Below are 117,599 nucleotides of genomic sequence, written 5' to 3' on the forward strand. Positions count from 1 at the left end.
GAGCTCAGGGCCTGGCCCCCTTCCCAGGCTAACAGCCGGGAGGAGGGGAGTGATGCCTGAGGGCCTGGGGCTGGGGAGGGGCACAGCCGGGCCCCAGGGCAGGGTCTGGCAGGGACTGGGGAAGGGCCCTGAGTTGGGTCAAGGCTGGAGAGAAGCCAGGCCTGCCCACTGGTCTGGAAGGGAGGCCCTTGAGGGCTGCAGTGGCCTGGTGCCCAGGCCATATCACCGGGTACCTGGCCAGGGGAGACCCCCGATTCAGTCTCTGACTCACAGAACTCAGCAGGGGGTGAGTATGACCAGGGTACCTCCAGAGCGGGTCACAGCCAAGACAGGGTGATACCCTCTCTCCAGGGGGAACAGGGGTTGCAGTCTGAAGGAAAAGGGGTTCAGGTACATGACTTGAGGTACACCTGTGTAAGTAACTCATGGCTTTAACTTTGAGGGTGGGCTTATTTGGGGTGACCGAGGGAGACTTTTTAGTGGACCCCTGCCCAAATTGCTCAGTGGGCTCAGGCCCTGTTCAGATAGACAGGTATTGGAGGAGTAAGATGCGGGGGGCAGTCCCGTGTCCCCAGGGGAGATAGGAGGGTATGTAGTATGGACAGCCCCCACACTCCCTCAGGGGGGTCTCTGGTCACACACTGAGGCCGGGAGTGGTACTGATGCTCACCACCTGCCAGGCATAGGGCTAAGCATTTTCCGGTCATTTTTCCCTCATACTCATCTGAACCTAACCCTCCTCTGCCTACAGTAAGATGTGACTCACCTTGGAACACAGCATAAACAAACTAGGGTTAGAGTCCTCATCTCTGAGCCTGTTTTTTGACCTGTAAATGGGGATCTAGTCATTCGACAAACAAGGAACCTCTTGCATGCTCTTTTTAAAAAATTAATTAGGCTTCGCCGGGTCCTAGTTGCGGCAGGGAACTTTGAGTTGCGGCATGTGGGGTCTAGTTCCCTGACCAGGCATCAAACTCAGGCCCTGAGCATTGGGAGCGTGGAATCTTAACAACTGAACCACGGAAGTCCTCAACATGCACTTGTTAAAAGGTAGAACCAATCGCTGCTTTCCTGGAGCTTCTGTCCTGGAGGAGACAGATACTCGACAGATCAACCCACACCTGACTGAGGCTGTGCCAGAGGTCAGTGCTAAGACAGAGAAGAAGAGGGAGCTGGGAGCGAGAGCAGTGATGAGACCCGAAGTCCAGGAAGCCCCTCTGACAAAGGGACTTTTAAGCCAGGAGCTGAAGGAGGAGCAGGAGTTAACGGGTGTACAGTCCACCCAGCGTGGGGGGAAGGCTGGAGGAGGCCTGAGGGATTGAGGGGAATTTCGGAGGGGACAGTTGACACTGTCATGCCGGGATGGGGGTTAGGAAGAAGATTCATTTCTTCCAGGAGCTGAGACAGGGCCAGCGGAGCAACAGGGTGGGGAGGTAGAGAGAGAGAGAGCATCCGGAGGCGGAGGCGGGAGGCCTCGGTGAGGAGTCTTGAGTTTTATTTTCATCGCAGTGGAACTGTATCAGAGCAAGAAGGGTGTTCTTGCTATCTTCCCAGGAGAGACGTGGTGGAGATGTGTTTGGGGGTGGAATCCAGAGACTAGGTGAAGTGGAGGGTACCGGAGAGGCAAGTGGTATGAATGCTTCCCAGGTGTCTGCCTGAGCCCCCAGGTGGGTGAGGAATGTGACAGGGGAGAGGGAGACCCACAAAGGAGTGTGGGTTCTGTTTGCAACTTGCTGAGTTTGAGATAGAGCCTCCCTGGTGGCTCAGATGGTAAAGCGTCTGCCTGCAATGCAGGAGACCGGGGTTCGATCCCTGAGTCGGGAAGATCCCCTGGAGAAGGAAATGGCAATCCGCTCCAGTATTCTTGCCTGGAAAATCCCATGGATGGAGGAGCCTGGTAGGCTATAGTCCATGGGCTCACAAAGAGTTGGACATGACTGAGCGTTTTAGATTGGACATGACTGAGAGTTTGAGATGCTTGTGTCATCCAAGTGGAGACGTCTCAATCCAGATATGTGGAGCTCAGCCAGGATGCCCGCCCTGGAGACATGGGCTTGGTGTCCTCAGCACACACGGGCATTTATAGCCACGGGAAAGGAGGGGCTCTGCTGGGGAGAAGAGGGTCGGGGAGAAGAGGGTCAGGGAGAACCAGGGAGGTCTCCTCCCCCAGGTCACAGAGAGGAGGCAGAGTCTGATGTGACTCAGAGGAAGGAGCAGCTGGAGGAAGCTGAGGAAAGAAAACCAGGAGTGTGATGTCAGAGAGCCCAGAGAAGCAAGTGTTTTGGGAGGAGAGCATGGCCAAGGGTGTTTAATGCTGCTGACAGGAGGATGGAGGTAAGGCAGCCTCTGTTCCGGGACCGCTGAGGGGGCTGAGTGACCGGGAGCCATGAGGGCCAGCACCCAGCCCCATGCTTGGCATGCAGTGAGTACTCCATACATTTACTTACTGTCATTACCAGACTCCTTAAGCTCATCAGGGCTTCCCTGATAGCTCAGTCGGTAAAGAATCTGCCTGCAATGCAGGAGACCCCGGTTTGATTCCTGAGTCAGGAAGATCCGCTGGAGAAGGGATAGGCTACCCACTCCAGTATTCTTGGCTTCCCTGATAGCTCAGTTGGTAAAGAATCCACCTGCAATGCAGGAGACCTGGGTTTGATCCCTGGGTTGGGAAGATCCCCTGGAGAAGGGAAAGGCTACCCACTCCATTATTCTGGCCTGGAGAATTCCATGGACTGTTACAGTCCATGGGGTCACAAAGAGTTGGACACGACTGAGCAACTTTCAGTTTCACTTAAGCTTATCAGAGGCCCAGCTGGAAGCAGTCGGCACTGTTACGTGGGTTATGAACATTAACCGAAGCCTGGAGCCGCAGAAGCTGGAGCTGGAGCTGAAACGCGGGGTGGGGGGGCCTGCTCTCGGGAGCCTTGGCTTTCTATAGACACTGACAGTACTTGTCCTCCTGCAGCCAGCAGGGAGGGAGCTCTGGAAATCATATTCCTCCTGTCCAGCCCAGCCTCCCAGGGGCCAAACCCCAAAGGAAGTCTGTGGGCAGCGGGGCTGGGGAGGGCACAGGGCAGGCAGGGTTGGCCTCGGGGCGTGAGGCCTGGAGGACACAGATGCAGAGTGGATCCGCAGGGCTCACTGCAACGGCCCAACCAGGGAGTGTCCGTAGCTTGTCCTCCTTTTCTGTCTGCATCTCCTGTGTCACCACACCCAGGCAGCCCAGGTTCTTGGAATCTACCAGCATGTCTCCCAGATGGAAGTTCTTCTATAAGTCCAAGGAGGCCATGACCTCTGTGCTCAGTGCAGATCACTTCGGCCACCTAATGGGTCTCCACACTGCCATTGCTTCCCAGTCCCATCCCTCCTCCACCTGATACAGGACTCACCTTTTAAAACCTCATTCCAGGACTTCCCTGCTGGTCCAGTGGTTAAGACTCCACCTGCCTGTACTCCAGTATTCTTGCCTGAAAAATCCGATGCGCAGAGGAGTCTGGTGGGCTTCCTATCTTATCCAGACTGGGAAAAAAAAAAGGATCCACCTGCCAATGCGGGGGACACAGTTTCGATCTGTGGTCTGGGAAGATTCCTCATGCCACTGAGCAACTAAGCCCGTGGGCCACAATTACTGAGCCCGTGCTCTTGAGCCTGAGAGCCACAACTACTGAAGCCCACGCAGTTAGAGCCCGTGTGGGAAGCCCACATGCGGCAGTGAAAACACAGCACAGCCAAAAAAAAAACTGATTTCAGAGGGCTTCCCTGGCAGCCCACTGGTAAAGACTCCGTACTTCCACCCCAGGAGATCGGGTTTAATCCCTGGTCAGGGAACTAAGATCCTACACAATGCAAGGCGTGGCCAAAAGCAAAAACAAAAACCTAATTGCAACCGAGCTCCTTCTCAGTTTACAAAACCTCCAGCAGCTTCCCTCTGCTCACCTGGCCTGCAAGGTCCTCTGTGCCTCCCCGTGGACCTAGTCCTGCGCGTCTCTAGTTCCTGCCTCCAGGAGGCATTTCTCTAAAACAGCTACCCCCAGCCCTTTGAGTCACATCCCGTGTTTATCTCCTGCTGGTCCTCCTCACAGCCTGAAGCATTCTTCTCTATGGGTTTGATTACATATTGTCCCTCTCACCGCCCTCCCAGGAAGCACAACCTCGCCTCCAGCTCTTAGCACATCGTGACCTGGCGGGCAGAGGGCACTGACATTTGTTGACTGATTGGATGGACTGAGACTACAAGGCTGTGAAAGATGAAACAGTTAGACTCGCTCATCTGGCGAGTAAGATGTGGGGATTGAATGTAGGCTGGCCTGATCCAAAACCCACAGGGCGTTCCTGGGAGGAGGAAGGAGACGAGTCCCACAGATAGTCTACAAACAGGAGGGCGGGGCCCTGAGGGCAATAAGGGGCTTTTAGCCCGAGGAATGGTCTGTCTGCCACAACCTCAGGGAAGGGCGCCTTTGTGTAGAGAGGTTCTTGAGGCCCAGAGATGGCAGGGACTTGGCCAAGGTTACGTTATTGGGTCTTCCCAGGCACTGGTGGTAAAGAACCTGCCTGCCAATGCAGGAGACACAAGAGATGCGGGTTTGATCCCTGGGTCGGAAAGATCCCCTGGAGCAAGGTATGGCAACCCACTCCAGTATTCTTCCCTGGAGAATCCCATGGACAGAGCGGCCTGGTGGGCTGCAGTCCATAGAGTCATGAAGAGCCGGATATCCCAGGACTCAAACCTAGGGTTCCTGATGCTTCCTTAGGGACATTGGCTGGACGGGGTGGCCCCAGCCTGTGTAACGGAAGTTAGGTTTCAGGAGGCAGCATACCACAGTGGTAGTTTTCTGGAATACCTGCTGTGAGCATTGGGAAAATTCTTCATCTTCTGTATGCCTCCTTCCTCATTTTCAGACAAGGAAGTAAAGCAGCCGACATTCATGAAACCCTCGGTGGATGCTGGCCGCACTGTAAGCCCTCAGTATATATTACCCCTATTTTCTTTTCTTTCTGTCTTTTTAAAAAGATACTCATTTTTTTATTTGGCTGCACTAGGTCTTAGTTGCGGCACATGGGATCTTTTTTAGTTTTGGCATGAAAACTCTTAGTTGCAGCACGTGGGATCTAGTTCCCTGACTAGGAATCCAACCCGGACCCCCTGCATTGGGAACGTGGAGTTTCAACCACTGGACCACCAGGGAAGTCCCTATATTAGCTCTTTTCATTATTATCTGGGCCTGGGGTCCAAAATGGGCTTGCTGGGAAAATCCCATGGACAGAGGAGCCTGGTGGGCTGCAGTCCATGGGGTCGCAAAGAGTTGGACACGACTGAAGCAACTGAGCGCACACACTGGGCTCCAAAATGGGCTGCAGGTGGGAGCTGGCTTCCTGGAGGACGGGGAGAATACCTCTGAAAGAGGGCTGACTGTGTGTCAGGCTCTGTGACACCTCCCTGAGTTCTGAATGTCTTTGGGAAGCTTCTAGGCTCTGAAGAAAAGAAACGGCTCTAGGGGTGGTAGGTTCTAAAGGTGATGGTTGGAAGTTTCAGAGGCCTGGAGGGGACAGTTCTGCCCTGAAGCATCTCTCTCCAAGAGATGTGAAGTGGCCGTCCCTGAGTCCCTCTGATGTGTCCCCATGGTGATGAAGAGCATGAGAGATGGGACTGGAAAACGAAATGAATCTGTCTTCATGCTTCATGGAGCAGCTGGTATATCCAAATTGTTGGAGTAAAATGTTTGAGTTTGGGATTTCTTCTTACCTTGAACAGAACTTTTAGATTCTCTCTCACGTTTTCTTGGAGATGGGGTTTGAGTAGGAACCAGATGATGTTTGCTGCTGAAATTCCATAATACTTTCCTTTAAGGGGAAGTCAAGGATCAGGCGAGAAGGCAATGGTACCCCACTCCAGTACTCTTGCCTGGAAAATCCCATGGATGGAGGAGCCTGATAGGCTGCAGTCCATGGGGTCGCTAAGAGTCGGGCACGACTGAGCAACTTCACTTTCACTTTCATGCTTGATCAGCCAGAGGATCTTCAGCCCCGACCCTTGTCTCCACCTTCCGAACCCAGGAAAAGTCCACCGGGGAGAATCTGACCGGAGACAAGCGCGGCCTGGGTGGAGGCCCAGCCCTGCCACCTCCCAGCAGGGTGATTGTGAAGAAATCTCTTAACCTGTCCAGGCTTCAGCTTCTCCATCTGCACTTTGGGGATGATAAGACACAATTCACGGCACTGTCCTGAGGCTTAAAGGAGGGTAATTCAAGCTGTTCGCGCAGTGCCTGGCCCCAAGATAAAATACACCAAAATTCCTCTGAGGGGCTGCTGACACCGACTGCCCTTTGAGCATCCCCCTGTGATGATGGTACTAAAACAGGGACTAGGAGTTACTTGTCAACAGTGTGTATGTTGGACTTGCATTTGTGTTTATTTACATGTCAGTTACAGGCCTGAGAGAAAAGGTCTTGTCTTGCCTCTTTGGCACAGGTTCAGAAATCTCACATGGATTGTGGAAATAAAGTTTCTGTTGTGTTTGAAAAAAAATACACCAAAAGTTGAGTATTATTATTTTTTATTAGGCTATTTCATTCATCTTAACTCAATTAAATTATATATATATTTACATTTTTATTTATGTATTATTTATTTCTTTTTCGCTGCACTGGGTCTTCATTGCTGCACTCGGGGTTTTGCTAGTTGCAGTGAGCTGGAGCTACTCCTTCTTGTGGTGTGTGGACTTCTCACTGCGGTGGCTTCTCCTGTTGCGGATCACGGGCTCTAGAGCTTGGGCTCAGTAGTTGTGATACACAAGCTTAGTTGCCCCATAGCACGTGGGATCTTCCTGGTGTGCGTGTGTGCGAAGTCACTTCAGTCATGTCCAACTGTGCGACTCCATGAACTGTAGCCTGCCAGGCTCCTCTGTCCATGGGATTCTCCAGGCAAGAATGGAGTGGGTTGCCATGCCCTCCTTCAGAGGATCTTCCCGACCCAGGGATCGATCCCACGTCTCTTACTTCTCCTGCACTGGCAGGCAGGTTCTTTACCACTGGCGCCACTGGGAGGCCCAGGATCTTCCTGGACCAGGGATCAAATCCATGTCCCCTGCACTGGCAGGTGGATTCTTAATCCCTGGACCACCAGGAAAGTCCGAGTATTATTAGTTTTATTACTGTATCATCTAGCCGTTTCTTCTTGCTCCGGAAATGTCAGGCCAATTCACACCGCAGTGAAAAACAAGAAGAAAAGCCAACGCCTTTTGGATGCCTGTTAGCCTGATGATACAATAACGCCAGTTACAGTGCTCAGAGCCGTGGCTACAAAACATAGGCCACCTGTTGCCACGAGAACCTGATCCATCAAATGCGGCGGTTGAGGAGCTTATAACTGAGCTGTGTGTGAATGTGCCCTGGTGGGGTGTGCTGTCACTCAGGGTCAGGCCTAGCTACTGCCATGCCCACTGTGCCACAGAAAGGACAAATGCTGGGCTCGGCCACGAGAGGGTAGGAAAGGGTCCCACTGCTTCCCAAACAGCTGGGCTGCCCACCGTGCCTGCTCTAAATTGGCTTTACCACCAGCACTCCTGAGACCTGAGTGCTTTCCTCGTGTCAAGGACTGCGATGGGTCTGCGGTTCTACCGTACCAGCAAATACAAGTGAGCCTGCCACAGGTTCATGGATGCTGGCAGAAGACAGGAGATTCCTGGGTCAGAGACAAAGGACCTCGTTATTCATGGCATAGTAAATAGCACAATCATCAGCATATTGACATCAGTCCTCTGGTCCCCAAGTCCTGTGGGGTGGCGCCAGTGGCCTGGGTAGATGACTGCATGCAGTGGATTGTGGTATGGGAGCAGGCCCTAAATTTAAGGACTTATGTCTTTTTTGTTTTTTTCAAGTTTTTTTTTTTTTTTTTTTAACAATTCTTGTTTGTTTGTTTCTGTATTTTTATGTATTTGGTTACTTTTTGGGTCTCAGTTGCGGTATGCAGGATCTTCATTGCATCATGTGGTACCTTCCGCTGGGGCACATACTCTCTAGTTGCGGCACGTGGGCTCCAGAGTGCGCAGGCTCCGTAGCTGTGTGGCATGAGCTTAGCTGCTCTATGGCATGTGGGGTCTTAGTTCCCTGACGGGGATTGCATCTGAGTCCTCAGCCCTGCAAGGTGGGATCTTAACCACTCAACCACCAGGGAAGTCCTCCCAGGTCTTTGCTGATGGGTGCTCTTTGCTCTAGAGGGAACGTCTATCTCAGTCTTTCATGGCTGTTCACAACATCCTTAAGAAGAGAGTCCAGGACAAAGGCAGTCAGTGCCTCTCTTGCAAAACGTGCATAAACTCAAAAGGATCCCTGGAGAATTGTGTTACAATAATATCCACCCCCCATTTCTACACTGTCTTGGCTTTTGGTGAATTTTCCCATGAGTTCACCACTCTGTTGGCAAATCTGATCGACAGAAGCTAGGACCAAGCCTGTTCAATTTGTCACATACAGCATTTAATTAAAGCTACTATCAATAAGACTGCAAGCAGCAGGATAAAGCCAACTTGCTCTTCTGACCTCAGCCATGCTTCCCAGCTGAACAAATCCAGAAAACAATAGGTCTACCTCAGAAAGCAGGTGGCTCGCTCCTTAGTTCTTTGCATTACCCTTTCCACCTTGGCCCAGAAGGCATTCAGGACAGTCCCACTCAGTTCACCGAGCAAGATTGCTATGGATGATAGATTTCTTCCGGACTTCTCCCCTGAAGGCCAGAATCTGTGCAATTAATATATCTTCTGGAGGACTTTGCTGGTGGTCCAGTGGCTAAGACTCCACACTCCCAAGGCAGGGGGCCCAGGTTCAATCCCTGGTCAGGGAACTAGATCCCACATGCTGCAACTAAGATTCCCGCATGCCACCATGAAGACTGAAGATCAGAATGCTGCAGCTAAGACCTGGCACCGCCAAATAAGTAAGTATTGAGTGTTAGTCGCTCAGTCGTGTCTGACTCTTCGTGATCCCATGGACTGTGGCCCACTAGGCTCCTCTGTCCATAGGGTTCTCCAGGCAAGAATTCTGGAGTGGGCTGCCATTTCCTTCTCCAGGGGATCTTAGTGACCCAGGGATTGAGCCCAGGTCTCCTGCATTGCAGGCAAACTCTTTACCATTTGAGCCACCAGGGAAGCCCGAATAAGTATTAGAGGAAAAAAAAAAAAAAAATATATATATATATATATATATATCCTCTGTACCTGGATTAATGCTTTCAGTCATGAGTGAGACAGTTCTTTGTCTTTGACCCCCAGGAGTCTTCTGTCTTCTGCTAGCAAGCAAGAACCTGTGGCAGGCTCACATGTTAATTTGCAAGTAGGCTAAAGTCAAGGAGAAATTTCAAATCACTGTTTTCTAGAGAGAGGCACATTAATATATGACTTCCACATCAGTCATGTAGTCTCAAGGGTACACATGGTACTTCTGGGAAGAAACATGGTGCCCCCCAGTTGGACCTACATCAGTTAGGGGGTCCCAGGTTGACAGTGCCTCCTCTCGGGTTGGTAGGCCTTAGGACTCCCAGCCCAATTCAAATAACTGAGTCTAGTCTTTTCTTTTGGAAGGCTTGGCTCAGGGCAGTTAGTCCTGTTTGTCTAGGCCACCGGCCAGATGGCATTTATCCACTTGATGGCATGACTGAGTGGTGATGGCTACAGGATTGGGCCTGGGGACTTTATGGAGGTGATGGTGTTGACAGGTATTTTATGTGGGAAGTACTTGAGGGCAGGAGGAGAAGGGGGAGACAGGATGAGATGGTTGGATGTCATCACCGACTCAATGAACATGCGTTTGAGCAAACTCCAGGAGATGGTGAAGGACAGGGAAACCTGGTGCGCTGCAGTCCATGGGGTCACAAAGAGTTGGACACGACTTAGCAACTGAACAACAAGAAGAGCTGAGGCTACCTCCTGCTCTTTCCTATCTCTTGGTAAAGTTAAGCAGAATGGCAGTCAAGTCAAGGTCAGAACTGTCTAGTGGAGTATGGCAGAGCTACCAGTCAGTCAAATTTAAACCACTTGAAAGAGTTTGACCAAGATGTTATCCTCAGTGCAGAAGGTTCCAGGTGGTTTAGAAAGACAGGAATGTTAGTGTCTTTCTTCCCCCCTCTCTCCCAGGGTCTGAGGTGTCCCCTCCCCAGGTGCCAAGCTTGCTATTCTCCCTCCACTATCACAAAGTCAGCGTGCTCTACTCCCCTAGTAGATCAGCCATGACTTGTTTCCACAATTAGCTGAGAAGACTGCAGTCCAAAGCCCTCTACAGGCAGCAGCATTGTGACATTATCTGTTTCACATCTGGGGACTCCTTGACTGCGCCACCTTTTCCACAGTCTCTCCTGCCTGTACTTTTCATCTGGAATATTGTGTGCAAGAAGGACCGGGACATTTTTATAAAATATACAGAGACCCACAATGTCTACCACTCCACATGTGGGCCACTGTCAGGGGGACTCACGGAGAGAGGGAAGTGCACACCAAGCCCTCTAGGGATTCTCATGATCTAGACCCATGTCAGTCAAACAAGAGAATCCAGGTGGTTGAACCATAATATAGTGAGAATCCCCGCAGTCCCCTCCTTTATTTATTTTTAGTTTTTAGAATGTATTTTTTTGGCCGCACTGGGTCTTAGTTATGGCACACGAGATCTTCATTACAGCATGCGGGCTCTTCATTGCAGTGCGCAGGCTTCTCTCTAGTTGTAGTGTGCAGATTCTGTAGCTGCAACGTGTGAAGTTAGTTTGCATGTACGATCTTAGTTCCCAGAGCAGGTATCGAACCACACTGGAAGGCGGATTCTTAATCACTGGACCACCAGGGAAGTCTCGAGTCCCCTTTCTGACCGGGCTGTAACCCAGCGTTCACCAACCCCGCTGACCTGGAGTTTCTGTTAAGGGAAAGAAAGAAGCATTATGTCCAGGAATGGTGAACGGTGAGCCCTAAAATTCCAAAGCTGGTCTATATAAACCCCACCCCTCTCATCTTGATCATTATGAAGGACATGGCCTAGAGGAGGTGGTCCCATAGTGACTAAACCGCTGTACTGAGGTATGTGGACCAGGAGGAGGAGCCAGAAACCTCTTTGAGCTAATTTTTGAGGAGCTGTTTCAACATTCAACAGTACTTCATGCTTGTGGATGATTAGGGAGAACGTAAGGACCGCAGATACCTAGACTATCAGCCCATTGTTGGGTGGCTTTTGAGATGAAGGGTACACCATTGTTAGACTTCAGTTGGTCCAGAAAGCCAAGAACATTACACGGATTAGTCTCAAGAACCACAATGGTGTGACCAAACTTGACTGATTGATCTGAAAGAGTACCACTGTAAACTGAAAAAGTATGAAGCACCATCCACAGCCCCAAGAAGGAATCAAGGTCCTGTGCCTTCAATCTCTCAGGAGTGGGCAGCGACAATGCCATATACACTGTAGCCTCCCTCTTTGCAGGACGAAGAATTTTGGCTGGAATCACAAATCTGGCATGAAGTGGTGGCCTCTGCATCAGAGGCACAGAGTCCTACACTTTGTGTCCACTCTGTGATGGTGGACGTGCTGCTGTATCTGGTATGATGATGGGTCCGGGCAGAAGTGGAGACAATCCGGGCATTGTGGGCTCGATCCACAGCTTGATTCCTGTCATCTCATCAGAGAATGGATCCTCAGCAGGGGTATCTGCGTAAGTGATCTAGATGGTTTGATCAGCCATGACTTGTTTCCACAATTAGCTGAGAACTCTGTGGTCCAAAGCCCTCTACAGGCAGCAGGATCGTGACATTATCTGTTTCATGTCTGGGGACTCCTTGACTCAGCAACCACAGCCACACTGCATTCCAGCTGGAGCTGCAAGGTTCACACCATTTGGCTGACCTGGTCTTGAGTTGGTCAGTCTCGCTAAAGGTTTGGCAATTTTGTTGATCTTCTAAAGCAGTGGTCCCCAACCTTTCTGGCACTGGGAACCAGTTTTGTGGAAGACAATTTTTCCACAGCCAGGGGTGGTTGAGGTGGTTTGGGGATGATTTAAGAGCATTACATTTATTGTGCTAATGATCATCTATATTTGCAGCTGATCCCCAATGCTAGCATCACAACCTCAGCTCCACTTCAGATCGTCAGGCACTAGATTCTCATAAGGAGTGAGCAGCTTAGATCCTTTCTATGTGCAGTCCATAGAAGGCTTCGTGCTCCTATGAGAATGTCACACTGCCAGTGATCTGACAGGAGCTGGAGCTCAGGCAGTAATGGGAATGATGGGGAGCCATTTGTAAGTACAGATGAAGCTTCACTGGCTCGCCTGCCGCTCACCTTTGGCCATGCAGCCCGATTTCTAACAGGCCGTGGACAGGGAGTCGGGACCCCTGTTCTAAAGAACTAAATTGTAGGTGAGTTGATTTTCTCTAATCTTTGGCTTAAAGCTCAACCTTCAGAAAATGAAGATCATGGCATCTGGTCCCATCACTTCATGGGAAATAGATGGGGAAACAGTGTCAGACTTTATTTTTTGGGGCTCCAAAATCACTGCAGATGGTGACTGCAGCCATGAAATTAAAAGACGCTTACTCCTTGGAAGGAAAGTTATGACCAACCTAGATAGCATATTCAAAAGCAGAGACATTACTTTGCCAACAAAGGTCCGTCTGGTCAAGGCTATGGTTTTTCCTGTGGTCATGTATGGATTTGAGAGTTGGACTGTGAAGAAGGCTGAGTGCCGAAGAATTGATGTTTTTGAACTGTGGTGTTGGAGAAGACTCTTGAGAGTCCCTTGGACTGCAAGGAGATCCAACCAGTCCATTCTGAAGGAGATCAGCCCTGGGATTTCTTTGGAAGGAATGATGCTAAAGCTGAAACTCCAGTACTTTGGCCACCTCATGTGAAGAGTTGACTCATTGGAAAAGACTCTGATTCTGGGAGGGATTGGGGGCAAGAGGAGAAGGGGACGACAGAGGATGAGATGGCTGGATGGCATCACTGACTCGATGGACATGAGTCTGGGTGAACTCCGGGAGTTGGTGATGGACAGGGAGGCCTGGCGTGCTGCGATTCATGGGGTCGCAAAGAGTCGGACACGACTGAGGGACTGAACTGAACTGAATCTTTTTTCTAGCTTTCCTTCTGTTTTCTTTGGATTTAGTTTGCTCTACTTTTTCTAGTTTCTTAAGGTAGTAGATTACATTACTGACTTTAGACTTTTTTTTCTTTTAAATATAAGAATGTACAGGGAATTCCCTGGCGGTCCAGTGGTTAGGACTTGCTGCTCTCATTGCTGAAGCCTCGGGTTTGAGGTTCAATCCTGGGTTGGAGAATTAAGATCATATGAGCCCTACAGTGCATCCAAAAGAAAAAAAGAAGAAAAAAAAGTAACACACAACTATAAATTTACCTCTAAGCACTGCTGTGGCTCTAGCTCACAAGTTTGGGTACGCTGTGTTTTCATTAATCTCAAAGTAGTTTCTAACTTCCTGTGTGATTTCTTCTATGACCCATTAGTTATTCAAGAGGGTGTTAATGTCCACATATTTGTGAATTTCCCAAATTTCCTTGTTATTGATTGCTAATTTCATTCCAGTGTGATCTGAGAACATATTTTGTATGATTTTCACCCTTTTTAAAAAGTGTTTTCAGGGACATCCCTGGTGGTCGAGTGGATAAGAGTCTGCCTTGCAGTGCAGGGGCTCAGGTTTGATCCCTGGTCAGGGGACTAAGGTCCCACATGCTGCAGAGCAACTAAGCCACACACAACTGGAGAGTCTGAGGCCACAGTGAAAGATCCCATGTGCCACAGCTAAGACCTAATACAGCTGAATAAACAAATAAAATTTTAAAATAAGTGTATTAAGACTTGTTTTATGGTCTAACCTACAGTCTATCCTGGAGAATGTTCCAAGTATATTTAAGAATATGACTTCTGCTGTTGTTGGCAAGAGTGTTTTATAGATGTCTGTCAGGACTTGGGCTTGACAGCTGTGATTTTTCTTTTAAAGGAGACTGCCTTAATAGGGGGTATTTCTGTCCCACTCTCATAATAACATGTTATTTCTGCCTTGTTTTAATAGAAGGACTAGGAGAGTTTTCCAGCGGGAGCTGATCACAAGAATTTATCTAGATTTCTTTGTGTCACCTGTAGCAGTCAGTACTATAAACTCAAACAATACGAGCCCAAGCAGTAATCACTGCCTCATCTCTAGTTTGCTATGGGAGTTTGTCTGTCTCAAGGAAATTCCCCTAAGAGGGACAAAGCTCCCTTATAGCAGCCAGGACCCACTGTGGGGTGCGGGGTGGGGATGGAGGAGCTGAGACCTTGTGTTGTCATCTCAGAATGGATTTAAGATTGGCAGATAGCCTATAGAAAGGGCTGAGCTGTAAGATGGCCCAGCTGTTGCCATTCTATCTTACCAAGTATCACTTGCCCTACCCCTCATCTCCCAAGTGAGCCAGCCAAGTTCTAGTGGTTCATCTATTTGTTTTTGTCCATAGCAGTAGTGAATTTCTGTGAGCTGTTTCTACTCCTCAACCCCACCCAGGAGAGAGGAGTTGTCATGAGGAATAAATTAAAGGGAGTAAATGGGAAGATGAATGTAAGGGTCTTAGTTGAGGCCTGGTAGGATAAGCTGTCAAGTGGATATCGGTCATTATGATGACACAGAAGGATGCATCGAAGAATCTGGAGGTAAGGAGGAGCTGAGAGCTGAAGATAGTAAGGACCTGGAGGGACTGTGCCTATAGGCTAGAGTCCAGGAGTCCCTCTAGTCAGTTTGGCAGAACCAACCTGGTGTCAGGCCCTGAGTCAGGTACACTGCTGCCCAAGAGCCTGCTGGTAGTTGGACAGAGTGACTCAAGGCCCAGGGCCCTCCAAGGAAGCAGGAGGCAGCAAGTGTCCAAAAATGGAAGGTCCAGGGAGTCTCTGTAGGAGGAAGATGGGGCCACGAGGAGGCCATACTAGCTGCAGGTAAAACATGAAAGCACGTTCTGCCAGTCAGAGACAGACTGCTGAAGTGGGAATCTAAGTCCTTGTGCCTCCACTTCCCTGGAATACAGCCTTGAGGCACTGCAGGCTGCACATCAGGGGGACTACTGCCTGCTCCACCTGGCTTCTCCAAACCTACTAAGGCAGAGAATGTGTGTGGGGCAAAAAAGAGAGGAGAAACCAAACAAAAACCCCACTGGGGCCAATGTTTAGGAAGCCCGAGTTCTTTTAACAGCAACCCACTCAAGAAGAGCATGACGGTCATGTGCGTGCTGTCATGTCTGACTCTTTGCAACCCCACAGGCTGTAGTTTACCAGGCTCTTCTGTCCGTGGGATTTTTCAGGCAAGAATCCTGGAGTGGATTGTCATTTCCTCCTTTAGGGGATTTACCCCACCTAGAGACCGAATCCTGGAGAAGGCAATGGCACCCCACTCTAGTACTCTTGCCTGGAAACTCCCATGGACGGAGGAGCCTGGTAGGCTATACAGTCCATGCAGTCGGACACGACTGAGCGACTTGACTTTCATTTTTCACTTTCATGCATTGGAGAAGGAAATGGTAACCCACTCCAGTGTTCTTGCCTGGAGAATCCCAGGGACGGGGGAGCCTGGTGGGCTGCTGTCTATGGGGTCTCACTGAGTCAGACACAACTGAAACGACTTAGCAGCAGCGGCAAGCAGAGATCGAATCCACTCTCCCCTGTGTTGCCTAAAGATTCTTTACCACTTTACCACCTGGGAACCCCCATAAGGGTCACAGGCATGCATAACAAACCCCTCACCCCTACTCTCCAGCATGCGGCTGGGACCGAAACAGCACATGCCCAGCACAGCGATTGCCACCACCATCCCACCCGACCCCCGCCTCCATCAGCTGGCTTTTTGAGTGTGCCAACTTCAACAAAATAAAAAAACCTGCTTAGGTGCTGACTTTGCATCAGTCCCAGGCCTTTGGATGGGGATGGAGGGGGTAGTGGGGTGGGCACACTGGAACACCGAACATGCAGAAGGGGAGGGGTCTTGAAATAAGCTGAAAGGTATAGACTTTGCAGACAAAGGTCCGTAGGTGTAGTCAAAGCTATGGTTTTCCCATAGTCACGTAGGGATATGAGAGTTGGACCATAAAAAAGGCTAAGCGCGGAATTGATGCTTTTGAACTGTGGTCCTTTGGACAGCAAGGAGATCAAACCATTTAATCCTAAAGGAAATCAACCCTGAATATTCATTGGAAGAATTGATGCTGAAGCTCCAGTACTTTGGCCACCTGATGCAAAAAGTCGACTCATTCGAAAAGACCCTGACGCCGGGAAAATATTGAAGGCAAAAGGAGAAGCGGGCAACAGAGCATGAGATGGTTGGACGGCATCACTGACTCAATGGACATGAGTTTCAGAAAACTCTGGGAGATAGTGAAGGACAGGGGAGCCTAGCGTGCTGCAGTCCCTGGGGTCCTAAAGAGTCGGACACGACTTGGAGACTGAACAACTGACGGGGAGAACTTTCGTTGCCTGGACTGCTTTCCCAGTTGAATGGCGAACGAGTGAGGCCCGAGGAGGCTCCACGCACGCGGAAGGGGCCGTTTGTTATTATCAAGAGTGGTGTTGTGATGATGCCAACCGCCCCGCCTGTCCCGGATCCTGCCAGTGCGGAAAGGGAAACACCAGGCAGGCGGAGGCCAGCGGAGATTTCTCAAGCCAAGCGATCCCCTCCAACTGCGGCGGGAAGAGAGACCCTGTACTGTCACTTTCGGGTCCAGAGACCTGAGTGGCATTATCACGGAGACGCCCCTCCTGACGCCCAGCCAGTCGAAAAGTTTTTGTCCACAGAATCCCACCGAGGGGCGTGCCAGTGGGACAGGGTCCAGACTGCAGGAGACACGCCCCACTCTGGGCATCGCGACGTCGGAAGAGCAGAGATAGCGTCATTTCCGCCCTCACTCTCGGCCCGACAGGGAAAGGCGGGGCAAGCAGAAGGCGCGCTGCTTGTGCGTCACTTCCGGTGAGTCTAGCGGCGACAACGGCAACATGGCCCTAAACGGCGCTGGTGAGGACATGGATTGCGGGGGCCTGTGGCTTCGCGGTTCGGGCGGCACCTTGCTTCAGCAAGACCTTCCGGCCCCTTGTGCCTCTCTTCCCCCAGAAGTCGACGACTTCTCCTGGGAGCCCCCGACCGAAGCGGAGACGAAGGTGCTGCAAGCGCGGCGGGAGCGACAGGATCGCATCTCCCGGCTCATGGGCGACTACCTGCTGCGTGGTTACCGCATGCTGGGCGAGACCTGCGCTGACTGCGGGGTGAGGAGATAACTCGGGACGTGGGATCCAGTATGGGGCCGCGGACCAGGCCACACGGCCCTTTCCCCATCTCTCCCCTCTGAACCCCATCGCCCGTCTCACCCCTGCTCCCTGTGCTTTCTGGGCCCTAGACGATCCTCCTCCAAGACAAACAGCGGAAAATCTACTGCGTGGCTTGTCAGGAGCTCGACTCAGACGTGGATAAAGATAACCCGGGTGAGGGGTCGAGGGTGCTTAGTGATAGAGGCTCAGGAACAGTAGTTGGGAGGTGAGACTGGTATTTGTGGGTGGGGCAAGGGTGAGTTGCGTTCTCCTTTCTCCTAGAAAGGACCATTCATTCAGTAAGAGCACTAAGCACCTACTGTGTGCCAGACACCAGAGCCTGAGCTTATTAGGCATAGTTCTGATGAGAGAAGGCCTTATGCTGTTTGAGCAAGGGCGTAAATACCTCTGATACAAAAAAGAAAATGGATGTGTTCCCCTGTACTGGGGCAGAGAATACATCTCAAGTACAGAACAGTGAAGGGTAGGGAAGTGTCTCAGGGCTGAGGTGGGGCTAGGTATATCCTGATCATTCCACTGGCTTTCTCCTTTTTTAGCTCTGAATGCGCAGGCTGCCCTCTCCCAAGCTCGGGAGCACCAGCTGGCCTCTGCCTCGGAGCCCCCCTTGAGCTCTCGGCCTGCACCTCAGCCCCCAGTACCCCGTCCGGAACACTGTGAGGGAGCCGCGGCAGGGCTTAAGGCAGTCCAGGGGCCACCCCCTCCTGCTGTGCTTCCAAATGCAGATGTGGTGGCCTGCACACAGGAGGCTCTCCTGCAGAAGCTGACCTGGGCCTCAGCTGAGCTGGGCTCTAGCACCTCCCTGGAGACTAGCATCCAGCTGTGTAGCCTTATCCGGGCGTGTGCTGAAGCCCTGCGTAGTCTGCAGCAGCTGCAACACTAAAAAACCCCTCCTGAGAAAAACCCTGTAGAAAAACAGCTGTTCCTCTTGTGTGGTTTGTTCTTTTTTTGGTTCTGAGTGTGCATGCAAGTCCCAGCTCCACTCGTCTTTTCCCTACTTTTGGTCTTTCATGGTATCACAGTGTGGTCTCCTTGATGCCCTGAGAAATGAGTGGGGCTTGTTTCTGCTCAGTATCCCCACTCAAAGGATGAGGTGGCAGAGGACTATGTGCTATTTTTTTTTTTTTTTTTTCTGGTGAGGAGGCCCCAACCTCAAAAGCAGAAACAGGAGGTGTGGATCTCTGAAGGAATCCTGGAACCTCCCCAGCCATCCAGCCTGTTCCCCACCCTTGAGAGAGATTTGGGGTTCCAGTCCCCTCGGTAGCTTCCCTTTCTTCCCCCAAGCATCCAGACAAGCATCCTGTCCCACCTCAGGCCCAGACCAGGTACTCAGATACTGACAGGATGTAGTCAGGTAGGGATCAAGGATGGTCTTAACCTGTCTCCTGACCACACCCCATCCCTTTTAGATCCTTTTCCTTGAGAGTTGTAATTGGCCAGAATAAACAAACAGTGTTGGGGAGGGGGAGGAACCGCACCCTCCGCTTTTAACCTCTTCCCTCCTCCTTTTTGCCTGCTTCCCTTCTATCGGTGGCCAATGCCCTGTTCTCTGGTCTCCTGGGGCAACGTGGTCGCACAGAGCCGTTGCCCTTTTAAGACAGGCCCCGCCCAGGCGGAGGGGGTGGGGCAGGGGCGGAGTCGGAGGAGTCCGGGTGGGAACAAAGCGCGGCCTGCGGGCGGCGGCTGGGCTCTGCTGGCGGGGCCACGGGGTACGGGGCCTGCGGGCGGCGGCCCGGGCGGAGCGTTGGAGAAAAAGAGGCGGCATCATCCTCTGGTACCCGCCCGGCCATGAATGGGCTGCCCTCTGCCGAGGCGCCGAACGGCGCGGGCTGCGCCCTGGCTGGTCTCCCGCCGTTACCGCGCGGCCTCAGCGGTCTTCTCAACGCGAGCGGGGGCTCGTGGAGGGAGCTAGAGCGCGTCTACAGTCAGCGCAGCCGCATCCACGATGAGCTGAGCCGAGCCGCCCGCGTCCCGGACGGGCCCCGCCAAGCCACCGGCGCCGCCAACGCGGGAACTGCCGCGGGTCCTCCTGGCTCGCGTCGCCCTGTCAACCTCGACTCGGCGCTAGCGGCGCTGCGCAAGGAAATGGTGAGTAGCTGGGCCTCGGTCAGCTAGGCGTTGGGGGGCGACGGGGCAGCCACCAAGCTAGAGTCCAGGCGCGGGCGGGGCGGGGTCCACAGGCAACGCGGTCTGGGTCTAGAGGAACGACAGAAGCCAGCTGGGTCAGAGGGGATATGGTAATAATTACAGCTATGTTTATTGGCAATAGTTCCCATATATTTTTAAATGCTTTACTAGTGTTATTTCTTTCCATTCTGCTGTCTTGTCCCTGTCTTGCAGATAGGGGTTACTGACTTGCCTAAAGATTCAAAGCTGTCCACAGAAACCTGTGCTTGGGAAGATTGGCTTGGGCGGAGGGGTGGCTGGCACTGCAACCCCAGCCCACTTTCAGTCTTTTGCAGGTGGGCCTGCGGCAGCTGGACATGTCCCTGCTGTGCCAGCTGTGGGGCCTGTATGAGTCGATCCAGGACTATAAGCACCTGTGCCAAGACTTGAGCCTGTGCCAGGACCTGTCGTCCTCCCTGCACTCAGACAGCTCCTACCCACCCGACGCTGGCCTGTCTGATGACGAGGAGCCTCCAGATGCTAGCCTGCCCCCAGACCCGCCACCCCTCACTGTGCCCCAGACACACAATGTCCGGGACCAGTGGCTGCAGGATGCCTTCCACATCAGCCTCTGAGAGCTGGGAGGGTGGGGGCATGCACCCATGAAAAAGGCTCAGAAACTCACCCCTCAGCAAGTACTCAGACTATAGTGCCTGCTTTCCCCCATACCACCTCACCTCACAGGAGGGCAAGGTCTGGGCCCCACGGAGGCAAAGATGCCTACCTTCTCGTGTCTTGGGTTAGCTGGCACTGCGGCGGGTACCTGGGCTCTAGCCTCTGCCCATGGCACTGGTCCTCCACTTGTCCCACCTGTGGGACCTCCAGCGTGGCTGACCTTCAGTCTGGCAGTGGGGTCCAAAGCACTTCCCTTGGCATCTCTGGGACTGGGATTGAGTGGCCTGGCTCCTGTCTCTTCACCTTCGCTGCTGTTGGCAGCTGCTGGCTCAGGGGCATCCCACCTCTGGCCCCTGGGTTCCACTGCCCTAGACAGGGGCTCTCCAGGACCCATTCCTGCACCATCCAAGGTCAGGAGGGCCAAGGCTCCGTGCTAGATATTTAAGTTTAGGGGTCAGCCTCTTTGGCTCATAGATAAATAAATACTGTCTTAGCATTGGTGTGTTCTGACTGCTTGGCTCTGGGGCGGGAAGATAGCGGTGATTCTGACAGATGCTGCCCCGCGCTCCGCCAGCGGGTGGCGCCCGAGACCCCGAGTTTGAAGAGGCTCGGCTGCGGCCGGGTGCGAAACGTCGGTCCCCGGGCAGAGTTGCCAGCCCATCGTTCCAAGCTGGCTCGGCGTGGTCTCGCGGTTGTGTGATTGCGGCCGAGTCACTTCCCCCCTCTGGCTGGAGGCCTGGAGCCCAACCAGCCTACCCACTCGCTTCGGGCTTTCCTGGCCGGCCGGGAAGGAAGGAGAAGCAGCCGCCCATCTCGAGGAGAGAAACTTTCCACCCCAAGTTGGGGCGGAGTTGAAGCGGCACAGGAAATGGGTGGGCCCGGGCAGGCGGGCCAGGCCGAGGGGCCCTGGGCGTGAGAGGGGAAAGCGCCTCCTGGAAGGGCCGGGAACGAGTGACCAATGGGCGGGAGGAAAGAGTTGCAGAGGCAGAAAGGGATGGAGCCCCAGTGCCCGAGGCCCCCCTAGAGTCCAGGCAAGCCCTGGAGGGGTGATGGGGCTCTGGGTTTCCATGCCTGAGACATATTCCCAGCGGCCAAACACCCCCATTCTCTGCCTGGCTCCCCCTCTACAGCACCTGAGACCTTTAGAGTTGTACATAAAAGGCTTTCTTTTACAGTGGAGAGCCACAAGGCTGGGTCTTGCAGCTAAACCGGGGTGTCAGCTTCTTTACCTCGTCCCCCAGTTAAGTCTGCACATTTGCGAGTGGTGGGTGCTAAGGCTTTCGCGCACACAATACCCCACAACTTCCTGAAACAAAGAGGAGAGGACCTCGAAGTTGCGCAGTTAGGCTTACCGGCTGGCTGCCTGTCCCCACGTCCGCTGCACAGTCACTTGCGCCCTGGAAAGAACTCAGCTGACACTCCTGGCAGTCAGACGTCCTGTTCAGACCGAGCATTTATCAAGAACCAGGCTTCTGTCCATTCACAAACCTAGCAGAGCGTTTGCACTGACAGAGAGGGAACAGGCCAGTGTGCTGCTCTACGGCTCTCTCCTAACTCGGCCTGACACCTGCAGCGGTTCACGACCCAGCAGGCGGGCTGGCGATAAGGGCTCTAATCTAGGTGTGAACGCAGCGGTTAACGCCCCGAGGCAGGCTTTCCAGGGGAGGGAGAGTAAACACACACTTTTACTCTCCACGATAACGGATTTCATTTAGTAAGACCTGGCAAAAATCAGCCAGGTTCCACACTAAATGCTTTCCAAGGTTTCATTCTCAATGATGTTGTAAAAGGTGCAACTATAATTATCCCTATTTTGCAGAGGTAAAAACTGAGGCTCAGAGCGTTGGTACTTTGCCCAAGGTCACACACTTGTGGAGGTCAGCTGCTTGTGGGGTTTTGGGACTGCCTTCCCACTTGACAGCTGGAGAGCCAGGTCTGGAGGCTGGCAAGTGGGTGCTGCTCACCGTAGGGCCACTGGGGTTGGCCCCTAACCCTGCTCCTTCCTCCTCTGGTTAACACGTGGGTCGCAACAGGAGTCTCTCCCCAGCTGGCTCTGGCTCAGCGCACTGAGACCCTTCACGTCTCTTCTCCTTTCTGGTCTCTATTTCCCCAGCCTGTGAAATGGGGCCACCAGTACGTACCTCGCAGGGCTGCGGGCAGGAAGGGAGGCGGCTGGGCAGCGCTTTCGCGGGCGGCACCAATTGCTGGTGGCCCCCTGCCCCGGCCCGCGCGCCCCCTTACCCCGCCCGCGCCTCCTCACCGCCTCGGCTCGCAACAGGCGGACGCTGCGGTCTAGACGTCCCCCTAGACCCCGCTCTCCCTCCCGCGCGAGGCCCCGGAAGCCGGGCCGCCCCGCCCCCGCGCTCCGGCCCCGGCCCCCGCCTCCCGCCGGAGCCCCGCCCGCCTTCCGACGGGGGTGCGGCTCCAGGAAACGGCGCGCTCGCCGCTCAGCGCTCCAGCGACCCGACGCGCCCCAGACGACCCCGCCGAGGCGGCCAGATCACCGGCGGGCCCCCGCAGCGGCCGCGGCGGAAAGAGCGGCCCCCGATCCTGCGCCTCGGACCCCTCCGCACGGACGGGGCGGGCGGCGCGGATAGGATCCTGGAGGCCATGGGGACCTGGGCCGGGCCAGCGGTCGCGGACTAGCGGGAGTCCCGGGTCTGAGGAGCGGGCGGCGGAGGCGGCGGGGCCATGACCTCGGTGTGGAAGCGCTTGCAGCGCGTGGGCAAGCGGGCCGCCAAATTCCAGTTTGTGGCCTGTTACCACGAGCTGGTGGTGGAGTGCACCAAGAAATGGTGAGTGGGAGGGAAGCCTGGGGGACTCCCCAGACTGGCTGGGACCCCATCCGGGGGCCTGAGAACCCTGACCTCCGTCCAGTGGCCAAAGAGACCGCCCACTCCAGCCAGGGCCCTGGGGACCCAGACACAGAGAAGGGTCCTGGCGACTCTGGGGGATCCCCAGAGTTGGGGGACTGTGGGCAGCCTTTGGGGAGTGGAGGTCAGGAGTTCCAGGCCTGAGGATCTGTGTGGGCCCACACTTTTCTTAGCTGCGCTCAGAGCTGGGGAAAGGGAGGCCTCATATTTCTGGCCAGAGGGGTGGTTCAAGGTGGAACATCAGAAAACGGGGCAAGTTTTCAGATCCGCGGGTGGAGGGCCTGGGACAACCAACTCCATGACCTCAGTACAGCTCAGAACAAGGATGGTGCCCTCTCCTCCCCTGCCTGTTTGTTGAACCAGAGGAACCACCCGCCCCTTCAGCTGGAGTGGGCCCTGGGCGGCTGGACTCATTTCCATAATATCCTTAAAAGGGGAAACTGAGCGCTGGGAGTGATGAGGAGGGAGGCAAGCAGCAGCTTAAAGGGGCCCGAGGGTTTAAGAGGTTGTGGGTCCCAGAGGAGAGAGCCTGGAGAAGGCAAGGTGGTGGGCTGGGGGGAGATGTGTCAGGGGATGCAGGACCCTGACCTGGACTACCAAAGAGCCTGGGGGCGTCTGGTTCACATGCCCCCACCCGCAGCTGCCCGGGCCCCTGCGTCACACCCTAAATATACGTGCTCCTTGGTGTCAGCTTCCCTTGGCTGGATTAGAGCACAGCTGTGGGGGCCTCACCCAGCCAGGCGGGGCTAAATTTAGGCTCCCAAGAGGAGGGACAGGAAGGGACCGGAGGGTCCAAAGGGAGGGGAGTGAGCAGGAGGCCTGGGGTCCCTTGGGCAGCTGTCAATCCCTGATCTTAACCGGGCCAGCCAGAGTGTGGTTCACACCATTCAGTGAGGCCCAGAAAGGCCCAGGAGCTGGCTGAGGTAACACAGCACCGGGCTGGGACTTGAACTCTGACCTGTGGCTTCTGTCTTCTGCCCCAGCATCCTGGGTGAAGCCAGGGGGATGCTGGGCATTATGGCAGAGAGCTGGCTGAGGGTGTGCGCAGTGTCAGTGTGTCTGAGTCACAACAGGCGGGCAGGGCCTCCTGGACTTTCTTGCCTGGAGCCCCAGCTGGGAAGCTGCCCCTGCCCGGGTCACAGCTCCCCGGGAGGGTGTGCCCCACCTGAGTCAGGCTGCCCGGCCAGGCCCCGCCCTCCCCAGGCTCCCACAGTCCGCTTCCCCTTTCTGGGAAGGCCCCATGGCTGCCCTTGGCCGAGGCCTGCAGTGTCGGGTGCAGGAGGGCCACTAGACTCAGGTGTGTGCCCTTGCCCGGCCCCTAAGCTCTCTGGTCTCAGCATCCCCTGAAGATGACTGGAGAACCAGTTATCCTGGCTCAGCCTCCAGAGGGTCTGTGAGCTGGGTGAACCTGAGCGTCCTGGCACGGGACTGGGTGCAGGCACGGAGGGCTCTTGTGTTGCCCCCTCTGCCTGATGACCCCCGAGCCCTCCCCACCCTCTTGGGCAGCACTCGGCCCCTCCCTCCCAGGCCCAGCCACGTGCCTGGTGACTCTCTCCTCTGGCTTTGTCTCTGTCCCCCCGCATCTCTTTGCCTCTGCCCCAGCTTATGCTGTTCAGATGTCACCTTCTAGAAGTCCCCCCTGATGTCCCTTGTGGGAATGGGGGTCCCTGCAAAGAGAAGGGCTGGGCGTGGAAGGTCCTGGGAGGGTATCCAATGACAAGCTGACCCTATGCCTCTCTGTTTCCCAGCCTCTGCCCCCCTACCCGACCCTACACCTACCCCCATCCTCGGACCCTGGCACTTGCCGTCCCCTCTGCCTGGAGCCTGCCTTCTCCAGGCCCTCACACGACCCATTTCCTGCTCCAGCAGGGTCTGGGCTCTCCCTGGCGTGGACTGGGGTTATAGTGTGCACTCTCCAGATATTTGTGAGTGAATGGACTCCTTTTACTCCAAGTTTGTCTCTTCCGCTGTCTCAGAGTCTGTGTCTTACAGGTCCTTGTTGGGTTGCTGTCTTTGTCCCTGTATGTGCCCGTCTCTCTGTATGACTTTCTTCATAATCCTTGTTAACCCACAGGCCTTTGCCCTCTGGCCCAGGCCTCACCCTGCCTTGGCAGCCCCACCCTGCTCCTTGTGGCCCCAGATAAGGGGGCTGTTCAGCCCCTGTCCTGGGGGAGGGGGATGCGGGCAGAAGGAAGACTGTGGAAGAGATGGAGAGGCTGGGTGGGCCTGACTGAGTGGCCCCCTCTCCCCCGCCCCTCGCCTCCCAGGCAACCGGATAAGCTGGTGGTAGTGTGGACCCGGCGGAACCGACGCATCTGCTCCAAGGTGGGGAGGATGTCAGCTGGGGGTCCAGATTGGGGGTGGGGCCAGTTGGGGGATGGGGCGAGTGGGGGAGGGCTGTTGGGGGACTGGAGTTGGATTCAGATCAGAATCTATCGAAGAGAGTAAAAGATGGGGTCAAGGTTGGAGACGAGGACAAGGAGTGAAGGGGAGCGTTAGGATGGAGGGAGGACTCAAATGGCTCCTGTAGGCCCACAGCTGGCAGCCGGGCATCCAGAACCCATACCGGGGCACCGTGGTGTGGATGGTACCTGAGAATGTGGACATCTCTGTGACCCTGTACCGGGTGAGTCTCTAGCCCTCCTGCACAGAGGGGCAGTGAGCGGGCGATTGCAACCCCAGGGGCCACGGGAGATGGGTTATCCATCCAAATAGAAAAGAACAGAGGGTGAGACCAAGAATCATGGCAGGGGGCCTACCCAGCCTGAGTGGCCCAGGAAGTCTCCTTGGAGGAGGTGGCACTTACCCACCGCGTGAGGGAGAGCTGGGATCAGGAGCTGAAGCGCATACCTGCCAGGAGGGGCCAGCCTGTCTGAAGGCCCCAAACAAACACCTCCTCCTGAACTAGCGCAAGCTCTCCTCCCTGCCCTGCCCCCAACCCAGCAGCCCCTGTACTCACTGGTGCCCCTCCTCCGCAGGACCCCCATGTGGATCAGTATGAGGCCAAAGAGTGGACGTTCATCATTGAGAATGTGAGTGGCCGGGGTGGGCGGGAGCCTGGGGTCTCGGGGACTCTGGGGCAGCACTGATGCTCCTTCCCCTGCCCCCAGGAGTCCAAGGGGCAGCGGAAGGTGCTGGCCACGGCCGAGGTGGACCTGGCCCGCCACGCAGGGCCCGTGCCTACCCAGGTCCCGCTGCGGCTGCGGCTGAAGCCCAAGTCGGTGAAGGTGGTACAGGCCGAGCTAAGCCTCACTCTGTCCGGGGTGCTGCTGCGGGAGGGCCGTGCCACGTGAGTGCCTGCCCGCCCTCCTGGGTCCTAGTCCACAACCTCTGACGCCAGCCCTTACCCCTGGTCTCCAATCCGCAGGGATGATGACATGCAGAGCCTTGCGAGCCTCATGAGCATGAAACCCAGTGACGTGGGCAACTTGGATGACTTTGCCGAGAGCGATGAGGAGGAGGCCAATGGTCCAGGAGCCCTGGAGGCACGGACACGTGTGCCCCAGCCAGGTGGGCTCCCAGCTGGAGGTTGAGATCACCAAGACCTCGAGAGGGTGGGGGATCACCCAGGCCAAAAATCCTCTTGCTGTTTTGGGGCAGGGCCAGTGGAGGGAGCTCACTGCTGCCAGGGATCCCAGCCTGCCCAGCAGCCCTGAGTGTCCTGCAAGATGGGTTCCCAGTGCCCCCCGCCGCCGTGCCCCTGCCCTCTTCTCACCCTGAGTGTGCACCTGCCCACAAACCTGCTGGGAGACAGCTGGGCCAAAAGCACAGAGAGGGGCTGCGGTCTGGGCTTTCCACCCCTCACCACACAACCTCGTCCCTCTCTTTTGGTTGTTAAGGCTTTTTTTTTTTTCTGTCTGTCCATTTCTCTCTCTTTTTCTCTGCATCTGTGGGCCTGTCTCTTCTCCTAGGCCGGGGCGGTGCCCTGAGGCTGGGGCATTTCCCAGGTAGGCCCAGCATTCTAGTTGGGGGAAGGAGGGGGGTCAGACCTGCAGGGCCCTTCCTGGCGCTGACTGTGCCCCCAACACCCCACCCCCAGAGACCCCTCGGGAGCTGAAGACACTCTGTGAGGAGGAGGAAGAGGGCCGATTGCAGCCCCGGCAGGCAGGTGAGGCCCAGGCTGGGGTTGGGGCGGGCCCGGGGCGGGGGGGACTGTGACTTCCAGTCCCAGGTCCCAAGCCTCAGCATCCTCTCCCTTCCTCCTCCCTGCAGCTGCCAGCCCTTCTAGTGCTGAGGATACCAGCCCAGCCCCTGTGAGTGCCCCTGCGCCCCCAGCCAGGGCCTCCCGGGGCCAGGGCTCAGAACCAGCTACTGTAGCAGGGGGCCAGGTGGGGCTCAAGGCCTCAAGGCCCCCCGGAACCCTGCCAGAGACAAGGTGAGCTTTAGAATCAGCTCCAGCCCCTCTCACCCGTCTGCTCTTCAGAAGTTGTACACCCCGAGTCAACGTGCCTTTCCAGGGTCCCAGGAGTCTGGCAGGTGGGGAGGGAAGCTGGGATGGGGGGACAACTGAGCTCCTGCAGTGCATCCTTCTCTGCTCTCTCCGCAGGCCCTCAAGACAGCCAGGCCAGGACATGGCCCCCACTCCAGCCCCTCGGCTCCAGAAAGGCTCTGATGCCCCCTGGCCCCCAGTCCACCAAGGAGAGGATGAGGCCCCCAAAGCCTCCGGGGCTCCCCCAGCAGGAGTGGATTCTGCTGTGGAGACCCAGGCGCGGGCAAGCCCTCAGGAAGGGACAGAGGCCCAGGGAGCTGGGCTGGGCCCAGGAATTGAGAACAGAGACTCCAGCAACTCTTTGGAAGGGCAGAAACCCAAGGTTGAGGAGGGGGGCGCTGGAGACAGGGCAGAGGCTAGTGGGGTGGACACTGGGCATGGGCCAGGAGTCAGAGAGGTGAACAGTCAGAGGTCAGTGGTCAGAGCTGGGGAGGCTGAAGAGAGTTTAGAGATCGATCACGTGGATGTGGAGCAGAGGTCAAAGGTGAAACCTGTGGACACTAAGGGACCAGAGGCCACAGAGGTGACATCTGAGGCAAGATTCAAGGGTACTCCTGAGGCTCCTCCAAGGGGCTCTCAGGGGAGGACAGGGGTCAAGACCAGGGATGAAGCTCCCACAGTCCTGAGCCCAACACCAGAAGAGCCTGTGGGGCATTCTGGGCATCTTGGTGACCTCAAGGTGGCCAGGGCTGCTGCAGGCCAGGAGAGAGAGTGTGCAGAGGTGAGGGGCGGAGCCCCTGGTGTTGGGGGGACAGGCCTGGAGCAGGGGCCCTCTGCTGGAGCACCAAGCGCTGGGCCCCAGGTGAGCTGGTATGAGGGGGCCCCACCAGCAGCTGAACAAGGGGTGATGTCCAGGGATCTGAGGGTCTGGGAGGTAGAAACTGGGGATTCGAGCGTCCTGGGAACAGAACCTGGGGTGGCAGAGTCAGAGTTATTGGGAACCCAGGAGATCTCAGGGTCCCCAGAGATAGTGTCTGAGGTAGCAGAAGCGAAGACCTTGGGGACCCAGGAGACAGAGGCAGTGAGATCGGGGGTCCTGGAGTCAGAGGCTGCTGAGATGGCAGAGTCTGAGGATCTAGGGACCCAGAAAACAGGGGTAAGCATTTCAGGGGCCTCAGGGACAGAGGGTGGGATGGCAGAGTGTAAGGAACTGGGGACCCAGGAAACAGAGGCTGGGGGTTCAGGAGTTCTGAGGACAAAGACTGGGATGTTGGAAATTAAGATGTTAGGGACCCAGGAGATATCTGGGTGCTCAGGGATACTGAGAAGGGAAGCTGAGACAGCAGAGTCTGAAATACTTGGGGCCCAGGACACAGAAGTGGGATGTTCAGGGGTCTCAGAGATAAAATCCAAGATAACAGGGAGCCAGGAGACAGAGGTAGGGAGTTCAGGGGTCCCAGGGACAGAGACTGAGGTAGCAGAAGCTGAGATACTGGGGATCCAGGAGATCGAAGCTGGGGGCTCAGGGGCCCCAGAGATGGAGGCTGAGACCCTGAGGACCCAGGAGACAGAGGTGGGAGATTCAGGGTTCGCAGGGTCAGAGGCTGGAATGGCAGAGGCTGAGGGACTAGGGAATCAACAGACAGAAACTACAGTTTTAGAGGCTGAGAAGGGAAAGGCTCAGACTTCCGGGGTCCAGGAGGCAGAGACTGGACTTGGGGAGACCCTCAAATATGAGGCTTTAGGGGTCCCAGTCGTAAAGCATGAAGTTTTAGAATCCCAGGGAACAGAGGCAGAAACTACAGTTTCAAGGGGCCAGGAGGCGGATACTGGGATTTGGGGGGTTTCAGAGGCCAAGTCTGGGGTTTGGGGGGCCAGGGAAGCAGAGATGGAAGTTTCAGGGGCTTCAGAGAACCCATCTGGTATTTTTGAGGCCCAGGAAGCAGAGGCTGGGGTCTCAGGAGCCGAGAAGGGAAAAGAAGCTGAGGGAAACCTCCCAGAGGCCAGCCTGATGGAGGTGCAGGTGGCCAGTGGGGCAGGGGCTGGGGTGTCCAGGCCCTCCGGGGCCTCTTCCCCAGAGGAGCCTGAAGAGGACAGGAGGCTGCCGGGCAGCCAGGTAGGAATGGGGGCCGCCGAGGGCCCAGTCTGCTGCTTCCCACTAACCTGGGTTGAGCGAACGGCGGCTCTGCATGGACCCACCTGGCCTACTGGGGTGGGGTGGGACAGGGGCTCAGCTTCCAGGAGCCCCTCGCCTCCTCCCCTCTCAGGATGCCCTGGCTCCCCAACCCTGTCTTCCCTGGGCTGCATGGAGTAGGACCCCCACCCCCGCCAAAGCTGATTTTCTAGGCTGACCTGGAGGTGTGGCTGCTGATGACTTCTGTTCTTGCCTGGGGGCCACTGACCTTTTAGGTGACCTTGATAGATAACCCTGGAGCTGGAAACCCTTTGCCTGATGCTAAGGCCCTGGCCAGTGGTGTGCGGTGATTCCTGCAGACCCAGAGCTGGAGCTGTTTTGTGCCCAAGGGGCAGAGGGCACAGGTCCCACCTCCGCATTCCCTGAGCCCATCCCTGTGTCCCCAGGCACCACCTGCCCAGGTCAGCTTCAGCCAGTCCCTGCTGGAGTGGTGCCAGGAAGTCACTGCCGGCTACCGCGGCGTGCGCATCACCAACTTCACCACGTCCTGGCGCAACGGTTTGGCCTTCTGTGCCATCCTGCATCGATTCTACCCAGACAAGATGTGAGTGGCTGGAGGGGGTGGCAGTGAATGGGGAAGCCTGCGGAGGAGGGGAGGGTGGTGGGAATCCAGCCTCTGATCAGTGCTCTCCCTGCAGAGACTTTGCCTCCCTTGATCCCCTGAACATCAAACAGAACAACAAGCAGGTGAGAAGGGGCAGGGCTGGTGCTTGGAGGGAAGAAGGGTCCCCGGCTAGGCCCAAGCTGAGATCTGGGATCCTATCTGTGTGTAGGAGAGTAATCTGTGGGCTTCAGGCCCCCAGCACTGGCTTTTGGAGGTTCTGCCACTTACCCTTTTGGTCTTTAAACTGTTCGTTTTTCTGAGTTTAGTTATGTTTTTTTTTAAAGCATATTTCCACCAGATGGTTTTCCCTGAAACCACCCTTTTGGTGTGCTGTTGCTGGGTAACGCGGGGGCGGATCCTGTTGCTAGATTTCTCCCAATAGGAGGGTGAGGGCGCTGCGGGCAAACCCGGGCGTGCCAGTCGCGGGGACCCCCGCGGCGGGCCGGGGCGGGGCGGCCGCGTCGCTGGGTAACCCTCCCGCATGCTCCTTAGGCCTTCGATGGCTTCGCGGCCCTGGGCGTGTCGCGGCTGCTGGAGCCGGCGGACATGGTGCTGCTGTCGGTGCCCGACAAGCTGATCGTCATGACCTACCTGTGCCAGATCCGCGCCTTCTGCACGGGGCAGGAGCTGCAGCTGGTGCAGCTGGAGGGCGGCGGCGGCACGGGCACGTACCGCGTGGCCAGCGCCCAGCCGAGCCCGCCCGACGACCTGGACACCGGGGGCCTGGCGCAGCGGCTGCGCGAGCACCGGGCCGAGGCGCCCCAGCAGCCCCAGGAGGCCGCGACCCGCGTGGACGGGGCGGCCTCCGAGGCGGCCTCCAAGGACCGCGGGGCCGTAGCCGCCCAGGAGGCGCGCTCCACCGAGGCCCCGGCCGACGGCCCCGGAGCCCGGGCGTCCGTGCCCCCGGCAGAAGGGCTGGTGAACGGGGTGGGGACCCCGGGCGCCGCGGGCGGCGTGAGGCTGCGGCGGCCGTCGGTCAACGCGGAGGCCGGGCCGGTGCCCCCGCCCCGCGCGCACGGCTCCTTCTCGCACGTGCGCGACGCAGACCTGCTGAAGAAGAGGCGCTCGCGGCTCCGGAACAGCAGCTCCTTCTCCGGGGACGAGCCCGACTCGGGAGCGGCGGGAGCAGCGGCGGTGAGTGCCCTCCAGCGCCTCGGGGTCGAGAGAGCGAAGCGGCGCGGGGGTGAGGGGCGACCGGCCTCTGCTGGACGCCGAGGCACCGGTGCCACGGAGGAGTCCCCTGCGAGCTCCTCAACAGGGGCGCCCGTGCCCAAGGCCCGCCCGGCCCGGAGCCGCTGACTTTTGCTGCCAGCCTTGGGATGTCACTCAGTGGAGTCAGGCTGTAATAGGAAGTTCCCAGAAGGCTCCGGGAGTCAGCACTCAGCGCAGGCTCTTCATCAACTGTCAAGTGGGCTGGGGTATTTCTTTGGCTGGAGGTGCCCTGTAAGCTGGGAACAGGGTTTCTGTACTCAAGGGAGCTCTCCAGGGCCTCCCTGCTCCAAGACTCTCCGACTTGGATCTTTAACTCCAGACGCTGGAGACCAGTTTCCTCTCTATTCTGATGAGGGAAAGTTGGAGATGGGAGACCCTGGTGGGTGCCCATGTTCCCCCCCATCCCTTGCAGGTCTCAGGTCAGCTTCCCAGGGTGTCTTGCAGTGGTGGTTTGGTTGCTCAGTTGTGTTTGACTGTTTGTTACCCCATGGACTGTAACCTGCCAGACTCCTCTGTCCGAGATTTACCAGGCAAGATTGCTGGAGTGGGTTGCCATTCCCTTCTCCAGGGGATCTTCTCAACTCAGGGATGGAACCCGGGTCTCCTGCCTTGCAGGAGGATTCTTTACCAACTGAGCCACCAGGGAGTCTTGTGGTCAGTACGCTAAAAGGGAGACTGTTTCAGAGCGGTCAAGGGTTTGCTCAGGGACTCACAGCTGCCAACGTCCAGGCCCTGGACTCTCCAGCAGCACCATCCTGGACAGCAGGGGCAGCTCTGTCAGGCTGCTTCAAGCCTTCAGCTGCCCGGGGATGACCCCTGAGTTCTAAGGAAAAGAGGGAACAAACTGAGAAAGACTTTTTGGAAGAAGCAGCCACTTGAGCCAGGCTAATAAAATGGGCAGCTTTTCCCAGGTGAAGAATCTGAGGGGTGGTTCTCAAGAGGTGGGACCTCACAAGTAAACATGTGGTTGCAGGAAAGCTTGGGTCTAACTTAGGGAACTGCCAGTCACCTTCCGTAAGTCACCTCCTGTAAGGTCACCTCCCGTGGGCAGTGATGAGGCTGGCCTGGAGAACAGGAGCCCTGAGTGTGGGGTCGGAGGTGCAGCATTGACCCTATGAATGAGAAACAGGGAGAGCATCAGAAACACCCAGAGGAGCTGTGCTGGACAGCTATCCTGGGCTGTGTTGGCCTGTGGCCAAAGCCCCCTCAGTGTGCGTCAATGGCTCTTTATATCTTAAAAGGGAAGGCTCTGTTACATTGTACTTGAGAGATGAAAAACTCCTGTTGTATTTGGACACAATTATTCTTATTAAAATACACATCCATGAGCAGTGGAAAAAGAAAAAAGGAAAGCTCGATTTTTCTGGGCCCAAGTCCCAGTGTCTGGTCCTTCCAAGCCAGGCCCCCCCTCCAGCCCTTGTCCCACAGGAGATATTTGGGGCTGCAGGGGCCCGCTTCCTTCTTGGCCACTCCCATCCCCCACCCTGTGTATGCTGTAGAGGAGGAAAGGCCTGCCCCCGGATAGGATGAAGTCAGGCAGCTTGAAGCTGGGGCAAGGCTGAAGCCAGGAGGCCCGAGTGCCTCTGGTGTGGCTCTGCAAGGGCTTTCTGGAGGAGGGGGCCACACAGGAGACTGCAGAAAGGGGAATTTGGGTCAGACGTGAGGAAGTGCTGGAATTCCCATCAGAGCAGCTGTGAGTAAGCTCAGTTGCTGCTGAGGTTGGGGTTTCTCCACTTGCCCGCCTCTGCCTGCCCTGTTGGTTGAGCACTTGCTTCCTGCCTGGCCTGCCCTGCTCCACATCATCAACTCCTCATCGACTCCTACAGTTCCCCTTCTGGGGGGGCAACTGATACCCCGTTTTGCAAGTAGGAATGTCGAGGCTCGGATGTGAAGTGTAAAGGGAGTTGGTTCTGGGTGTGAACCCCCAGGTCCACTGAGTCGGAACTCTCCAATGGCGCCCTCTACTGGGCCCAGCAGTCTGCACTGGCTGCGTGACCTTGGACAAGCCACATCGCTGTTCTCTTTTCCTGAAGATGAGAAGCAAAGACATGAAAGTTTTTTTGCAAAGTGGTTTAAGGGACCACTGCAGGGTGTTGTCAAAAAAGGGGGGAACTGTGTTTTTTCCTCACATGCCGGTCTGGAGCCCTGCAACCCCCATGGGGCTTGTATGTCCTTTACGTACAAGGACACAAACAGGCCAGGTGGGTATGACTGGCCCAGAGGCAGACAGCAAATTGGTGGCCAAGCCTGGGAACAGACTGTTGGATTAGACAGTGGGGCCCAAGCCAGGCCCTGTTTGAGTGTCATCTCTGACCCTTAGTTTCCTCATCTGTAAAATGGGGAAGGTAAGGGCCCCTGCCTCACAGCGCTGATGGGAAGATGAAATGAGTCAGGGCACCCACAGCATCCAACACACAGATGCTTAATGCACAGCCTGCCATTACTGTTACGCGCTGTGCCCTGAGTGTGTCCTCCTGACCCCAGCCTCTGCCTAAGGAGACAGGAGTAGCCAGCAGCCATGGTGGGGTGGGAACGGCGTCGGAGCTGTAATGGGAGAGGCCCTGGGGGCCGTGCTGGGGTTTGAGGAGGCTTCAGGAGGCATGAAAGTCAGGGAGGGAGGAAGAAGGCGGGTGAAGGAGCCTCTAGAGGAGGTGGGGCTGAGCTGGGTCATGAAGGGAGAGTTGACATCCAGCCGCCCAAGAGAGAGGCTGCTCCAGACTGAGGAAACGATTTGGGGAAGTGAAAGTCCACCCCTGGGGCTGGCGCATGGTGTCCGGATGGGGTTCGGGGCAGTAGGAGTTACTGTTGGAACTGCCAACAGGCCTTGGCAGCGAGACTGGGGACTGAGAAGGCGAGTGAGGAGACTGACACTATCGGGGTGAAGGTTTAGGGAGACCCCCCTCAGCTGTGGCCTGAGGGTAAGGTCAGCAGGCAGGGCGTGTGGCAGGGAGGGGGCAGCTGGTAAGGAGGCTGCCACCTACCCAGGCCAGAGAGGATGTCCCCTGAGCAGGGCACTTCCAGGGCTACGTCTCAGAGAGGTGCCGGGTCGGGTGGACAGCGGGTTGGCTCAGCGCTTTCTCCTCACCTTGTGACTTGGAAAGGTGGCCAGAGCAGGAGCCCTCGAGGGGGCCAGGCTATCAGCTGAGCTGAAAGTTGGGGGCCCCCAGGGCTGACAGTGCCAGCAAGTTGCTGGGGCAGGGCACCTGAGGGGCCAGCTGCCCTTCCGGGCTAAAATCGGTCGGTCCTGCCGTCTGTTCTGTACTGACAGTCATGTGACACATCCTTCAGGTGTGGGGATTGAGAAGGTGGGAGAGGAACCTGTTTTGGCCGGGAGTTGGAGGCGCTGGCTCATAATGGCCATGTTCAGCCTGTGTGGGGCCCCAGCCATGATCGGAGATGCTGGCGCTAGGTGACGGAGTCTGAGGAGGCCTGAGACAGCTCCACGGAGGAGGGGGCAGGAGGGGGAAGGAGAGGCCCCAGCTGCACCCCTCACAGCCTTTCACCTCCAACTCACAAAAGCCCTGTGGGGCCCCAGGAACGGGGACTAGGAGGCTCGGCCAGCGGAAGTGGACTGGCCCGACCACAGGGCCCAGGGTGGTGAAGGCCACGGCCTTCGCTCTAGGAGGCGCTTCTCCAGAAGGGGTGGAGGTGGGGTTCTGTGCGTGCTGGACTGAGAAGCTACTGGGGCAGGGAGGTTCCCCCTCCCCATGTGAGTGGCCCTTGGGCCTGCTGTCAGGGGAGCCCCTCCAAGCTCTTACTGGCCTCTTCCTCCACAGGAAGGCACAAGCCCTGACCCCAGCCCTGCTCCTGGCCTTCCCGCAGCCTCAGCCCCACAGCAGCCCTCTGGTGAGTAGCTTTGAAGGGGTGGTGACTCAGCTCAACTCAGCCAGCTCACAGATCCTGAGCTGGGGCCCCTCTGGAGGCAGCTGTCAGTTGTGGGGTCCCTCAGCCTGGTCTCTCTCCGCAGGTGGGACTCCTCCAGCGGAAGAACCGCCCCCAAGCCCAGGGGAGGATTCTGGGCTGGTAAGGAGGGAGGAGTGATGGGTGGGAAGTGGGAGTGGGAGGAGCTGATGGGTGGGCTTCCTAGGCAGGGCTTGGGCCAAACCCACCCTGTCCCTTGCCCCCGCTTTGCACCCCAGCAACGGTTCCAGGACACAAGTCAGTACGTGTGCGCAGAGCTTCAGGCCTTGGAACAGGAACAGAGGCAGATAGATGGGCGGGCAGCCGAGGTGGAGAAGCAGCTAAGGAGCCTCATGGAGTCAGGTGGGACAGGCGTCCGGAGTCCACTCGCCAGCACATGCCACCGCATCTGGCCTGCTCTGCAGCTCTTTCTGACCCTGGGAGGAGTTGGGAGGACGGAGGCTGGGGTCACCATCCCCATTTACAGCTGGGCACGCTGAGGCCTGCAGCCCGGAAGCAGCTTGCTGGAGGCACACAGCTCTGGTTTCTGGGATACTCAAGGGAAACCACGCCCAAACCCCCCACCCCACCCCCTGCCGCCACCTCCCTGCTCCTGACATAGGGGTCAGGGGCTGGCCTGGTGACTGTCCTGGCCTGATTTAGGTACCGACAGGCTGCAGGAGGAGGTACTGATCCAAGAGTGGTTCACTCTGGTCAACAAGAAGAACGCTCTCATCCGGAGGCAGGATCAGCTGCAGCTGCTGTGAGTGCTGGTCCTCCCCATTCAGGCCCTGCCTCTGCCCACCCAGGGCTGGCAGAGCAGTGTGTGCGTGCTAAGTTGCTTCTGTCCTGTTTGACTCTTTTTGACCCCATGGACTGTAGCCTGCCAGGCTCCTCTGTCCATGGGATTCTCAAGGCAAGAATACTGGAGTGGGTTGCCATGCCCTGCTCCAGGGGTTCTTCCTGATCCAGGGAGTGAACCCATGTTTTTTATGTCTTCTGCATTGACAGGAGGGATTTTTTACCACTAGTGTCAACCTGGGCAGAGCAAATGCAAACATAATTACCTTGATTAGAACTCTTCACTGCTTTTTTCTTTCCACAAAGTTGTGGTTTCTTTCCTTACTTTTTTTTTTTTTTGAGAAATTGCTCAGCCATCTTAATGTTTTTTCATAATTTCCTGTGTAAAGTGTATACTTCTTAAATTGATACTGTTTTTATGAATGAGAAAATCGAGGCCCAAAGAAAACTGTGGCAGGTCAGTGCTGAGCGCCCCAGTTTGACCCCGTTCCTTTACAGTAAGGAACACTGAGGCCTAGAGACAGCTGAGCTGAGTTCCTGAGTGGGGTCAGAAGCAATTCCCCGGGCATCATTGCCTTTATAGTCCTGCATGGTGAAGGTGGTTTTGCCTCCTTTTTGCATCTTGGGTCACTTTTCAGAATAAATTTTAATCTAATATTTGCCATTTATGAATAATATTCATCCAAACAATTCTGAGTTGTTTCTTATTTTTTAAAAAGGGGTGGGGTGGGGGGAGGAGACAATATGATGGGGAACAGTTGAAACAGAAGAGGTACTTCCCTGGCCGTCCAGTGGTTAAGACTCCCTGCTTCCTCTAAGGTGTGCAGGTTCCATATCCCTGGTGGGGGAACTAAAATCCTATATGCCGCTTAAAAAAAAAAAAAAAAAAACAGAAACGAAGGAGATAATTCCAAGCGGGGACTGGGGTATAGCTCTGCCTGCCTATGGCTTTGTGGGAACTGATGGTGAGGTGGGGTGGGGGCCAGGGAGTGGTCAGAACCCTGGACACTCCCGGCCATTCCCCTTTCCCTGACCTGGCACCCCACCCCCCAGCATCGAAGAGCAGGACTTGGAGCGGAGATTTGAGCTACTGAGCCGGGAGCTACGGGCGATGCTGGCCATTGAAGGTGGGAGATGGGGCCGTGGGACCGGGGACCAGGATGGGACAGGGGCTGGCGCCTCCTGACCCTCAGCCTCCTCTGCTCGCAGACTGGCTGAAAACGGCTGCGCAGCAGCGCCGAGAGCAACTCTTGCTGGAGGAGCTGGTGTCGCTGGTGAACCAGAGAGACGAGCTGGTCCGGAACCTGGACCAGAAGGAGCGGACGTGAGTGGGGCCGGGATGCTCCGGGAGCTGGGGAGGCGCTGTGGGGGAGGTCAAGGAGGAGTGCTCGGTCTCGGCCCCGGGCGGCGGCCAGCGTGTGGGCCCTGACGCTGCTGGGGCTGACCGGAACCCGTTCCCTCCCAGCGCCCTGGAGGAGGATGAGCGCCTGGAGCGCGGCCTGGAGCAGCGGCGCCGCAAGCTGAGCCGGCAGCTGGGCCGGCGCGAACGCTGCGTGCTGAGCTGAGGCCACGCGGGCCCAGACGCCTTCGTCCCTCCCGGTCCGCCCAGACCGCAGCCTTTCTCGCCGCCGCGCCGGATCGCCGCTTTGGGCCTGCGCTCGGGAGGACCGGACCCGACGCGACCAGTAGGGGCCGCCGTGACCCTTTGCCAGGAAAGGAAGCGCAGCCTTTCGGGCCCCGACGGACAAGGGCGGCTGGCTGGGCGGCCGCGCCGTCCGGGCCGTATTTATTAGTCCGTGTGAGTGAGTGTGCGTGTGTGTTCGTGGTGGACTGAGGGTCCCAGGCGTGCCCACCCCGAGCCCGTACCCGATGGCCGGATCCGGCCGGCGAGCTCCAGCGGGTGGGAGGGACGCCTGGTGATCTGCCGCGCTCAACACCCCGCCCTCCTTCCTGTTCCTCGCGGGCAATAAAGTTGGAAAAGGCCACGCCAGGGCGCCTGGGCTTTCTCAGGGTGACCGGGGCTTTCAATAGACGGAAGGGGGTGGGGCCTCGGCCGATAAGGCGGTGTGCGATCCGCACTAGGACTGTGCAGGAATGGGGAGGTTTTCAGATGCCAGCCTAGGCGGGACCAGAGGCCTGACCTCTGCCTTTAAAGGATGATGGAGTTTGGGTTGTTGATGGCTGTAGGGAAGTCCCGTTTCGACAGAAGAGAGGAGAACAGCTGGCTCTGTTGCCTGTTTTTTTATTAACACATTATTTCCCGAGGTTCTCACATCCATGCCTTCCCTTCCCTCCTCCGGATCCTTCCCCAGCCACTCCGTAGGGCTCCCTCCTCAGGCTTCTCCACCTGCAAGGAGCGCAGCTCCATGACCGACACCTGTCAGCAAGCTGGGGCCTGTGCTGGGGCCGCTGCTGAGGGTGGCATGTTGCTCAGAGCCAGTTCGTCCTGGCCTAGGATGGCACCTTCGTCCTCAGCGTTCACAGGGCCGCTGGACCCGAAGAACTTCACCATGGCACGGACCTGGGGCAGCTCCGAAAAGGTCTCCACAGTCAGCAGCATGGCCAGGAGCCCCAGGAGCAAGTAACCTGGGGAGGAGAGGTTACTAGGGCAGCTCTCATGCTCCCATCCACCTCCCACCCACACAATTCTCTTCCCACTGCCAACTAAGACTCTGCACCATGCCCTGGGGCAGGGGCCTTCCAACCTGTGAGGCTCAGCCTCCCCCAGGGGCTTATGGGAGTTGTAGTCCAGGGTCTTCTTCCCTTCTCTCCTCCCCTCTACCCCATCCTCCTTAGCAGCTGGACTCACCCAGAAGCGCAAACTGGCAGAGGTGGTAAAGCACTGGATGCAGGCCACTGCCGTGGCCCGGCAGCAGGTCCCCCAGGCCGATGGTGCTGAGGGAGCTGAAGCAGAAGTAGATGGCCTCCAGCAGGCTGCAGTTGCCCTGCACATCCCACAGCACCAGTGCTGGCAGCAGCACGAAGACGCCAACCACTAGCAGGCCCAGTGCAACTGCCTGCAGCAGTGCAGCCCTGGGCGGCGTCAGCTGCCAGCAGGTGGCTACCCAGGCCCCGGGGCGGCTGAGCAAAGGCACCAGGCAGTGGCGCAGGGCAGCCACAAGGGCTAAGGAGGCCGGCAGCCCCAGGGCCGCGTAGGCCACACAGAAGGCCTTTCCACCAGCTGATAGCGGGGCCATGTGGCCGTAACCTGGAGAGGAGAGAGCCACGGGTAATGACCCTGGTGGGGCGGCTGGTGCCCACTTCCCCGAGCCTCGCTCCTGCAGAAGGCTGCCCTCTGGTGGCCAACACAGCCAGAACTATTCAGGGCCTGTTCTCTGTGGGCTCTTCCCCTTGTTCACTGGGGGTGTTGGTAAAGTCCCTGAACCTCTCTGGGTCACTCTTTTACATTCTGGAACATGAAAGGATGAAAAGAGAAGAGTCCCCCTCAGGCCTCTTGTAGCTGGGGTACTTCTGAGAGCTGCCGTCCTACCCCGAGGCAGCCTGACCTGAGAGATTCCTCAGTCTGTCTTTGATCCACACTTCCCAGTTCACCAGGTGAAATGTTACCCAGTCTTTCATTCATTCCCCAAAGGCATATCAAGTTACCCTGGGTGCCAGGCCCTGTGCTGGAACCTGAGTCTGCTCAGGTTCAGATGGGAGGCGGGCAGGAAAATCAGTCAAGACACCAGACATGGAGGGTTGCAAAAGAGGCAGTGTGCTTTTCAAGGGTGGAAAGGCATGTGCAAAGGCAGGGCAGGTGAAAGATCAGGGCCTGCTGGGGGAACAGGATCAGCTGGTCCAGGGCTGTAAAACACAGATGCCTCCAGGAGTCAGAAGTGAGCCAAAAGGGAGTGGTGGGGACAGAGGTTGGGGGGAGAGCACACACACTGTCCCAAGGGCGGGCCCTGTTCTCCAACAGGGGCTTCTGGCTCAGCGCAAGTAGGTTTACAAGTTTCTCCAAAAGAAGGTGGAAAATGGGACTTCAAAAAATATTCAGGACTTCATTCGTGGTCTGATGACTAAGACTCTGTGATCCCAATGCAGGGGGCCGGGTTCAATCCCTGGTCAGGGACCCAGACCCCATGTGCCACAACTAAAGATACCAGGATGAAGATCCAAGATCCTCCTGGGTGTTGCAACTAAGACCCGGTGCAGCCTAGATAAATAAATGAATTTCACACACTTTACAGGGCAAACACCTCACTCCCACCCCCCACCCCCACTTCCTGGGCTCTGGGCCCTCACACTTGTTGTCTCCTCTCCCAGGAATTTCTTCGTGTCTGTCTCTGTGCCCTCTTGCCTGGGCTAACGTCTCATTAGCTGACATCCTCCCCCACACTCCTCCTGGGTTGGTGGTACCTGGGTTCACTCCATTTCCCTCCATCCAAGAATCCATCCCACCGCACAGGCTCCCCAGTCTCGCCTCAGGCCAGTGGGGTCTGGGCACCTCCCCTGGGTCTCACAGCTGCCTGGGGGTGGGGCTGAGAAGGCCACGCCCCCTGGCACCTGAAGTTGAGGCACCAGTTGGGGTGTGTTGGTGGGGGGAGCCCCAGCCCTGATGACAGGCCTAATGAGGCCTGGGTTCTGTCTAGCAGTTTGGGGCTGGGGGAGGGCTGCACCCTCAGGAACCCTGGGTAGGGACTGCCTTGAGAGCGCCTTCCTGCCGCCCCGCCGGCCGCCTTACCCGTGGTGGTGAGGAGGCTGGCGGTGAAGAGCAGGGCTGAGGGCAGATCCCAGTTCCTGGCCTCAGAGCCATTGCCCAGGCTGGAAACCCCATGGGCCTGGGCTACCAGGGCGGTGCCCAGCAGCTCTTCCAGCGCCCCAGCTGGCAGGCAGGCCCCGAACTCTGCCTGAAAGGTGGCCAGCTCGGCCCTGAGGTTGGCCTGGAGCCGAAGGGCTGGAGGCCCCTCCAGGGCCTGGAGCACTGTGGCCCCAAGGCCCAGGGCCAGCAGGTGGGCCACAGCCAGTAGCCCGTATCGGGCCCAGGGCCTTAGAGCCCCCATGGTATGCCACCAGAGTCTGTCAGAGGTGCCCGGGGAGCCAACTCTCCACCACAGGCACCTGGGAGGGGCTGGGCAGGGTGGGGCTGGGGGGAGGGGCTGCGTGGGTGGCTGGAGAGGGAAGGAAGCCTGGGATGGAGCTGGGGTGAGTGGAGCCAGGAGGGCAAGGCGAGGCGGCTCAGGCTTGGGAGGGAGCTGGGGTCACTCCTCTGTTTCTGGGGGCAACAAGTTTCCCACCCAGGTCCCCAAAGCTGGGTGGTTGAGTGATGGGCGGTGAGGATCAGGTGAAAGCAAGGCGATTGACCAGTTCCCCCTCCCACAGTGGTGGTTCATGTGAGCTCACCCAGTCACAGACCCCATTCACTAGTCAGCAGGTCCCCAGACCCTGAGGACCCTAGGGGAGAGGACAGAGGCAGGTCCCTGCCCTCCCAGTGTTCCCAGGAGAAACCTGTTAGCAAGAAGGCAGGGCGAGTTCACATTGTCATAAACTCCCTGAAGGAAACGCCCTGGATGATGGGAGAGTGTTCTGGGGGAGGGGAACTTGGCCTGAAAAGCTCCCTTTGGAGAGCGACAGTTCAGCTGGGGAAGAGAAGAGGCCAGGCCAGGTGGGAAGGAGGTTGGGTGGTGAGAAAAATGGGGACCTATGGACAGGGCTACGGCCGGTACCCCAGATGAGAAGGTGGTGGCCTGGGCAGAAGAATGGGAAGAAGGATGGTAGGACTTGGGATGGGGCAGGCAGGACAGATGTGGAGGATGCTGGGTGCTCTGGAGAGGTGAGGCTTCCGCCATTCCCAATCCTTCCTGAGAAACTTTTGTGCTCTCCCGAGTCCCCGCCCTGCTGAACACAGTAGACCTGGCTGTGGTGAGGTGCAAAGGGGAGGGGGAGAGGGAGCCTGGACCACGACTCCCACAAACCACTGGAGGTTGAGCCCAGGGGCCCCTGTCCTAGGGCGTGGCATGGGAGGGGTGGTCTGTAGAACCCCCGTGCCTTCTTAAGAGAAGTGTGAGTGAAGCCAGGTGTCAGGGTGGATGACCCTCTTCTGTGTCCAGGCCTCAGGATAAAAACAAACCCTGGACAAACGCCTAAGATACCACCCAGAGAACTGTGGGCTCCTGAGTTCAGCAAGCTGCCTGGAATGGGTGCAGCATGGCCAGGAAGGGGCCCCAGGGGAGGTGGTGTTGTTGTGGGCCCTGAGAATAAGTGGGAACCACCCCGAAACAGGAACAATCAGGGCAAACAGTTGCTTGAAATGGTGGGAAAGGCCCAGCCAGGGTGGGAACAGGCAAGTAAGGCCCAAGTGTGTGGATGTCAGGGAGGCTAACAAGGGCCTTGTAACACCTGATGATCAGTTGAACTTGATCCCGGGAGAGAGATGCGGTCCAGAGGATCCCAACCTTGGCCCAGGCCACCTGCCATTCTGCTGGGGGCCTGAGGTCACCAGGGTCATGGGATGGTCTGGATCCCCCAGTTATCTCGAAGAACGCTGACAGGCTGTGCTTGGGGAGACAGCTTGGGGAGTTTATTTGGCTTCATTGGATCCTGAGGCCATGGCCCCAGCCCTGGCCAGGGCAGCAGGAAGGCACCCAGAGAGCCCTGGCCCCAGATGACCCCCAGGGCAGGGGGGCCCAGGCACTAAGCCCAGGGGCAGGGGACACAGTAGTAGGATTTGGTCAAAAGTGCTGGTGACAGCTAAGGCTGGCCCCTCTCCCCTGCACCTCCCTGCTTCCCTGCACCGCCCCCGGGGGGCAATTCCCTGAGACAGGCCCTGGTCCTCCCAACCAGCTGGGTACAGTGTCGGGCCCCAGTGGGGCGGGTAAGTCGGGGGACCCACCCATTGCAGGTGTGTGTCGGGGGTGCAGGCCCCCCCATCCAGTGTGAAGGCTTCCTGTGCAGTGTAGTGTTCCTGACCCCCAGAGGGGGCGGCGTCCCTGGGCGAGACCAAGGCAGCTGGAGAGACTGGCCTGGCTCCTATTCCAGTGTATGCTGAGGCTCCTCCAGGGTGGTGGGCGAGCAGCCAGCCGGCTCAGGGCCCTGCCTCTGGTGCCCACGGGGCCTGGGCACCCACGTCTTTGGTCTGTGCCCTGCAGTCCTGAGGGGCCCCTCGGAAGGGGTTGGCAGGCGGAGAGTCCCAGAAGGGGTCTGAGTCTGGGAACAAGGTCCAGGGTGCCCGTCGGGGCGCAGGCTGTGGCGAGGGCAGGGGTGAAGGCCGTGGCCCAGCGGACACAAAGCTCCATGGGTCGATGCGGCTGCGGAGGGGTGAGGGCCGAGGTCGACTGATGAGGCCCAGAGGCGGCGAGCGCGGGGTCCCTGGGGTGCCAGGAGCAGAGCGTGATATCCCCGGCGGCGGTGAGACGGCGCTGGCTATTCAATGAAGGGGAGGGGGCCCAGGTCAGGCAGTCACCGGCTCCTGGGTGTCCCCAGGGGGCACTGCCCTGCTCTGGGCCTCAGTTTGCTCATGGCAGTGAGCTCTGGGATTCAAGACTTCCATAACCCTTCCTGCTCCATGGTGCTGCGATTTAGCAGTTAAGAGTGAGGAAGCCTCAGGAGCAGGTCTTGATCAACCCAGCTCAGCAGCTGGTTAGTTTGAGTCCCTTCATTTCTCTGTGCCTTACATGTCAACCAAAAAATGGGTCTAACCGGAGTGCCTAGTTCATAGCACTGTTATCAGAATTGAATGAAGCGACCTTTCTAAAGGACTAGAAATAGTACCTGACCCAGGTAAACAGCCAGTAGGAGTTTGCTAAGAAGTGAAGTTGTTCAGTCCTGTCCGACTCTTTGTGACCCCATGGGGCCCATGGACTGTAGCCTATCAGGCTCCTCCGGCCATGGGATTTTCTAGGCAAGAGTGCTGGAGTGGATTGTCAGAACCTTCTCCAAGGGATCTTCCCGACTCAGGAATCGAACCCGAGTCTCCCACATTGCGGGCAGACGCTTTACCGTCTGAGCCACCAGGGAGTTTGCTAGGGAGATCCTTAATACTTCTATTATTTCACAACCGGCCTGGCCCGCCCCGATGGCTGAACATAGAACTCAGCTCCCCACACCCCAGGGCGCAGCTGGAGGTCCAGCAGACAGCTGCAGCCCTGCTCACTGCCCTGCGGGTCCCCACCAGCCCCTCCTCCCCCGTCACCAGGCAGTAGGCCGCTTACCGCGCCTCTCCTCTTCGCGCCGGCGGCTCTTGGCTGAGGGCTGCCCCGCAGCAGGGACACCCAGCTCCAGCAGCAGGGGCGGCGCGGGGGCGGCCGGGCCAGAGGCGTCGGGGCTCAGCGGGGAGGCTGGGGTTTCGGGCGTCTCGGAGGAGAAGCGGATGAGCGGGGATGGGGGCGGCTCGGTGGGGGACGGGGTGGGCAGCGGCAGCGACGAGCGGGGCGGTGTTGGCGAGGGCTGTTCCACGCGCTCTCGGCCCGAGCCCCCCGGGGGTTGCAGGTCCCGGCCGAGGCCCAGCGAGGCGAGCAGGGCGGTGCCGCGCAACAGCGCGCGTTGGATCAGTTTGGGCGTCCCGGAGCCACTGCCGCGTTCGGTCGGGCCCGGCCGCCGGGGCTCCTCGGGCTCCGGGCTCGGCCGCGGGAGGTTACCTGGCGGCGGGTACACAGGTTAGGCCGACTTCCGGCGGCCCTGGAGCAAGGGCTGACTTCTGCTCCCCTGACTCCCCCAGTCCAAGTCCTCCCTCCGCATCCCCATTCTGGCTTTTCAGAAGTGTTGGGGGTGGAGGAGGGCAGTGCAACCTTTGAAAGCAGCAGGAGCTAAGCCAGGTGGCCTGGGGCCCACGAAAGGAGGGCTGGCTGGAGGGAAGGCCGAGGGTCCACCAAGAAGCAAGCTCAAGCCAGAGCAGGGCCGGCCTCAGTGCCCTCAATGGGCAGCAGAAGATATCCACAGGGGCCAGAGTCACAGCTGGGACCCGTGCGGTGCCCATCTCCTCCCTGGTTGGGCAGCCCTGGTCCTTCTACTTGCCTGCTCTGGCCTCCAGTGGTAACCTGTATAAGGCACACAGGCCAATTCCAATGTACACAACAGCTCTAAAGGGATACAACACTGTCCCTATTCCAGAAATGAGGAAATCAAGGCTCGGAGAGGTCAGTTGTTTGTGTCAGGCCTGAGCTGAGTGATTTAGGGGCATTGCGTTGTCTGAGCCTCATGCCCCAGGGGTTCCCAGGCTTAGCTAAGGCTACCCTGCCCTGGATTAAAGGACATATGTCCTAACCTGTGGGCCTAGGGTTAATCTGATTCCGTTCTAGACCAAATGGGTGGGTCTGGAGAACCAGTCATTGAGGTAGGGCAGCCTGTGATGGCCCCCCACAAACCCCAATTTTGTCAAGTCCTCCTCAGCTCTAGAACCTACCATGGCTCTCCACAGCTGCTAGAAAAAAGCCTAAGCTCCTTGGTTGGGCTTTCAGGGCCTCTCTGTCTTCCTTGGGCCTGCCTGGCGTGGAGCAGTGGGTGGGGGTCCAGAGGAAGGAATGCAAAGCTGGGAAAAACGTGAGCTTCTGCAGTGAACCAGGACTTTGCTTGGGGTCAATCCTCAGCCACAACCCTTACCTCATCTCTCTCTTTTTTGGCTCGGCCCCAAGGCCTGTGCGATCTTAGTTCCCCCACAAGGGATTTAACCCGCGCCCTCAACAGTGAGAACATGAAGTCCTAACCACCAGAAAGCCAGGGAATTCCACCCCCCACCTCCACCCCATCTCTCTCTTATCTCCTACCCAACCCCACCCCTGCAGTGGCCATTGCCTTCTAAAATGTAAACCTGCTAAAGACAAGTCTCTGCTTAAACCTGCCCGCCCCCCTCCCCCCCAACTTCCAGATCCTTCCTGAACTGGCCCCAGCCTGCTGTTTCAGGCCTGTGAGTCCCTGGCTCTCAACTCCTTCAGTGAATTCCAACCAGGATTCCTCTTCCTTAGGTCTGGTGAGCCCCATGGTTGCACACACACTGTTCCCTTCACTCAGCACACCTTTCCCACCTCGCGCTCAGTAGTCCCTTACTTAACATTTAAGACCCAGCTGAGAGATCACAGCTTCTATGAAGCCGTGACAGTGGTTTATAAAAAAGTACATATTTGGCTTTCATCTCATTCCTGGTACAGAACTCCCCAAACCCTTGGAATTTCCATATGAGAGTTCATATTGATGTCTTTTTATTTTGGCAGCCTTGTGCAGCATGAGGGATCTTGGTTCCCCGACCAGGGATCAAACTTATAACCCCTGCATTAGGAGCATGGAGTCTTAACCACTGGACCACAAGGGAAGTCCCTGATGCGGTCATTGTTGGAGGATGGGGTCTGCCAGGGGAACGGACTGTGTGATTAGAGGGTTGGAACTTTCAACTTCTACTTGCATCAGGGTAAGAGAGGGGCTGGAGATTGACTCCTGTCACCAATGGCCAATGATTAATCAATCACATCCACGTAATGAAGCCTCCATAAAAACCCAGCCAAAGGGTTTGGAGAACTTCTGGGTTGGTGAACCAGCAGAGGTGTGTGCCTAGAGGGGGCATGGAAGCTGTGTGCCCCTCCCACATACCCTGCCCTCCACATGTCTTCCATCTGTATGTCCTTGACCTGTATCCTTTATAATAATCTAGTAGTCTAGGAAGTAGACGGTTTTCCTGAGTTCTGTGACCTCTTCAAGGACATTATCAAATCTGAGGCGGGGGTCGTAGGAACCTCAGATGTAGAGCTGGTTGGAGAGGAGCACCGGTGACAACCTGGACTTACAACTGGTGTCTGCAGAACAGAGGAGCCTTGGAGTCCTGAGCCCTTAGCCTGTGGGGTCTGACGCTAATTCCAGGTACACGGTGTCAGAACTGGATTGGATTGTAGGACTTCCAGCTGGTGGCCCAGAACTGGCCGGTGTGGGAAAAGCTCCACACATATGGTGTCAGAAGTGAAGCAATAGAATGTAGAGGAAAACAAGAACTTTTCCTCTTTTAGAAGCTTTGCCAGGGACTTCCCTGGTGGTCCAGTGGTTAAGAATTTGCCTTCCAATGTAGGGGATGGGAGTTTGATCCTGGCAGAGGAACTAAGGTCCCACATGCTGTGGGTCAACTAAGCCTGCACACAATGAGAAGCCCGTGTGCCACGATGATGACCCAGTGCAACCAAAAGAAAAGTTTAAAAAACAAAACAGAAGCTTTTTCAGAATCCCCTGTTAACCTATGTAGTTCTTGCTCATGCTATGCCTTGTATAGTCCTTCAGCCAGCCACATGCTACTCTCTACTGTACTTGTTTATTTCTGAGCCTGCCTCCTCTACCAGACTAGGCCCGCCCAGAGGTCAAGGCACTGCTGATCTCTAGCACGATGATGCCTGGCTCATTATATGTGTCAGTACATGTTTGATGGAAGAATCCATTCTTAGAATCCCTGTGACAACCACGTAAGGTGATCGCTGTTCCCCACTTTATAGGTGAGGAAACTGATCATTTACAGTGAGTTTAAAACAGAACAGGGGAAAAACATGTTTAAAACAAGCAAAAAAAAAAAGAACAAAGTGACGCTGGAGATCAGCACACCAACTAAGAATGGAAAGAAGTTACTGAGGTTGATATCCTGAGAAACTGAGATTCCCAGAAGTCAGAAACTTGCCCCAGGTTACTTGGCAGTAATTTTAATTTACCTCTAAACTCCCTGGCAGTAAGAGGTGGCAACCCTGTTGTTACGGAGAAAGCAGAAAAACCATTCTTGACTCAGAGATGAAGGTGAAATCACTTCTACAGGGCCTCATGGAAAGGACATGGCCATGTGGTAGTTGGTGGCTCCAGGGCAAAAGCTTCATGGAGCAGTTGCTGGCAGACCGTGCCCACCAATCTGTAACAACCAGTTCCCCAGGGGCCAGCACACCCAGGCAGGGACAAGGGGTGGGAGATGGGACTCCCCAGTGGTGTGGCTAACACCTGGGACAATCTCTCAGGGACATCTTTGATTCTTAGCTAGGTTTTTGACTCTGTAGGTGGTTGGGAGGTCAAGATCACTCACTTGTGGGTGGGCCAAGACAGCTGGCTGAAGGCTTGCACAGGTGCAAACAGATGCTCAGCCAGCAGCTGGGCTGGGACAAGGGATACCCTTTCAGGTAAGGGGGCAAGCTGGAGAAAGATGAGGTCCCTGCTCCTGGGAGCCCAGGGAAGATAAGGCCAAAGGGATCTGAAGGGATCTGTAGACCATGGTCAGGGGCTGCTTCTGCCTGCACATCCAGCTTGACAGGACCTCATGTTCTCCATTGAACTTTCTGGCCTGGGGCATTCTAGAGCAGGTGACTCCAAGCAGCCCCCTTGGCCTTCCAATTCTCAGTTCGGTCCCTGTAGCACAGCCTGCTTAGGGCAATGCAACTGCTGGAGCAAGAAATGGCATGGCAGATGGGGGTCCAGGGCCCTGCCTCTGGAGTCAGTGAAAGTTTTGCAACTCCATGGACTATACAATTCTCCAGGCCAGAATACTGGAGTGGGTAGCCTTTCCCGTCTCCAGGGGACTTCCCCAACCCAGGGATCGAACCCAGGTCTCCCGCATTGCAGGTGGATTCTTTACCAGCTGAGCCACCAGGGAAGCCCTGGGCTCAAATCCCTGTTCTGCTATGCGTCCTACTTCAAATCACTTTACCTGTCTGTGCCTCAGTTTTCTCCGCTATAAAATGGCACACGAGGGACCCAATAAACGTTTGCTGTTGTTATTACTGTGAATCCTAGCTTAGGTAATGGTGGAGGTGATGCATTGGGTGGGGTGAGAGGAGTGAGTCTAACTTGTTTGCTGAATGGGACTCTGGTCTGATGACAGCTGGGTCCTATATTCTGACTTTGAGAAGCAGGTGCAGCTGGGGGCTGTAAAAGGACCCTTGGGCAAGGGAGGCTGCAACTTTCTAGTCCCTGCCAATGCTGGGCAGTGCTGAGATGAGCCATGCCCCTCTGACCCAGGATCCCTGCTTTCTGCTGATCCCCTAGCTTCCCAAGCAGCTTGCAGGTGAGAAACCCCTTCTTTAAATGAAAGCTTCTGGGGAAGCTCACTATGAGCATGAGTGTCAATATTTTCCTGGGTTCAGATCCTTAGCTGGGGGACTTAGGTAGATTACATTATGTCTCAGAGCCTCAGATAGGTATAATAATCCCTCATGGGGTTGTTGCTTGGATGGAATACCTGATACACAGCAAGTGCTGTTGCCATTATGGAAAACAGAAGACCCCAGAACTGCCCCAGATGCAGTGAGGGGGCCCTGGATGCCCACCCATTCAGCTTTCTTATCCTCTTTTCCACCTCCAAGCTCCCCAGAAAGGACTCTGAGAAGCACAGTGCAGTAGCCACTTTTCTAACCCCACCCCACATGCACAATTTCCTTTCCCTCTCTGCACCCAACTTCCTTTGGGTCCCAAACAGGGGCCACTGTTTCTTGTCTTCCTTTGCTCCCTAGAGCTTGCTGAGGGCACAGCAGCTGATGGAGGCCAGCCCTGCACAATGGGACCACTCTGGGCCCCCTGAGGCGTAGGCGGGATCTCCCTCAGTTGTGGGCTTATACGTCAGACCTGGGTTCTAGCAATGGCCTGCCTTGCCATAGTACCCATAGGAGTGCAGCAACAGTTGGCTGGGGGCAGACAAGGCCACTCACCATTGAGCATTGGGGGTGTGGAAGGAGATCCTAGGGGGGATGAGTCATCTGAATCCAGGTACCACGTGGCTTCATCCATGCGGGACCTTCTCCTAGTGAGGGAATGAGAAGGAGTCGTGCTTCGTGAATCTCAGGACTGCTGGGAGGCAGGAGCTGCTGGGTAGGTGGCAGTCAGGCACTCACCTCCCGTTCTGGGCTTCTCCAGGCTTGGGGGAGCTGGGACCCCAGGCCCAGCATGCTCGGCGCTCTCCATTGCTTGAGTCCTCTAGACGTCTTGGGGACTGTCGGCCCCATGCCTGCCCTGGCTCTGCAGGCTCCACTGTGGTGGGTAGGGTGAGGGGGGGAACCGAAGGAGTCTGAGTCAAGATCAAGGACCCTGATCCTTGTCCTCCCATCGTAAGAACTGGGCTCCAGGGGCAACTTCTTGGAGGATGGGGAGCGGATAGTCAGGCTGGGCCCCATCCCATTCCCATGGTAAGCTTTGGGCTTACAGAGAAATTGCACAAACTGGGGTGGGGTAGGTGAGTGTGGGTCCTGAGACTGGCAGTGGGGCATCTCTTCTAGTCCTTCAGCTGGCATTTGCTGCTTAGGAGTTAGCACAGACACTGCAGCAAACTGGGTCTGAATTCTGACCCTGCCACTTATCAGCTATGCAGTATTAGGAGTTACTTCTTTCACTTTTCTCATCAGTAAAACCTAGGTAATAATAAAGACATCTACCTCACAGGGTCATTGTGAGGAATTAATATTAGCAACTGTTAGTCACTCAGTCGTGTCTGACTCTTTGTGACCCCATGGTAGCCTATCAGGCTCCTCTGTCCATGGGATTCTTCAAGTGAGAATACTGGAGTGGGTTGCCATTCCCTTCTTGCTGCTGCTGCTGCTAAGTCGCTTTAGTCGTGTTCAACTCTGTGCAACCCCATAGACGGCAGCCCACCAGGCTCCCCCGTCCCTGGGATTCTCCAGGCAAGAACACTGGAGTGGGTTGCCATTTCCTTCTCCAATGCATGAAAGTGAAAAGTGAAAGTGAAGTCGCTCAGTCGTGTCCAACTCCTAGCGACCCCATGGACTGCAGCCTAACAGGTTCCTCCGTCCATGGGATTTTCCAGGCAAGAGTACTGGAGTGGGTTGCCATTGCCTTCTCCAATTCCCTTCTTGGATCTTCCCAATTCAGGGATCAAACCTGGGTCTCCTGCATTATGGGCAGATTCTTTTTATGCTCTGAGCCACCGAGGACACCCTAATAATTAGCAAAGCACTTAGGAAAGTGGATGGTACATAGCATCATACAATTGTTAGAAAAAAAAAAGTTGTAAAATGACTGATGCTTGGGGAACTCAGATACCAGTTTAGATGGATGGGGAGGGAACCTGGGAGCAGGGAGGAAGAGGAGGAGGCAGTGCAAGGGATCCACTTCCAAGGATAAGGTTTGACGAAAGGGTAAGATCTGGGGAGAAGGACGTGGGCAAGAGGAGAAGCTGCTTACACTGGATGGCCCGGAACCGGGGAAAGGTGGGAGAGTCCCCAGCCCCGACCTCGAAGACGTTCCTCCTCCTGTCCAAGCCAGGCGAGGCCTGCACGGTGATGCGGTGTTTGAAGTCTAGAGTTGGGGGAGAGAAGCAGAGTGCAAGTTTGTGGTGAAGGAGAGACAGGATCCTAACCCGCAGGGCCCCTCGGCAGCGCGGAGGCCACGCAGGCAGTGCTGGAATCCGGCCTAACACGGAGGCTAGGTGACTGGGGCCGGCCTCACTGGCTTCCTGAGATCCTGGATCAAGGAAATCCCCAACCCCGGCAAGCGCGGCGAAGTCGGAGAGGGCCCACCCCGTGCCCTCGGCCTTCCCAAACATTCATGAGCCCCGCCCCTTCCCGGCCGCAGCCACTCCCAGGCCGACATGCAAATATTCCCGCCAGAACCCGCCCACAGACAAGAACACACTCCCGATCCCACCTCTTGCAGCCTCCGCTCACAGGCCCACCCACCGACGCCCTAGACCAATCCCAGCGCGGTCAGCCACCCGCCTGGCCCCGCCCCACCGCCCGCGAAGCCAATGGCGGGCGGCGCGCTGGGGCCCCGCCCCTTACCGAGTGGCATGCTGATACGCTCCCCGCCGTCGCGCGCGCGGAGTTTGCTGCGCTTGAAGGTTCCGCGTCGGCGGCGAACGTGCGGCCGCTCGCGGTCGACTTGCTGCAGTAACAGCGTCAACTCACGCTCAAACACCTCCAGCTCCCACTGAGCCAGCAGGTGCTCGCGCCGCCGCAGCTGCTCTGCCTGTGAGCGCTGCTCACGCGCCGCGCGGGTCAGCTCCTCCTCGCGGCTCAGTAGTTCCTGTGCCCAGGACAGCGAAGGCCGTGGCGTCAGGCGGGTACGGTCCCAGGCGCTCATCCCCACTCCGTGAGACGTCCCTTCCCGGCGTCTCCTTCCACCCCTGGGACCGCGACTCCTCCCACCTTTTCTTTGGCCCGCAGCTCGTCGAAGAGGCCTTGGATCTCGCGCTTCCAGCCTTCCTGCATGGAATGGAAGGAGTCCCGCGGCATTTCCCGTAGCACCTGTGCCTCCAGCGCCTCCAACTGCTGAAGGATGGAGGCGAAGTCGGGCCTGCGGTGGGGGTCCTGCGCCCAGCAGTCTAGGGAAACGGAGTGGGGACGGGGGTGGGGGTGGGGGGACAGGGGAAGGGGTCTGTGAGTGGATATGTCCTGTTGGGCCAAGGAGCTCTACCCTTCACCCTCCTGCCCCATCCCCTTACCAGCCATAAGCTGTGCGAAGGGCTCCGGGCAGGTGGATGGAATGGGCAGTGTGAGCTTGTTCACGGCCACACCATAGGCTACAGCAAGGCAGTCGATGCCACGATAGGGTACCTCCCCGGTCAGCAGTTCCCACAGCAAGACCCCAAAGCTGTAGGTGAGACAAAGGGTCTGTGTTCCCGCCTCGACTCATTCATTGCCATTTCACCCCAAAGCAACCAAGAGTAAGTGGTCTGTGTCCCTCCCTTGGCCTCTGCTTATCCATCCAGCCCTAGATTTTGGCTGCCACCTCTCCCACCCCCACGACCTCATATCTGTCTAGACTCCACCCAGCCGCACCTCCAGACATCGCTGCCTTTGGAGAAGGTGGAGGCCTTGATAACCTCAGGAGCCATCCAGGCATAGGTGCCCGCAGCACTCATTTGCGTGGTTTTGTGCCACTCACGGGCCAGACCGAAGTCCGTGATCTTCAGGGTCTTGTGCTCCATGTCGTCACCTTCAATGGGCTGCAGCAGCAGAACTGGGGAAGAGAGGCTGGACTGTGGTTCCAGGCTCAGGGGGTGGGGATAGGGGAGGAGCTGGGAGCAAACTGTCATCGGACAGACATCCTGGCTAGGTAATGGGGGCAGTGAGGTGACTTGGTCTCAACCTTGCCAGAGCTCGTATCTGGGGTTGGGATAGAATGAGACAATAAACACAAGGCTGGGACATATTTACCAAGGGGCTCCTAGAGGTTAGGCATTTATACTCAGTGTTAGCACACACACACACACATACACAAATCTGTGAGGTAAACATCATGGGATTCCCTGGTGGCTCAGTGGTAAAGAATTCACCTGCCAGTGCAGGAGACACAGGTTCGATCCCTGGGACAGGAAGATCCCCTGGAGAAGGAAATGGCAACCCACTCCAGTATTCTTGCCTGGAAAATCCTATGGACAGAGGAGCCTGGTGGGCTCCAGTCCTTGGCGTTGCAGAGGGTCAGACACGATTTAGCGACTAACAGTTTACTTCACTTCAGTAATTAGGACTCTGTACTTCCACTGCAGGGGAAACAGGTTCAATCCCTGGTCAGGGAACTACGATCCCACATGCCCTTGGCTCAGCCAATAAGTAAATTGTAAGATTTGGGAAGATTTCCCAGAGGAAGTACCATTTAAGCTGAGACCAGAGTGAGGAGTTGGCCTCAGCTAGGTGATGGTAGGGGTTCAATCCCATGGACAGAGGAGCCTGGAGGCTCTAATCCTTGGGGTTGCAGAGGGTTAGACACAACTTAGCGACTAAACAGCAATAACAAAGACATCATTATCCTCATTTTGCAGAAGAGGAAACTGAGCAACAATTTGACTTAACCAAGGTCATAAGCAAACAAAGCAGGTATCACCCACAACCTGGTATGCGTGGTTCCAAAGCCAGTGTTCTAACTTTCCCCTAACCCTGCACAGAACAGAAATAAGCAATATGGCAGCCTCTCAGCATTTGTGACTTTGATTTCAAAAGAAACCTGTGTGTTGCCATTTTGTCGAGGCAAGAGTGTGATTTAGAACCTCCCTGGGGGTGGGGAGCAGGAGGGAACTGCCTGGTGAGAAAGGAAGCCCAGCGGGCACTATAGACCCCTGGTGCCCATGTCCCACTGTGGCTAGCACAGCCATTTCCAGAAGAGAGAAAGATTCCAAAAGATATCCACTGATGTGGCTAGATGTGATGAGAGACGAAGGGGTCTAAGGGTGGTTGTTGACTAGAAAGGAGTTTGGGAAAAATGTAGGAGTGGATGGACACGGCAAGGGTTCCTGGCTTTGTCCCTCATGGGACCACCATACCCTGTATACACAGGAAAGCCAACAACTTGCAAATGTCTCACCAGGACAAGCACGGCTCAAAGGAGAGAGGTTTTAAAGGAAAAATGTAAGGCAAAGTCAGAGAATCTTCGAGGGTCTGAAGAGGACTCTCTACTTTTCTGGTTATAGTCAACTGTTTTGTACAGAAGGGACATCCAAGCCAACGACATTTCTGAACACATATCCTTTCAGGGCACTGCTGCTGCTGCTAAGTCGCTTCAGTCGTGTCCGACTCTGTGTGACCCCATAGACGGCAGCCCACCAGGCTCCTCCGTCCCTGGGATTCTCTAGGCAAGAATACTGGAGTCGGTTGCCATTTCAGGGCACATCTCTCAGCAATCCTGCCCAGGGTGACAGCACCACGGAGGGGGCAGCGCAGAGTTCTGGGGTTGGGTCAGAGGAGACAGGCACCTTGTACAGGTGAGTCAGGGAAGACTTCTCAGAGGAGGTGGCACAACCAGGGTATTCACTCGTTTAGGCCTAAAGCCACAACTCCTGATCCTGCTGCTGGCCAAGCTCCCTGGGCCTCATGGGGGCATCTGGCACTGCTACTCAGCCCCTCCCTGCTGTCCTTGGCTCCCAGGGCCTCTGGCTGCTTGTGCTGTTTCCTTCAGGCCTCCCCACCCTTAGCCTTTTCAATGCCGGTGTTTCTCAGAGACTGGCCTCCCCTTGACCTCGGCCTACTGCCTCCAGGCTGTCCTGGCCTCTCCCAGGTGCCAGCTGCTCCCTCCTCACTGGCATCTCCCGTATGTGGAGCCCTCATTCAGAAGTGGGTCCAGCTGCCCAGCTGTCACCCTACCTGGTCTCCATGCCCTCAACAACCACCTACATCCTCCCACTGTGCCTGGCAAACCTTCCTGCCTTGTCTCCAAATTCAGAGAACGGTCCTGCAACCTACCCTCTCCTCTGAGCTAAACTGGGGCTGACTCCTGAACAGTTAAAGCTGAGGATAACAACAAAAGCCAGAGGGTTATCATGAGTATTAAACAAGATCACCCTTTTTAAAGCTTTCACACAAGGATCTGACAGTTGTTCCAGAGATGCTGCCATGAATCTCAAGTTGACTCTCCTCTCCATCCGCTACCACATCTTATTCGCAGCTTCACAACAGCCTCTGGCCTGGCTGCTGGAGTCTCAGAACAAGACCATTTAGTAAGCTCTGTGAATATCCGTTTCAAACAAGAATCGCAGCAGGCTGGGGCGGGTGGCTGGGGAGGGACCAGGCAAAGGGGTCCATGTGCTGGGGTTGGGGAGGGACTCCCACTTCCTCTGGTGCCAGGACCAACCCATCCTCTTGAAGACCAACCCCTGCTACTTCTTGGTCAGGTCTCTAGCCACCTGTGGTACCTCACGGACTGGTGAAGCACTTTCTGCACCAGTATCTCAAGCTGGGAGTCCAGCCTCCTTTTTTCAATTAGATCATCTGAAGCCCAGACAGGGGTGGCAACCCACTCAGTCTCAGGACTCCTTTGTACTGGTGACTTTTCTGCCAACCCCGTCCCCAGCTTGACCTCACACCTGTGAAGCCTTAGCCTCCCCTCCGTGAGCCCTGCTTTTCTCCAATGGCCTTGAATTTGTTCCAACCCAAGCTGCTCTTCTGGTGTCTGATATAGACCTTAGGGATGGGGTGATCAGGGGTCACTCAGAGAAGGAGCTAGAGATCCCCCTCCCAGCACCCCCTGTTAGGGCTCCCTGGCTCTGAAAAGGGACCTGGCCCCCAGCCCCCTCCCTAGACTGCCTCTGGGGAGCCCGGGAGTGGCCTCAGCAGCTCACACCTCTTCCGCTTCCCTCCCATGGTCCCTACTTCTCCTTTCTGGGAGGCCTGGCCCAGGTCTCCAATGGAGGGGGGAGTCCTTTGGGGGAGAATTGGGGGAGGTCAGGCCCAGGCCGGGCTGGCTGGTCAGTCCTGTGACTCGTGGGCCTGGAGAATTCCCCCTCCTCTCCCCTCCAGGCTTCCTCACAAGGCCCCCATTGTCCAGGAAAATCACGCCATTGTTTCCTGCCTGAGCCCCCCCAGCCCAGGGACTCCCCCCTGCCACAACGCCGCAGACAGCACCCCGGGCCTAGAACTGGGGTCTGTGAGGTGGGAGCCCAGGCTCAGGGAGGCTAAGGGCACCCTGCCTGCCCTTCACCACCACCCAGACTCAGGGTGAAAGCAGGGAACTGGGGGTAGTGGGGGTGCCATCCCTGGCTCCTTCCTCTCCCACAAACCCCCCCACCCCCAACTCTTTCCTCCCCTGCAGGCAGCTGGGCTGGGGAGAGAGCAGAGGCTGGAGCAGGGGCAGGAAGCCGGCTCAGGGGCAGCAGGAAACGCAGGAAGCGGTGGGGAGGGTGGGGAGCAGGGGCCTGGGCTATTGTTCCATTTTTTCTGGAAAGAAAACTGGAGGAAAAACAGTAGACGGGAGTCCCCTCCCCCCAGGCCTTCGGGGAATCCCCCTCAGGCTGGGGCAGGGAGTGAGGGTCCCTAGATGGCTGGGGCTCAGCAGCGCAGCTGAGTGCTGGGACCTGCACCGTATTGTGGATGAGAGGAGTGGGTGGGGTGGCTGGCAGACCTCCTGAGGCCCCTCCGGCCCAGGAAGGGACTTGGGTATCACTGGGCCCTGGTGTTCTGCTCCCCACAAGCCTCTGATCCATGGTCAGCCCAGGCCGGGAGGCTCAAAGTATCCATGCTCACCCCTCCGCGGGCCACCCGTGGCTCTCCAGTGGTCCTGCGGGCCCTTCCTCTTGCTCTTCGGTCTGCACCTTGGGCCCCAGCAGGCCCACCCACATCCCTACTACCGTGCCGGGTGCTGCCTCCTTGACTTTGCTCTCATCAGGCCCTGCCAGGACATCCAGCTGGGTGCCTCTCTGAACATGCCCTGCTCTGGGCCAGGTGTGAAGCTTGCCTGCTTCAGGAAGCCCTCTGAACCTGTCACTTGCTTGTCTCGGGCCCATGCTAGGCCACGCGTAGACCCGAAATGGCTGGAGATAGAGTGCCTCAAGTCTTCTTAGCCCTGCCACGCCCACTCCAAGTGCTGATTCCAGGCAAAGCCCTCCTGGCAATCCAGCCTTCAAACGTCCACACCCATGGCTGACGACCCACTGATGCCGGGCATTGGGTGCCCAACGATTAAGCCCTTTCATTCTCCCAATCACTCCCTTTTTACAGAGTGAAATCGATGCTCTGAGTTGAAATAACCAGCTAGAGAGAGTGCAGCCAGGGAAAGGAGTGGGGTTAGAATTCCATCCCTGACCCCAGCTTTGACCACCGAGGGTGGGGAGGAGGGGAGGGGCTTTTCCCTTTGAGATGTCTATTCTGGAGGAGCTGCCCACCACAAGCGGAGGAGACAGGAGGCACCCGCAGGACAAGTGGGCGCTCCCTGAAGATGAGGGGTGCCAGGATCCAGCATGCCCTTCCTTGACGTAGTGGCCATGGTAGGCAGGTTGCTTACAATTCTGAGAGATTCCAATTTTTTAACTTGGCACCTGTGAGTTGGGGTAAAGGCCTCCTCCTGGGGCTGGGGCGTAAAGGACTCTTGGGTGCCTGGGACTCTTGCTTTGGGGCTAGTGTGAGCCCAGGGGCACCCCTGGTCAACTGAGATGCTCCTAGAACAGTAGCTCCTGTCTCTAGTAGATCCCCAGGTAGGCTCAGCTGCGAGCTGGCAGTAGATGTGTGCTCAGGCCATGCCACCCTCCAACCACACTCCCCAGAACTCACTGTTGTTGGACTTGAGGTCTCGGTGGATGACAGGCACCAGGGCCTCGCAGTGCAGGTAGTGCATCCCACGGGCAATTTGCACGGCCCAGTTGACGAGCACATGGGGGGGCACACGCCGGCCAGCCAGGGCACGGCTGAGGGGCCCACCGGCAGCGTACTCCATCACCAGGCACAGGTTGGGCTCCTCCAGGCACACGGCCTTTAGGGCAATGATGTTGGGGTGCGCCAGCATGGCGAAAAGCCGGGCCTCCTGTCGCACGCTCTCAGTTGTCACGCTGATGTCTTCGTCGGGGTCCTGGCGAGCAGCCTTCACAGCCACCAGCTCGCCTCTCCAGCTGCCCCGGTAGACCTTGCCAAAGCCACCGATGCCAATCACCTCCTCCAGCCGCAGCTCCTGGAAGCTGGCCATCTCGCAGGGGGGCGGACCGCCGCCCCGAGATACATAGTTGGACGGAAAGATGCCCACCTGGCCGCCCACCTGGCCCGCCCACCAGCCCTCATCGCCTGAGATAGCTGCATCCCGGGATAGCACCTCCACACGGTCGCCCTTCCGCAGGGCCAGCTCGTCCTGCCCGCTGGGCTCGTAGTCAAACAGGGCTGTCCACACAGGGTTAGCATAAGCTGCCGCCTTCGGGGACCCCTCTGGCCAGCCTCCGCCGCCGCCCCCGCCGCCCCCACTGCCACTGCTGTTCCATGACCCCAGTGGGCTCTTGAGGAAGAGGTTCTTCAAGGGCTCCATGGCTGGGAGCTGCGTTGGTGGGTGTGGGGGACCTTCCCTGGGTGCCCCTGGTCCCCACCCCTGCTGACTGTCGAGGCCCTAGTCCCGGAACCTGGGCATCCGGGCCCTGGCCCTCAGCCCCAGACCCACGCCTCTCTGGGGATCCAGGAGTGTCGCCTCCCGGCCCCCTGCATCTCGGGCTTCCGGAGGAAGGCCACCCAGGGTAGTGTGGTCAGGCTTGGGGGGTGAGCCCTTGGGGCCTCTGGCGTCTCACCATGGCTAGCAAAGAGGGGCCCCGGCGTCCCTCAGTCTGGAGCAGTCCTGGGAGCCTGGCTCCAGCACCCCGCGAAGTGTAAGCTGGGCCAGCAAGGGGCAGCGCCTGGACTCTGTTTGGGTCTCCTTGCGAAGGGGGTGGCTGGAGTGTCTCTTGCTGGGGCTAGCTGTCTCTTCCTGGCTGGGCTCTCTCGACCCGATGGCTCCAACCCCGTTCCCTTCTTCCTCCTCCCTTTGTACTTTGGCCCCGGGGGCGGGAGGCAGAGGTGGAGGGTGGAGTTTCACTTTTTTCCGCTGTTCTCCCTCCCGCAGGAAACAGCATCAGATGACGCGGGCGGGTAGCACCGCTCCCCTCCCAGAGGCTGCGGGGCGACTGGGCCGGGGAGTTCCTGGGTAGGCGGGCAATGAGAGGCCGACGGAGGGGAAGGGTAGCCCCCACCTCCCATGACAGCAGGTTCAGGGTCGAGTTGGTTTCTGCTAACGACGGGCCATCTCTCCCCTCTACATCCGCATCAGGAAAACTCGGGCAAAGAACCTGGCTTGGGAAGGGGACAAACCCGAGTTTGGTCTTGGCCCCGATGCTGCAGGGCTGTGTGATCCATCCTCTCTGCGCCTCATTCGCTTTGCATCTGAAATTGGGGCCAGAAGCTCAGCTTTGCAGACCTAGTGGGATGGGCGGGCGTTGGGGGGGGGGGTGTGTTAAGACGAGGAGGACGGAACTGGCTGCACCTCGAGCTCTTGGAACGAGTTGTCAGGTCCTCCTTTCCCTCACCTGGAAAACCACTTATTCATGCCTCTTCCCCGTGAAGGGGAGGAAACCTGAGACTGTGGTCCTGAAATGTGCGTAGTGACTGATTTCAGAATAGCTAAACCGCGCTCGCAACCGCAGGATTGACCCCTTGATTGCCTTGAGCCTGTCACTTTAAGAAAAACGACGCTATCCTACTTCGACTATTTCTGCCTTTTTGAAGGAGCGCTCTCTACAATCTCTGACCCGGAAGTAGAGGCCACTCATGACGTCTCGCACTGAATAGGTTGGACCTAGAGGGGGTGTGCCCCCGTAGCGCCGAACTGTAGCTTTAGCTCAGGCAGGTCCACGCCTCCATCCTTTTCCCCGCCTCTTGTAACTCACTGGGAGAATTTTGCGCCAATTAACTCCGCCGTTACTCGATGGCCACTCAACTATCCCTTGGGTTCCGCCCAGTCGTCTCCGCTAGGCTGGCAACTTTCAGGTGTGCGCATGCGCCCAAGGGGTTTTGCCTTTCGGCTCGTCCCTTCCCTTAGACCCGGACTCTGCGCAAGCCCGTAGGTCCCCGCTTCTTATCGCTCTACCACCTCCCTGCGCTTGCGCATTCAAGCCTCCAGGTTTTCCTTTTCCGGGTCCCAACTTGGCTTGTTGGGCGCATGCGCCACTGCAGGTTGGCGGCTCGCGGCTCCTTCTTCCGGCCTCCCCCTTGGGCCGGCTCCCGCAGAAGCGGGGCGAGCGCGGAGCCCAAAGCGAGTGACCTGTGACCCCGGAAGTGGACCTCAGGGTCCCGGGGCTTTCCCCGGGCCGGAACCGAGGGAGCCGTCGCTGCATCCCCGGAGCACCCACCCCACGCCCACCTCTGGATGCCGCCGACGGGTGCCTGGCCCGTGCCCCGCGCCTGCCTGCCGACCCGGCCTTCGGGAGCAGTTCTGGGGCGGGAGTGGGTGCCAGGACCCCGCCTCTGATGCGGCTCCACCCCCGCGCCTGGGTCTCACACCGCTGACTTCCGGGCCGGCCCCGCCCCCTGCTCGCACCCTCGCCCCTCCGATCTCTCTCCCCAGTTGGGGGAGACCATGGCGTGAGCGCGAGGCCGGGCCCCGGGGCCCTCGGGCGCCAGGCGGGGCATGGGCCAGGGGCCGCCCCCATGAGGGTCCCGGGAGGAGGGCGCGCGCAGCAGCGGCGGGGCCATGGGGTCGCAGGTATTGCAGATCCTACGCCAGGGGGTGTGGGCCTCGCTCACCGGCGGTTGGTTCTTCGACCCGCACCAGAGCACCTTTTCCAACTGCTTCCACCTCTATGTCTGGATCTTCCTGCTCACCTTCCCTTTCTTGCTGTACATGGTGAGACGCTGCCGCCACCTGTAACTCCCGCCGGGGAAAGGGAGGGCAGATGTCACCGAGGGGTGCAAACTGACAGGGACTCCGGGCTGTGGGAAGGGGACTCAAAGCAGAGTTCGGAGTGTGTGGAGGAGAGGCCAGAATTTTCTGGCCAGGGTGACCTTGAGCCCCTCACTTAATCTTTGTCCAGTTAGTTAAGTAAAGGCAGGGTCTTCGTACTGGTTGTATGCAGGGGTCAGGAAGTCTTCTTGTGAACTTGTGAATCCTAACCTTGATGGCGGTGGCAGGTCCACCCCTTGTGGGAGCAGGGCTCTATGAGGAAGGACCTGACTTGCTGCCACCTCCAGGTCCTGCCCCCCAGCTTGATGGTGGCTGGTGTGTACTGCCTTGTGGTGGCTGTCATCTTCGCTACCATCAAGACTGTGAACTATCGGCTGCATGCTATGTTCGACCAGGGCGAGATTGTGGAGAAGCGCAACTCTACCATGGGGGAACCAGAGGAAGAGCCTGCCCAGGGGGACAACAATCTGCCCAGGTGGGCGAGGCAGGGCCTGTGCTGGAAATGGAGGGTTCTTGGTGCTTGGGCCTTGGCATTGGAGGATGGAGAGGGGGCTTGGGGAACATTGCCTCCAAGAGTGGTTGAATATTCCTTGATTGGCTCTGGATTTGTCAGGAGAATCGACGTGGAGGGAGGAGTGATGGGGATGGTGGGAGAGGTGCTGCGTGAAGAGGGAAGGTTAGCTTAAAGCTGATGTTTCTGTGCACTGCTAGAGATCCTGGAGTGGAAATGACCGTATTTCGAAAAGTGAGTTCCACGCCCCCTGTGCGCTGTAGCTCTCAGCATTCCGTGTTTGGCTTCAACCAGGTCTCGGTGAGTGGTCCCGGCCCTCAGCCTCCCCTACTCCTCTCCTGGGAGCCTGTCCCCATGTGGGTATGTCCTACACCTACTTTTTTGCTCTCTTGGCCCCTTCAAACTTTTCTCTTACCTGCTCAGGAGTTGCTGCCCCGGATAGAGGACTCTGGGCCCCTCAGAGGTAGGTGGTTGCTGTTGAGAACTGAGGTGGCGGTGCAGAGCGGGGCCCAGCACATCGATGCCTTGAGGTACTGCTAATGCGTTTGGGGCTGTGCTTGTAGACATCAAGGAGCTGGTGCGGGAGCAGGGCAGCAACAACGTGATCGTGACCTCGGCCGATCGAGAGATGCTGAAGCTAAGCTCACAGGAGAAGCTGAGTGAGTGGGCATGATTGGCAAGGGCTTGGGGAGAAATCTAGCCGCCATGTCTTTGAGTCACCCTAACCTTTGCTTCCTGGGGCTCTCTTAGTTCTCTGAGATAGGACTTCAGTGTCCCGCCCCCCTGGGCTTTCAGAACTCGGGGCCGTAGGACCCTCTCAGCCATCAGCTCCTGATATAGAACACCTTTTTCTAGTCTCGTGTCTTCTTCTCTTCTGACAGTTGGAGACCTTCCCCAGACGCCTCCAGGGGCCGCCCCGGACCCTTCTCTCCCCAGCACGGACTCCTCAGAACGTTCTCCCCTGGCTGGAGATGGAGCCCCGTGGAGTGGTGGCAGTGTGGCTGACACTCCCATGAGCCCCCTCCTGAAGGGCAGCCTCAGCCAGGAGCTTAGCAAGAGCTTCCTGACCCTGACCCGGCCCGAGCGGGCCCTGGTGAGGACCAGCAGTCGACGGGAACAGCGCCGGGGAGCAGGAGGCTACCAGCCCCTGGACCGGCGGGGCTCAGGGGACCCCACACCCCAGAAAGCTGGCTCCTCAGATTCCTGCTTCAGTGGCACTGACAGGGAGACGTTGAGCAGCTTCAAGAGTGAGAAGACCAATTCTACCCACCTGGACAGCCCCCCTGGAGGGCAAGCCCCCGAGGGCAGCGACACAGACCCCCCCTCGGAGGCAGAGCTGCCCGCCTCCCCTGATGCCGGAGTCCCCTCAGATGACACGCTGCGCTCCTTCGACACGGTTGTAGGAGCAGGGACGCCGCCGGGCCCGGCCGAGCCTCTCCTGGTTGTGCGGCCCAAGGACTTGGCGCTGCTCCGGCCCAGCAAACGGCGGCCGCCTGTGCGGAGACACTCCCCTGCCACCGGCCGTGCCCCTCGGCGGCCGCTGCTGGAAGGCCGGGGCTTCTTCGAGGATGACGACACCAGCGAGGGCAGTGAACTGAGCCCAGCCTCCAGCCTCCGGTCCCAGCGCCGCTACAGCACCGACAGCTCCTCTTCCACTTCATGCTATTCCCCCGCGAGTTCTCGGGGGGCTGCTGGGGGAGCCCGAAAACGACGGGCCCCCCACGGGGCTGAGGAGGGGATGGCTGTGCCCCCCAAGCGGCCCTATGGGACCCAGCGGACGCCTAGTACTGCCAGCGCCAAAACGCACGCCCGCGTGCTGAGCATGGACGGGGCAGGGGGGGATGCCCTGCGGGGTCCCCCGGCAGGCTCCAAGGCTGAGCTGGAGGCCCAGGCGGGGGTGGAGCTGGCTGCCGCTGAGCCCACTGTGCTGGCTGCCGAGGCCCGCAGGGGACCTGCTGCCAACCAGCCTGGCTGGCGCGGGGAGCTGCGGGAGGAAGGTGCGCTGGGGGGAGGTGAGTGCCGGCTGGGGAGGGGCGGGGGTCGAGGCAAGGGGCAGCTGGAGGGGGGCCTGCTCAGCCTCCGACAGCAGGTGGACGTGAACACTGCTGTCTGGTGACGGTCATCTGCTGGCGCTTCAGATAAGCAGGGCTGAGCAGAGAGGAGGCCTTTAAGGCAGAGACCTCCGGCACCTGGCTCCAGTCCTAAAGCTAGCACTTGAGTCCTTTTTCTTCGAGGTCTCTCGAGCCACGCTCGTCCTCCTGGGCCACCAGCGGAGCAGAACAAGTCACGTACTTATTCCCAGATTTAGAAATCATGGCCCAAGTGGTTAGGTCACCTGGCAGGGTCACAGAGCCTGGATATGGTTGGACTAGACCTGATCTTTAGCTCCACACAGGAGCACCTGCATCTCCTTGCCACCCGCCCCCAGGCTCTGTCCACTTTCTTGTCACTTAAAATCGCGGTGGGGGACCTCTCTTTGGACAGCTGCCGAGGAGACTGGCAAGCGGGACCACTCAAGCAACGTGAGGCGGGCACAGGCCATCCGGAGGCGGCACAACGCCGGCAGCAACCCCACCCCCCCAGCCTCGGTCATGGGCTCGCCCCCCAGGTGAGCACCAGCTGGCTGCCTGGGGTTGGGGGGTGGGGGCCCACTGGCTCTGAGTGCTGCTGACAGCCCGTGGGCTGCCCCCTCCCCAGCAGCCTGCAGGAGGCTCAGCGGGGCCGTGCGGCCTCCCACTCCCGGGCTCTGACGCTGCCCTCGGCCCTGCACTTCGCCTCCTCGCTGCTGCTCACCCGGGCCGGTGCCAACGTGCACGAGGCCTGCACCTTCGATGACACCTCCGAGGGTGCTGTGCACTACTTCTACGACGAGAGCGGTGAGCCCCTCCCTGCGTCCAGTGGCCAAGCCTGTGGCCCAGCCTCTCCCCCCTCACTGAGAGTCATCGTCCCTGAAATTACATCCTTGGTGCCCTGGGGCTGGGCTGCCATCTGGAGAACCCAGCACAGGGTTTTTCTCAGGTGGGTTGGGCCTCGGTGCTCCTGTCCCTGACAGGCTGCCTTGTGTCCCACACCTGTCTGTGCTCCAGGTGTGCGGCGTTCCTACACCTTTGGCCTGGCTGGAGGTGGCTATGAGAACCCCGTGGGGCAGCAGGGGGAGCAGGCAGCCAATGGAGCCTGGTGAGTCTCCAAGCTCAGGCTCTCCCAGCCCTGTGGCTAGTGGGCTGTCATTTCTGGGGGGTTTTATCCCTTCCTTCTTTGGGCAGGAGCAAAGACCTCCAGGAGGTAGCTCAGACCTCCAGGAGGAGAGGAGGGTGCGCGGCAGCGAGGGGCATGGAGGGGAGAGGGGCAAGCCTGCAGGGATCCCTTGGTTCCCTGGCTCCACGGGACTTCCAAGCACGAGGCTCCAGGGTCTTCTTGGATGCCTAGGGTCTGGGAGGGAGGCCCTCTGTGACCTGTCTCCTCTTGACACCCCTGTACATCTTCTGGGTACTCGAGTAGCCCCCCTCGGGCCCCCAGTTGTGGCCTGGCCTTGGCCTCAACCCTGTTTCATTCCTGGGCTCGCCCACAGCCCCGACCCTCACCTCTGCTGTTCCCACAGGGACCGCCACTCACATTCCTCCAGCTTCCATTCAGCCGACGTCCCAGAGGCCACCGGCGGCCTGAACCTGCTGCAGCCGCGGCCCGTCGTCCTGCAGGGCATGCAGGTGCGCCGAGTGCCCCTGGAGATCCCGGAGGTGAGAAGCCAGCATTGGGGAAGGACCTGCAGGAAGGGGTGGGGGATGCAGAGCACCAAGCGCTTGTGCGGGCCCCAGGAGGGCCAGGTGGTTCCGAGTGAGGGCTCCAGGGGCCCTAAGGTGGCTGTCCTGACCTTTGATGGCCAGCACGGTGCACAGAACATGAAGGACTCAAGTTGCTTATTTATTTACTCAGTAAGCTTGTCTGGAGTAGCTTCGTTACCCTGGCAGGGTCCGCAGTTAGTGGGGAGGGTGCAGTGGCACCCGCGAAGGGGACAGCTGAGATCACTGGACAGTGGCGACGGGTCGCTTGAGGCATGCTGGTCGAGCTTGTCTGTTTCAGTAGGGTTAGTAAGAGCACCTTTTCTTGTTCCTGAAAGTGTCTTGGTGTGGACAACAACTTATGTAATCGGTCAGGAAGTGACAAAAACACTAGGATTGTGTAAGGCACAGATTCAGAGCTTAAAGAACAATCATGAGAGTAGTGCCCACGCAGCCAGGGCCACTGAGAGACCAAGGGCAGCACCCAGAAGCTGTGCGTGCCCCTTCCCTACGTGCTTGTTCTCCTTCCCCGTCCCGTGGGAGAGCAGTGCGGTCCTCACATGGGCGAGGGCTCCTCCAGAGGCAGAGGCTGTGCTGTGGTGGCTCTCCTTGTGTCCCTGGAGTCTGGCACAGGACAGGCTCATGAATGCGTCCCGTAAACACTTGTTGACTTAAAGACCCACAAGCCCAGAGAGGTTAAGTAGGCAGCCCAGGGCCTCACAGCAGTGGCATTGGCACCCAGGCCTGCCCTCAGGGCCAGGCCTCCTTGTGCTCCAGGGTAGAGTGGTCAAAGTGACCCTGATGGCCACATCTGGGCAAAGGGTGGCATTTTTACTGGCTCCCGAATGGTAAGGTGGATTTCGCTGACCCCAGAAAGGGGCCAGAGATGCCTCCTGAGTGGGGAAGACAGACACAGGAGCTGGTAACCCTGGCCCTTGGCAGCTCCCGCAGCCGTTGAGCCATATCTTGGGAAGCTGGAGAAAGGAGCAGGCCCTGGGGTGGAGGGTCAGGGCAGGCTGTGGGGCTGCTAGATGGTAGGGACTTTCTGTATAGACCAGCTCGTGTGTGCCGGGGGTGGCATGGACGGGAGTGGATCAGAGCTAATGGCCAATGTGTGCCGGGGGTGGCGTGGACCGCGGTGGTGGGGGATGGGGCTGATGGCCAGTGTGTGCCAGGGGGTGGCGTGGACCACTGTGGTGGGAGGGCGGGGCTGATGGCCGCGGCCGTGGGGACCGCAGTTTGACCTACTGGACCAGGACTCCCTGCACGAATCCCAGGAGCAGACGCTGATGGAGGAGGCGCCACCCCGGGCCCAGCACAGTTACAAGTACTGGCTTCTTCCTGGCCGCTGGACCTCTGTGCGCTACGAGCGGCTCGCCCTGCTGGCGCTGCTGGACCGGTGAGCACTCAGCCCCTCGGCTCCCAGGCCTCTGTCATTCCTGGCCCCAGGGCTTCCAGACTCTGGGAACGTGTGGAGGCCGTCATGGCCACAGAGAGCCTAACCGCTGGGTCACTGCGGGTGCGTGGAGGGCTGGAATTTGCAGTGGGATTGCTTCAGGTTCTTCTAGGGGCAAATGGTTGGCCTAGTTGGGGGTGCTCTGGTCATTTTTCTCTCAAAATTTTGCTGGAGGGAGACATGGCTTCTTCGTGTTGTGTTTCTATTTTTTTTATTTGCTTCTGTGTTGGATTCAATTAAATTGAATCCTGTATAGCCTAAAAAGCCAGCAAATCATCTGTCTGAGCTCTCCGTTTTTTCTGGGAGGAAACTGAGGCCCAGAAAGACAGAGAGGTCAGGTGACGTTTGTTGTCTGGGTGGCTTCCTGCGCTCTGGATTTCTCCCGGCACTGAGAGCGGTGCTTTGGGGAAGCGGGAGGCAGATCGGCCAGATCCCAGGGTGGTGGCCCCTGAGGTCTCCGGGTCTAGAGGGGACAGAGCCTGGGGTTGGGTGCAGGGTAGCGGTGGGCTGGCTTCCTGGAGCAGGTGCAGCCTGGCCCTGCCCAAGGTTATAGCTCCAGATACTCAAGATGATGGCTGGCATGGGCGCCACCCCGGATGTGGGTCTTTGTGGCTGGGTCCTGTCCCCCACACCCCCACCCCCTAATCCCTTGCCCCGCCAGTACGGGAGGAGGTAGGCGTGCTCTGACCCGGCGGTCTCTCCAGGACGCGCGGGCTGCTGGAGAACATCCTCGGCGTCGGCCTGAGCAGCCTCGTCGCCTTCCTGGGCTACCTGCTGCTGCTCAAGGGCTTCTTCACGGACATCTGGGTCTTCCAGTTCTGCCTGGTCATCGCCTCCTGCCAGTATTCCCTGCTGAAGGTCAGGCCTGGCTTCCGGGGTCTCCTCCCCCTCCTCCCACGACCCCTCTTGAGGGGGTCGAGCTAGAAGACAGATAAGATGCTTCAGGTCCCCTGTTCACCACCATCCCCCATCCAACAAATGAAGGAACTGAAGCTCAGGACAGTTGAAGGGGGAGTCCTGCCCTGGTCCCTCACAACGCCCCAGAAGTGGAATTGAACAGGTCCCAGGCCTCTGACGCCCCCTTGGGCGAGGCTCTCGTCACCATGTAGCTCCTGTCTCTTGCAGAGTGTGCAGCCGGACGCCGCCTCCCCCATGCACGTGAGTACAGGGGAGCATGCCTCCCGTGAGGCCCGGGCCTGGGCGGGGCTGTGACCCTCACCCTTCCCCGTTGCCCCCAGACCCCTGGTCCTTTTGCCCCGACCCTGCCAAGCTCTCTTGGACCCAGGGCCGGGCCCGGGGCACGTGAGCATGCGTTCGCGAGTAGGGCGTTCAGTGAGGGAGGTGCGGCGCCTCACAGGCCCCCTCCCCAGGGCCACAACTGGGTCATCGCGTACAGCCGGCCCGTCTACTTCTGCATCTGCTGTCTGCTCATCTGGCTGCTGGACGCTCTGGGCTCCGCGCAGCCCTTCCCGCCTGTCTCCCTCTATGGCCTCACGCTGTTCTCCGCCTCTTTCTTCTTTTGTGCCCGTGACGTGGCCACTGGTAAGGCCGGGTAGGGTTGAGGTTGCAAGGGGGTGGGGGGGAGCGAGGCCCTACGGGTGGGCCGGGGGTGCAGCCGGCAGACTGACCAGGCCTCCGCTCCCCCTCCCTGCCAGTGTTCACCTTGTGCTTCCCGTTCGTCTTCCTCCTGGGCCTCTTGCCCCAGGTGAACACCTGCCTCATGTACCTGCTGGAGCAGATAGACATGCACGGCTTTGGGGGCACAGGTATGACACCCAGGGCGGGGCTCCTGGGTAAGGAGGACGTGCAGGCCTGTGGGTCTGTGAGGCTATGAGGGTGTACGACTGTGGGTCTAGCACTTTGCTGAGGCTTTTCCTGGTCTACATGGAAGATTCTAAGAGCCCATCTCTTCCCTTCCCTTCCCCACCCCTCCCGTCTCCTCCCCAGGCAAGTGGTTTAAACCTGAGAATGCAAGAGGCCCTGCAGGCCTCTCTGGGCTGGGGGAGCAGAGAACAGTGGGCCGGGCCCCGAGTCCAGGGGAGGTTAGCCCCTGGAAGTTGAGGGGCAGCGGGGCCAGTGCCACGGGGGCTGGCGGGTGGGCTCTGGGCTTTACTTGCCTCCGCTCGCCTCGCAGCCGCCACCAGCCCCTTGACAGCCGTCTTCAGCCTCTCCCGCAGCCTGCTGGCCGCTGCCCTGCTCTACGGCTTCTGCCTCGGGGCCATCAAGGTAGGGATGACCTGGGAGGGGCCGGGAGGCGTCCAGAGCGGGGGGCTGCGGGATGGGGCTGTGAGTTGCGCCCGCAGTAGCCTCTGCCCCGGGTGAGGGTGCCCGCAGCCCTGACTGGCGCGGGCTCCCTCTCCAGAGCCCTTGGCCGGAGCAGCACGTCCCTGTCATCTTCTCCGTCTTCTGTGGCCTCCTGGTCGCGCTGTCCTACCACCTGAGCCGGCAGAGCAGCGACCCCACCGTGCTCTGGTGGGTGCCTGCGCGGACTGTCTGTGTGTGTCTGTGCCTGGCAAGGGTTGGGGGCGGGGTCTGCACATGTGCCTGTCACCGCCTGACCCCAGGGCCTGTGGGAGGAGGGGCAGCCTCCCAGACCCAGGCCCCTGACTTCTCACGGCCCAACCCCCCAGGTCTCTGGTCCGGAGCAAGCTCTTCCCTGAGCTGGAGGAGCGGAGCTTGGAGACCGCCCGTGCTGAGCCCCCAGACCCACTGCCAGAAAAGATGCGCCAGTCAGTGGTAAGCGCCCGGAGTCTCGGGGTCCTGTCTTGTGGGGAAGGGTGTGTTCAGCCGCCGGTGGCAGCAGCACCCACACTGGTGTTTCCCGACCCTGCAGCGCGAGGTTCTCCATTCCGACCTGGTGATGTGTGTGGTGATCGCCGTGCTCACCTTTGCCATCAGCGCCAGCACCGTCTTCATTGCCCTGAAGGTTCGTGGGGCACAGGCCAGTCCTTTCGCCCAGGTCTTTGCCAGAGCGCACATGCCCCGAGGGCCGGGCGGCCGTGGCCTCACATCCTTCTCGGGCCCTGGTCGCTGTGCGCCGGGCAGCCCGTGGCTGAGCCTCCCCTCCTCCTTGCAGTCCGTGCTAGGTTTTGTGTTGTACGCGCTGGCGGGGGCCGTAGGCTTCTTCACACATTACCTGCTGCCTCAGCTCCGCAAGCAGCTGCCCTGGTTCTGCCTGTCGCAGCCCGTGCTGAAGCCGCTGGAGTACAGCCAGTACGAAGTGCGAGGTGAGTGCCTCCGGCCAGTCTGGGGCCCTCCACCGACCTGCCTTTACGAGCTCGGACCTCTCAGCTTAGGGTGCCAGCAGGGGGCAGCCTCTGTCCACACCGCCCTGTCTGCGATGGCATGGGCCCTCCGGCCCCTTCACTGCCCTCTGTACCCTCTCCTGTGCCACCCTCAGCCCCTGCCTCACTCTCGCCCTGCCTGCTCTGCCCTTTCCCTGCCCGCCTTGTGGACCCTGACGAGATAGAAGTAGAACTCCAGGAGGTGTTGTTGAGAGATACAGACCGGTTCTTAGTGAACTAGGTCAGTGTAGTGCACACTGAACTGTGCAGCACAGAGTCCTTGCAGCTTGTACTTAAATCCCCGCATCTGTGGTGCGAAGGTCTGTGTGCTTGTTTTTCTTAGACAGTGAAGGACCTTGTTTACTGGGCCAGCATCTCCATGTGGCTACGTCACCTTGAGCCAGTGATGGGCCCGGTCCAAAGGTCCCCGTGACTGAGGGTCACTGTGAACTTGGGCCTCACCCAACCTGTCCTGACTCTGGTGGACACCAGGGGTGTTGTCATCACCCTTTATTTCAGACAGCCGAATGGGCAGAGCACCTGCCCTGAGCCCCCAACACGCCCTGCCTGGGCCTCATCGCCCTCATTTGATTTGCTGAAGATCAACACCCCCAGCTGCTCAGAAATTCTAGGGGCCCAGAATTGCACACCCCCACATCCTGGGCTCTGCCCTCCTGCCAGCTTCCCGTGGAGAGCACGCCTGCCCCCTTTGCAGCAGCAGGAGGAGATGTGGAGGGCCCAGAGCTCAGCAGCAGGCCCACCTCCTTGCCCGTGGTTGCAGGTGCTGCCCAGGTGATGTGGTTTGAGAAGCTGTATGCCGGCCTGCAGTGCGTGGAGAAGTACCTCATCTACCCGGCCGTGGTGCTCAACGCCCTCACGGTGGACGCTCACACGGTCGTCAGCCACCCAGACAAGTTCTGCCTCTAGTGAGGACCGCCAGCCCCCTGGTCATCCCACCACCTACCTGCCTGAGTAACCCAGGGGGAAACTGAGTCCCCTTGGCCAGCAAGCTTAAGTAGGCCCCCAGCTCCTGACACCCTTTCCAGTGAAGCACCTGCCTTCTCAGGAGCAGACATGTCCCTCCAGTACGCCTGAAGTTGAGGGGGTTAGTGACCTCTTCAGGGAGCAGAGATGAAGGTCGCTGGCCCAGAAGAGCTGGGCCCCGCCCAGCAGAGCCCAGGCTGGGGCCTGCAAGGGGTGGGCCCCACCCTCACCGCCTGGCCCCTAAAGCCTGACTCTTGCCCACAGCTGCCGGGCGCTGCTCATGACCGTGGCTGGGCTGAAGCTGCTGCGCTCGGCTTTCTGCTGCCCGCCCCAGCAGTACCTGACCTTGGCGTTCACCGTCTTGCTCTTTCACTTCGACTACCCGCGCCTCTCCCAGGGCTTCCTGCTCGACTACTTCCTCATGTCCCTGCTCTGCAGCAAGGTGAGCTGGGGGTCACACTGCAGCCCTGGGGGCAGGCCTCTCCTGCCTTGGTGCGGGAGACCCACCCCAGTCCCGTGGTATCCCCTCTGAGGGCCTTGGCAGTGGCTCCTCGTAGGGCAGTGAGCAGGCTGAGGTTTAGAGAGCATAAGTGATTTGCCTCAGGTTTCCTGGAGAGCTGGTGGTCAGCTGGGACTTGAACAAAGGCCTGTTCCCTGGCTCTGTACTGGAGGCCCGCAGTGGTGCCCACGGGGGACCCTGGCACAGGCCTGAGCTTTCATCTCACTCCCGTGAGCATTCTGGTCTGATTTCTGGCCTGGCCCAGGATGGTGGAGATCAAGACTGTGTCCCCCTCTGACGGCAGGGCCTGTGACTGTCTCTTAACTTTTGGTATCACAGCTGCATCACCAAGAGTGGCATAACCTGAGCAAATCATGTATCTGTTCTACCTCGTCTGAACCTCAGTTTTCCCATCTGGGAAGTGGGACAGTGATAGGAGGCTCCCAGGACGATCATATGAATTAAATAGTTAATGTCCCCTTGGGTGCTTTGTCTGGGGTTGCTAATGGTGTCGGAAGTCCCAGGGGTCTGAGTGGGCACTTGGTGGGCCCCCTTCTCTGTGAGCAGTCCGTGTATCTCTCACCTTCTCCCCTCTCCACCCCTGCAGCTGTGGGACCTGCTGTACAAGTTGCGTTTCGTGCTGACCTACATCGCGCCCTGGCAGATCACCTGGGGCTCAGCTTTCCACGCTTTTGCCCAGCCGTTTGCCGTGCCACGTACCCAGCCTGCCGCTTGCAGCCTGGGTGGGAGTGTGCAGGGAGGGCTGTCGCCCGGATGGGGGGGCTCCAGGCGGGCTGGCAGGGGTGGAAGGGTCATGAGGGAGGCTGGGGAGGGTCCTGCGTGCCCACCACCTCCTTGACTCGCGCCCAGACTCGGCCATGCTGTTCGTTCAGGCCCTGCTCTCGGCACTCTTTTCCACGCCTCTCAACCCACTGCTGGGCAGCGCCGTCTTCATCATGTCCTACGCCCGGCCCCTCAAGTTCTGGGAGCGTGACTACAAGTGAGTCTCCTGGGCCGGAGGCGGATGCCCTGTGGGACCCTGAGGGGGACTGGTGGGGAGCGGGTGGAACGGGGCAGGTTGCCGGGAGATCAGATGGAGATTGGAGGCTGGGCTGTGGGGAACAGCACCGTGGGCTTCACTGAGGTGGCTGATCCACAGGAACACAGCTTGAGCCAGACCGAGGCCTGGGGCTCACACCCTGGGCTTCCTGGCTGTGTGGTGCCCCTGGGGGAGTCCCCTCACGTCCGTGAACCTTAACCTCCCCCTGTCATGGAGCGGGGTGCAAGCCCAGAGGGGCGTGGTGGAGGGTGGCGGGAACTGTCACCTGAGCCTTGCCCTCTTGGCCACCTGTGTGTCGCCCTGTCTCTGAACAGCACTAAACGCGTGGATCATTCCAACACCCGCCTGGTCACTCAGCTGGACCGGAACCCTGGTGTGTACCCAGCCATCGGGGGCTTTGGTGCAGGGCCGCCCTGGGGAGGGAGCCTTGCTCACTTGTCATGTCCATCTGTCCGTCCATCCTGGGTCCCAGGCGCTGATGACAACAACCTCAACTCGATCTTCTACGAGCACTTGACCCGCTCACTGCAGCACACACTGTGTGGGGACCTGGTGCTGGGCCGCTGGGGCAACTACGGCCCCGGTGACTGCTTCGTCCTGGCCTCCGACTACCTCAACGCCCTGGTCCACCTCATCGAGGTTGGCAACGGCCTCGTCACCTTCCAGCTGCGTGGCCTCGAGTTCCGGGGTGAGCCGAGGGCGCCACCTTTGTCCGTGTGTGAGGCCCGGACCCTAACCCTGCTCTACCCCAGTTTGCTGGGGCCCTTGAGCAAGGCCCTCTCCGCCACGGGCCCCACGGCCTGGGATTCCTAGTCTGAGCATTGAGGCGGCAGGCTTTCTTTGGCCCGGCCCCGTCCCTGCCCTGACTGTGGCAGGTCTGTAGTGAACAGGCTGCTCTGGTGGAAGCTCCGGCCTGGGGCTCCTGCTGGCCTGCTCTGTGGACTCAGGCCTGGCCCAGGTTGGGGCCCACGCATAAGCCCTGGGGAGTGAGCCAGCTCCTGGCCCTCAGGAAGGATGCACCTGGCAGGTTCCAGCTTCAGAAGAGGCCCCGAGTGCAGAGAGGCTCGAAGCACAGCTCAGAGCAGCACGAGCCCGAGCTTCAGTCTTTGCGTCTATAAGTGAGGGATCTGGCCCTGTCCGTCCCGTCACCGCCACCCCAGTCCCACCCCACCATGGCCACTGGGAGTTAGGAGGAGAAAGGGGCTCGTTTGTTCATCCGTTCACTAAGTGACGGTGGCTCCCGTCACCTCCAGGGGCGGGGCCTGGGCACTCTGGGGAGGAGGCAGGTGGGGATGGGCTCGTGTCCCCTGACTGGCCCCCCGTCTCCGCAGGTACATACTGCCAGCAGCGGGAGGTGGAGGCCATCACTGAGGGCGTGGAGGAGGACGAGGGCTGCTGCTGCTGTGAGCCAGGCCACCTGCCGCGGGTCCTGTCCTTCAATGCGGCCTTCGGGCAGCGCTGGCTGGCCTGGGAGGTGACGGCCAGCAAGTACGTGCTGGAGGGCTACAGCATCAGCGATAACAACGCCGCGTCCATGCTGCAGGTGTTCGACCTGCGAAAGATCCTCGTCACCTACTACGTCAGGGTAGGAGGGTGGGGCCGGGTGGCCGGGGCCCCACACTCAGGGCTCGCTGGGCAGGAGCTTCCCGAAGGCCACCTTCTGAGTCTCCAGGAGCCTGCTCTGCCCAAGGGAAGCTGGGGCCTCAAAGAGTGGAAGCATCTTCCAAAGAGTCACTGCCAGATAGCGGGTCTCTGAGGCCCCGTGACTCTGCCCATTGGGGGCCTAGGGTGGGGGCCCTCTGTCACTGCCTCTTGGAGGCTCCCGTGGGGTGGTGAGTACTGGGGGCCAGTGCGCAGCACCTACACAGATCCTCTCTCTGGGCTTCGGTCCTGGGAGGGGCATTGCTGACGACCACCTTCCAGACCACCAGCCCTGCCCCACCAGCACACAGAGACAGTAACACTAACTGTGGCGGTCTTAACACAGTTTTAGGAGCAGCTGCCAAGCAGCGGTGCGTAGCAAGGGGTGGGCTCTGCCAGGCACCTCTCCTGAGCTGGGAGAAGCCCACCACACCTTGCAGGAGACATGCTGCTGCCTTAGATGTGGAAAGTGCTTTGCCTGAGGCCCCAGCATCAGGAGGAAGTGCCGGAGCTAGGCTAGGCCCGGGCTGGGCCTCCCTGTCTTAACCTGGGCCCTCCAAGCCAGGCCTGAGGGGTCAAGACCTGTTGTGGGGCAGGCGGTTGAGGAGGCACAGTGTGGGGTCCCAAGGGAGCCCTGGGCTGGGTTCTGGGACTCCTGCCATGTCGCTTTCTTTGCCTTTGTTTAGCTTTTTGAGAAATAGAGATTCTTGCAGTTCTGTGAGGTGGCAGGAATGAGGAGGGCACTACAGGAGTGGAGTGACTAGGGGTCACAGTCAGGTCCCCTCATGCTCTCTCAGCATCTGCCCTGCGGCGTGTCGTGGGCCCAGAAGGGGTGGGCGGCTTGTTGGAGTCCACGGAGCCTGCTCCCCTGAGGTTCTCTCTTGGACGGTCCTGTGTCCCCCAGCTGACCCTTGCTGCCAGTGGGTGGCCCCTCTGCGTCACTTGTCAGAGCAACTGCCTTCTCAGATGCCCCGTGCCCGCACTCGCTCCTAGGAGGGCTTATACCATGGCCACTTTGCCCAGGCTCTTGGCCCCACGTCCTACCATGCTGCTGGGCTCCTGTTGCCGAGAGGCCCCTGTTCATAGCCAGCTGGACCAGCCTCTGCAGCTCTGGGTTCCCCATCCCTCCCCCAGGCAGAAGGCCACCGTGCGTTGGCTCCATCCAGGGCAGCAACCTGACTGGCTGCCAACTGTCGGCCTCAGACCGCCCATCCATCGTGTCTGTACCAGCCGCATACTGTCCAAAGGCTCTTCTCCATTCACCCACGCCCCTGCTTAGAAACCAGCAGAATCTCTCATTTTTAAATACGTATTTTATTACTTTCTTGGCCGAGTCAGGTCTTAGTTGCGGCTCGAGGGACCCTCGTCGTGGCATGCAGCTTCTCTGGCTGTACACGGGCTCAGAAGTTGTGGCACGTGGGCTTACTTGCCCTGCGGCGTGTGGGATCTTAGTTCCCCAGCCAAAGATGGAACCCACGTCCCCTGTACTGCAAGGCGGAGTCTTAACCACTGAAGTCCCCAGCAGATTCTCTTAAGGGGTCGAGGAGCCCCTGGCTTGGGTACAGATGCTGTGCCTCTTTTTTTTGAGGGGAAGTCCTGTGATCACACTCATGCTATCTTGAAGGACCCGTGACCTGAGCACCTGCCACAGGCAGCACTCTCTAGTGGATGCTCCGTAAGGAGGGGTGCTTCCTGTCAGCTTTCCCCTTCCCCTTCCTCTTCCCTGACTGAGAGAAGGAGCAGACAGGCCTGTGTGGCTTCAGGGAGCTGAAATGGGAGAGGGGATGGGTGTCCTGGGAAGCTGACTTCAGCGCAATCTAAGGCAGAAGCTTCTTTTTTTTTTTGGTTAGGCCACATAGCTTGAGAGATCTTAGTTCCCCAACCAGAGATCGAACCCAGGACCTCTGCAGTGAAAGTGCAGAGTCCTAACCACTAGACCACCAGGGAACTCACCGGGAGAAGTCTCTGTACCCTGACACTATCTCTCCTAGTGGCCAGGGTGAGGGCGCGCCCCCAGTGACCCCTGCCCTCTCCTCACAGAGTATCATCTACTACGTGAGCCGCTCTCCAAAGCTGGAGGCCTGGCTGAGCCACGAAGGCATTGCGACGGCCCTGCGTCCTGTGCGGGCACCTGGCTATGCTGACTCCGACCCCACCTTCTCTCTGAGCGTGGATGAGGACTATGACCTTCGCCTGTCCGGCCTCTCGCTGCCCTCCTTCTGCGCCGTGCACCTGGAGTGGATCCAGTACTGTGCCTCCCGGCGCAGTCAGGTCCGGCCACCAGCACCCTGGGGCTGCCCTCTCCCCCTCGGCCTCCCCTCTCCCCGTGCGGGTTCTTCTCACCCTCAGCCTCCCTTGGCCTGGGCCCCAGTCCCTGCCCCAGGTTCCCTGTGCCAGGTCTGAGCTGGGCTCTGGGGACGGGGGTCCTTGTGCCGCAGCCTGTGGACCAGGACTGGAACTCGCCGCTCGTCACGCTGTGTTTTGGCCTGTGTGTGCTGGGCCGCCGGGCCCTGGGGACCGCCTCGCACAGCATGTCTGCCAGGTGAGTGCCCAGCCAGGCCTGTGGCCCTCCCCTCCTCTACCTCCTGACAAGCTCTGGGCCTCTGGCTGCAGCCCCCAGGGCCACATCAGTCCTTCCTTTAGTGCGGCTCCTCTCCCCATGGGACCTTGCCTGCCCCTCACCTTCACCCTGTGAGGGACATGGGCAGGGACTGACCTCCTTGTCAAGATGGGGAAACAGGCCCAGCGTGAAGAGCAGGCTGCCCTCTGACCCCTACACACAGAGCCAGCGCTGAGGAGCCCAGCGCGCCCGGTGCATTCACCCCCTCCTCCTCTCCAGCCTGGAGCCCTTCCTCTACGGCCTGCACGCCCTGTTTAAGGGGGACTTCAGGATCACGTCCCCGCGGGATGAGTGGGTCTTTGCCGACATGGACTTGCTTCACCGCGTGGTGGCGCCCGGGGTTCGCATGGCCCTCAAGCTTCACCAGGTAGGCAGAGGTGTGCCCAGGCAGGGCGGACAGGCAGTGAACTTGCCGCCCAGGGCAAGGGCAGCCCACCTCGGCCCTCCCGTTCTCCCCGCAGGACCACTTCACATCCCCAGACGAGTATGAGGAGCCAGCCGCCCTGTATGACGCCATTGCGGCCAACGAGGAGCGGCTGGTCATCTCGCACGAGGGCGACCCGGCCTGGCGCAGTGCCATCCTCAGCAACACACCCTCGCTGCTGGCGCTGCGCCACGTCCTGGACGACGCCTCGGACGAGTACAAGATCATCATGCTCAACCGGCGCCATCTCAGCTTCCGCGTCATCAAGGTGGGGCCTGCCGCTCACCCCTCCTGCCCGCTTCCCGCCGTGGCCTCCTGACCCCCTCCCACATGTGTGGCCCCCGCAGGTGAACCGCGAGTGTGTGCGCGGCCTCTGGGCCGGGCAGCAGCAGGAGCTGGTGTTCCTGCGCAACCGCAACCCCGAGCGCGGTAGCATCCAGAACGCCAAGCAGGCGCTCCGCAACATGATCAACTCCTCCTGCGACCAGCCACTGGGCTACCCCATCTACGTGTCTCCCCTCACCACCTCGCTGGCCGGCAGCCATCCTCAGCTGCGGGCTCTGTGGGGCGGCCCCGTCAGCCTGGGCGCCATCGCCCGCTGGCTTCTGCGCAGCTGGGAGAGGTGAGCTCTGACCCCCGCCTCCGGGGTCACGGGGGAGGAAGCAGAGGTTCACAGAGAGGAAGTGGTGCCCTCCGGGGTCTGACTGAGGAAGCGTTGGAGCCAGGGGTGAACCCCAAGCTGACCCAACTGCACACCCCGCCCTCTCAGCCAGAGCTGAAGGTGGCCTTTAGCCTGAAGCACCATCGATAATGCCACCTTTAAAAACTATAGGGGCTTCCCTAGTTGTCCAGTGGGTAAGACCATGTTTCCACCGCAAGGTACTAAGATCCCACATGCCTCACAATGTAACCTTAAAAAAAAAAACAGCCTGTAAAGTAGATGGCAGAATCTTTTAGAAATAGGACTAGGATCTGAGATGTTAGGTGCCTTGGGTTGGGGACTTGTGCTTGTGAGGGCATTGCACCCTCCTCCCCCCACCAACGTCGTCTCCATTTCCCCTCTCCCAGGCTTCACAAGGGCTGTGGTGCCGGCTGCAATAGCGGCGGGAACGTGGATGACTCGGACTGTGGCGGAGGCGGGGGCTTGACCTCCCTCAGCAATAACCCCCCCTTGGCACAACCCACACCTGAGAACACAGCAGGTGAGTGGGCAAGGCCCAGTTAAGCCCATGAGTGGGAAGGGCAGCCTAGTGACTGAAGTCTGCCCTGTTATCTGTCTCCCACAGGCGCTGGGGACCAGCCCCCCCCACCAGGCCCTGCCTGGGGCCCGAGGCCCTCCCTGAGCGGCTCTGGTGATGGGCGCCCCCCTCCTCTCCTGCAGTGGCCACCCCCTCGGCTCCCTGGACCATCCCCCGCTTCACCGGCTCTCCCTGAGGGTCCCAGGCCCTCAAGGCCCCCTGGCCCTGGTCTCCTAAGTTCTGAGGGTCCCAGTGGGAAGTGGAGCCTGGGGGGTCGGAAGGGACTAGGGGGATCCGACGGGGAGCCAGCCTCAGGGAGCCCTAAAGGAAGCACCCCCAAATCTCAGGTAAGGTTCTTCCAGCGGGGTCAGGTCTGGGCAGCTCAGGTCTGCTCTCCCACCGCCAACCTGTCTCCCTTCCCTCAGGCGCCTCTAGACCTCAGCCTCAGCCCGGACATCAGCACTGAAGCCTCACCCCCCAGAACAGTGCAGGACATTCCTTGCTTGGACAGCAGTGCTCCTGAGACTGGCACGCCCACCGGGGCCCTGGGCGACTGGCCTGCCCCTGCAGAGGAGCGAGAGAGCCCGGCAGCTCAGCCCCTGCTGGAGCATCAGTACTGAGTGGCCTGGCGCCCTCTGGGCCTCAGTCCTGTATTTGGGAACTTGGACCCCTGGCCTCTGGCCCTTTCTGCTGGACCACAGAACCGAGTGGCTTTGGCTTCCACATGTGAACCCTGACCTCTGGCTGCCTTAGCCAGAGCACTGGAACTGAATAGCCCAGACCTCTGACCTTGACCCCTGATCTCTCATCCCTAATCCACGGCCTGGGCTCCCCAAACTGAGGCAGGCAGCATCCCAGTCGGGCCCTAAGAGCCAAACCCATGGGCTGGTCCCGCTTCAAGCCCATGGCCAGGACTGACTTGGCCCCTCGGCCTGCACCGCCTGCTGGGGTGGCCCTTTGGCCTTGGACTTGGGGCTGAAATGTGGGAAAGGTGGGGTTCTTTTTCTTTTTTTCTTTTTTTTTTTTTTCGTGCTTCGGAGACACCAGAATTAATAACACTATTTTTGATTTTGGTTGGTAGTTTCTTCTATCTGGGGGTGTTTGGGTGGAGGGTGGAGCAGGTGGTCAAGTCAGGGTAGATGAGCAGAGAGGGATGAAGGATGTGGGGCTGGGCTCTGAGGTCAAGGTTAGACCAGGGTGGGACTCAAGTAGGACTGGATCCTCGTTGCCACAAGCCTGTTCCCTTTTTAAACTTTGACCTTAAGTGTGCAGTTCTGTTTCTCATGCCAAAACGTTCAAAGATTTCTAGCTCCAATGGCAGGTTCCTGCAATTATCAGTCTGACCCTTGCCAGAGCCTTTCTCTGAGCCTCAGTTTCTCCAGTTGTAAATAAGAGATGACACCTAAGGGCTTTTAAGAATACACGAGACTGCGTGTGTAGAGCAGCGCTTACAAGTACTCATGAATAGTGGCATTTTCTGAGCACTTGGTCTCTGTGCCCAGGCTGCAGCCCAACACTAGGCGTCCCGGTCTAGCCCCCAAGTTGGTTTGGAAGGCCGGTACACTTGTTCCGGTTTCTCGGCCAAGGGCTGGAAGCCCCACAGTTAAACAGCTTGCCGGGCCGGGCCTGGCCTGGCTCAGGGCAGGCGCTCCGCCTGCGCTCCGCGCTGACCGCGGCCAGGCCTCGAGTCCCCTCCCGAGGCGCTTCCCGCCGCGGAGGACTCCCGGGCCGGCCCCGCCCCTCCTCCCGGCCCCGCCCCCGGCGTGGCCCCGCCCCCCAGGCGGAGCCGGCGCCTGGAGCCGCCGCTGGAGAGCAGGCAGCGGGACCCCAGCGCCGGAGGACGCGGCCCGGCGGGAGCCCCAGAGGTACTGGCGGGAGCGGGGGAGCGGCGGCACTGTGTCGGGCGGGACAGGGGAGGAGGTGGCCTGCCGGTCAGCCAGGGTGGTGTGTGGGTGGTAGAGAGTCCTCGCGGAGTTCGCCGCCTGCACCCTCCCCACCTCCCGCTGGGCTCTAGTCCCGAGTCAGCACGTCCAGTCCCCTGCCTCTGACTGGTGCCGCCCCCACCTCCTTTGCGTGGACAGCCCGGCCCGGCCTGTGGCGGGTGAGTGAGTGGATGCGGCGGTTACCGGTTCCTCTCAGAGGAGCTGGCGACTGTCCGACTGCCTGCTGGCTGTGTGCTGGCTGTGTGCCGGGCTCCCCCTGTTCTGGGGCTCCCCTTCTCCCGGGGCGGCCTCCGACCCAGCTTTTGCACACCGCCCCCCAGTCCCGCGCCTGGCCTGGGAGGAAACATCTGTCGCGCCCCCTGGCAGTAGAAATGGGGTCATGACCTCCAGATGTGCTGGGAAGCGTCCAGAGCCTCCTCCTGGGGCAGCCAGGCCTTCCGGATCTGTGGGAGCGGGCCGGCCCCCTCCTCGCCAGTGACACAGGCCGCAAGGAATGTCCTGGCCTCAATGGACCCTGTGTGAAGCTGCTGGGTGGGGGGCAGAGCCCAAGAACACCCCTCAAGGCAGGGCCAGAGCCCAGCCAGCGCTGGGCCAGAGCAAGAAGCAGCCCCCAGCTGTTCACACAGATACACAGAGCTCGACCTGCACGGAGCAGGAGCCTGCACAGACCCCTGCCTCGTGTCCCCTCCCACCCCATCACACACACTTCACACACACACACCACAGCCCAGGCCCCAGAGCTTGGCCCATGGAGCCAGGGCCTGCATCTGCCACCATACGCTTAACACATGGCCAGCTTCGCTCATTTGCCTTTGCTTGCAATCTCCTGGCAGGGTTGGGAAGGGACAGGAAGGGTTAATTAACCCCATTTTGGAGATGAGAGAACAGAGGTTCAGGGTCAGTGTCAAGAACTTTGTCCTAGAAGAAGCTAAGGGAGGAGGTACTCTGAGCTCTTGGAGGCCTGCCCTTGCTTGGTTCTAGAGCTCTAGCTGAGGGGTACAGAGCGTGTGCCCCCCCCCCAGCCCAGCCCCAGGCAGCCCTAGCTGACGCATGAAAACCCGCCAGCAGGTGCCTGCACCCCGAGTGGGTCACCCACAGCCCTGCCCCAGCCACCCACTCCATCCTGGGTTCATCTGAGGGTGGCCGCCTCACGTGCTCACACCACCCTTTCTTTACACCTGCCCCTGGTCTCGACACGTTTCCGCACTTAGCAGGTCCCTGGGGCCTTCGGTGTCTCACTCATACATCCTGTGAGAACTCAAGCCTTAGCCCAGCCCCCACCTGCCCCACACCTACTCACACAGAGCTCGGAGTGGGGAAGTACAGCATCGCTTAGGCCCTGCAGACTGACAGGCCCAGGTTCAGATCCTAGCTGATACAGAGTTGCTCTGGGCAAGAGCAGTCCCTTATGGGGACCTCGGTTTGATTGTCATGTGGGGCTCAGAATGCCCTGTCAGCCTCAATGTGGCCAGGTAGGCTGAAGTCCCCATAGGTCCCAGTTCCAGCAGAGGGGCCTGGTCACCAAGACTCCCTCCCTTCCCCCCAGGCAGGGCCACAGAAGCCTGCAGGAGGGTGAGCCCAGACCTGTCCTTCAGGTTAGGGTGACCGAGGTCCCATGACTGAGCTGGTGTGACCCCAGCACCTTCCTCAGGATGTGGGGCCGGGCAGGGGGCTGGGCCCAGAGCTGGGGCCACTTCCTGCACTGAAGGAAGTCCTCCTGCTGTCCCTGCTGACCTGCCACTGCCCCCTGGGAACCCCTTCGTCCTTGAGGTATCGAGGCATTGAGGGCCACGGCATTGAGACCCAGCCGCTGGGTGCTTAGTTCCTCTGGGATCCTGGAGGAAGTGGGAGGAGCAGGGAGGAAGGTCTCTGGGGACAGGACGTCCTCCCTTTGTCAAGTGGGCAGGACCCAGACACTAGTGGCCCCATGGGTTTCCCGTCCCAGCGGAGACAAATCATCTGTCTGGTTGGGCCACGTCTTGGTGGGGACCCTCACCCTGGGCCCAGATCACAGCCAAGGTGTGTGAGTGGGAGCTGGGGACGCCTGGCGGCCCCAGGGCGGCCCGGGGCTCCCAGACCCTCAGGGCCAAGGTAGCCACAGCCCAGCCCCTGGCCCTGCCCTGCGCTGAGCTGGAGGAGGGGGCTGAAACCTCAGCCCCAGGCAGACGAGGAAGTGGCCAGGAAAGCGGAAGCGGCTTTGATGGTCGCGGAGGGGGCCGGAAGCCAACCCGCGTGGGGAGGACCAGGCTGGGGGCTGGGTTCCTGTTTTCTCCCCAGGCCCCTCTCAGCAGCCCACTCTTCCCTCAGGGCAGGAACCGGCCTGCCGGCTGGGCACCAACCACCCGCGCCCGCCAATGCGGCCCGGCACCCGGAGAGCCAGGTCCCCAGGTCCGAGGCGCGCCCATGTGGGCCGGCGGCGGCGTGGGGAGCCCTCGGCGGGGCCCGGCCCCTGCGCCCACCGATGACCTCTTCGCCCGCAAGCTGCGCCAGCCGGCCCGGCCCCCGCTGACGCCGCACACCTTCGAGCCCAGGCCGACCCGGGGCCCGCTCGTGCGCAGCGGCAGCGATGCAGGCGAGGCCCGGCCCCCGACGCCGGCCAGCCCTCGTGCCCGCGCCCACAGCCACGAGGAGGCCAGCCGCCCCGCCGCGCCCCCGGCCCGGTTCTTCTCCGACCCGCTGGCACTACTGGGGCTGCCGGCGGAGGAGCCGGAGCCTGAGTTCCCGCCGGTGCCTGAGCCCCGCTGCTTCGCCCACTACGACGTGCAGAGCCTGCTCTTTGACTGGTCTCCGAGGCCCCGGGGACCGGGGGCGCAGGCGGAGGCCAGCTCTGGGACCCCCGCCGCGGCTCAGGACCAGACTGCTAGCTCGGACTTGCTGCTCGAGGCGCCTGGCTTTGTGAGCGAGCTCGGGGGCGAAGGCGAGCTGGGCCTGGGGGGACCAGTGTCTCCACCTGTGCCCCCGTCACTGCCCAACGCGGCCGTGTCCGTCTTGGAGGAGCCGCAGAACCGAACCTCCGCCTACAGCCTGGAGCACGCAGACCTCGGCGCCGGCTACTACCGCAAGTACTTCTATGGCAAAGGTAAGGGTCAGCTGCAGCGCGCTGTCCTTTCTGTCGAGTCCCTGGCTATGTAAAGCGTCAGGCTCTGGCTCTGGGTCAAGGCTGCCCAGCTGTAACCACCTCCTTGCAGCCAAGCCAGGCCTCCCCTCACACCCAGACATGTTCCTCTGCCTCTGTTGGGTTCATCGTACTCCTCTGGGCTGGGGAGGGATTTCCTAGGGCTGTTGCTGGGAGCTGAAATCTGAACCCCTGCACCTGGGCACTTTGTCATCATCAGTGTTCACACGGGAGAGCCCCGGATATTCTGGGGAAGAATATGGGCATGCTGGGCAAGGCCATGCAGGATCTATCTAGGCTTTGGAGCAGGGAGGCATGGCCCTCTGGATCCGGGGCGAGATATACTGGCAAGGCTTAGGGCCCAAGCATATAATAGGTGCGGACAGGAGTCAAGGTTTGGCTTGGTAAAAGGTGGGCGGGGCTGAGGAGGGGATGATCTGAGCTAGTGTGATGGGACCTGGGAGGGGGACTTGGTGATGGGTGTGGTTGAGCGAGTGTGGGACTGCTGAGGGGTGAGGCTGGTCATCTGCCTCCTGCTCCTGGCAGAACACCAGAACTTCTTTGGCCTGGATGAGGCCCTGGGCCCGGTGGCAGTGAGCCTGCGGCGGGAGGAGAAGGACAGCAGCGGAGGGGGCACTCTGCACAGCTACCGCATCATCGTGCGGACCACGCAGGTGGGCCGGGGTCATGGGAGCCAGGCTGCGGACTGCCTCCGGAGCCGCCTGCATGTATCCTGAGTGCCCCTACATCCTGTCCTTAGCTCCGGACCCTCCGAGGCACCATCTCAGAGGACGCGCTGCCACCAGGGCCCCCCCGAGGCCTGTCCCCGAGGAAGCTTCTAGAGCATGTGGCCCCACGGCTGAGCCCCACCTGCCTGCGCCTGGGCTCAGCTTCACCCAAGGTGCCTCGCACGCTGCTCACGCTGGACGAGCAAGTGGTGAGTGGGCAGGGCACTCCTGTCCTAGAGCTAGACCTGGTCTGAACCCAGTCTGCCCAGCTCCCAGCCACCCAGCCTTGACCTCACGCTGGACGAGCAAGTGGTGAGTGGGCAGGGCACACCCTCGTCCTAGAGCTCAACCTAGTCTGAATCAAGTCTGCCCAGCTCCCAGCCACCCGGCCTTGACCCTGATCTTGAGCTGGACAGGGACCCCAGAAGAGCTAGCTTTTCAAAAGGAGGGCATGAGAGGTCATCTGGAACCTTGCCTCTCAAGAACAGCAGCATCCACATCACCTGGGGGCTTGTTAGAAAGGCAGGTTCTGGGTCCTAACCCAGACCTACTGACTCAGGCCCTGCACGTGAAGAGATCCCGAGATAATTCCCATGTGCCTGTCAGCTGAGGAGCACTGTCTGATCGCCACTCCCTCTTCTTGCAAGTCCCTCTCATTCTTTGTCAGTTTGCCCTGCAAGGCCCTGCTGGGTCTCCTGCTAGTTTGGGTTGCTTGCTCCTTCCACTGTGGGCCCACCCAAGCCAGCTGGAAGTCCTTCCCTCCCCTGTGCCAAAAGTTACTACCCACTGGCCCTGACTTTCCTCCTTGGTCATTCAGTCAGTCACTCAACAAACATTTCCTCATCCCTTGGTACCAGGCTCCAGACTGGATGCTGGAGACTTGTCTAGACCAGGTTCTGTCCTCAAGTAGCTCACAGCCAGGTGGGGGAGAGACCCACAGAGAATCATGGATAATGATGAGTAAGATAATAGTGAAAGGGGGATGCTGAGGGCTCTGTGGGGCACCAGTGTGGGGCTGATGACCTTCCTTGGCCAGGAGGTTAGCATCATGGAGGAAATGCAAGAGCTCAAACCAGGAAGGGCAGGCATGTTCTGGGCAGAAGGAACAACGTGGGTGAAGCTTAGAGACTAAGAACTGTTGCATCAGGACCCTGTGGGCAGTTCAGCGTGGCTGGAGTGGGGCTAGTGGGGACAGGGTGGCAAAGGCTGGCCTTTGGTCCCGAGGGCGCTGTGAAGCTGTGGAAGATCTGAGAGGTCAAGCAGCCCTCTGGCTGCAGTGTGGCGGCCGGACTGGAGGCCAGGCTGAAGGCGGTCGCAGTTGTCCAAGCCAGGCCTGGTGGTGACGATGGCAGAGGTGAAGAGGCGGTAGTCCAGGGACAGAGTGGCTGGTGGGGGTATTGAGATTCCCTCCTTCTTGGCCCCTGAGAGTGGTATTTTTGTGGAGCCAGGGACCCTGGAGGATGGGTGGGAGGGAAGAGTCACAGGGAGGAGGTGAGGTGCCAGGTGCTAGAAGGACATCCATGCAGCTGCAGCTGGGAAAGGGGCTGCGCTGGAGGCCAAGATGGGGGTGTTGTCCGTGGAGACGGCTGCTTTGGCCACCGAGGGCAAAGAACAGGAGTGGAGAAGAGGCCCAGACACGAAGCGGGTGGTCCCTGGGGTCACAGGCCAAGTGAAGTTCCTGTTGTCCTAAGTGCCAACCAGGGTGAGAGCATGCCAGGGTGAGGCCATGCCTGTGGTTGTTAAGAGGGGCTCGGGGTTTAAAAGTTGGGGTGGAAGTGTGGGGCTCTAGGGGTCAGGAGGGATGAAAGTGGGGACTGTGAGTGTAGACAGGCTTACTGTGAAGAAGGGAGGCAGGAGCTGGAGGGCCCTGGGCTCGTTGGCACGGTGGCAGGGCGCCCTGAGCTGTGCACAGTTAAGCCCAGATGCAAAGGAGCCAGAGGAGCTGGGAGCAGAGGGTGAAAGGTGGTGCGGGGCTCCAGAGGCTGCGGTCGAGGTGCCTAGGACTCCAGGGAGGGGAAGACAGGCTGGCCTTGGGCTAAGGAGGATGACTGTGTGGACGCTGATTGGGATCGAGCACCTTCTGTGCAGGGTCCTTTCCGTGAACCACGTCCTCTGTGGTCCCATGAGAACCAGCCACCTCTCTGTTCCTTCCCACCTTGCCCTCCTCTGCCCTCCTGAGCGCCCGGAGCAGGAGAGACTGAACCCACTTGATAGGGTCATGGTTTAGAGAGAGCAGAGGCAGTCCGATCCCCAAGCCAGTGTCCCGTCCATGCCCCAGGCCCCCCGGGGTGTTGCTGGGAGACGGAGATCTGAGCCTTCCGCCTGTGCCCTCCCCTCTGCAGCTGAGCTTCCAGCGCAAGGTGGGCATCTTGTACTGCCGGGCGGGCCAGGGCTCAGAGGAGGAGATGTACAACAACCAGGAGGCAGGACCCGCCTTCATGCAGTTCCTCACCCTGCTGGGCGACGTGGTGCGGCTCAAAGGCTTTGAGAGCTACCGGGCCCAGCTGGACACCAAAAGTGAGGCCCAGGGGGTCAGGGTGGGGTGGGGTGGGCGGAGACCCGTGCTGAAGGGCAGGCTGCCTTGCCAAGAACTAGCTGCCTGCTCACTTTCCTGTCCCATCTTGTCCTAGGGCTGGGGCCGGGGGTGGAGAGTTCTCCGGGTAGGCTAAGGACGTGCATCGGGGGTTGCGAAGGCTGGGAGGAGGGGCTGGGACTGTCCCCCAAAACCCTGGTGCCCTACTGCTGGAGCTGGGCCATGGGGGTTTGTGGGCACCACCTCCTCCCACCAAACACAGCCCCAGCCCAGCCCCAGCCTGTTGTGTTGGAAAGGTCCCGGGGTTCCTGGGAGGTGACCTCCTGCCTTCCTCTCTCAGCTGCTCCGCACATGCTGGTGCCTAGGCCAACATCTGTCCTCTCCTGGGACATCCGCCCCTGCCTCTCTTAGCAGATCGTTTCTCATTTCTGTCTTCATTCTGTTTCAGCATCCCAACCCCAGGCTGAATCCTGTGGTGGCGGGGAGGGGAAAGGGGAGCAGTCAAGGCTGAGGCCCTTGGAGCCCGTGGCCTAGACCTTGGCTGGTGGTGGGAAGGAGTTGTCCACCTGCTGGCTGGGGAGGACAGAGGCTCCAGCCTGTGGGCAGGGACGGCAGGTCCAAGCCACCCAGATTCCCCTTGCTTTCCCGCGGTGTCCCCAACTCCCCGGCCACAGCGGATTCCACAGGCACGCACTCCCTCTACACCACGTACCAGGACCATGAGATCATGTTCCACGTATCCACGATGCTGCCGTACACCCCCAATAACCAGCAGCAGGTGTGACGGGGGCTCTGGGGAACCAGGGAGGGGTGCTGCGGGGACCTTGGCCTGAGCTCTGCTGACCCCCAGCTTCTCCCTCCCAGCTAGTGTGATTCCCCAAAGACAGACACCCCAGGCCTGCACTGGGGGGCCGGTGGGGGCCACGGGTGCCCAGGCGCTGCCTGGCTTGAATGAGCAGGGACATGGGGAAGCCCTGTTCACATTCCCCTCCTCCTAACCCCCAGCTCCTGCGGAAGCGCCACATCGGCAACGACATCGTGACCATCGTGTTCCAGGAACCGGGCAGCAAGCCCTTCTGCCCCACCACCATCCGCTCACACTTCCAGCACATATTCCTAGTGGTGCGGGCGGAGGCGCCCTGCACTCCGCACACCTCCTACAGGTGGGCATCCCAGGGTTCCAGTTCTGCCAGCGGTGCCTCTTCTTGGACCTTCCTTTTACCCCTGACTACGGCCTCCCTCCCCATAGGGTGGCCGTGAGCCGCACCCAGGACACGCCGGCCTTCGGGCCAGCTCTGCCGCCTGGCGGAGGTCCCTTCGCGGCCAACGCTGACTTCCGGGCCCTCCTGCTGGCCAAGGCGCTCAATGGCGAACAGGCGGCGGGCCACGCACGCCAGTTCCACGCCATGGCCACGCGCACACGCCAGCAGTACCTGCAGGACCTGGCCACCAACGAGGTGACCACCACATCGCTGGACTCTGCGTCGCGCTTTGGCCTGCCTTCCCTGGGCGGGAGACGGCGGGCAGCCCCCCGGGGCCCAGGCGCTGAGCTGCAGGCGGCAGGCGCGCTGGTGTGGGGCGTGCGCGCGGCGCCTGGGGCGCGGGGCGCGGCCGGAGCCGAGGCAGGCAGTTCCGATGGCGCCGAGGTGCCCTGCCTGCTGGGCATCTCGGCCGAGGCGCTGGTGTTGGTGGCGCCGCGCGATGGCCGGGTAGTCTTCAACTGCTCCTGTCGCGACGTGCTGGCCTGGACCTTCTCCGAGCAGCGGCTTGACCTGTACTACGGCCGCGGGGAGGCGATCACGCTGCGGTTCGACGGGCCCCCTGGCCAAGCCGTTGGCGAGGTCGTGGCGCGCCTGCAGGTGAGGCGCGGGATTAAGTTTGGGGCACGGCAGGGAGGAGCCTGCTTTGGGACCCCTCGTTTCCGCCGCCTCTCCTGCGAAAGGGAGAGTCAGAGTGGCGGGGGTACACCCAGTCCGGGAGCCTGGCAGAGCCGGAACTGGGGGTCCCCAAGCCCTCTTCCGCGGGGTGGTTGCTAATGCCCTTCCCTGGGGGTGGGGGTGGGAAAGGGTCCGTGTGACCTGGGACGTCCCGGGGCTGGCGCTGGGGCCGCGCGCAGCGCCGCTCACGCCCCGCCCCGCCCCAGCTGGTGAGTCGGGGCTGCGAGACCCGCGAGCTGGCGCTGCCCCGCGACGGCCAAGGCCGCCTGGGCTTCGAGGTGGACGCCGCCGGCTTCATCACGCACGTGGAGCGCTTCACGTTCGCCGAGACAACGGGGCTGCGGCCTGGGGCGCGCCTGCTGCGCGTGTGCGGCCAGACGGTGCCCAGCCTCGGCCCCGAGGCCGCTGCCCAGCTGCTGCGCTCGGCGCCCAAGGTCTGCGTCACCGTCCTGCCCCCCGACGACAGCGGCCGGCCCCGCAGGTCAGGGTGCCGGGACTCAGGGCGGTGGGAGGACCGGGCAGCTTGGCCACCGCGTTGCTTAGCTTATGCTTACTGTGTCCCACTGGCGACAGGAACCTTGCGTGGAGGCTTTTCCCTTAGAGAACCCCACGTCCCTTATTTAATTTCTCTGAACGGCACGTTCCTTATGGGTAGAAGGAAGCCAACTAAGCACTGTCTTCACTGCGGGAAAGATCGTACTGCAGCCCCGCCTAGCTTTCTCAAAGACACCCTCACACATACTATTGACTGACTACCTGCTACTTTAAAGTAGAGACATGCTGGCTTCTCCTGTAAAGAGAGAGACGGAAAATATTTCAGGTTTTCTGGGCTATCTGGTCCCTGCTGCAGGTGCTCAACTCTCTCACAGGTGCTCAGAAGCATCCACAGATGTCACGTAAATGATGAGTGTGGACTCTGACGTTTGAATTTGATATGACTTTAACATGCCATTGATACATTCTTTTTGTGTTTTTTTTTTCCCTAACCATTTAAGATCGTAAAAACCTATCCTTAGTATTCAGTACTCCAGAAACAGGCACATCTGCTAAAACAGAAGAAAAGCCAAGAGGCTGGATTTGTGCCCAGGCAGTACTTTGTGGATCTCTACGCTGAGTGGTTTTCCCACGTTATTTAAACCTTCACAGCAAGCCAGGAGATCAGTAGAATCATCTCCATTTCGCAGTTGGAGAAGTTGACATACAGAGTGATTTGCTCAGGATACACGCGGGCAGCCCTGTGATTTGAACTGAGGTCCCATCGACAGAGGAGCCTGGTGGGCTACAGCCCATGGGGTCACAAAGAGGCAGACATGACTGAAGTGACTGAGCACACACGCACACACATGCCCGCGGGAACAATGGCCAGCAGCCAGGCAGGCTTCTTTCACTGTTGTTAGGCAGCTGGGCGTGCTCTCCTCCTGGAAGCGAGCCTCCGGCACAGCTGGGAGTGGGGCTGGTGGTGCTGGACACTCCGCCTGACCCCCTCTTCCCCCCTGCAGGAGCTTCTCGGAGCTGTACACACTGTCTCTGCAGGAGCCTAGCCGGCGGGGGGCTGCAGAGCCGGTGCAGGATGAGGCCCCCGCCGAGGCCCTACTGCCCGACACGAAGCAGCTGCTGCAAGTGTGCCTGAATGACAGCGGTGGTCCTCCAGGGCCTGGGGACCTGGTGGAGGAGAGGACCGAGTTCCTGCACAGCCAGAACCCGCCGTCACCCAGCAGGTACCCCCTCGGCCTCCCCTCTCCTGCACCCCAGGAGGCCTCTGCAAGCAGGGGCCACAGGCGGGCACAGCTCCCAGTGCTGAGCCGTCCCTGCCCTCGCAGCTCCCTGTCTGATGAGGCCCCAGTCCTGCCCAACACCACCCCAGACCTCCTCCTCGCCACCACAGCCAAGCCGGCAGCACCCAGTGAGGGTAGGGAGACACCCCTGACTCAGGTGAGCAGAAGCAAGCCTCTGGAGCCCCACAAGCAGGGGTGGGCACAGTGGTCATGATGGGCATCCCCCATCTATACCCACTTCTGCCCCCCAGGATGGGCCAGGCAGCCCCGGTGGCTTTGAGGACAAGGACGAACCGGCCCCCGAGCTGAGGGCCTCCTTTTTGCCACGAACCTTGTCTCTGAGGAACTCTATCAGCAAAAGTGAGTCTGGAGCAAGGGTGGTGTGGGGGTCTAGGAGCAGAGTGGGAGGGGCCTGGCCTGCGCTTCTCTGGCTGAGCCCAGCCTCGCTGCCCACAGTCATGTCTGAGGCGGGCAGCGAGACCCTGGAAGACGAGTGGCAGTCCATCTCGGAGATCGCCTCCACTTGCAACACCATCCTGGAGTCGCTCTCCCGGGAGGGTGAGGCCACCAGGGTGCTCCGGGGGTAGGGGGTGGGAATCAGGGGTGCGGGAACCAGAGTGGGGCTCTCTCCCTTTACGTGCCCGGACGGTCCCTCTGTTCCCACAGGACAGCCCATCCTCGAGAGTGGAGATGCCAAGGGAACTCCGAAGTCTGATGCTGAGTAAGCCTTCCACCGACTTACCCCTCACCCTGTGCCCAGTGTTCATGCCCACGCAGTAGAGGGAAGCTCTGTACACCTGAGTCAGAAGATGGGGGTTGGGCCCCTCTCACACGGGTGGGTCTGGGTACCAGCCCGTGGTGCCGCCCCCCGCCCCGGTCCCCCTGAGTCCTGACTTCCATGTCCCCAGGCCAGAACCCAGCAGCCTGTCCGAGAAGGTCTCTCACCTGGAGTCCATGCTCAGGAAGCTGCAGGACGACCTGCAGAAGGTGACACGGCGGCCGCGGGTCGCGGGGACTCACGGGTGCCCTGGGAGCGGGGCTGGGGGCCCAGCCACCCTGACTCCCGCCTCCCCCCACTCTCGCCCCCGCAGGAGAAGGCAGACAGGGCGGCCCTGGAGGAGGAGGTGCGGAGCCTGCGGCACAACAACCGGCGGCTGCAGGCCGAGTCGGAGAGTGCGGCCACCCGCCTGCTCTTGGCCTCCAAGCAGCTGGGCTCCCTGGCCACCGACCTGGCCTGAGCTGTCAGGCGGGCCTCAGCCTGGCTGCCCATTTGCTGGAACTGCCCGGCTGCTCAGGGCCCCTGGGCTGCACAAACTCCTCAGGAACTCTCCCTGCGCGAGGCGCGTCTTAGCACTGCCCCACTCCCCGGCCCATTATTCGGTGACACAGTTGCCCTCACCCCACCCATTTGTAAATATTCTGTGGAGAAAAGGGGACTTCAGGGAATAAAGAAGCCACTGCTCTTTGTGTCTACACAGGTGTGCACGACGTGATGGGGGAAGGGGTTTTGCTCCCATAGGCTCCGGCCAAGCTCCCGGGACTGGTTAGGGAAGCCCTGGGGACATTGGTTCAGAGTTGGGCTGCCACAAACTGGGGGGTTCTCTGAGGCTAGGCCATTCCTTGTTTTCTGTCCCACAAACATTTATTTGGTCTGTTGGGAAGCAAGTCGCCACACTCTGTACCGATTCTGCTTAACTGTAGGAGCCAGGCCCTTTCCCTGCAACCAAACCCAAGGGGCTGAGATCAGAGGCAGAGAGTGGACCTGCTGGGCAGGGGAGGGAAGGTGCTGGCCATGCCCCCCTTTAAAGGCCCTGACCCCGGTACAGGAAGTCCTCTCCTCTCTGCAGACACTGAGCCCCCAAGCCTGGCACTCCTGTCACCTGGCCAGATCTTGCAGGGCCCAGTTCCAGAGGTAGGAGCTTCTCTGCCTTAGCTGCCTGGGAGATGTTTCCATGTCTCCAACTCACTTTCCTCCTCACCAGCGTCTGACCCCTTGTTCCTCACCAGGCTGGGCTCTTTCCCATGAGTAGCAGGTCCATCAGCGGGTCCAAATTTGGATTGTGTCTAAACTCTTTGTTTTCAGGACCTGAGGCCCAGACAGGGCACTGACTTGCCCAGCATCACATGCCTTGTCCAGCCCTGCTGAGACCCAAGCCACCGACTTAGGCTTTGGCAGGATGAGCCAGGCTATGAGAAACAGGGTTGGGATCAGGAGGAGGTAATGTGAGTTGCAGAGGTTTACTGTCCTGTTCACAAGATAGAGAAGTCAAGGGTATCCTGGGTAGGACCAGTTGGGGGCCTACTGGACTGGAATTGGCTTTTGCAGGGATCCAGGGTAGAGGAGGATGGAGCTGAATCAGAAAGGGCTGTGAATGGGGGCACTGGGGTTCCCAGCACTGGGTCCCAGCTCTCACCTGGTGGACTGTAGTGAGGATCCCTCACAGGCAGGGTGGAAGGCTCTGGTTACTCTCTGGCTGTGAGTCTGCAGAAAACGGGGGTCTGGTGATGTGGTGGGTAGATGTTCAAAAGGAGGGTGATGAGATGTGGGTGTCAGAGCCCTACAGGGAAGATATGGCCAGGGAGGTGGCTGTAGTTGCAGCCCCAGTGGGCAAGGTGGTTGCTTAAACTAAGGAATGGCCGTGGGGGTGGGGATAACCGGGCACAGCTGCCAGGACCAAGTGAGGAAGTGAACTCAAGTTGCTTAGGGGAGAAGGTGCAGAATCCACGGTGGTGGCCAGGTTTCCGACAGGAGCCCTGGAGGCTGGTAAGGCCATGACTGCGGGGAAAGGGCAGGCCAGGGATGGCTAGGGTCCCTTGGAGCACCGAGATTTTGAAAGACCTGAGGGATGTCAGGGTGAGATGTCCAGAGTGCGGGCGCACAGGAGAGAGAAGTCTGAGCTGGAGACAAGGATTTTGGACTGGTGAGCCATGGTCATGATGAGGTCACTCAGGGAGTGTGGGAAGGGCCAGGAGAGGGCTTTCGGGGGAGCGCGGGAGGTCACTTCAGGACACTGGGGAAGCCGAGAAGAGCGAGGCACAGCCTGAGGTGGAGGACCCAAACTCACTAATTCCCTCCGGGGCTCAGGTTGGCGACACTGCGGACAGTTTCGGCCATCAGTTTACTCCGGTGAGGAGTTTTACCACCCCGCCAGGTCCTTCCCGGCGCTCGCCCTGGCCCCGCCCGCAGCGCAGCAGCTGCAAACCTCACCTCCGCACGCACTCCGGCTGGGGTCCTGACCCGGCCACGGCTCTTGGGTCCCGCCCCTCGGGCGTTAGTACGGCTGGGCCAGGCCCCAGGGTGGCACACCTGCTTCAGACCCCGCCCCCCGACAGAAACGCCGCAGAGCAGCACGAGTCGCTAGATGCTTTCCGGTTCCCCAACATTCCGCCGCCAGCTGGCATCTTTTCTCGTAGACGCCATCGGAACCTGCACCCTGGGCCTCCTGTGTTCCCAGGGGACTCGCTAGATTTGCAGCAACGTCTCACTGATACCTGAGTGCTCCTGCCTTCACCCTCCCGCAACCCTGCAACGCCATTGGCCTCAGGATGGGCTTTTTCCGAAGCGCACTGCCTGGCCGCCCCGTTGTAGAAAGCTATCTGTGCGCTTGCGCACTCGGGAAGGCAGGCCCTCGCTTATCTAGGGCCGGTGGCTGACTGCTTTACTGCGCGTGCGTCGGGACAAAACGGAAGGATGTCCGGCTCTAGCCCTTGGGCCATGGCTTGGTTTTTGTTCAGGACTCCTGGGCCGTGCGCGGTGGTGGAGAGGAGGCGGCTTCGGATTTAAGATTTCCTTGGTCCTCCCAGGGCAGGGTATGAAAGGACAGACCTTCACCTGGCACCTCCCTCCCCAACCACTTAAGAGATGAAATCCAAACCTCTTAGCCGAGCCTCTTCATCTTTTACAGACTGACCCATCGAATCTTTCCAACATCGTCTCTTACCCCGCTTACCTATAAATGCTGGCTAGCCCCTCTGTATAGACCTGAAGCTAGCATGGCCTTTGTGAAGCCCTTCCTGAAAATGCTCCATCCCCACAACTCCTGGGTACAACCGGGCACTCGCTAGGCTAGGACTTCCTCTCGCCAGGCTAGGACTTCCTCTCGCCCCCACACAGCCGCCTGCTTTCATTCACTGGCTGGTAGCTAGGAGTGTCCACAGGTGTCCGTGGACTGCAAGCTCCCCAGTGGCAATGTATTCTCAAACGTGTCCCTCCAACTCTGTATCACCAACATCCAGCCTGAAATGACCAGGAAAGAGTGTGCTCAAAGAAGACAAATCTCTAGCCAGCATGGCAACAAATTTATTAGTTCAGAGTAGAAAAAGCAATAGTCTATAAATGGTTTGATTCTTCAGTAAAAACTGAGCCTCTTGACTGGAGAGCAGCCAGCCTGCTCTCCCCGACTCTGAACAGCTTGCCCTACCATTAAGGCACTTGAGAAAAGGAGAACAGAGCAGTCTCAGAGAACCTCCCTGGATCCTGGAGAAGGCCAATACTGCCCCACCAGTCCCCTCCAACCACAGCCCAGCAAGGGAAGAGCTGGCAGAGACCTCCGCGGGCGGGGAAGGCCAGGCCCTCAAAGGCTGGTAGTTAGGCACAAAGAATGCCGCACCAGAGAGGGGCGCATAACGGGGATTATTTTGCCTGAAGGTATAAATGAATCTATGATTTGAGGAAGACACTTGTAATAAGGCTTTGTGGCCTCCAAGGCCATAGCTCCAGCCTGCCCATCTCTCTAGGAGAGTACTAGATGCTGAAGGGTGAGGTTGGGGGACCCCAGAATTTTCTGTAGAGCCTGGAGCCGAACATCAGGATAAGGGATGGAAGAGCTCTTCCCAGCTCTCCCCTTTCCAGAGAAGTTAATGCTTCTGCCTAAGCACCTCCAAAAAGAGAGAGAGATACTGCGAATAAAAGAATAAAATGCACCCCCCCTCCCCAGGAAGACATCACCCAAGGCAGCTGGGGGCAACTGGAGCCCACCCTCCCAGAATCCATCAGTGTGTGCTTTGGGAGGGCTTCAATCCCTTGCTAACCCACTGCGCTGGGCAGGGCGGGTGTCACCCCTTTAGGAGCTGATCTGACTCAGAAGGGCTGAGAAGTCCACATCCGCGATGGAGGAGAAGTCTTCATCCCCCGAGAGGAGGCCATTGGTGAGCCCAGGGGGCCCCAGGGGAGTGGGAGCTGGGTCAGGGGGCCTTTGGGACCCTGTCACCAGGCGAGTTATAGCCTCAGGGTACTCCATCAGCATGGGCTCAGCTGTGTGGGGGCCCATGGGTACACCCTGGTTCAGCAACTGCTGAAACTCAGAGTTGTCGACAGATGCCAGGTCTGTGAACACGGCAGGGTCAGTGTTGTTGCCAAGCAGAGCCCCCAGGTCTTCATCGGTATCAAACTGCAGCTGCAGCAGGGCCTCTGTCAGTGTCCCTTCCCCGGTCTGGTTGGTCCTGGGGGCAGGCGGGGTCACAGCCTGAGCCAGGCCTGGGGCTAGGGCCTGGGCCAGGGTTGATGCCATGCCTGGGGCTGGGGCCGGGGCTGGGGCCAGGACTTGGGTCTGGGTCAGGACCGGGGTGGGGGCTGGTGCCAAGGCCGAGGTCTGGCTTGGGATCTGCCCAGAAGGAAAGACCATGGGGGAAAACTCCTCAAAGTTGATGGTGCTGAGAGATGGCGTAAAGGAATAGGGCTGGGGAGCTGGAGAAGAGAAACAGAGAGGCAGGGGTCAGAGAAAGCCTCGCCCCCCATCCTCTGTGCCCCAGCCGCTGCCTCGAGTGCTGAGGCTCAGCCCTTCCCTGTGGTGTCACCGCCGGCAACCTACTCCCTCTTCTTAGCCAATCTGGCCTCCCCTGTAGGGCCCAGTTCCAGGCTCACCTCCGTGGAGCCCTGCCTGTCTACCCCGGCCCACAAAGCTCTCACAGCCTTCAGAGGAAAGGATGCTTTCAGAACGGGCACAACCTTGTGCCCGAGCAGCCAGCAGGGAGCAGTGCCTCTTCCTCCTCCTCTGAGACATAGCAGCACATGCATTACAGGTTGCTGTTTTGCTACTTCAGAGGGGACTGGTTGCCCCACTTCAATGGAGAACTGAGAGCAGAGACTGCATTTTTGAAACTTCTGCATCTCAAGGCATTCAATGTGGGTTTAACCGACACCACAGGGGTTCTCATCCCCAGGAGGGTGCTGGTTCCTGGGACACACCTCCCAAGCCTCTGATTCCCCAGGTCTGTAAGGGGCCCGGGAATCAGCATCTTCACCGCTTCCCAGCTGGCTCTGATTTTAGGCCACCAAGGCTCAGGCCCTGAGAAACAGGAGCCCAACAGAGTGCAGGTTTCAGACACCTGCTGGTGAGACTGCTCGACTCCCTCCAAGAGGTGTCAAAGCCATGGTGGAACAGATTTGAGCCTACAGTTCCGGTGTGATGACCTAAAGGAAATCCTCACCTGGCTTGGGGATGGAGGCTGAGCCGCGGTTAGGCACAGCGATGCGCCGGGTTGGAGGCCGGGGGTCGGTGGGTCCTGTGGGGTGAAGGCTAGGTCAGTTCTTGGTGTCTAGGGTCCCCTCCCTACCCACTGCTCTCTGATTCTCCCGCCGCCCCCTCTTACCATTGAAAGGGCTCTTTTTCATGATGCTCTTGAAGGTCTCGTACGTCCTTTTGCGCTTCTCCTCAATCCGGTGACGATCGTCTGAGAAAGTAACGGAGGGAAGTGGGTCCTGCTTGTACCAGTAGGACCCCCAAAGTTCCCAAAGGACCCTCGGGAGGTAGGCGAGAGGACAAGCTTTTCCAAGACCCTTTCTCTAAATCTCAGCCAATGAGAAGAGCAGCACAACTCTGTGACACTCCACAATTAAAAGAACGCCATGACTTTTTTGAGGAGACCTCCGTTAGCTGAATCTGCCCTCCAAAGGCGACACAGGTGACCCCAAGTCAGGGGCCAGGAGCCGTCGCAGGGCCCCCCTCAGGCTTCTCTCACCTGCACCACTGACGGCCCTGCTCCTGTCCAGCCCTGACCAGGCCTGGTGCTGTGCGCTCTGCGCTCTGGGGCAGCCCGGGCACGACAGGCTGGCTTAAGACTTCAACAGACTCTTAACCTTCTGTCTGATGGTTTCCAAGTTTAGTCTGGAGCTTTCCAAACTCTCTAACTACTGTAGCACTTGGATAAGCCCAAAGCACTCAACATCAAGAGCCCAAAGCGAACCTCACCGTCTTACCTCAAACACCTGACCCTGGTTCTCTCCCCTTCGGTGTTCCCGCCCTACCTCTTTTGCCCTGTTCCCAAACCTTGGACACATCCTCAGCAGCTTCCTCTTTCTCACACCCCACCATTCACCCTCTAGACACACATTCACCAAGCACTTGCGTGCCAGGCTCCATTCGAGCCACGGGAAGTATGGCCCTGAGTAAGCAGACAAGGTTCCTCTTCGCCAAAGCTGTGACATCCAAGTGACAGAGGGGCACTGACACAAGTGACAGGAGCTCTGAGGTGGCGGCCCAGGGTGACGTAACAGCACCCAAGTAAGGTCAAGGAATCTAGTTTAGGGGTCCAGGGAAGCACTGGTGTGAGCCCACCACGTGAAGATCTGGGGGCCAAGCATTCCGAGCAGAGGCAGCAGCTAGAGCACAGGTCCCCAGGAGGACACACAGGGCCTGTAGGGCTCAGGGTCTCGGAGGAGGCCAGCGGTGGGTGAGACGGTCTCGTGCGTTCCGTCTGTGAGGTTCATACAGCACCCTCTCTCCCAGAACGACTGGAACATCTTCCAAAACCTCCCCACCTTGTGTCCCCCGTCTCAGATCCTCTGCCGGCTGCTTCCAGACCTGCTCACATCACTTCTCTGTTCAGAAACCTTTGGTGGCTCCCAAGGCCTTAGGATGTGACCCCAGATGAACACGAGTCCAGCCTTCAAGGTCCTTCTGCCGGGGCCTGCTCACTGCCCGACGATGTGAACTCCTGCCACAAAGCTGTCCCCAAACGTGCTGTGCCCGCTCCCTGCCCTTCCACTCCACCCGCCTAGAGAATGCGCTTCTGGGTCTTTCTCCAACCTAAATGCTACCTCCTCCATGCAGCCGGTTCCAGTTCCCACAGTATTCTGCACACACCTCGCTGCTTCGTCATTCTGTGACGTAGGCTCTGCTTTGCATGTGTCTCTTCCTCATGTGACCGAGCTCCCAAAGGGCAGGGAACGTGTCTTATCCATCTTTGGATTGAGAATACCTGGCGCAGAGCCTGGTGCCAAGTGGACACTCAGTCCTCATCTGGTGGAATGAACTGATGGCCGTTTCAGGCCTTGTTTTCCAGACTGTTAGACAGGTCCCAGGGCAGGACACACTTTCAGGCTGGATGACAGGCTTCAGATAAAGGATCATTTTGGCTGTTCCTATTTGAGCAGATGCCCGAAAGCCCTGACCACACCATGGCTGTGTGGTGGTGATAAGTACAGATACAGTGCGGCAACAGGTCCCTGGAGCCAGACAGCCTGGGTTCAAATGAGGTCTGGGTCTATAACTCACTAGCTATGTGACCTCAGGCAAGCTAGATGCTATCTCCCACCTCAAAAGGTTCATGAGAGAATAAAATCAGGTAATTCACTGATATGCCTGGAATAGGGCCACACGTCACAAGAGCTCAGTAAGTCTTGGGCATCACTATTAAATGAGGTGAGAAGACTCTGATTATTATGGAAATCTCTGCCCAACCCCAGCTTCTGACCTTCACCTACAGCTGTGGCATCCAGCCCAGCCTCACTCCCACTGGCTGGAACCCACAGCCCTACTGCTGCCCTGCCCAGCTGGGTACCTGTGTCTGGCAAGTACTGGAATTCCATGGGCTCACTGAGCTCCCGATCGGAAGGCCGCCGCAGCTGCATGGAGACGCGCACAGGGGCCTGCAGGCCGGGGTCCGCGTAGGGCGGCGTCCGGAACACGATGGCCACTTGCCGGTGCACGTCAGCTTGTGAAAAAGAGCCTCGGGCCTCCCAGCCTGGTCCCGTGAAATACACCTCGATGTCCTCTGCAGGAGACAGGGCGGCCGCATGGGTGCTCAGCTCCCCCAGCCCACCGCCCCCTTGCAGTTGCCGATACTTGCCTCTAGAGATGCATGGCCCTGCTGTCCCCAAGGAGTTGGGGACAGTGCATAAACCAGCTCCCTAATACTTAGTGTGTCTGCTTAGCCTTGCCCCTCGCCTCCTGCTCCTGGGTCCAGCCCTCGTTCTGGCTGTGTACCTTTCTGCACCTTGTCACACAGCAGGAAGATCTCATCCCCGCCGAGGCAGCTCCCAGAGTTCCGATTCACCCGGCAGATCTTGAGCTCGGCGGTGTTGGGGGCGCCTGAGGGTGTGGGAATAAGGAAGGAATCTCTAAATCACCAGCGGTCTCCCGGGCTGACCTGCAGGAAAAGAAGGCTCCTGCCCAGCCTAGGGTCAAGGTTGTCCAGAGTTTGCTGACTACACCTCTGCAGCCAAGGTTCAACCATTTCCATTGGCGCCTCACACCAACCAATTCAGCAACTCTTTATCTACCGGTACCTATTCCGTGCCCAGCTCTGCTCTAGGCCTGAAGAACATAACCACACACAAAAGGTAAACATCTCTGCCCTCACGAAGCATACAGTCCTATGAGAACCAAAGCGATCACAACTGCTGTTTCTCCACCTGACCCAAGCAGTATTCAAGACCCATTCATACCCGCCTTGGCAATGAATCCTTCCCTCCTGAGCCCTCCAACCCCCACACACTGGTTCATCCTGGTTTTCCGGCCTTGGGGCTCCAAAGCCTTTTTATTTTCACGTATCCTACTGGCTACTTTAAAACTGCAGTTGACCAATGTCAGCCCAATCCATCTGTAAACTTCCTGTGAGCTTTCCTCATTGAATTCTTAGTTTCTAACATTATCTCGTTCCTGGAAGTTCATTTCCTGGAGTCATCAGTACAGTTCTGGGCACACCAATCTCTCGTCATGGGCTGGAAATGCCTGTCTCCCATCTGACTCCCTGCCAGCCTGGACGCTGCACCTCAAGGGCAGCTCTGCGTCTCCTTTGCCTCGTCTTTTTGGGCAGCACAGCGCTGGGCACAGAGGGGATAACTGATGTGCTGGATGACTGGATGAAGTCAGAGCGACTCTTGGAGGTCACGCCTCCCCACCTCTCCCTTCCTCCTCACAGGCCCACCCCTCTCCCCCTCCTGCGGCTCCCTGACCACTCACGGTTGTCAAAGATGGGGTGAGAGAGGACAGGCGCCAGGCGGAGGGGCCTGCCTGCCGGGTCCCGCACTGTCACCTGGAAGCAGAGCCGGACGGCATTCAGGTCGTAGTCCCCGCGCTGCTCTTCTATGGGAACTGTCAGAAAAATCGATGGTCAGGAGAGCTGATGGTCAGGAGAGCCGGGGCCGGGGCCGGGGATGGAGCTGGGGTGGAGCGGGGTGTGCGGGTAGCTCTGGGCTGGGAGGGCTGTTGGAAGGTGTGTGAAATAGCAGGAGTCCTAGAGGAGGGCGGTGGGAAGGTTCTACACCCATCACTGACTCCACCTGTGACCCTGGATGTCCTGTCCCCTACGTCCCCACTCTCTGTCTGTTTCTCCAATGGTAAAATGTACTGAACGGGTGTATGTACTGAACGGGCACCGCGTCTTGGCCGGTGAGGGACACGTGAGGGGAAAGTGGCCTCAGAAGCGTACAGCAGCTGGAGGTGCTCCAGGCAGGCCCAGGCCTCCGCCGTCGCCGCCCTCACCTTGGAAGGGGTTGTTGTTGGTCTGGATGCGCTGGCTGATGGCCTGCTCCAGGTCCCGCTTCTTTACACACTGGATCCCCAGGTTCTGAAAGCTGAGGCCCCCCAGGCATAAGCTCCACTGTCTCCAGCAGAGCCTGGGCCCTCCTGCCTTGCCCACTCTGCCCCTTATCCCCCACCACTCACCAGGTGATCATTCCATTCTTAACCCCCTTGAATGCCACCCCACCCAACTGTGCCACGGTGAAAGCCACTCCTTACTTTGGCTGACAAGGCCCTGTGCCCTGCCACCTGGCCCCAGCCACAGTCCCTGCCAGCTCCCTACACTCTGCCCCAGGGCTTTCTTTTACCCCCTCCAAAGACATGACACTCGTTCGTATTTCAAAGCCTTTTGCACCTGTTCATTCTGCTGGGCATGTCCCTTCTGTGCTTCTCTACTTTCTCACATTTAGGTCTTACTTTCGAGAAGCCTTTCTGACCTCCCAGTGCAAAGGAATGGGACCAGCTCCTTCACCTCCCCCCGCTCAGGCTATTCTTCCAATCTGTTACTGCTTCATTTTCATCACTGAAATGATGACTTTCTAACAGTATCTTGTTCAGTTATTTGTACATTTATTTACGGTCTGCCTCTGTCAACCAGTACATAAGCTTCAGGGAAGACCGTTGGTTCAATGGCTTTCATTCTGACTAGAAGAGATGTGACACTCCAGCCACAGGAGTCAGGGGTTCAGAGGTGATTAGGGACCCACACCTTTGCCACAGAGCTCACATGGAGCTCCTCCTATCCACTAGAGAGAGGAGACACACAATTTCAAAACAAAAGAATCAGCTTTCAAAGCTGGAGAGGGAGCAAGCAATGAGGAATTCTGCCCTCTGTCCAGAAACGATTAACATTGTAACAGCAATATAACTGCCTGCTTTTCCGATTCTCATCTCATCACCACCTTCCACCACCCCCTGCCACCCCTAAGAAGCTCACCTGTGGATGCAGCGGTCCGGGCAGAGCTCAGCCTCATAGAAGCCATCCCGGCAGTCTTTCCCCACTAGCTCGTGAGGGTGAGGCCGGTGAGGGGGGTCCTTGGTGACCAGGGAGATGCGGACTGTCCCTGGCCCGGTGTAGCCATTGATCTGTCCAAAGTACAGAGAGCACCCTAGAGGGCTGGAATTCCAGACCCAACTCCCAGACACAGATTTCGGGATGGGGGGGTGGGGTGGGGGCTGAAAGCAAGTCCCAGCCTTATTGACTCTGGGTCCCCCGCCCTGGGGCTCTGCTGACCTTGATAGTGGGGTGGGTCTTGGTGGTGTCCGTGCTCCTCTCTCCAGGGATGCTGCCAGCTGAGCGGCCCTCACACTTGTAGCGGAAGCGCATGCCCCGCTGCTTGGGCTGCTCGATGATCTCCACATAGGGGCCAGAGGCCTGCGCCGGCTCTGCAGGGGACATGCGGGCCAGGCCCATCAGCCGGCTGACCCCATCGCTCCTGACCCTGGGGAGCTCCTCCCGACCCACTGAGAAAGGATGGTCCACTTACCTGCAGGGAAGATGAGGGGGAAGAGGTCTGAAAGGAGAGGGAGACAAGGGTCAGCAGGAGCCCACATCCTGTCCTCATCAGGGAAGGCCCGCTTCCCTGAGGTGAGAGGGAGCCAGGCTCCTTCTCTGGGACAGTCAGGGCCTGCTACCTGGAACCTTCAGGGAAACTAGGGGCGTGGGTAATGGAGCCAGAAGCACCCTTTTCCTGAGGGAAACCAGGGATGGCCGCCTCCCTCCACCAGGGGAAACTGAGTCACGGCCTTTTCTAAGTTACACTAAGGGAGGGCACCCCCACTATCCCTAGAGGAAACTGAGTCAGATACATTCTCCTCTAACAAGGAAACTAAGTTGGAACTGCCCGAGCCCCCCCACCCCGGGTCCCGGGGGGAAACTGAGTCAACGCTCCCCCCAACACCCCACACCCAGGGGGAAACTGAGTCAGACCCCCCGATGCCCGCCCCGCCCCGCGCCACCATCCGGCCGGCCGCTCCCTGCGCAGCGCCCATCGGCGTACGAAGGGTCAGAAGGCGGAGAGGGGCCTCCCGCCGCGGTCCCCGCGGCCCCAGCGCCGCCATCCCGCGGGGTCAGGGGGCGCCCTCACCGTCCATGGCCGGGGTCCCGGGGGCGGGGCCGGGGTCGCAGCTGGGCCCGCGGCGCGCGCTACTGTCGAGCCATTCGCCAGAGGCGGAAATGCGCCGCGCGCGCCCGCCGCCGCGTCACTGCCGGGAATCCGACCGCGCCTGCGCAATGCGTCTCCGTCGCCCTCGTCTGCGCCGCGGGTGCCGCCGCCACTGGGAGAGATTTAGGGGCGAACGCGCGCCGCGCGGAGGACAGATAGGCCGCGTGCAGGGTGGACAGCCTGCTTGCGCCGCCGCTGCCGGCGACCCGGAGCTAGTGCGCGCCACGCCGGGCACCGACAGGCAGCTCGCCTGGAGGCCGCTCCGGGGGCTGGCGGGGCAGCTCGGCTCGCTCCCGAGTCTGGGCCCCGCCTGGAGGGCGGGGCCTGCGATTACTCACTATGTTTTTAGGGGATTTCGGGGGCCTCCTCCCGCCGATCGGAGGAGTTTGGTGATGTCACCCCGAGCCGGTCTGGAGCCAAGCTAGGGCTGCCGGGCTTTGACCGCCCGCCCCGCGCAGGGAAAGGCTCCGGCCTGCTTCGCCCGCAAAGGCCAGGTGGCTCAACTCTTCACGGTTTCCTAGTCAATAAAAGTGCTTCTTGATGCTTATTGCCGCATAAGCACTTTTTAATTTCCAGTCCACCCCAGTCTGGATGCAACGAGGAAAAAGAGAAGCGGCCTGGACCTCCCCACCTGGCAGTACTCGGATCGTGGCCTTCGCGGAGCCTGCTGCACGTTAGCGTGATCAGAGGCTCCGCGCCGCGTCCGCTCGCGCAGTACCCGCAGGCTCGTCGGTTTAAGATCATCCACACTGCCGACCCTCGGGGGCAGTGGGTGGACAGGGGTAGTCACCCAGGGGTAAATCTCTGGAGCTCGTCTCTGCAGCCTGACACCTCTGTTCCGTTTGAACTCCCTTACCCGCCCCTCCTCCCAGGGCTTCCTGCTGGGGTCCAAGAGTTTCTCAAAGCATTTCCACTAATTAACCGTCTCTGTGACTCCTCGCCGAGGGTATCGTCCCCCAAGGTTTAACCCCGTACAAGCACGTACGAGCGGGTTGGGGGTCGGGCTGGAGCACACACCGCCCCCGGGAGGATTTTTCATCCCACAGTGAGGATGCTCCACGGCTGGCGGCAGTCTTCCCCAGATGCAGGAAGGCTTTTTATTTCCTCTAAGTTCGTTCTAAATTAGGGAATCGTGTGGGAATTGGAAAAGATTGGAAATTCTGACTTGCTTTCCCAGGCTCAAAAAAAACAGGAAGAGAAAAGTGAAAACAGTTAACCACCCCTCCCACTCATTTCGGTTTCATGTGGCTGCCCCGGATTAGAAAAGGCACCTTACTCTTTCTGAGGAGGCAGTCGTCAGGAAGAAAGAGTGGATTAATTATAATCTTCGATTAATGACACAATCATCATTGAGGCTAGCATGGTCCTCCTTTTCAAATTTAGATATGTATACCTTTCAGATTAATACGCGTTCCACTGCACCCACTGCAAAACTCAAGAGGCTGGATGGAAAAGCTTCAGAACTTATATCTACCCACCTGCTCCTCACCTGTTCATCTTCTCCTTATCCCAGTGTCTAGGGTGCCATCATCCACAATTCTGTATTTGTTGTTCCTTTGATTTTTCTAAATAAAAAAAATTTAAAGAAAAAAAATTATATATACATGATGTTTGTTTTTGCTTAGTTTTGAACTGTAAGAGAGATGGTATTATTTGTTGTCCTTTGTTATTTACATTTTTCACTCAACACATTACTAATATTCATCTGTTTCCTAGTTCATTCAATTTTTTACTACTGTGTACTATTCTACAAACATATCACAGTTTTTCATTTATTCCTCCTGAGGGTGGCCATTTGGGTTTCCAGTTTATTGCTATTATAAACAATGTTGTTCAGAACATTCCTGTGAATGTCTCCTGTTACATATATCCAGAATTTTTCTTGGGTATATATCTAAATGTGATTATTAGGGTATAGAATTTCTGTTTATCAGTTTTCAAAATAATGCCTTGGTTCTTTAACATCCTCCAAAGTTAATTAATAAGCATTTTAAAAATATCTTAACGAATGCATGGATTTAAACGTTTTTCATGTGTTTTAGGGATTCCACGTGTTGCAGTGGTAAAGAATCTGCCTGCCAATGTAGGAAATGCAAGTTCGATCCCTGGGTCGGGAAGATCTCCTGGAGGAGGAAATGGCAGCCCACTCCGGTATTCTTGCCTGGAAAATTTCACGGACAGAGAAACCTGGCAGGTTATGGTCCATAGGACAGGCAAAGAGTCAGACACAACTGAGCACGCGTGAGGTGCTTTATTCCATTACAATTATTACTGAAGTTCAAATTGTTCCATCATTGGCCACAATATATAAATAACTCTTAAAACTCAATAACCAAAAAAGCAAACAACCCAATTTATTATTTTTTTATAATTTTATTTATTTTTGGCTGTGCCGGGTCTTCGTTGCTACAGTGGCTTTTCTCCAGTTTCAGAGAGCGGGGCTACTCTCCAGTTGTGGTGCACGGGATTCGCATTGTGGTGGCTCCTCTTTTTGCAGAGCACAGGCTCAAGAATTGTGGCACACGCGCCTAGTTGCTCCAAGGCATGTGGGATCCTCCCGGATCAGGAATTGAACCAGTGTCTCCTGCAGTAGCAGGCAGATTCCTTTACCACTGAGCTACCAGGAAAGCCCCAAACAACCCAATTTAAAAAATGGACAATGAACTTGAATAGACATTTCTTCAAAGAAGATAAAAAGTGACTAATAAGCACACGAGAAGATGCTCAACCTAATAGCTATCAGGAAAATGCAACTGAAAGTTACAATGAAATACCACTTCATACTCACTCAGTTCAGTTCAGTTCAGTCACTCAGTCGTGTCCGACTCTTTGCGACCCCATGAATCGCAGCATGCCAGGCCTCCCTGTCCATCACCAACTCCTGGAGTTCACTCAGACTCCTGTCCATCGAGTCGATGATGCCATCCAGCCATCTTATCATCCTCTGTTGTTCCCTTCTCCTCCTGACCCCAATCCCTCCCAGCATCAGGGTCTTTTACAATGAGCCAACTCTTTGCATGAGGTGGCCAAAGTATTGGAGTTTCAGCTTCAGCATCAGTCCTTCCAATGAACACCCAGGACTGATCTCCTTTACAATGGACTGGTTTGATCTCCTTGCAGTCCAAGGGACTCTCAAGAGTCTTCTCCAACACCACAGTTCAAAAGCATCAATTCTTCAGCACTCAGCTTTCTTCACAGTCCAACTCTCATATCCATACATGACCACTGGAAAAACCATAGCCTTGACTAGATGGACCTTTGTTGGCAAAGTAATGTCTCTGCTTTTGAATATGCTGTCTAAGTTGGCCATAACTTTCCTTCCAAGGAGTAAGCATCTTTTAATTTCATGGCTCATTAGGATGGCTGTTAGCAGAAAAACAAAACTACAAGTGTGGCTGAGAATGTGGAGAAATTGGATTCTTTGTACATCATTGATAAGAGTGTAAAATGGTACAGGTGCTGTGGAAAATAGAAAACAGTATTTATCAAGAAATTAAACAGAATTACTATATGATCCAGCAATTCCACCTCTGGGTATAACACAAAACAACTAAAAGGAGGAACTCAATCAGGTATTTGTAAACCAGTGCTCATAGCAGCATTATTTACAATAGCCAAAAGACAGAAGCAACCCAATTGTGAATGGACAGATACACAAATAAACAAAACATGGTATATATCTGTGTGTGTGTGTGTGTGTGTGTGTGTATGGGATATATATATGTGTGTGTGTGTGTGTGTGTGTGTATCTCATTCAGCCTTAAAAGGGAGTGAAATTCTGACATATGCTGCAATATGGATGAACATTGAAGACATTAGGCTAAGTGACATAGTGTGTGTGTTAATCACTTAATCATATCTGACTCTTTGTAACCCCATGGACTGTAGCCCACCAGGCTCTTCTGTCCATAGGATTCTCCAGGCAAGAATACTGGAGTGGATTGCCATTTCCTTCTCCAGGGGATCTTCCTGACCCAGGAATGGAACCTGGGTCTCCTGCATTGCAGGCAGATTCTTTACCTACTGAGCTATAGGGAAGTCCCTAAGGCAGACACCAAAGGACAAATACTGCACAATTCCACGTATTTGAGGTACCCAGAATAGTCACATTCATAGGGGCAGGAAGTAGAATAATGGTTCTCAGTGGTTGGTCAGTGGGGCGGGGAGCAATGTGGTGTTAGTATTTAATGGATGTAGAGTTTATGTTGGCGATGAACATTTTGGAGATAGATGGTGGTCACGGTGGTACAATAACGTGAATGTACTTAGTGTCACTGAACGGTACACTTAAAAGTAGTTAAAATGGTAAATTTTATATTATGTATATTTTACTACAAAAAAAATTCTCAGTTCTCAATCAGTTGTTCATTTGGTCTGTCTCATCCTGTAGACAAAACACTCGCGGTAACGATACTAACTCTACCACCAATAATGTGATTAAATATAGAGTATATTTGTATAGTTTTTGTTCTCAGGTCATATTCCATTTTGGGATTTTCTGTTGTTGTACATATCTATTATCAAGTTAAGAAAGCTCCTTTCTAGTTCTAGTTTAAGGTGTTTGTGATAAATGGGTGTTGATTTTTTTTTTTTTTTTGGCCACACTGTGGGGCTCATGACTCTTAGTTCCCCAATTAGGGATTCAACCCAGTCCCAGCAGTGAAACCACCGAGTCCATAACCACTAGAGCCCCAGAGAATTCCCTGGCTGTTGATTTTTATTAAATTTTTTTCTGCTATCTATGGAGATCATATGATTTTTCTCCTTTATCTATAAGTGCAGAGTATGACATAGATTTCCTAATACTAAACTATCCTGCATTCTTGGGATTCACCTAGCTGCATCACAGTGCGTTACACTGTTAAATTTGATTTTTTGACATTTTAGGAGGAGGTTTTGCAACTACATTTGTAAATTAAGTGGCTGTAGTTTTCCTTTTGGGGGGCCTTGTCTAATTTAGGTATCAAAATTGTATTAGTATTTATAGGGCTATTTTGACTTCTCCTGAGTTGATTTTGAAAAGTTGTGGTTTTTCTAGGAATTTATTCTACCTAAGTTTTAAAATCTCTTGGCATTAAGTTGATGATGACTTTCTTATCTTTTTAGTATCTGCTGTAAGTATAGTTATGTGTCCCTTTTCATTCATTACATTATTTGCACTTTCTATTTCTCTGTAGACTTCTTGCCAGAGGTTTTCTGAGAATCTTTTCATGTGCTTATTTGTTATCCGTGTATCTTATTTAGTGAAGTATCTATTCAAATATTTGCCTTTTTAAAAAATTTGGTGATCTTTTTGAACTATATGTGGCTTTCTATATTCTAAATACAAGTCCTTTGTTGAGTTTATGTTTTGCAAATATTCTCTCTCAGTCTGTATCTTGCTTTTTCATTTTCAAAACATTATTATTTGCAGAATAGTGAAAGTGAAACTTGCTCAGTCGTGTCCAACTCTGCGACCCCACGGACTATACAGCCCATGGAATTCTCCAGGCCAGAATACTGGAGTAGGTAGGCGTTCCCTTCTCCAAGGGATCTTCCCAACCCAGGGATCAAACCCAAGTCCCTGCATTGCAGTTGACTCTTTACCAGTTGAGCAGAATAAAGATATTTTAATTTTGCTTAAGTCCAATTTTTTCTTTTGTACTACATGTCTTTTGTATCATGTTTAAAAAATCTTAGCCCATCTACAGATGAATGGATGAAGAAGATGTGATATATAATGGAATATTACTCAGCCATCACAAGGAATGAGATCTTACTATTTGCAACAACATGGATGGACATAGAGGGTATGACGCTTAGTGAAGTAGGTCAGACAAAGGCAAATACCGTATGTTCTCACTTACGTGTAGAATCTAAGAAATGGGACAAATGAACAAATCAGATCAGATCAGATCAGATCAGTCGCTCAGTCGTATCCGACCCTTTGCGACCCCGTGAATCGCAGCACGCCAGGCCTCCCCGTCCATCACCAACTCCCGGAGTTCACTCAGACTCACGTCCATCGAGTCAGTGATGCCATCCAGCCATCGCATCCTCTGTCGTCCCCTTCTCCTCCTGCCCTCAATCCCTCCCAGCATCAGAGTCTTTTCCAATGAGTCAACTCTTCGCATGAGGTGGTCAAAGTACTGGAGTTTCAGCCTCAGCATCATTCCTTCCAAAGAAATCCCAGGGCTGATCTCCTTCAGAATGGACTGGTTGGATCTCCTTGCAGTCCAAGGGACTCTCAAGAGTCTTCTCCAACACCACAGTTCAAAAGCATCAATTCTTCGGCACTCAGCCTTCTTCACAGTCCAACTCTTACATCCATACATGACCACAGGAAAAACCATAGCCTTGACTAGACGGACCTTTGTTGGCAAAGTAATGTCTCTGCTTTTGAATATGCTATCAAAGTTGGCCATAACTTTCCTTCCAGGGAGTAAGCATCTTTTAATTTCATGGCTGCAGTCACCATCTGCAGTGATTTTGGAGCCCAGAAAAATAAAGTCAGCCACTGTTTCCACTGTTTCCCCATCTATTTCCCATGAAGTGATGGGACCGGATGCCATGATCTTCGTTTTCTGAATGTTGAACTTTAAGCCAACTTTTTCACTCTCCACTTTCACTTTCATCAAGAGGCTTTTGAGTTCCTCTTCACTTTCTGCCATAAGGGTGGTGTCATCTGCATATCTGAGGTTATTGATATTTCTCCTGGCAATCTTGATTCCAGCTTGTGTTTCTTCCAGTCCAGCATTTCTCATGATGTACTCTGCATATAAGTTAAATAAACAGGGTGACAATATACAGCCTTGACGAACTCCTTTTCCTATTTGGAACCAGTCTGTTGTCCCATGTCCAGTTCTAACTGTTGCTTCCTGACCTGCATACAAATTTCTCAAGAGGCAGATCAGGTGGTCTGGTATTCCCATCTCTTGAAGAATTTTCCGCAGTTTATTGTGATCCACACAGTCAAAGGCTTTGGCATAGTCAATAAAGCAGAAATAGATGTTTTTCTGGAACTCTCTTGCTTTTTCCATGATCCAGCGGATGTTGGCAATAGATACAGAGAACAAACTAGTGGTTACTAGAGGGGAGGGGGTGGGAGGAGGGGCAAAATAGGTGAAGGGGATTAAGAAATACAAGCTGCTACTTATAAATAAGGCACAAGGATGTAATACATAGCACAGACTATAGTTACTATTTTATAATGACTCTGTATAGTGTAAAATCTCTAAAAATATCAAATATGCTGTACGCCTGAGACTAATGTTATGTTGTTACGCTTCAATAATTTTAAAGAGTTTTAAATTTTTTATTTATTTACTTTGACCGTGCTGGGTCTTCATTGCTCCGCAGGCTTTTCTCTCGCTGCGGCAAGCGGGGGCTTCTCTCTAGTGCTGCGCCAGCTTCTCACTGTGGTGGTTTTTCTGGCTGTGGGGTGCGGGCTCTGGGACTCCAGGGCTTCAGCGGTTGCTGCGGCGCGTGGGGTCAGTAGCTGCGGGTCCCGGGCTAGGCACAGCCTTCGTGGTTGTGGCCCAGACGCGCAGTTGCTTCACAGCACATGGGATCCTCCCCTATCAGGGGTCAAACCTACGTCTCCTTCACTTTACCACTGAGCTACCAGGGAAGCCCTTCGATAATTAAAAAAAAAAAAAAAATCTTTCCCAAACTCAAGGCCACTGTGATTTTCTTCAATTTTTTTCTAGAAGCCTTATAGCTTGAGCTCTTACATTTGGGTCTATAATCCATTTAGAGTTAACTTTTGCACATGGTATTGAGTAAGAGCTTGCTTCTTTCTTTTCTTTTCCTGTTTTCCACACAATTATTGAATTGTTTCAACACCACTTCTTGAAAAAAATTATTCTTTCTCCATTGAATTACTTTGGCACCAACTGACCATATATGTACGGGTGTACTTTTGGACTCTCTGTTCTGTTGTTTGTATCGATATATGTTTATTTTATGCTGATACCACAAAGTCTCAATTACTGTAGCATTATAATACATCTTTTTTGTTTCCTGTTGGCCGGGAGACTCGGCCTGTACCACCTGCAGTGAAAGCATGGAGTCTTAACCACTGGACTATGAAGGAAGGTCCTTGATTTTATTTTTGTTCTTTTTTTTTCTTTTGCATTATATCTGGAAATTAGATACTATAATCCTTCAACTTTCCTCTTCTTTTCTTTAAAATCCCTTCCATTTTCGTATAAGTGTTAGGATACAGCTTGTTAATTTCTACACTTCGCAGAGCATGGACATCTTAATATCAGCTTTCTCAGCCATGATCTCAGGTATATATCTAGCCTTACTTAGTTTTCTTTAATTTCTTCACGCATTGTTTTGTAGTTTTCAGTGTATAGGCCTTACACATATTTTGTCAAATTTATCCCTAAGTTTTCAATATTTTATGATATTTTAATTGTTTTTAAATTTTAAATTTATGATTGCTTATTGCTAGTATATAGAAATTTATTGTTGGAAATTGCATCCTGCAACCTTGCTGAACTCCCATTTTAGTTCTTGTAACTTTTTTGTGTATGTGAGTAGAGGGTAAATTTCTTAGGATTTTCTACATAGATGATCATATTTTTTATAATAAAAGCATCTTTGCTTTTTCCTTTCCAATTCATATAGCAGAATGCCTTTTAATCTCTTCTTTTTTCCTTTTTTTTTTTTTTTTTTACTTTATTGTACTGGGTGGAACCTGCAGTACAAGTCTGAATAAAAGTGGTAGAAATGAACATCCCAGTCCTTTTCCCAAATCTTAGGAGGAGAGCATTCTCTTCCACCATTAAGCAACACGTTTGCTGCAGGTTTTTCTCTAGAGGCTTTTAATTAGGTTGAGGAAGTTCCTTTCTATTACTACTTTTCTGAGAGTTGTGCGGTAGTTTGAGCATTCTTTGGCATTGGCTTTCTTTGGGATTGGAATGAAAACCGACCTTTTCCAGTCCTGTGGCCACTGCTGAGTTTTCCATATTTGCTGGCATATTGAGTACAGCACTTTCACAGCGTCATCTTTCAGGATTTGAAATAGCTGAACTGGAATTCCATTACCTCCACTAGCTTTGTTCATAATGATGCTTCCTAAGGCCCACTTGACTTCACATTCCAGGATGTCTGGCTCTAGGTGAGTGATCACACCATCATGATTATCTGGGTCGTGAAGATATGTAGGGATTCTTTATATATTCTGGATACAGGTACTTTTTCAGGTATTCGTGTTGCAAATATTTTCTAGTTATTTTATTAATAAGTCACAGAAAGAACATATGGAAAATGTAGAGGAGAGGTAATATATCAAAAGACAGTGGTGCTTCCCTGGTGGTCCAGTGGTTAAGAGTCCACCAGCCAATGAGGGGGACACAGGTTCAATCCCTGGTCCAGGAAGATCCCACGTGCTGCTGGTCAATTAAGCTTGTGCTCCACAATGACTGAGCCCACGTGCCTCAACTCCTGAAGCCTGCATGCCCTAGGCCTCTGCTCTGCAACGAGAAGAGTCACCGCAGTGAGGAGCCCTCGCAGTGATACAAGAGACAGCCCTCACAGCAATGACGACCCAGTGCAGCAAAATAAATAAATAAGAAAATAAATAAATCTTTTTTAAAAAAGACTGAAAGAGAGAGACATAGTGGGGACTTCTGTGGTGGTCCAGTGGGTGACTCCGAGCTCCCAATGTAGGGGGCTTGGGTCCGATCCCTGGTCAGGGAACCTAGATTCCACGTATCACAAGAAAGATCAAAGATCCTGTGTGTTCTAAGACCTGGCACAGCCAAATAAATACATGTTTTCAAAAAGGCTTTATTAAGTTAAATGTGTATGTTTAATATGATCATCTCAATAGATGCAGAAAAAGCATTCGGCACAACTGCACTCATCTCACACGCTAGTAAAGTAATGCTCAAAATTCTCCAAGCCAGGCTTCAGCAATACGTGAACTGTGAACTTCCAGATGTTCAAGCTGGTTTTAGAAAAGGCAGAAGAACCAGAGATCAAATTGCCAACATCTGCTGGATCATGGAAAAAGCAAGAGAGTTCCAGAAAAACATCTATTTCTGCTTTATTGACTATGCCAAAGCCTTTGACTGTGTGGATCACAATAAACTGCGGAAAATTCTTCAAGAGATGGGAATACCAGACCACCTGACCTGCCTCTTGAAAAATTTGTATGCAGGTCAGGAAGCAACAGTTAGAACCAAACATGGAACAACAGACTGGTTCCAAATAGGAAAAGGAATATGTCAAGGCTGTATATTGTCACCCTGCTTATTTAACTTATATGCAGAGTACATCATGAGAAATGCTGGGCTGGAAGAAGCACAAGCTGGAATCAAGATTCCCGGGAGAAATACCAATAACGTCAGATATGCAGATGACACCACCCTTATGGCAGAAAGTGAAGAAGAACTAAAGAGTCTCTTGACGAAAGTGAAAGAGGAGGGTGAAAAAGTTGTCTTAAAGCTCAACATTCAGAAAACGAAGATCATGGCATCCGGTCCCATCACTTCATGGGAAATAGATGGGGAAACAGTGGCTGACTTTATTTTTCTGGGCTCCAAAATCACTGCAGATGGTGACTGCAGCCATGAAATTAAAAGATGCTTACTCCTTGGAAGGAAAGTTATGACCAACCTAGACAGCATATTCAAAAGCAGAGACATTACTTTGCCAACAAAGGTCTGTCTAGTTAAAACTATGGTTTTTCCAGTGGTCACGTATGGATATGAGAATTGGACTGTGAAGAAAGCTGAGTGTTGAAGAATTGATGCTTTTGAACTGTGGTGTTGGAGAAGACTCTTGAGAGTCCCTTGGACTGCAAGGAGATCCAACCAGTCCATCCTAAAGGAGATCAGTCCTGGGTGTTCATTGGAAGGACTGATGTTGAAGCTGAAACTCCAATACTTTGGCCACCTGATGCGAAGAGCTGACTCATTGGAAAAGACCCCAATGCTGAGAAAGATTGAGGGCAGGAGGAGAAGGGGACAACAGAGGATGAGATGGTTGGATGGCATCATTGACTTGATGGACGTGGGTTTGGGTGGACTCTGGGAGTTGGTGATGGACAGGGAGGCCTGGCGTGCTGCGATTCATGGGGTCACAAAGAGTTGGACACGACTGAGCAACTGAATTGATAAAAAAAACAAGCAAAAGATTTGAAAAGAAACTTCACACAAAAGAGAGATACACGCAGGATATTGGGAGTTTGGGATCGACGTGTACACACTGCTGTATTTAAAATAGATAACCAACAAGTACTTAAACTGTACAGCACAGGGAACCCTGCTCAATACTTGGTAATAACCTAAATGGGAAAAGAATTTGAAAAATAGATACACATATATGTATAAGGGAGTCACTTTGCTCCACACCTGAAACTAACACAACATTGTTGATCAACTATACTCCAATATAAAATAAAAAAGAAGTTAAAGACGCACAAATAGATAAGCAATAAACACATAAAAGATGTTTATCATAGTCATCAAAGAGAATTTCCTGGCATCCCAGTGGTTAGGACTCTGTGTTTTTGCTGCCAAGGGCCCAGGATCCATTCCCGGTAGGGGAGCGAAGATCCAGCAAAGCCAAAAAAAAAAAGAGTCATCAAAGATGCGTAAATTAAAACTATAATAAGGTACCACTTCACATGTACTAGAATCAAATCAAGCTAAAATATCAAATGAGCTCATGTGGAGCAACTGGGACTCTTGCTGGTGGGAAGGGGAAAGGGCAGAACCACTTTGGGAAACTGGCGTCTATAAAGTTGAGTCCGCGTTTGCCCCTGACTGGCTCTTTCTCTCCTATGTGCTTTCCCAAAATAAAAATTTTAAAATACATTCCCCCAAAGTGCAAGGATATTTATAGCTTTTTTCTAGTATGAAAAGCTGTAAACTACCTAAATATTTATCAACAAGTGAATGGGTAAAGGAACTGTGGTATAGTCACACAGTGGACTGCAGTTATTGCACCCTGTACCCCCCACCATGAAAAAAGGTGCCGTACCTGGTGGCTATTGTTCGCATTTAGACCTGAGCATATGCTGCACTCAGGAATTCTCCTCGGTTCCATTCACTGAGTGCCTGGAAGGCTGCCAGGTGTGGCAGGGCCCAGAGCAAGACAGAGCTCTAGGTATATGCAGGCTAAGGTACAAGGGTTTGCTTCTGCTTCTGCTGTTAGTTCCAGCAGAAGTGGGAGCCATAGGAGTACTGAGTTCATTTTAGGACTAATTCAGCCTCTCTTGTGGGTTTAGTTCCAAATGGGAGTCTCAAAATCAGTGTTTTAAACTTCTTGTGAAAACATTTTTTAATCGGAGTATAGTTGCTTTACAGTGTTGAGTTAGGGGTCTGAGAATTTTTAAATGTTGGCCTAATGCTAATTACATTTGCTGAATAAGAATTACAACTTTATTGTCATTGTTGATAAAAGTTGTTTCTACAAATGCACTTTGTATTAACAGAGTTTAATAAAAAAACAATGTAAAATTGGCTACAAAACAATCTAAATAGTTCTTTTGTTGGAGCAGATTGTTCTAACAGAGAAGAGGAAGAGTAAAACTAATCCTTGACCTCCCTGCTTAGCTAAAGGACTTAGAACTAAGCTCTCTGTCGGTTCTCTGACATGTTTGAGAAATCTCCGCACCAGTTATGGATTTAGTATCTGTCTCGATGTGTTTGTGCTCAGACTCTGCAACCGCATGGACTATAGCCCTCCAGGCTCCTCTCTCCATGGAATTTCCCAGACAAGAATACTGGAGTGGGTTGCCATTTCCTCCTCCAGAGGATCTTCCTGACCCAGGGATGGAACCCACGTCTCTTGCATCTCCTGCACTGGCAGGCAGATTCTTTACCAACTGGGAAGCACATCTGTCTCTATAAATCTCCTAAAAATGGCACTTTCCCTATATCTGAATATTGTCCTGCCAGAGATGACTTGGAAGAGTGTGAATCAAAATTCCATCAAACTTGGACTTCCCTGGTGGTTTAGGGGGTGGGAATCTGCCTGAAGCAGGCACGGGTTCAATCTCTGGTCCAGGAAGATTCCACATTCCGTGGGCAACTAAGCCCTTGCACTGCAACCACTGAGCCTGTGCTCTAGAGCCTGGGAGCCGTAACTACCCAGCCCTTATGCTGCAGCCACTGAAGCCGACACACTGAAGCCCGGGCTCCGCAAGAGAAGCCACCACAAGGAGAAGCCTGCGCGCCGCCACGAAGAGTAGCCCCTGATCAGCACAGCTAGAGAAAGCCTGCCAAGAGCAGCAGAGAACCAGCACAGTTGTACATACATACATACATGATAACAACTTTTTAAAAATTCTATCAAACTAGAAGAGTGCACTCGAGTGTTGAATGAGGGCACTGTTGTGTCCCTTTCTGGCCACCCACCCATTAATTTGCTTCTTGTGTGATCTGTCCTAGTTTACTGGGCTGGGAGCACCAGCTCCCCCCTCAGCCACCGCCCCTCCCTTCCCCAGCACAGTAACAATAGCTAATGTTTGCTGAGCTTTGGCGGTGAGCCAGTTGTTGATCTAAATGCTTTAGGAGGCTGAAGCTTTGAATCTGGTGCTTACAGCCAGCCTTTGAGGCAAACGTTGTATCACTAGGATGGCTGTATTACAGATTTAGTAATAGGCTCAGAGACACTGGGTAACCTGCCCAAGGTCACACAGCTCAATAGAGGAGCCAGGATTTAAACCCAGTTCTGTCTGACTCAGGAGCTGACATCTTGTTGCAGGAACCTTTGGCTCGGGAGCCCAGTCCCAGATGCAGTGGCTGGAAAGACCCACAGGGGCCCTTCGGGTCTGCCTTGAAGCAAGTCACCTTCCTGCCCCGCCTAACTCTAGCTTCCACGTGGTCAGCTCAGGCGATAGCAAGCTCACAGCAGCTCTGGGTTTTCAAGGTCCTTTGTGACTAGGGTCAAAATCTGTCTCCCTCTGTCCTCCGTGAGATTGTCAGCCTTCTGCTTATGGAGCCTCAAAGAAGGCACTAGGCTCCCCACCCTGGGGAATCCCCTCAGATCTTGACCCAAGCAAGGTATTTACTATGTGCCCACAATGCACATGGGACAGAGCAGTGAGCAA

General features: G+C 57.0%; 8 protein-coding genes and 1 non-coding gene across 31 annotated transcripts; 5 read left to right on the top strand and 4 right to left on the bottom strand.

Annotated features, from left to right (window-relative positions):
- Window positions 1–16,956: 16,956 nt before the first annotated feature.
- On the top strand, window positions 16,957–18,237 carry ZNRD2 (zinc ribbon domain containing 2). Of its 2 annotated transcripts, NM_001038528.2 has the most exon segments (4): window positions 16,957–17,011; window positions 17,108–17,259; window positions 17,391–17,475; window positions 17,859–18,237. In NM_001038528.2, coding segments are annotated over 4 exon segments (600 nt in total). In that variant the 5' UTR covers window positions 16,957–16,992; the 3' UTR covers window positions 18,203–18,237.
- A 725-nt stretch (window positions 18,238–18,962) lies between these two features.
- On the top strand, window positions 18,963–20,596 carry FAM89B (family with sequence similarity 89 member B). The gene is made up of 2 exons (NM_001075517.2): window positions 18,963–19,407; window positions 19,782–20,596. The coding sequence occupies exons 1-2, from the start codon at window positions 19,108–19,110 to the stop codon at window positions 20,058–20,060; spliced, it is 579 nt and encodes a 192-aa protein (NP_001068985.1). The 5' UTR covers window positions 18,963–19,107; the 3' UTR covers window positions 20,061–20,596.
- A 1,930-nt stretch (window positions 20,597–22,526) lies between these two features.
- Window positions 22,527–38,103, top strand: EHBP1L1 (EH domain binding protein 1 like 1). Of its 12 annotated transcripts, none has more exons than XM_005227199.5 (21): window positions 22,527–22,895; window positions 25,241–25,298; window positions 25,504–25,599; window positions 25,952–26,005; window positions 26,084–26,262; window positions 26,341–26,483; window positions 26,885–26,920; window positions 27,013–27,081; window positions 27,186–27,348; window positions 27,520–28,264; window positions 29,336–29,518; window positions 29,983–30,140; window positions 30,235–30,283; window positions 30,693–31,334; window positions 35,189–35,258; window positions 35,380–35,435; window positions 35,552–35,675; window positions 35,976–36,075; window positions 37,167–37,240; window positions 37,323–37,437; window positions 37,579–38,103. In XM_005227199.5, exons 1-21 carry the CDS (start codon window positions 22,792–22,794, stop codon window positions 37,676–37,678), a joined length of 3,318 nt encoding a protein of 1,105 aa, XP_005227256.1. In that variant the 5' UTR covers window positions 22,527–22,791; the 3' UTR covers window positions 37,679–38,103. The 12 variants fall into 12 exon arrangements, with proteins under 12 accessions (XP_005227256.1, XP_015316772.1, XP_005227259.1 ...); XM_015461286.3 differs by having other exon boundaries at window positions 29,342–29,518; XM_005227202.5 differs by having other exon boundaries at window positions 27,520–27,784.
- A 236-nt stretch (window positions 38,104–38,339) lies between these two features.
- KCNK7 (potassium two pore domain channel subfamily K member 7) lies at window positions 38,340–41,125 on the bottom strand. Its single transcript, NM_001192725.1, has 3 exons — window positions 40,798–41,125; window positions 38,923–39,321; window positions 38,340–38,699 (listed from the first exon to the last, which is right to left on the bottom strand). The coding sequence occupies exons 1-3, from the start codon at window positions 41,114–41,116 to the stop codon at window positions 38,494–38,496; spliced, it is 924 nt and encodes a 307-aa protein (NP_001179654.1). The 5' UTR covers window positions 41,117–41,125; the 3' UTR covers window positions 38,340–38,493.
- A 1,486-nt stretch (window positions 41,126–42,611) lies between these two features.
- On the bottom strand, window positions 42,612–59,174 carry MAP3K11 (mitogen-activated protein kinase kinase kinase 11). Its single transcript, NM_001101991.1, is given in 10 exon segments — window positions 42,612–43,475; window positions 44,264–44,689; window positions 49,700–49,791; window positions 49,883–50,018; window positions 51,186–51,299; window positions 51,782–52,025; window positions 52,148–52,323; window positions 52,444–52,592; window positions 52,781–52,961; window positions 57,977–59,174. Coding segments are annotated over 10 exon segments (2,595 nt in total). The 5' UTR covers window positions 58,716–59,174; the 3' UTR covers window positions 42,612–43,137.
- A 147-nt stretch (window positions 59,175–59,321) lies between these two features.
- On the top strand, window positions 59,322–79,678 carry PCNX3 (pecanex 3). Of its 8 annotated transcripts, none has more exons than XM_024987231.2 (35): window positions 59,322–60,199; window positions 61,400–61,587; window positions 61,824–61,923; window positions 62,047–62,086; window positions 62,187–62,282; window positions 62,505–63,635; window positions 64,108–64,231; window positions 64,321–64,499; window positions 64,710–64,800; window positions 65,222–65,357; window positions 66,638–66,798; window positions 67,560–67,713; window positions 67,981–68,013; window positions 68,226–68,397; window positions 68,511–68,621; window positions 68,990–69,081; window positions 69,218–69,327; window positions 69,486–69,591; window positions 69,689–69,781; window positions 69,932–70,082; window positions 70,921–71,065; window positions 71,388–71,565; window positions 72,230–72,338; window positions 72,493–72,622; window positions 72,997–73,055; window positions 73,155–73,370; window positions 74,014–74,267; window positions 76,364–76,594; window positions 76,762–76,865; window positions 77,163–77,310; window positions 77,405–77,635; window positions 77,715–77,989; window positions 78,436–78,569; window positions 78,654–78,952; window positions 79,031–79,678. In XM_024987231.2, exons 2-35 carry the CDS (start codon window positions 61,418–61,420, stop codon window positions 79,223–79,225), a joined length of 5,958 nt encoding a protein of 1,985 aa, XP_024842999.1. In that variant the 5' UTR covers window positions 59,322–60,199; window positions 61,400–61,417; the 3' UTR covers window positions 79,226–79,678. The 8 variants fall into 8 exon arrangements, with proteins under 8 accessions (XP_024842999.1, XP_024842994.1, XP_024842997.1 ...); XM_024987226.2 differs by lacking the exon at window positions 59,322–60,199 and adding an exon at window positions 60,358–61,055; XM_024987229.2 differs by lacking the exon at window positions 59,322–60,199 and adding an exon at window positions 60,358–61,055 and having other exon boundaries at window positions 66,656–66,798.
- On the bottom strand, window positions 76,198–76,270 carry TRNAE-UUC (transfer RNA glutamic acid (anticodon UUC)). Its single transcript has one exon. It is a non-coding gene; the product is annotated as a tRNA-Glu (tRNA).
- A 722-nt stretch (window positions 79,679–80,400) lies between the features above and the next one.
- SIPA1 (signal-induced proliferation-associated 1) lies at window positions 80,401–92,109 on the top strand. Of its 4 annotated transcripts, none has more exons than XM_059882822.1 (16): window positions 80,401–80,706; window positions 82,856–83,627; window positions 84,210–84,337; window positions 84,424–84,600; window positions 86,734–86,908; window positions 87,599–87,702; window positions 87,930–88,087; window positions 88,174–88,783; window positions 89,068–89,342; window positions 90,361–90,579; window positions 90,682–90,793; window positions 90,888–90,996; window positions 91,093–91,194; window positions 91,303–91,357; window positions 91,545–91,623; window positions 91,728–92,109. In XM_059882822.1, exons 2-16 carry the CDS (start codon window positions 82,952–82,954, stop codon window positions 91,872–91,874), a joined length of 3,126 nt encoding a protein of 1,041 aa, XP_059738805.1. In that variant the 5' UTR covers window positions 80,401–80,706; window positions 82,856–82,951; the 3' UTR covers window positions 91,875–92,109. The 4 variants fall into 4 exon arrangements, with proteins under 4 accessions (XP_059738805.1, XP_005227087.1, XP_059738803.1 ...); XM_005227030.5 differs by having other exon boundaries at window positions 80,401–80,470; XM_059882820.1 differs by lacking the exon at window positions 80,401–80,706 and adding an exon at window positions 82,451–82,567.
- Window positions 92,110–94,916: 2,807 nt separating this feature from the next.
- RELA (RELA proto-oncogene, NF-kB subunit) lies at window positions 94,917–103,559 on the bottom strand. The gene is made up of 11 exons (NM_001080242.2): window positions 103,469–103,559; window positions 102,869–102,895; window positions 102,616–102,767; window positions 102,319–102,467; window positions 101,343–101,434; window positions 100,821–100,952; window positions 99,843–99,947; window positions 99,418–99,630; window positions 97,228–97,308; window positions 97,066–97,140; window positions 94,917–96,322 (listed from the first exon to the last, which is right to left on the bottom strand). The coding sequence occupies exons 1-11, from the start codon at window positions 103,473–103,475 to the stop codon at window positions 95,700–95,702; spliced, it is 1,656 nt and encodes a 551-aa protein (NP_001073711.1). The 5' UTR covers window positions 103,476–103,559; the 3' UTR covers window positions 94,917–95,699.
- Between the last annotated feature and the right edge of the window lie 14,040 nt (window positions 103,560–117,599).

Source organism: Bos taurus, chromosome 29, assembly GCF_002263795.3.
Source record: "Bos taurus isolate L1 Dominette 01449 registration number 42190680 breed Hereford chromosome 29, ARS-UCD2.0, whole genome shotgun sequence".
NCBI classification, from domain to species: Eukaryota; Metazoa; Chordata; class Mammalia; order Artiodactyla; family Bovidae; genus Bos; species Bos taurus.

Excerpts from the sequence above, each read along its gene's own strand:
- ZNRD2 (XM_059882847.1), top strand. The coding sequence starts at position 16,993 with ATGGCCCTAAACGGCGCTGGTGAGGACATGGATTGCGGGGGCCTGTGG. Across the intron at positions 17,260-17,390 it reads AGACCTGCGCTGACTGCGGG|ACGATCCTCCTCCAAGACAA; the intron begins GTGAGGAGATAA and ends TCTGGGCCCTAG. Across the intron at positions 17,476-17,858 it reads CGTGGATAAAGATAACCCGG|CTCTGAATGCGCAGGCTGCC; the intron begins GTGAGGGGTCGA and ends CTCCTTTTTTAG.
- FAM89B (NM_001075517.2), top strand. The coding sequence starts at position 19,108 with ATGAATGGGCTGCCCTCTGCCGAGGCGCCGAACGGCGCGGGCTGCGCC. Across the intron at positions 19,408-19,781 it reads CGGCGCTGCGCAAGGAAATG|GTGGGCCTGCGGCAGCTGGA; the intron begins GTGAGTAGCTGG and ends AGTCTTTTGCAG.
- EHBP1L1 (XM_005227198.5), top strand. The coding sequence starts at position 22,792 with ATGACCTCGGTGTGGAAGCGCTTGCAGCGCGTGGGCAAGCGGGCCGCC. Across the intron at positions 26,006-26,083 it reads GGACGTTCATCATTGAGAAT|GAGTCCAAGGGGCAGCGGAA; the intron begins GTGAGTGGCCGG and ends CCCTGCCCCCAG. Across the intron at positions 27,082-27,185 it reads ATTGCAGCCCCGGCAGGCAG|CTGCCAGCCCTTCTAGTGCT; the intron begins GTGAGGCCCAGG and ends TCCTCCCTGCAG.
- KCNK7 (NM_001192725.1), bottom strand. The coding sequence starts at position 41,116 with ATGGGGGCTCTAAGGCCCTGGGCCCGATACGGGCTACTGGCTGTGGCC. Across the intron at positions 39,322-40,797 it reads CAGCCTCCTCACCACCACGG|GTTACGGCCACATGGCCCCG; the intron begins GTAAGGCGGCCG and ends TCTCCTCTCCAG. Across the intron at positions 38,700-38,922 it reads CTGCCAGTTTGCGCTTCTGG|GTTACTTGCTCCTGGGGCTC; the intron begins GTGAGTCCAGCT and ends TCTCCTCCCCAG.
- PCNX3 (XM_024987226.2), top strand. The coding sequence starts at position 60,903 with ATGGGGTCGCAGGTATTGCAGATCCTACGCCAGGGGGTGTGGGCCTCG. Across the intron at positions 67,714-67,980 it reads GCCAGTATTCCCTGCTGAAG|AGTGTGCAGCCGGACGCCGC; the intron begins GTCAGGCCTGGC and ends TGTCTCTTGCAG. Across the intron at positions 72,339-72,492 it reads CCAGCCGTTTGCCGTGCCAC|ACTCGGCCATGCTGTTCGTT; the intron begins GTACCCAGCCTG and ends ACTCGCGCCCAG.
- SIPA1 (XM_059882822.1), top strand. The coding sequence starts at position 82,952 with ATGTGGGCCGGCGGCGGCGTGGGGAGCCCTCGGCGGGGCCCGGCCCCT. Across the intron at positions 89,343-90,360 it reads GACAGCGGCCGGCCCCGCAG|GAGCTTCTCGGAGCTGTACA; the intron begins GTCAGGGTGCCG and ends TCCCCCCTGCAG. Across the intron at positions 91,358-91,544 it reads ACTCCGAAGTCTGATGCTGA|GCCAGAACCCAGCAGCCTGT; the intron begins GTAAGCCTTCCA and ends CCATGTCCCCAG.
- RELA (NM_001080242.2), bottom strand. Across the intron at positions 102,768-102,868 it reads CCCCCTCATCTTCCCTGCAG|AGCCGGCGCAGGCCTCTGGC; the intron begins GTAAGTGGACCA and ends TGTCCCCTGCAG. Across the intron at positions 97,141-97,227 it reads GAAAAAGAGCCCTTTCAATG|GACCCACCGACCCCCGGCCT; the intron begins GTAAGAGGGGGC and ends TTCACCCCACAG.